The 142,835-nt window shown below is 48.1% G+C and overlaps 3 protein-coding genes and 2 long non-coding RNA genes across 6 annotated transcripts in view; 3 read left to right on the top strand and 2 right to left on the bottom strand.

The window, feature by feature from the left end:
* FAM241B (family with sequence similarity 241 member B) overlaps positions 1–1,226 on the bottom strand; it is a 3,028-nt gene extending 1,802 nt beyond the window's left edge. The window contains exon 1 of the mRNA XM_025435010.3: positions 1,098–1,226. The gene's annotated coding sequence lies outside the window, so the exon portion shown is untranslated. The remainder of the gene's footprint in view (positions 1–1,097) is intronic.
* A 27-nt stretch (positions 1,227–1,253) lies between these two features.
* LOC112651596 (uncharacterized) lies at positions 1,254–4,691 on the top strand. The gene is made up of 2 exons (XR_003130915.2): positions 1,254–1,377; positions 3,436–4,691. It is a non-coding gene; the product is annotated as an uncharacterized LOC112651596 (long non-coding RNA).
* Positions 4,692–38,941: 34,250 nt separating this feature from the next.
* NEUROG3 (neurogenin 3) lies at positions 38,942–40,276 on the top strand. Its single transcript, XM_025435008.3, has 2 exons — positions 38,942–39,151; positions 39,332–40,276. Exon 2 carries the CDS (start codon positions 39,333–39,335, stop codon positions 39,978–39,980), a length of 648 nt encoding a protein of 215 aa, XP_025290793.3. The 5' UTR covers positions 38,942–39,151; position 39,332; the 3' UTR covers positions 39,981–40,276.
* Positions 40,277–89,244: 48,968 nt separating this feature from the next.
* TSPAN15 (tetraspanin 15) lies at positions 89,245–139,736 on the bottom strand. Of its 2 annotated transcripts, XM_025434613.3 has the most exons (8): positions 139,523–139,730; positions 111,326–111,511; positions 109,954–110,028; positions 100,231–100,326; positions 97,583–97,699; positions 92,335–92,382; positions 90,591–90,707; positions 89,245–90,061 (listed from the first exon to the last, which is right to left on the bottom strand). In XM_025434613.3, the coding sequence occupies exons 1-8, from the start codon at positions 139,616–139,618 to the stop codon at positions 89,912–89,914; spliced, it is 885 nt and encodes a 294-aa protein (XP_025290398.1). In that variant the 5' UTR covers positions 139,619–139,730; the 3' UTR covers positions 89,245–89,911. The 2 variants fall into 2 exon arrangements, with proteins under 2 accessions (XP_025290398.1, XP_048964981.1); XM_049109024.1 differs by lacking the exons at positions 89,245–90,061; positions 90,591–90,707; positions 92,335–92,382 and adding an exon at positions 96,612–97,403 and having other exon boundaries at positions 139,523–139,736.
* LOC112651389 (uncharacterized) lies at positions 121,176–124,468 on the top strand. Its single transcript, XR_003130773.3, has 3 exons — positions 121,176–123,087; positions 123,234–123,298; positions 124,304–124,468. It is a non-coding gene; the product is annotated as an uncharacterized LOC112651389 (long non-coding RNA).
* Positions 139,737–142,835: the final 3,099 nt, after the last annotated feature.

The following is a 142,835-nucleotide window of genomic DNA, read 5'->3' as shown; positions in this document are numbered from 1 at the left end:
TGCAAGTTATCTGACAGACGAAAATCTTTCAGATACCGAGTCCTCTGCGAAAACTACCAAAAGGGTCCTTGGAGATGGAAGTTCTGTTACCACCACTGCCAGCCACCCCAGGGATGGGGGCCTGTGCTGTGGCCCCGGCCCTGTGGAAAGCCCATGGAGGCCCATCTCACTCCCTCCTCCCAACACTCTTCGAAGCTGCAGCCGGTTAAAGACCCAGAGAGGTCTAAGTGGCCTGCCCTGGGCCACTCATCTATAGGCAACAGGGCCAGAAACCGAAGCCAGGAATCCTGGCCTGAGGCCCTTCTCCGGGCTCTAAGGAGGGACCAGGGCACCGAGATCCCCAGTGTCTCCGTTTCTCATCTGTTATAAAAGCGCCCATTGGGAGTAAATGCCAAGGACCCGGGCCTTCTCCCAGAGAGGACCTGGGCCCACTTCAGAGCTACTTTGGGTCCCCTGCCTGGCTGCAGAGCACACGGATGGCCACCCAGCAGCTAGCAGGGGGTGGAGGAGCAGCCCCTTCCTGCAGAGGGCCCGCCCCGCACCTGCCCCTCACCTGCCGGACACCAGTCCCTCCCTTGCTCCGGGGAGCCCGGCGGAGGTGGGGGGCGGGGAGGGGATGGGGGTGGGGGTGGGGACGCTGCTGTGGCCCTGGGAGGGCCCACTCCGCACACCCCAAGGGTGTCCGTCCTGCAGGTGGGGGTGGGGTCCTTCCATGGCTCTCCGGGCGTCTGTAAAAACCTTTTTTTCCCCCCCTTCGGAGATGAGCCGCAGTTTTCCCCTAGATCCCAAAAGCACTTGTGATGCACACGCCAGAAGGGGCGAAGGGCCCCTGTTCTGTCGCCTTGGCCTAGAGCCTGGGGCAGCAGAAGGCGAGCAGCTCACGGAGCCCTGCGGCGGGTTGGCGCTTTGTCCCCCGCGCCCGCTGGGTGGGTGCCCGGGGCACTGCTCGGGAGCGCGGCTGCAGGGGGCTGCTGCGGGGGAGGGGCCGCCGCCCCGCTGCCCGCCCCGCCCGAGGGAGGGGAGGGATGCGCCCCGCTCGCCCTCGCCTCGCCTCGCCCCCGCCGTCGCCGTCGCCCCGGGTCGGGTCGGACACCCACCTGCGGGCGCGGCTGCGGGCCTCGGCGGCGTCCACTCCCGGCTCCCGGCTCCCGGCCGCTTCCTCCCACCTGACCTCACAGGAAGCGCCGCCGCGGAGCGGCCCCCTCTGCAGGCCGCCGGGGGAACTGCAGCGGCCGGCCCGGGCCCGGGGGCGGGGGGCGGGGGGCGCGGGGGAAGAGGAGCGGGAGAGAGGAAGAGCGGAGCGAGCAGGACCGAAGGAGGAGGGAGAGGAAGAGGAGGAGAAGAGGGCAGTGGAGCCCACGGAGGAAAAACCAGAAGGTCAGAGACCCTGTGACCTGAGTGGAAAGGCCGCACAGGTTCAACCCACCGAGGAGAGCTTGCTGAGGAGAGGGGGGTGCCTCTTGAGTAGGACCCACGCTGCCCTCCAGCAGCTCCAGCTCCCTTGGGGAAGAGGAGGCATGAGGCACGAGGCAGGTGCAAACAACTGTAGCTTGAAGGAAGGCAGGCTTCCCGGAGGAGGCAGTCTTGGAGCTGGGGCCAGAAGGGCAGCTTCTAGGATAAATAGGGAAGGGTGCCCCCTGTCAAGGGAGTGAGCAAGCAACCTTGCCTCTTTCCTGTTTTCATATCCCCACCTTCCTGCCGACTTGCATAAACTGTTCCCCAGTGGACCCATTCACCAATGGGAGAGAATGAGCTCTGTGGTCCCAGAGTCCGGTGAGTTACTGGGCTTCTCAAGCCTCCTCATTTGCAAAATGGTGATAATCATACTTCACAGGACCGTTGCAAACATTAAGAAGAAGAGCTGTTGGCACATGGCAACAGCCATGTGTTGATAAACATTATTTATGATTATCCATCAGTAGATGTTTCTTGGAGTAAGGCAGATATTTGGGCCTATGGTAGGACCCAGATGCCCACGGGCCCCTGGTGAGGGAAACAGGAAGAAGAGTGAGATTTAGGCCTTGCCTTAAGGGCTCATCATCCACTATCAAGAGTTGAATTATTTGATTATGAAACCTTACTTCAATTTAAGTGTTCCATGTAATAATAATAACCCCTATGTGCACAGAGTCCCTATATTTCCAAGGTGCTGTCCAGAGACCACATCATTCTCTTTTGGATCATGACATAGGAAGCATAGGTGTCATTGTTCTCTTCTGCTGATAAGAAACTGAGACTCACATGCTCGATGGCCAGCCAGCTCGAGGTCAGTGGCAGAGCCAGGATTCAAAGGGACCCAGATCCCACCCCCACCTCCCACCCCCACCCCAGGCTTGTCCCTCTCTGCTGCCTCTTTATTTTGTGTTTCTAACACCCAATGTCATGAGCATGAGAGTGGGCCCCTGGTCATGCCTTATTCCCAGTAGGAATGCCTACCCCAGTAGGTGCCCAGTAAAAGTGTGCAACTGTGGTTGCACAGTTACTCTTACCAGTAAAAAATGTTGAGCAGGTCCCACTGATAGCTGTATCTCATTTGTGTATTATTTATTGGCTGTGAACAAAAGGTGGTGGCTAGAGCCAGTCTGGCTTGAATCCTGGCACAGCAGCTTTCTAGTGGTGCAATGGGCCAGTTATTCAACCTTTCTGTAAAGTGAGGATGATAACAATACCTTCATCATCAGGTTTTTGTGGAGCACTGAGTAGTTTGGGTACAGTGCTTCCTTAGATGAGAGCCTGGCCACAGAAGTGCTGGGGGCTGCTGATCAACAACTACAGTAAGTCAGTTGTAAAGCATGTTCTCTAAATAAGAATAAGATTTCAGATAGGCATAAAACTGAAATCCTAATCCTTTCTTCCTGCACTCCGGAGCAGGGCTTCGTGTGCGTATGTGGAAGGGAATCCCAGGGCAGGATTCCTGATTGTCAGAGGTGGTCTGTGATTCTCAAAACAGGCTGCATGTTGGAATTATCTGGGGTGTTTAAAAACAATCCCGATGCCTGAGTCCCACCCCAGGAGTGACAATGCTAAGGATCTGGGATGCAACCTAGGTATGGAGATGTTTAAAAAAAAAAAAATAGATTCTAGGTGATTCAAATGAACAGCCCAAGCTGAGAACCACTGTTCTATGAATAGAGCCCTACAAGTGGGGTTCACAACTCAAGATCCCCAAGGAGGGAGAGATCTTAGCAGGCTGGGAGAACTGGTAAGGGAATAGGGATTTGTCCAGGAAGTCTTGAGCTGGTGCAACTGCTGCCAAGGAGACACAGTCTAGCCAGAGATAACCATGAGAGCCCAGAGGAGTATGTCTCTCTTGAGGTCAAGAACAACTTTAGGAGGCAGTAATGTTTGACCAGACTTGGAAAAGACGTATCAATGCCAATTAAAACAGCCTCAAGAGGCTGCAACTCACTTTTCCAACCTCTCCACTTCCTTCAGATGTCTTCGCTGCTCAAGAACCTGCAATGACTCCCTATTGTCTGCTCCAACAAGACCTAACTCACGAGTGTGCCCATAATCATGGAATCTACTGGTTACATCACATATGACACCAGCAAGAAGCTACTGGTCTAATAGAACGTTAGAATGGCACACTGAAGGCACAGCCAAATGCCACTCGGAGACAGTACTAAGCAAGAATGGTGTGCTATCCTCAAGGGATGCATTCTATACCTTGAATCAAAGGCCTGTACAGGCTGTTGTGTCTCCAGTTGGAAAATACTTGGATTCAGGAACTCAGGTGTGGAAACAGCAGTGGCCCTGCTTATTGTCATGCCCAATGACCCTCTTGGGGAATTTGTGCCTTCCATCCCCACAACTCTAGGCTCTGCAAAGTTAGAAATCTTGCACCCCAGAGGGGGAACACCAGTGTCAGAGAACACAACAAGAGTCTCATTGAACTATAAGCTAAGGGTACAGCCTGAGTACTTTGGGTTTTTGTTTCTGGGAATTAGCAGGCAAGAGAAGAAGTCATTGTCTTGGCAGGAGTAACTGGTCCCTATCACTGGGAGGGGGTAGGGTTGCTCTTACACAATGGGGACAGGATAACCATATTTGGTGCTCATATGGTCCACTTGGATGCCTCTTGGTTGTCCTTTACCCAGAGTGTAGCGGTAAAGGACAATGCAATAGCTCTGTCCTCAAAAGGCCATGTGACCAGAAGCTCAGGGCCCCCAGGGATGAGGGTCTAAGTCGTGCTTCCAGGTGAGTCACTGAGACCAATAGAGGGGCCAGCTGAGGGGTAGTGGAGGAGAGAGATGATAATCAATTGCAGCTACAATGGCAGGGACTGTAGTTTGTCCCACTAATATTTCTCAGGAAGAGCCTTCCATCAGAATCCTGAGAAAGTAGATCTGAGCCTGTAAAGGGTGAGCTGTGGATGTGCTGTGCAGAGCCCCCTCCAGGGAAGGAGTTGTTGCTCTAAGTTCTGGAAGAGCATCAGTGGAACCTTCAGCTGTCAGCCCCTCCACACAGGTTGCTCTGCTGCAGAGACACTTCATTCAAGGTCAAGCCCTTTCACAGGCTGCCCACATGCAATGACAGAAGGACACAGGAGATACGCGCCGGCTGTGCCAACTCCAGAGACCCTCTTGAAGTTGACCAAGGTTGTCAGGTTTTTACCATAAATAACTTAGTTTCCCCCTCTGCTCAACCCTGTTTGCTCTGTCTCCCTAATAAATCTACTGAACTCTAAATGCTGTTTCAGGGTTCCTGGAACAACTCCCCGTTCTGCTGGAGTGGGAGAAAAACTAATCTCATTTACTGTGAAAAAGCCACTACCCCTGACATAGCAGGCATGGCCAAATGTCCTTCAGGTTCATAGACCCCTTTTGCCTTTTAATTATTGAATCCTCCCCTTCACCAAAGTTTGACAGGTAACTAGACATCCATCTAGCAGCTAGAAAATCCAAAATAAGTGATCAGAATTCAGAAGACATTTTAGTAAGATTATTGTCTATAAATCAGTTGTACTCCTAAATACAAGCAGCAGACTTAGAGAAATGAATTACAAAAATCATACTGAATGAAGTATGGCTTAAAAATATAAAGCCCCTAGGATTAATCTAACAAAAGATGTACAGGGGTCCTCTATTCTGTTTCATTGATCTATGTGTTTATACTTCCGCTAACGATAGAGAGTCTTGATCATGAGCCTTGATCATGACTCTTGATCACAGAGTCTCGATGTAGCTATATCATAATTCTAGAAATCGGGTAAGAATGATTCTTCCCTGTTTATTCTTCTTCCTCAAAATTATTTCAGTTTTTGTAGTTCCTTTGTCTTTCCATGTAAAATTTAGAATAATCTTGTCTGTATCTACAAAACATCTTACTGAGATTTTGATAGGAATTGTGTTGAACATGTACATCAGTGTGGGGGAAATTGGCATCTTTACTCTGTGGAATCTCCCAGTCTGTATACAGTTTGTCCCTCTGCTTATTTAGATCTTTTTCTGTTTCTTCCATCAACACTGTGTAGTTTTCAGCATATAAATTCTATACATGTTTCACTAGATTTACACCTAAGCATTTCATATTTAAATGATTGCAAATGATATTCTATTTTAGATTTCACTGTCCATATGTTGATTGCTGGTACATTAAAAATACAATTAATTTTTTGTATCTTTGTCTTATATTCTATGACCTAGCTGAACTTACTCATTAGTACTAGGTGTTTTGGTAGATTTGTGTGTGTGTGTGTGTGTGTGTGTGTGTGTGTGTGTGTGTGTGTGTTTTGGTAGATTTATTGGAATTTTCTACATAAACAGTCATGTCATCTGCAAATAGAAACCATTTTATTTCTTCCTTTCCAATCTTTATGTCTTTTATTTCCTTTTCTTGACTTAATGCAGTGGCTAGAACTTCCAATGCTACATTGAACGAAAATGGTGAAAGTAGACATCCTTACTTGTTCCTAAACTTTAGGGAAAAATCATCATTTTTCACCATGAAATATGTTAGCTGTAGAATTATATATATATATATAATATATGTATATATATTATATATATATGGAGAGAGAGAGATTCTTCATCAAATTGAGGAATATTCTAGTTCTATTTTTCTGAGAATTTTTATCATGGATAGGTATTGAATTTTGTCAAATGCTTCTTCTGTATTGATTGATATGATCATGTTATTTATCTCCTTTAATATGTCAATGAGGTATATACTATCGAGTGAATTTTCAAATATTAAATCAGACTTGCATGTCTAGAATAGTCATGCTATATAATTCTTTTTATAAATTGCTGAATTGCATTTGCCAAAAATTTGTTTAGGATTTTTACATCCATTTCCAGGAAGAATATTGTTTTGTTCTTTTCTTTTCTCTTTTCTTCTCTTGCTTCTTTCTTTTTCTTTCTTTCTTTCTTTCTTTCTTTCTTTCTTTCTTTCTTTCTTTCTATTTTTTGGCACTATCACTGTCTAATTTTGTTGTCAGGGCAATACTAGCTTCATAAAATAAATCAGTAAGTGTTCCCTCCTATTTGCTGGAAAAGGTCATACAGAATTAATGTTAGTTCTTTAAATGTTTGGTGGAGAGATGCCTGGGTGGCACAGCTGGTTGAGTGTCTGACTCTTGGTTTTGTTTCAACTTGTGTTCTCACGGTCATGATCTAAGGGTGTGATCTCAGGGTCATGAGATCAAGCCCCACGTCAGGCTCTGCTTGAAACTCTCTCTCCCCTGTGCCCCTCCCCTACCAAAATAAATAAGTAAATCTTTTTTAAAAAATAAATGTTTGGTAGAATTCACCAGTGAAACCATCTGGGCATGGAGATTTATTTGGGAGAGTTTTAAAATTATGAATTCAATTTCTTTGATGGCTATAGAACTGTTCAAGTTATCTATATCCTATTGACTGAGTTATAGTAGTATATTTTTGGAGGAATTGGTCCATTTTGTCTACATTGTCAAATATACATTTGTAGAGTTGTTTGTGATTGTAGAATTGCTTATTATCTTTGTACTGTCTGCTGAGTCTGCAATGATAGTTTCATTCCTGATACTAGTATTTGTGCCTTCTCTCTTTTTTCCATTCGCCCCTGCTAGAGATTTGTCAATTTTATTGTTCTTTTCAAAGAACCTGCTATTATTTCATTGATTGCTCTATTGGTTTTTGTTTTCAATTTCACTGATTTCTGTGCTTTGTTATTTCCTTTCTTCCATTTGCTTTGGATTTATTTTGTTCTTCTTTTCTAAGTTAAGATAAGAGCTTAGATGATTTGTTTGAGATTTTTCCTGTTTTCTAATGTAAACATTTACTGGTATAAATTTCCCTCTCAGTTTTAGCTGTGCCCTACAAATATTGATATGTTGTATTTTCATTTTTATCTAGTTTAGTGAATTCCTTTGTTATTTGTTAGATTCCCTTGTTATTTCCCCTTTGGATTTTCTAGAAGAATGGATCTTGAGGTGTTTGGAACTTTTCCTGTTATCTTTCTGTTACTGATTTTTAGTTTGATTCCACTGTGGTCAGAAAACATTCTCTGGGGGCACCTGGGTGGCTCAGTGGTTGAGCTCTGTCTCTGGCTCAGATCATGATCCCGGGGTCCTGGGATCAAGTTCCCCATCAGGCTTCCCATGGGGAGCCTGTTTCCCCCTTTGCCTTTGTCTCTGCCTCTCTCTCTGATAAATAAAGATAAATTATTTCTTTAAAAAGAAAAAAATTCTCTGTATGAGTTCAACTCTTTAAAATTTGTTAAGGTTTGTTTTATGGTCAAAGACCAACCTTTTTTCACTTGTGTGGTTAGAGGTTGGCAGCATGAGAAAGGGGAGGACCAAATAGAGATTTGGGGTGTCATTAAAAATATATAGGCTCCCCACAACTGGGGTGCCTGGGGAGAACTAGGTCTGCCTCAATCCAAGAGGAATCAGAAAATCAAAAGTGGTTTGAGAAGGCCAGAGCTGTCAGGGATGGAGGAAGGAGGAAGGTCCATGGGGTAAGAGGGATTGCCCTCTCCCTGCTGAGATCTGCTTCAGCTATTCTGGTCCGGCAGGAAGGGGGCAGCCTGCAACCCCCATGGGCAGGTCTGGAGCTGCCAAATCCTCTAGGCTGGGGGATGAAGGGGGCTCACAAAGCCTTGCCCTCCCGATCCTGTTGTCTCTGATCCTCAGCTTTTCTTCCAGAGAAGCTATCTTGGTGGATACTCCATGAATAACTGAAAAGAATGTGTGTTCTGGTGCTTTCAGGTGCAATGTTCCATAGATCTCAATTATATGCTGTTGGTTGATGGTGGTATTGAGTTCTTCTCTATTGTTGCTGATTTCCTATCTAGTCTCTATCAATTATTGAGAGAGAGGTGTTGGGGCGCCTGGGTGGCTCAGTCAGTGAAGCATCTGCCTTCAGCTAGGCCATGATCCCAGGGTCCTGGGATGGAGCCCCACATCCTGGCTCCCTGCTCAGTGGGGGTCTGCCTCTCTCTCCCTCCCACTCCTGCTCCCCCTGCTTATGTGCTCGCTCTCTATCAAATAAATAAATAAAATCTTTTTAAAAAGAGAGAGAAGAAGGGTGTTGAAGTTTCTAACTATAATTGTAGATTTCTCTACTTCTCCGTTCAGTTCTACCAGTTTTTGTTTCGCATACTTAGAAGCTCTGTTATTTGGTTTATACATTTTTAGGTTTGTTATGTCTTTTGGGTAGATTGACTACTTTGTCACATGTATCATTCTAGTAATATTCCTTGTTCAGAAGTCTACTTTATCCTGCTTTCTTTTCATTAATGTTTACATGATACATCTTTTTTCCATAATTTTACTTTCAGCTTGCCTATATTGTTATATTTGAACTGAGTTTCTTATAGATGACATACTTTTAAACTTACTCTGCTGATCTTTTATATGGTGTATTTAGATCACTTACATTTAATGTAATTATCGGTATGTTAGGGCTTATGCCTGCTGATTTTATTTTGTTTTTTCTGTTTTTCACTGCTCTGTTTTTGTTTTCCTGCCTGCCTGTGGGTTACTTAAACATTTTTTAGAATTCCATTTTTATTTATAGTATTTTTGTTATATCTCTTTATATAACTTGTTTAGTGGTTACTGTAAATATTGTTACACGTACAGAACTTATGACAGCCGACTGGTGGCATCGTTTTACTAGCTTGAGTAAAGTATAAGAACCTACTTTCCTTTATATTCCTTTCATCTCCTAATTATAGTGTAATTGTCTTAAATATTTCCTCTATATATATTTAGAACCACATCAGGCAATGTTATTATTTTAGTTTTAATTGTCAAGCATAATTTAGAAAACTCAAGGGAGAAAAAAAAAAGAAAACTCAAGGGAAGAAGGAAAGCCTATTTTATTTACTAATATTTTTGCTCACCATGTTATTTCTCCTTTCTTGGTACCTCAAGTTTCTCTCTCTCTCTCTCCTTTTATTTTTTTTTTTTCTGTTCGGAGAACTTATTCTTTTAGAGTAGGTTTCCTGGTGACAATTTATTTTAGTTTTCTTTCCTGACCGTGTCTTCCTATCTTCTTGCTTCCTGAAAGATGTAGGATTCTGGGTTGACAGGTCTTTCTTTCACCACTTAAAGCAATATTATACCGTTTTGTCCTGGCCTAATGGTTTTCTGGTAAATAATCTGCCGTTAGAACTGTTGTGCCCTGTGAGTATTGTTTTATTTCTGGCTGCTTTCAAGACTTTTTTTTTGTCTTTAGTTTTCAGAAGTTTAATTATGATGCATCTTGAGTGGACTTCTTTGGATTTATTCTCTTAGGAATTCATTCTTCTTGAATCTTTATTTCTTTTTAAGATTTTATTTATTTATTCATGAGAGACACAGAGAGGCAGAGACATAGGCAGAGGGAGAAGCAGGCTCCTCTCAGGAAGCCTGATGTGGAACTCGATCCATAGACCTGAGATCAAGCCCTGAGCCAATGGCAGATGCTCAACTGCTGAGCCACCCAGACGTCCCTCTTCTTGAATCTTTAGATTTACATCTCTTGCCAAATTTGGGAAGTTTTCTACCATTATTTCTTCAAGCACCACCTCCTTTCTTTTCTCCTGGGACTTCAGTGATCTATATATTAGATCTTTATTATAATCCCCACAGGTCCCTGGGGTTCTGTTCTCTCTCATTCCTCCCCCTCCCCTATAGTTTCTTTCTATTGTTCATATTGGATAGTTTCTATTGTTCTACCTTCCAGTTTACTGATTCCATCCTGCTGTTACACCCATCTACAATGTCTTTTCTTTCAGTTATGGTTTTTCTCAGGTCTAACATTTCCATTTGATTTTCCTTTATGTTTTCTATTTCTTTGCTGAGGCTTTCTGTGTTAGTACTGTGGTAACTGGGTACCCATAGAAGAATAAAATGAAATTGGACCTTACCTCACATATTTATACATGTATTAAAAATCAATTCTAGGTGTATTATAGACCTAAATATGAAAGGCAAAACAATAATTTAGAATCATAAATATATATGTCTGTGTTCTAGACCTCAGAGTAGGGGAAATTTTCTTAATGTGCTATAAAAAGTGACAACAATAAAGGAAACCATTGATAAACTTTACTACATTAGATTTACATTAAAAGTAAGAACTCCGGGGCGGCCTGTGTGGCTCAGCAGTTTAGCGCCGCCTTCAGCCCAGGGCCTGATCCTGGAGACCCGGGATTGAGTCCCACGTCAGGCTCCCTGTAGGGAGCCTGCTTCTCCCTCTGCCTGTGTCTCTGCCTCTCTCTGTATCTCTCATGAATAAATAAAAAATAAAATATTTTTTTAAAAAAGCAAGAACTCCTATTCATCAAGATATTTTTTAAAGAGTAAAATGTCAAGTATAGTATGCAAGAAAAGGTTTCTGCAATACACATAGCCAACAAAGGACTCACTTCCAGAATATATAAAAAGCCTTTACAAATGAATAATAAGATAATCAATAAAAATGTGGGCAAAGGATTTGAACAAGCGCATTACAAAAGAAGAGATCCAAACGGCCAATAAAATTTGAAGAAGTTCTCAGTAGTATTAATAATCGGGGAAATATAAATTAAATCCATCATGGGACACCACAACACACCCATCAAATAGACTGTAATTTAAAAGTCTGACAACACCAAGCATTGGTGATGGTGTATAACAATGAGAGTTCCCATATACAGCTAGTGGATTTGCAGACTGGTACAGCCACTTTGGAAAACCATTTGGAATTGCCTAACATTTGCCTAATATTTGCATTCTTTGTGATCCAGGACACAAAAGTGAATGCTCATATACATGAGGTCATGTACACATGCATTTTTCATAATAGAAATTGGGAAATAATTCAAGTGTCTATCAAAATAAAATGGAAAAATTAATGGTAGTAGCATCATACAGTGGAATACTATACAGTAATAAATGTGATGAACTTTATGTGCATTGTAATTGAACCTTAAAAATACTATATTGAAAAGGCACAGCATAGAGAATATAGTCCGTGGTACTGTAATGGCATTGCACAATGACAGGCAGTAGCTATACTTGTGGGGAGAATAGCATGACATATAGAGATATTAGATCACTGTTGTACACCTGAGACTAATGTAACATTGTGCATCAACTCTACTTCAACTTAAAAAAATACCATATTGAACAAAAGACACCAGAGCAAAATAAATCTTACTGCATAGTTCCATTCCTATAAAGACCAGGAGGGGGTAAAATTGAATAATAGTGTTTAGGCATGAATACTTGAGTGATAAAAATATAAAAAGAAACAGATAAATTCTTGCCCAAATGTAAGGGTTTGCTCTAGGGGAGAGGAGGGTTCCCTTACCTGGCAGGGAGCACACACACAGTAGGCAGGGAAAGCTATGAGGTCCTGGCAATGCTCAATATCTTGATCTGGTTGGTGATTTCATAGATGTTCACTTTATAATAATTTGTTAAGCCACACAGGGAAGAGGGAGAAGCAGAACTGAGGGAGGAGGTCATTTATCCAGGTGGTGGACACACGAGTCTATTCTTTCATTAGAAGCAGCCTAGGTAGAAATTAAGCGTATGGCTTCTGGGGCCAGTCGACTTGGATTTGAATTCTCTGGCTCCACTATTTACTTGCTGTGTGACCTTGTGCAATTTATTTCACCTCTCTGTGCCTTGACGGTCTCATCTGTGAAATAGGGATGATAATACTACCTAATGTGAAAATTAATATCTCATAGGCATACCGTAAACAGCGCATGAGCTTTATTAAATACATAAAAATCCATAGATTCATTCAACACACAACTTCTTTTTGTGCCTGTGCTGGTGGGCCCTTCCATAAGCCTTCACAAGCCAGGGGACTTGGGCCCAAGGGTGAACTACAGAGCTCTTAGAACTGGGGCTCCCCCCACCCAGAGTCAACGCCGCCACCTCCCACTAAAATACAGGTTGGACTACAAGCCTCAGTTAGGTTGAGCCCACAGGTTAACCAGGGGGTCTCAGCCATGGCAGCCCTCCGGGGGAGTAAGAGCCACACAGGTCCTTGCTGGCCGCCTGCTTTCACAGCTGGACCTGGGGGCTTTGGGGAGTCTGGCACCAGGACCCCAGCAGCCTCTTCTCCTCCAGGGCTCAGAAGAGTAGAGAGAGGTCAGACTCTGAGAAAAGAGGAGTGGGAGAGAGCAAGAGCCCAGGGTCTGGGACGCCTTTCATCCCATCCACAGAGGGAGCGGCAGAAAGAAGTAGGGGGGCGGGGTGAGCAGAAAAAGGAACCAAAGGCAGAGAATGAGGCCTGCCCGGCCGAGCGCTTTTTGTGGGGTCTTAATTAAGCCCGGAGGTCCTATTGTTCCTTTCATGGGGGAACATATGTTCGGGGCCTGGCTGAGGTTTGGGAATGAGATTTCAATGGTGCTGGGCCCTATGGCCTGCTGGGGAGGGGGGTGAGCAGAGGCGGCAGGGAAGCGGGGAGCTGTCACACTGATACCATCTCCCAGAGTCACCTGGTGGGACAGGAGCTCCGAATGTTGTTTGGGTCAGAATGTAGAAGGCAGGGGTGGCTGGGTGGCTCAGGGCATGATCCTGGGATCCTGGGATTGAGTCCCATATCAGGCTCCCTGCGGAAAGCCTGTTTCTCCTTCTGCCTGTGTCTCTGCATCTCACTGTGTGTCTCTTATGAATAAATGAATAAAATCTTTTTAAAAAAAGAGTGTAAAATGTAAACATGCAGACAAGCCAGGACTCTGGGCATCTCTCTGAGCTTATGATTAAATCTCAGTCCATACGTGGGCCTCAGTCCCAAGGGAACTGGCCAGTGGGGTGGGAGGGGAGCAGAATGTATACAGGCAAAGGGTACAGGAGTCCCCCTGGGTCAGACATGGAGCCTGAAGAAGGAAGCCAGGCTGGTCACCTTAAGGAGTGTGGAGGGGCCAGGTGACTCCCTAGAAACTGACAGGCAGAGAAGGGACTTAACACAGAAATAGCAAACGGAGACAGTATCTGTGCCAAGGCAACTCTAGGTGAGAACTCCTTCGTGATAGGGATGGTCTCCAAAGAACCCAGGAAGCTACTCCTACAGTAAGACCATCCGCATTTGGAAAGGGCCACCCCCCGGAAAGCTTCAGCACTGAGTGACAACTGCAGCAGCCAAGCAAGAACTTCCCTGATTCTCTCTGCCCTAGGGTACACACCAGCAGCGAAGCAGGTGGGCAGGAGAAGGAAGAGAAGCCAGAAGTTAATCACACCTCCCACAGGCAGGCTTGTCTTGCTGCAGGGGGTGCCCAGGAGAGCCAGTTTGAAGGGGCAGTGGGAGAAATGATAGATAAAGCTGCTTTCTGTTTGCATCCTAGCCCATCCAGCTCATCCAAAGTCCGGTTCCAGATAACAGCTGTGGAATGATGATTGCCAAGCGAGAAAAGCAAAGCACAGAACAATGCATCAGATGGTGTCTTCTCTCTAAGAAAGGGAGAATAGAAATATGAACAAGTCAATAAATAAATTTGCTTATGATTTAAACAATGAAAGGATAAACCAAAAACTAATAAAAATGGTTTCCAATAAGGGGAAGGAGGAGACAGGACTGGAAATGAGACTTCACTGAAAGTAGCTTGTTTTATGATGGTGGGTCTGGAGCCCTCCAAATGTCCTGCATAATTATAAAACAAAATGAAATCAATACGTTTAAGAGTAGCAGCTAAAAACAAAAAGCAAAATGAAGTGTATGAACTTAATTATATATCAAGGTTGTGAATTAACTGCAGAGAATTATTTCAAGTGATTTTAAAGCACAGAAATATGTTCACAGGAACAAAAATGCAGACCTTTGTTTTTGTTTTTTTTTTTTTTAAGATTTTATTTATGTATTCATGAGAGACACAGAGAGAGAGAGAGAGAGGCAGAGTCACAGGTAGAGGGAGAAGCAGGCTCCATGCAGGGAGCCCGACATGAGACTCTATCCCGGGACTCCAGGATCACGCTCTGGGCCGAAGACAGGAGCAAAACCGCTGAGCCACCCAAGGATCCCCAAAAATGTAGACCTTTGGTATGGAGACGCCTTGGGACTCCCAAGAGAATTTGTTTTAGCTCTTTACCTTGAAAACTCACTAAGATTCCTGAAGGTAAAACCCATGGAAGTATGAGGACTCCCCTAATCCTGAAGCCTGCCCCCCCACCCCCCGCCACCTGGAGGGTCTCACTCTCAAGCTTCTTAGCCTCCAGCAACTGGCAGTTAAATGTAGCTACCAGTTTGTGGCTATAGCAGCTTCTATTCCAGGTCAGCTGATTCTGTCTCTCCAGATTCCAGGTGGTGGGTTTGCCCTGGGACCTCAGTGCTCCCATGTGTCAAAGAAAAGTGCTTGATTTTCAGTTTGTTCACCCTTTTTTTTCTTTGTTAAGTATGGAATCATGACTTCCAAAGCCCTTTACATGTTGAAACTGAAATCAGAAGGTCCATCCATAAATTCATTCGTTATTAAAAAAAAGAAGAAGTCGTTGATTATTACTTTGGTGGTTGCTAGGTATATCTGTCAGAATTCAATCAGATAGGTAGAACCCACCAGGAGATATTTATAATAAAGGATTGATTATTGTCACCAAGTAAAAAGGTGTGCATGGGAGGAATTTGTAGTGATTTTACAATCAACCATAACTACCCTGCTGGATTCCCCAGTAAATTCAAGCAGATGTTGTGGGGATTTTTTAAAATTAAACATTATTTTTTTTTAAGATTTTATTTATTTATTCATGAGAGACACAGAGAGAGAGAGAGAGGCAGAGACACAGGCAGAGGGAGAAGCAGGCTCCATGCAGGGAGTCCTATGTGGGACTCAATCCCGGGTCCCTAGGATCACGCCCTGGGCCAAAGGCAGGCCAAACTGCTGAGCCACCCAGGAATCCCCAAACCTTATATTTTAAAATAATTGTAGATCAGTATTCTGTGGTAAGAAATAATGCAAAGACATCTCTTACATACTTTATCCAGTTTCCTCTAATGGTAACATTTTGCAGAACTCTGGTACAATATCATGTCAGGATACTGACATTGACACAGTCAAGATACAAAACAGGTCACTACAAGGATTTCTCATGTTGCCCTTGTAGGGCCATACATCCTCCCTCATCCCTTGCAACCACGCATCTGTCTTCCATGTTCACAATTTTGTCATGTCAAAAATCTTGTATAAAGGGAATTGTATAGTATATGACCTTTTGGAATTGGCTTTTTCCACTCCAGAGAATTATCTGGAACTTCATCCAGGTTGTTGTGTCTATCGATGGTTCATTCCTTTTCATTACTAAATAATATCCCATGGTATGGATGTATCACAGTTTGTTTAACCATCCACCCACTGAAGGACAATTCGGTTGTTTCCAATTTAGGCTTTTAGGAATAAAGCTATTTGTGATATTGTGATTTATAATAAGAAACATGTATTTAGTCTTCATATTCTTTTCTGATTCAGAGCTGCTAAAACCCTTGGGATTTCCTGAGTGCTAAGAGAGACATAGATGTCTTTTGTTATTCATAACAAGCTCCTTTCAACCACACCTGAGTTTAGGTTAAGAAGGTGACTTTTGAAAAGCTCCTAAGGAAAAGGGAACCAACCCTCTGTTACACTGTTGGTGGGAATGTGAACTGGTGCAGCCACTCTGGAAAACTGTGTGGAGGTTCCTCAAAGAGTTAAAAATAGACCTGCCCTATGACCCAGCAATTGCACTGTTGGGGACTTAACCCAAAGATTCAGATGCAATGAAACGCCGGGACACCTGCACCCAGATGTTTCTAGCAGCAATGTCCACAATAGCCAAACTGTGGAAGGAGCCTCGGTGTCCATCGAAAGATAAATGGATAAAGATGTGGTTTATGTATACAATGGAATATTACTCAGCCATTAGAAACGACAAATACCCACCATTTGCTTTGACGTGGATGGAACTGGAGGGTATTATGCTGAGTGAAGTAAGTCAATCGGAGAAGGACAAACAGTGTATGTTCTCATTCATTTGGGGAATATAAATAATAGTGAAAGGGAATATAAGGGAAGGGAGAAGAAATGTGAGGGAAATATCAGAAAGGGAGACAGAACATAAAGACTACTAACTCTGGGAAACGAACTAGGGGTGGTGGAAGGGGAGGAGGGCAGGGGGTGGGGGTGAATGGGTGACGGGCACTGAGGGAGGCACTTGACGGGATGAGCACTGGGTGTTATTCTGTATGTTGGTAAATTGAACACCAATAAAAAATTAATTTATTAAAAAAAAAATGAAAAGCTCCTAAGGATGAAGGCTAGTTGCCAGTGGAACAAACCATGTGATTAGAGGATTGGAATATTAGCCCCAACCCCTGGACCTCAAGGGAGGGGAGAGGGGCTGGAGGTTCAATCAATCACCAATGGCCAATGATTTGATCAATAATACTCATGTAATGAAGCTTCCTTAAAAATCCAAAGGACAGAATTTGGAGAGCTTCTGGGCTGGAAAACACATGGGGGCTGCTGGCAAGGGTGCAACACCCAGAGGAGGCATGGAAGCTCCAAGCCCCTTCCCTTACTGTGTCCCATGTATGTCTATTATCTGGCTGTTCCTGAGTTATATCCTTTTATAACAAACCAGTAATCTGGCAAGGAAACTATTTTCCTGAGTTCTGGGGACCACTACTGCAAATGAATGGAACCAGGAGCCAGTCAGTCACAAGCACAGGACAACCTGGACTTGGGATTGGCATCAGAAATGTCAAGGGGAAATCTTGTGGGACTGAGTCCTTAACCTGTGGCATCTGATGCTAACACTGGGTAGGTAGTGTCAGAACTGAATTGAATTATAGGACACTGAGCTGACATCACTGAATTGCTTGGTGTGGGAAACTCCCCCCCCCCCGCCCCCCAAACATTTGGTGACCAGAAGTACCAGATGTGGAGGAGAGTATACTGTGGGTAGAGAGAAAACAGAGGAGTTTTCCCATACACTACTATAAGGATTCATTTACAGATTTTTGAGTAAACATAAGTCTTCATTTCTCTGGGAGAAACGCCAGGATTGCTGAATTGCATTGTAGTTGCATGTTAGTTTTTTAGGAAACTGCCAGTTTTCCAAAGTGGCTACACAATTTTACACTCCTACCAGCCATGTCAGTCTCCCTTCTCAAAATTGTTTTAGCTATTCTAGTTCCTTTGCCTTTTCATATAATTTCAGAATAATCTTGTTTATATCTGCAAAAAATCTTGCTGGGTTTTTTTAAGATTTTATTTTTATAAGTAATCTCTATACCCAAATAGGGCTCAAACTTATAATCCCAGGATCAGAAGTTGAATGCTCTACCTACCAACCCAGCCAGGCACCCTTTGGTGGGGTTTTTTTTTTTTTTTTTTTTTTTTTCCCTTTGGTGGGGTTTTGATAGAAATTGTGTTAAGCCTATAAATCAATTTGGGGAGAACTGACAACATTACTATGTTGAATCTTCTGATTCATAAACACTCTACATTTATTTAGATCTTCTTTGGTTTCTTTCATCAGCATTTTGTAGTTTTCAACATATGAGTCCTGTATATTTTCTGTTAGATTTATACCTAAGTATTTTGTGTGGTGTGTGTCATTGTCGATGGTATCATATTTTTAATTTCAGTGCCCACGTGTTCATTGCTAATAGATAGACAATTGACTTTGTATGTTTATCTCATATCCTGCAACCTTGCTGAATTCACATACTAGTTTTAGGAGGCTTTTGTACATTTCTTAGGATTTTTCTATATAGACAGTCATGTCATCTGCAAATAAGGTCAGTTTTCTTTTTCCTCTCCAATCTGCATGCCTTTTCTCCCCTTGCCTTATTGCAGTGGCTAGAACTTCCAACACTTATATAGAGTGGTAAAAATGGATATCCTTCCCTACTTTGCAATATTAAATGGAAAGCATTTAGTTTATCACCATTATGTCCCTCATAACTTAAATTTTCACCATCAGCTGTAGGGTTTTCATAGATGCCTACTTTCAACTTAATGAAGTTCTCTTCCATCTTGGTTTGCTGAGAGTTCTTATTATGGTTGGGTGCTGGATTTTGTCAAATGCTTTTTCTGCCTTCTTTGATATTATCGTATGATTTTTATTCTTCAGTCTGTTGGTATGGAGGATTCTATTAATTGATTCTCAAATGCTAAACCACTCTTGCATACCTTGTTATAGTGTATAATTTTCTTATACATTGTTGGAATTAATTTGCCACATTTTTTGAGGATGTTTGACTCTGAGTCATGAGAAAAACTGGTCCATAGTTTTGTGTTAGTTTTATAATCTTTGGCTTTGTTATCAGAGTAATGCTGACCTACAAATGGTTGAGAAATGTTCCCTTTAGTATTCTCAAGTAAAAATTGTGTTAAGTTGGTGTTAATTCTCAAAATGTTTGATATAATTCTCTAGTGAAACCATTCAATGTAGAGATTTCATTTTCAGGTTTTTATTTATGAATTCAATTTTTTAAATTATTGGAGAACTATCCAGATTATGTATTGCTCTTGGCTGAGTTCTGGTAGCTTTTTGTTTTTTAGGATTACTCTATTTCTTTGAAATAGCAGAATAAATGAACATAACATTGTGGTATTCCTTTATTAACTTTTAATGGCTATACCGTGTACAGTCACATCTTTTTTATTCCTCACATTTGTTATTATACTCTTATCTCATCATGCCTTTGTCAATATTCCTAGATGTTTATCAATTTTATAGATTTTTTCCCAAAGAAGCAGCTTTTTATTGATTTTCTCTCTTGTTTTCCTTTTTCAATTTTATTGCTTTCAGCTCTGATCTTTATTATTTCTACTTTTCTTCTTGCTTTGGGTTCAGTTTTATTTTATTTTTATGGTTTATTGAGGTAAGGAAGTAGATTGCTGATTTGAGACCCTTTATTATTTTCCAATATAAGCATTTAAAGTAAATTTGCCTTCTAGTATTTCCTTAGCTGCATCCCACATATGTTGATTTATTTTCATTTTCATTCACTTCTATTACTTCTATTTCCTTTGCTACTTCCTCTTTAACCCATGGATTATTTAGAAATGTGTTGTTAATTTCCAAGTGTTTGAAGATTTTCTTATGGGACTATGTTGTTTAGATCCTTGCTGAGTTTCTGTGTAGTAGTAGTTTTATCTGCTGCTCACAGTGGGATTTTGAAATCCCAAACTCTGAACGTGGATTCATCTGTTTCCCCATTAAGCTTTATCAGTTCTTATTTCATGTTTTTTGAGGCTCTGTTATTTGGTGAATATACATTTAAGATCATTATGTCTTCTTGATAGATTGATGCTTTTAGCATTAAGTAACACCCATTTTTGTCTTGAGTAATTTTCATTGCTCTGAAGTCTTCTTTATCTGATTTTAATATTGCCACCTCTTCTTTTTAAAAATTAATGTTTGCATAGCACATCTCTTTCAATCATTTTACTTTTGACCTACCTATGTTGTTAAATAGTGAGGTCTTTGTAAACTATATGTAGGTGGATCTTGTCTTTCTTGTTCACTTTTTCAACATCTGCCCAGTAGTATATTTATTTCGGTCATCTACACTTACAGCATTAAATGTAAATCATAATAGCCCATTTATATTTAAGGTAATTATTGATATATCAGGTCTTACTCTGTCATTAAAAATTTTTTTCTGCTTGTTTCTTTCCTTTAAAAAAATGTTTATTTTTGAACTTGAATTTCTGTTCTAGGTAATAAAAATATAAGATGTAATACCAGGGCAGCCCCAGTGGCGCAGCAGTTTAGTGCCACAGCAGTTTAGTGCTGCCTGCAGCCCAGGGTGTGATACTGGAGACCCGGGATCGAGTCCCACGTCAGGCTCCCTATATGGAGCCTGCTTCTCCCTCTGCCTGTGTCTCTGCCTCTCTCTCTCTCTGTCTCTCATAAATAAATAAATAAAATCTTTTTTTTTTAATAAAATCTTTTTTTAAAAAAGATGTAATACCAAATGGTTGCCTTTGGTGACTTAGGCAGGAAGCCATGACTTTTCAAAGGAAGTTATGTTTCTCTTTCTCTGACTTCCTATGAGTTACATGCACATTTTTTAGGATCCTGACATTTATTTATAGTGTTTTTTTAGTATATCTCTTTGTATAGTTTTCTTAGTGGTTGCCCTGGACTTAAAATATACACAAGTGACTCACCTCAGTCTACTACTATCAACACTTTCCCAGTTCAAGTGAAGTGTAGAAACTTACTTCCATTTAGATATCTTTATCTCCCCCACCTTTAAATATCATTGCCTTGAAAATCAGATGTTCTTATAATTTTTGTTGCAATCCTTATATACGATTTATAAAACTCAGAAGGTAATCTATTGTATTGTATTTCCTAATGCTCCAAAGAACTTTTTTATTATTATTATTTCCTTTCTGTTTAAAGAATTTCTTTTATCCACTGTTTAAGAATAGGTCTGCAAATGATGACTTGTTTTAGTTTTCCTTTGTCTTTTATTCTTAAAAGATAGTTCCACTGGTCATAGGAATTATATTTTAGCTTTTTCTTCAGCCCTTGAAAAATGTGTGTCACTTTTTTCTGGCATCCACATTTCAAATAAGAAACCTGACTTCATTAGAATTCTGTTCTCATATGGATTAAGGTGTTATTTCTTTCTGTCTGCTCATAAGACTTTGTCTTTAGTTTTCAAAGTTTAGTTATGGTGTGTCTTGGCATATATTTCTTTGGTTTTATCCTATTTGGAGTTAGCCCAGCTTCTCTAACCTGTGGGTTTTTTTTTTTTTAACCTGTGGGTTTATGTCTTTTTCAGTTATTATTTCTTTGAATACTCTTTTACCTTCACTATCTTTCTCTTCTTATTTGTGACTTGAATGATATGAATTTTGGATTTCTTGTTTTTGTCCCACAGGTTCCTGAGACTATAAGAAAGAGCACTTTCTTTCACTCTCTCTTTTTTTTTTTTTTAAATTCTGTTTTGAAAAAAAAATAAATAAATAAATAAATAAATTCTGTTTTGTCTCTGCTCTTCAGATTGGGTAAATTCTATGGAGCTGTTCCCTAATTCACTGATTCTGTCCTCTTCATTATACTATTAAATCTATCCATTGAGTTTTTGTTTTCTGATATTGTAATTTTTTTCAGTTCTGTCATTTCTGTTTCTTCTACTTCTTTGCTGAGATTTTTCCAACTTGTTTCAAGAAAATTTACAAGTGCTTGTTGAATCATTTTTCTGATGGTTGCTTTAGAAATCTTCATCAGACAATTCCAAAAGCTGATTCATCTTGGTGTTGTCATCAGTTGATTGTCTTTTCTCATTTAAGTTACTATTTTCCTTGTTCATGATATGTTTTATAATTTTCTTTACTTTTCTTTTTTTACTTATTTAATACTTTTGGACATGAAAAAATGTAATTATAATTACATCTGGGTGATAATTTTTACCAAGAGTGCCCAAATATTCCCTCCGTTTGGAAATTTTGTGCCACACCTGCAGCAAACAAGAAAAGATAAATGAGGGATCCCTGGGTGGCGCAGCGGTTTAGCGCCTGCCTTTGGCCGGGGGTGTGATCCTGGAGACCTGGGATCGAATCCCATATTGGGCTCCCGGTGCATGGAGCCTGCTTCTCTCCCTGCCTATGTCTCTGCCTCTCTCTCTCTCTGTGTGTGACTATCATAAATAAATAAAAAATTAAAAAAAAAAAAGAAAGAAATGATAAATGAGTAAAAGTGGATCTGTAACAATCCATGGAGAGCAAGACTTTAAAGAGCCCTAGTCGACTGTGGCATGAAAGAATACCTGACCAGCATTGCTATCACTACTAATTTTTCAAAAGAAGCTTAAAATTGGGATCCCTGGGTGGCTCAGCAGTTTGGCGCCTGCCTTTGGCCCAGGGCGTGATCCTGGAGTCCCAGGATCGAGTCCCACATCGGGCTCCCTGCGTGGAGCCTGCTTCTCCCTCTGCCTGTGTCTCTGCCTCTCTCTCTGTGTCTTTCATAAATGAATAAATCAATAAAAAATCTTTAAAAAAAAAAGAAGCTTAAAATTTAGGTTTTGAAAAGAGATCTCCCATTTTTTAAATATTGGAAATTCATTCTTTTTTATTTTGGCCAGAATTTTCTGGCCAAATAAAACAGCACTGGGTTAGGCTTTTAGGAATAATAGGCCATTTATATTTAAGGTAATTATTGATATATCAGGTCTTACTCTGTCATTAAAAATTTTTTTTCTGCTTGTTTCTTTCTTTTAAAAAAATGTTTATTTTTGAACTTGAATTTCTGTTCTAGGTAATAAAAATATAAGATGTAATACCAGGGCAGCCCCAGTGGCGCAGCAGTTTAGTGCCGCCTGCAGCCCAGGGTGTGATCTTGGAGTCCCAGGATCGAGTCCCACATGGGACTCCCTGCATGGAGCCTGCTTCTCTCTCTGCCTATGTCTCTGCCTCTCTCTGTGTGTCTCTCATGAATAAATAAATTAAATATTTTTTTAAAAAGAAATGAGAAACACCAAAAGTTGTAAATAAATACATAAATATAAAAAGCTATGTTATTTTTTATTCTTGTGATTTCCTTAAAAGAGAGTAGACTGTGTAAAGCAGTAATAATAATAATGTAAGAAAAGCAAAAATGATAATAATGCAAGATTGATTTATAACACATGTAGAAGTAAGATACATCACAAACCATAGCACAAAGGAGGGGACAGGTACATGGCTTCGTATTGTTGGAAGGAAAGAATAAAAATAATAAAAAGTATAGAATTAAGAAGCAAATAGAGGAAACTTGATGGAATACTAAAAATATCTGACCCAAAAGAAGGCAGAAAAAGAGAAATGGAGTAACAAAAACTTGAAGGAACAAATTAAAAACAAGTAGCAAGATGTTAAACTTACACCCAACTGCATCATTAATTACACTAAAGATAAACATATTACACACTCCAATTAAAAAACAGAGATGTCAGAAGAAATGTCAGAAACCCAACTATATACTGTCCATAAGAGAGATCATTTAATTTTAAAACACAAATAAGTGAAAATTAAATAGATGGAGAGATATACCATGCAAACACTAAACATAGAAAATCCAGTGTGGCTATATTAATGTCAGACTATGCAGCTTTCAAGACAGAGCTTATTACAAGAGGTACAGAAGGCATTTCATAAGATTTTTCAAAGGACAATTCATTAACAAGATATAACAATTCCTAAAATGTATAAACTTAATAATAACATTTCAACATTTATGAAGCCAAACTGACAGAACAAAAGAAATAAATAGACAAACCCACAACCATAACCAGAGGGTGTTAAAACCTTTGGCTCAGAGTGTGATCCTGGGGTCCCAGGACGGAGTCCCACATCTGGCTCCCCGTGGGGAGCCTGCTTCTCTCTCTGCCTATGTCTCTGCCTCTCTCTGTGTCTCTCATGAGTAAATAAATAAAATCTTTTAAAAATATATATCAGGAGGAGAAAAATAATTAAAAATTAAACAACATACTTCTATACAATTCATGAGTCAAAAGGAAAAAATCACAAGAGAAATAAAATCTTTTGAACTAATAATGAAAACACAACATATCAAAATTTATATTATGTAGATAAACCAGTGTTTAGAGGGAAATATAAGACTTAAAATGCTTATATCATAAAATAATCAATTATCTAGGTTTTCACCGTAAGAAGCTAGAGAAAGTGAATGGAAGAAACTCAACTCAAGTAAACAGAGAAAGAATAATTAAGAGCAAAATTCAATGAAATAGAGACAAAGAAGAAAATGATAGAGACAAAAGTCTATTCTTTGAAAAGATTAATAAAATTGATAAACCCCTAGCTAGACTTATCAAGAAGAAAGAGACAACACAAAATACCAGTATCAAGAATGAAGTGGGTGGTATCACAAGAGATCCTACAGACTTTAAAAAAATATTAAGGAAATATTGTAAACAACTGTTAAAGATGAAATATCAATCTTAAACACTCCTTCAGAAAATAGAAGAGGAGGAAGCACTTCTGTATCATTCAGGGTCCAATCAGGAGACAGAAACTACACAGTAATAATTCAAATAGTAATTTGAAGTTTAGTATAAAGAAATACTAACAAGGGATTGGCAAAAAAGAGAACTGTCTAGTAAGAGTCCATGAAAACCCTAAGGAATATAGGAATAGCAAATGTAACGAGTAGCCACTATCTCTAGGGGCTGAGCTAGAGTGATCCCCTTCCTTGGGCTGAGGTCCAGACCTCACTGAGGAGGTCATATGATTCACTGGATGGTGGAGAGGTCACTGAGGTGCCTGAGGTGCCATGCTAGTGTGACATCTGGGATGCAGAGGGAAGTCCTCCACAGTGAGGTGTTATGCCTTGGAACTTGCTACAAAGTTGCTGGGGTGGCCTTTCTGGGGAGGTGCCTTACTAGCAGCACCGTGTCACTCAGCCACCTCAGAAGGGACTCAGGAAAGCTGCCCCATGTTGCAGGAACAGGGAGCTGGAGGGACCATCATGCTCATCTAGCTAAGCACTAGAAAAAGCTCACTCTGCAGGAAGAAAACCCTTTCCTCCTCCTGTGTCCTTCCAGCACCCTCTACTGACAAGGCTTAACATGATGCCAATTGTTTAAGGGGAAATCAGCACATAACTATCTCCTTCATCACAGGAGCAGGCAAAGAAGAATGGTTTTGGAGTTGAGAGGCAATAAATGGATAACTGGCACAGCCTCCCCTTTCATTTGATGTGACCAGAAAGACTGATAACAAAGCCTGACAAAGACTGCATAAGAAAATTACAGACCAATACCCTTCCTGAACATAGATATAGAAGTCCTTAACAAAAAAAAAAAAAAAAATCAATCATAGCAATGTGTAAAAAGGATAATACAACATGACTAAATAGAGTTTGTCCCACCAATGCAAAGTTTTAAATTTTTAAAAATCTATCAGTATAATATGCCACATTAAAGAATAAAAGAGGAAAATTACACAATCACCTGGATAGATGCACAACAAGCATTTGACAAACTTTAGCATTCATTCTCCATTTAAACTCTAAGTGAACCAGGGACACCTCCGTGGCTCAGTGGTCATGATCCATGGGTCCTGGGATCGAGTCCCATATCAGGTTCCTTGCAGGAAGCCTGCTTCTTCCTCTGTGTCTCTCATGAATAAATAAATTAAAAATCTTAAAAAATAAAATTCTGAGTGAATCAGACACAGAAGAGAATTTCTACCTGACAAGGCCATCAATGACATTATGCATGGTGGTAAAACTAGGGCCATGGAAGAGAAGTTTAAAAATCTAACTGGTAAATTTGATGCCATCTTAGATAGACAGGAAAGATGAGAAATAGACTTATTTCTCCTCCTCCCACCCTTTCAGCTCCTACTAGTATCTCCTATTAGCTGATCCCAGACAGAAACCTGTTCTCCTGAGAGCCTCAGAAACAGCTCATGGGAATCAGTTCCCTACAACTCAGAATAGAGCCAGGGAAAGGCAAAGAGGAGATCTGAGGGAAAACAGGAACTAAGATGTTACCACCTGCCAGGAAATCTCCCATATCTCTTGGCAGTAGAGGGAAGGCTTGACCCATCACAGCCAGAGCAACTCATGGTGGTCCAGCCACATCTTCCCCCTATCTCAACTCTGGAGGGCCTCCTGCTGCTAGTCTGGATTCTCATCCTCAACCTTTAATCCTTCTTCACATAGCATCCTGTTGAGCTGCGAGCATACCTAAGTCTGACATCCTTGGCAACCTAGCCCCACCCTACCACATGCCCCCCCCCCCCCCCCGCCCCGCCATCTTGCCTGATATTGAGATCACACAGTAAGCCACTCTGTCATGTGAATCTGTCTGAACTCTGGGTGCCTTTGGGCTCGTAGGTCTCCAAACCTAACATGGTAGGGACAGAAAGTTAAATTCCTCAAGTGGGTCATCGAAAGTGATGGGACATGGGGCTACTACTCTTGCTTCCTCTCTCTCAATTCCTGGACTCGTGTTCTATCCTACTGAGTACATAGCACCAGAGAGAGTGTTGATTTTAGTGTGTATACTATGGTCCCAAGGATGGTGTCCTGTCCTTGCTGACTTTGCGGTGGCTTCAGCTGGCCAACCCAAGGCTTTCTTAGGCCAGCAGCAAGTGTCCTTTCAGCATCACTGTAATATAAAATATGGACCCTCCGGACGAGCTGAAAAATAAGATCAGGTATGAATTCCATAGCGTCTCCTTGCTCTACACTCTGAGTTCTCACCACCCAGTCCAGGTGGGTAGTAATCTAAGTTTTATTTGCAGAGCCCTCTGCTGCTTGTAGACTTTCTCACACACACTACATTTATAAGGACACCGCTTTCTTACACCTTTAAAAAACATCCAGCTCCCCCATCAAGCTGTTTCACACATGGTGTCCTGCTCCAGCAGAATTAAGAGATCTTTCCCTTTGCCTTTAGGACAGCACACCTCCTAGTGGTCCTCCTCCCTTTCTGGCCACTCCTCTTCAATCTCCTTAGCTCCTCCTCCTCCCTTCTGCCTTTAAAAATAGGAGTCCCTGAGACTCATTCCTGGACCCTACTCTACTTCATGCCATGTTCCTTCCCTAAACTAGCTCACCTACACCCAAATTCTGGCTATACCTAGATGGCTCACAAATACACATCCCCAAAGACAAATACCATAAGATTTGACTCATATGTAGAATTTATGAAACAAACAGATGAACATGGGGTTGGGGGAAAGAGAGAGGCAAACCAGAAAACAGACTGCTAAAGAACCCAACTAATGGGATGGGTTAAACAGGCAATGGATGGATATTAAGGAGGGCACTTGTTGTGATGAGCACTGGGTGTTGTATGTAAGTGATGAATCACTAAATTCTACCTGAAACTAATTAGACCCTGTATACTAACTAACTGGAATTTAAATAAAAACTTGAAAAAAGAAAAAAAAACCCACAAATATATATCTTCAGTCCAGACCTCCACCAAGACCTGTGTGGCCAATCATCCACTCAATATCTCTACCTGGACATCTCAGAGGCCCCAAACACAACATGAACAAGTCTTCTGATAATCTTCATCTCATTGACAGGCACCATCGTCATTTCTATCACCCTTTCCCTAATGCCCCATAGTCCATCTATTGCCAGCCTCTACCCACTCTCGCTCTCTCAGTTAAATCCACTCATTTCCTTCCATGCTCTGTCCCCTGCCAAGCCCCATCCTCTTGGTTTGACAAGCCTCTTGGTTTCCCTTCTGTTGATGCCAACTTGCTCTTCACATACACACTGACCTTTTTATAAATGCACATTATGAACATGCCAGTCCTCAGTTTATAACCACTTCCTATTGCTCAGGGTAAATACCCACAAAGCACTTCAAGGCCCAGCTCAGCTCAGTCCTATAGGGTGGAGCCCTGCCAGCCCTCCAGCTTCATCCTGAACCTCTCTCCCTCCTTCTCAGTGCTTCCTCCACAGGCCCTTTCACTTTAACAAAATGTTCCATGCTCCTTCCTGCTTTGAGCCTTTATGTATATTGGTCCTTTCTCTAGGACACCTTCCCTGACCCCAAGCTCTCATTGCACCCTAAAGCTTGTCATTCATAGCTCTAGCCGGGTTCTATTGTCACCTACTCATATGACTACTTCGTTTAACATCTGCCTCTCCAATTAAACTACATGTCAGCCCCATAGGAGATCATGATGTCTTGCCCTCCTGTGTATCTCTCTCAAAGACCAGTACACAGTAACCCTCAACATAGCATCAGCCTTGCTATGACCTGGGCACTATTCTAAGTTCTAGATGTCTAGTAGCTCATTTAATCCAATAACAACCTTATTCACCTGTAGGTGAATACTATTACTGCCTCCATTTTATAGATAAAAGAATCAAGGCCAGAGAAATTAGACAAATTGTCCAATATCACAAAGAGCATAAGATCTATACATAGCTTTGATTCAAATCTACCGGCTGGCTCCAGAATCTGCTCCTGATCATTCCTTATTTGCCTCTCCATGGATGAGTGGGTGATAATTCCCACCTAACAAAGAAGAGCAGTCTACAGTTCCACAGAGCTGGAGTTAACTTTTTTTAGATTGTATTTATTTATTTGAGAGAGAGCGCACACAGGAGCAGAGGTAGGGGAATGACAAGGAGAGGGAGACACAGACTCCCCACTAAGCAAGGACCATGATGCAAGGCTCGATCCCAGGACCTCAGGATCATGACCTAAGCCAAAGGCAGACACTTAACTGACTGAGCCATCCAGGTGCTCTGACAGAGCTGGAGTTAGAACCCAGAGCCCAGGATTCAGCCTTGGTTCCTGCATCTTGGTCTGTAGTGACCTCATCAAAAGTTTGTAAGCTCTGGGTGCCTGGGTGGCTGCGGTTTAGGGCCTGCCTTTGGCCCAGCACATGATCCTGGAGTCCCGGGATCGAGTCCCACGTCAGGCTTCCTGCATGGAGCTTGCTTCTCCCTCTGCCTGTGTGTCTGCCTCTTTCTCTCCTTCTGTCTCACCTGAGTTAAAAAAAAAAGAAAAGAAAAGAAAAAAGGCTTATAAGCTAGTCATCTCTGGTCTGGCCCCAGCTCTGGCTTTATATCAAAAGTATCTGAGGTATTTGCTAAATGTGCAGACTCCAAGGCTACTAGGAGGGTGTACTCTGGAACAGTAGGCTCAAAAGTGTTCTGTAATTCCTGTAAATGTCATTGTACCCCCTCTCACCACTAGACTCTGGACTCCTGAGGCAAGGACTGGATTTAAACCTAGTGCTGACTCCAGAACTTGGCACACTTTAGACCTCAGGAAATACATGTTAAATGACAGAAAGGCCTTCATTTTGTTCTGTCGTAACTTGTACTCAAAATTCATCATTCACTCAAAGCCTCAGCATATCTCTGTAGAAAAGAATTCTCAGAAAAAGCAGAAAAGGGACGCCTGGGTGGCTCAGCGGTTGAGCGTCTGCCTTCAGCCCAGGGCATGATCCTGGAGTCCTGGGATCGAGTCCCACATCGGGTTCCCTGTGTAGAGCCTGCTTCTCCCTCTGCCTCCTCTGCCTGTGTCTCTGCCTCTCTCTCTCTGTGTGTCTCTCATGAATGAATAAATAAATAAATAAATAAATAAATAAATAAATAAATAAATCAGAAAGATTGCATGACTTGCCCAAAATTGCTCAGCAACCTTCAGACCACAAATTCTTAGTATTTGGGGAAAGGTACCATGAACCCCTTAGATGACCAAATGAAACTGAATCTTCTCCTCAGAAAGGTGGATGCACGCACAGAATGTTGCCTACCATCTTCTGGGATTCACAAACTTTGTGAGCCCCCTAAACTGAAATGAGGGAGTAGGGATGGATATTACACTGAGGATCTCCACTGTAGTCCTAGGAAAAGTTCATATTTTCCAAAAACTAAGTACAGTAAGGACCAGTGGTGATAGATTTCCAGTTGATTGCTGGGCATATGGTCATCCAGACTTCAGACTCCACTTCCCAGCATCCCCACATGAAATCATGTAATTAAGCACTAGCCAATGTGCAGATGAATACAGCTTCCAGGTTGTGCCCTCAAAGGGAACGATGTGCCTTCCCTTCTCTGCTTCCATTAGCCCCACAGGCTTGACTCCATCAGCTTCATCAGAGTTTACAGCACCCATGGGGTCTGATCAGCCACTTCCACTCATTTCACATCCTGCTAGCCTCCTGCTGGCTGCCCAGATCCCCAGGTCTCACATAACCTTCACCTTCATGGGTTCATTAAGCCAATCTCTATCAGAGACCCATTATTTTCAATGTCCCTGCGAAATGCTCAACATGACACAGCTCCTGATCTCAAGGACCTCATCCTCTTTTGAGGGAGATGCAGGACAAAAGACCTCCACATACCAAGTAGAGAAAGAAGGATACCAAAAGAGATCAACTCAGAGCAAGGCGTCTGGGGCTTGATCATGGACTAGTGGGAAGAGACTCAGGTTCTGACTTGGCTACCATGCAGCGTGGCCTTGGACTAGACATGTTTCCTTTCTGGGCTTCAGTTTCCAATCATTTGTCAACTTAGTGTTGGGGACTAGAGGCCAGTGAAGGTCTTCCTCAACCCTAACCTTCTGGTTCTTGGTACTTCTCACAAAACAATGGTGATGCATTTGTGCTATTGTGCTATAATTTTTTAGGAGGGGACTGATGTTCCTCTCAAGTCAGACAGGTTAGGAATTGTAGCAGTGGTCTTGCTACAAAGTGGTCATGTCTTGAAGGGCTTATGGAGTAGGTGAATCCTTAAGTGTGTTCTATAAAACTCAATAGTCATCTTAAACCCTAAATAGCCTAAATCCCTGCTTTTCCGATTGAAACCACTTCCCATAGTCTAATCTCTGTGACTGTGAAGAACAGCTGGCCACCACCTTCTCATAATGACCCTTCATAAACATTTATGAGACAGAGGTAAGGTGTGCCCAATTGACCCAGGCCATCTTGGTATCTGGGCAATTGCATTGACAGGAATTTGATTTGTAGTTTCCTGTGCCTACCTGAAGCTCTGCTTAAAAGTGCTCTGTTCCACACTTGCATCTACAAATTGTACCCCACCCATCAAATAAGGTTACATGCCAGGTTACCTCGAAGCCCGCTATGGTTTCTGGTGGACAAGAGTAAATGAGCCATATGCACACACCACCAGCTGGCTTCATTGATTAGTCCACACTGCCTTTTTTGGTAGTTGTTCTGCAAGAGTCTAACTGGATGGGTGCTACAACCAGCTCACAGAGTGTGAGACTCACAACATATCAAAGAGCTAGGGTGGATGAGGCATAGACTTGGGATTAGAAGACCTAGATTCTTATTCCCTGTCTACCATACAAACTGGTGCCCTTGGGTGAGTCACATCAGCTCTCTAAAGCCACAGTTTGCTAATATGTAAAATGGGATGCTGATCTCTGACCATGCTGCCTCACTGATTTGATGAGAAATATTAATGGGTGAGAATGTGCTGAATAAACAGACCTGAGTCCTAACTGTTGATGATTCTGCGATCGCAGTTGCTTAAGATGGCAGATGGTTAAGGATTCAAATCGGGTTGCCTGGAGAGGAGAGCACAAGAGGAGTCACATATTAGAATTTCTAGTTATATTTATTTTTGTTTCATGGGTGCAAATTTCTTTGGAGGTATGTTTTATAATGTCTATGTCATCAACAATTGTATTAAAAAATGATTGAACACTTACTACATGTTCATGGTGATTGCTTTACAGGAATTAAATCATTTAAGCCCCATGAGGTAGGTATTTTATTATTATCCCCCATTTTATTTTTTAAAGATTTATTTATCTTAGAAAGAGAGGGAAAGCATGGGAAGGGGGAGAGAAAAAAAAAAAGGAAGGGAGAGAGAGAGAATCCCAAGCAGACTCCCCACTAAGCGTGGAGCCTGATGTGGGGCTTGATCTCATGAGCCTGAGATCATGACCTGAGCCAAAACCAACAGTCAGACTCAACTGACTGAGCCACCCAGGTGCCCTTATCCCCCATTTTATAGGTGAGAAAATGAAGATGCTTCAGTGAAGTCAATAGGCTAAAGTTAACACAGCTACTACTAGGTGTGGAAGTCCAAATTGGAATCCAGGGTGCATTTTCTTCTCCACTACTTTTACTGCCTGGTACAGGAAGACATCCATAACTTACAATAAATCCTATTTTGCGTATGTTTTATGTTGTATGTAATATGTGAAGAATAATAAGTAGCTATTATAACGTATTATTATTATATATAATAACATACCATGATGTTTTTGAAAAGTGTGCCTAAAATACTTTTTTTGATAATGCCACCTAATAAAAAAAACTGGGACCACCTGCTTTCAGGTCAAAGCAAGGGGCAATATGAAGCTCATTACCCTCAAAGCAGAGCTGGGGCTGGAGTGAGGCAAGTGCGGTGCCTTGGCATCAAATTGAAGAAAATACGCACTCTCAATGCCCTGTAAATCTGGCCCTGGCTCCACAGCATTGATGGGGAGCTTGAAGAAGCTTGTGGAAGCCATTCGGAGGGGAATGGCTCCATTATTTATTGCTCCCAAACTCTTCAGCTCCTGTACCCCCAAGACCCTGACAGACCTGCCCACCTCCATAGGGCTCCAGAGGGTGGCAGGACAGAGATCCTGGAGTGTGGGTAGTGGGTAGGGGGCCGGGGAAGGTGACAAAATGAAGATTCTCTGCCAGCCAGCTGGAGTGGACCTGAGGGAAGAGGATTTCCAGTCCTCAACTCTGTGATTGAACGTGATTTGATCCTCAGAATGCTCAGGCCTAAACTGAGAATTAGGAAAATCTCTTCCCAGCTCCCCTGCAGATTGTGTGAGAGGGTGATCTGCCTCCTTCAAAGTTCCATATAGATCTTAAAGTTAGTAAGTACTGTGTGGGAAACCACATTGCATTACACTCTATTGCTTCTCCACTAAATTAGTCTAGAATTATTGGTCCCACCATTCCCCCCCCTCCTTCCATCCTTCCCAATCTGATAACTGGAAATGGGATGAGTATTTTACCCGAGGTGACCTAAAGAAGTAAGGTGGATAGATTTCTTCTGCCCTTCCCCCCAGTTCGTAGCAATTCCGACACCCTTTGGTACTTACTGCTGTTGCCGGGACACAATCCCCATGGCCCTGGCGATGGGTGGGAAGGGGGCATCATGACTAGGAAACAGAGGGACCACCAAGCAGAGGGCTCCCCTGACTTGTACAGAGGAGATTTTTCCCAAAGAAGAATGTCCCCTGCCCTGGGCCAGTGGCTCTTAGAAATGTCAGCATCATAATTCAGTCAAAAACACATGGAAAATAAAAATGTATGTAAGGATGAGGGAATAAGCAAAGCTCATCCAAGGTCACACCAGGGGTGGGAGGAGGACATTTTTCTCCTAAAAGAGGCCTAGAAAGAGTAAGAGGCTTAAGAGCCACATACCCACCACCCAGCTTCCTGGCTCTACCTCAGCACTGGAAGGAACGAAGGTCTGACAGCCTGGTATCAGCAGGCATGCTGTCACTGAGTGTCACAGGGCTCCCAAACGCTGCCTGTGCCCCAAGAGTTGGAAGATGGAGGGGACAGAGGACAGCTTCCTAAACTCCTCAGTACCTGACTTTCCTCACTACCATCCCCATCACCCCACCTCAACCCTGGGTGAAAGGCCCTTTGGCCAGTAACTCAGCAACAGTGTGGGGATTAGGGGAGAATTAGGGGAGAGGGTACACTCTCTCTGGGTTCCCTCCTCTGCAGTCTAAGACCCACTGATATCCCAGATTCCCAAATTTTGCAAAACTTGAAAGGAAAATGACATGTTTCTTTTTTCCCAGCTTTTTCCTTTAATAGATGGGAAGCAGGTCCAGGTGAAATAAGTTGCTCCGGGGGCATAAAGATAGTGGCAGAGCCAGGCCTCCAGCCTCCATCCCGTGCTCTTCTCATGACGTTCTGTTAGTAAAGCCCAGCTCCGTGAACTTGCATGCCACCCGCCACGGAGGTAAGGGGACAGAAGGGCGTCAGATGGACTCCTCCAGGGGTACGGGCCTGCCCCCGTGCGCCGCAGGTGGATGCCCGCTCCTGGGAATCCCCGGAAGACTGAGGCGTCTTCACCGCTCAGGAATTAGGAAGCCCAGAGGTCAGGCAGTGTCCTACCGGCGCCTCCAGAGCTTCTGGCCCTCTCCGCTCCAGCCAGGAGCCCCTTTCCCGCCGGCTCCCCAGTCGGCGCTGGCGCCTGCAGCCGTGCGCCCTCGGGGCTCCCAGCGCCGCGCCCCCGCCGTGCGCCCTCGCGCCCTAGGGCAGGCGCAAAGTTACGGGCGCGTGGAGTGGCCTCCCCGGCGGCCGCGGCGGTGTCCGTTTCTTCCGGGCTGGGGAGGGAAAATCACACAGTCCTGTTTTTTTCCCCAGCCCGGGCAGGCGCGGAGCCGGGCATATGGACATCTCGCGCTCCGCATCTGTGACATTGGTCGCGTTTTCTGTGGATGCCTGCGTGTGTGCGTGTGTTTGAGACCGGGCGCTGGGAACAAACGTGCATCTGTTAAATTTGACAATAACGTCCTACAGCGAAGCTGCCAAGACTGGGGCGGCAGGTGGGGGCGGAAGGCAGAGGGGGTGGGGGAGAGCTGGAGTCTCAAAAGGCGACGCCAAAGCGCCTGGCCCAGGTATTATGTCGGGAGAAGGTGAGGGGAGCAGCTGCTCCTTCTCTCGGGGTGTGTATGGGAGCGAGGGTGCGTGTGTCCCTGTGAAGAGTACACACCAATCTGCTCAACATATGTCGCCACAAATCACAGTATCTGTCCCTCCTCCCACCCCCCACTCCCTGCTGACCCAGGGCAGAACAGAGAGGCGCTGAGAAGAGGCGCCGCTCCAACAGGTGTCTTGGTGCGCAATGCACCTTTTCACGCATTCACTGTCTCCGCTGGCGGCTGGGATAATGTGGACACTTTGTTTCCAGGCGCTGCGCGCGAGCTACGGACATGGGGGGGGAGGCGGCCCTGGGCAGGGAGGGGGATCTGGGAATAAAGACCCAGAGCGCTCCCGAGGTCCCGGGCCCTCTCTTCCTTTTGTTCGCGGGCTCCCTGGGCTGGAGCTCCCTCCTACGCCCTGGGGGGTGGCATATGGCGCCCTCTCACCTACCCAAGAAAAAGAACCAGCCACCCATTCAAGAGCGCACGAGGTCTCTGCGCCCGGGGAGGAGGAGTCTCTGAGGGCATGGCTTCTCTCCCAACGCGAACGAGGAGCCCGCCTTATCTCTCCCCACCCCACCTCCACCATCCCCTCAGCTGGCGCGGCAGCCGTTGAGTGGGGAGCAGCGCGCCGGGCAGCACCAGCCTGCGGAAGCGCCCCAGCTCCCGGCAGATGAAATATGGGGCTGGTGAGCCCCTGGAGACCATATGCTTTCAATAAAAGAAGACAAATAGGACCGAGATAGGCCTTGCAGCCAACCTGTTATAAATGGGTGGCAATTGGGCCAATGTACACGGAGGCAGGGCCCCCGGGGGGAGGCCTGCCCGGTGCCAAATCCATGTGTCAGCTTCTGGGACAGGTGTGCCCAGGGGCCAGGGGCCAGGTCTCCCCCCTCTGGGTTTATCACGGCAAAGGTAATATTGTGCTAACTATGAGTAAACAGTCATTGTGAAAACGAGGGAGAGTTTATCAGAGGCAAACTAGTTGGGGGGTGGCTTAACAATAAAGTTGTCCGCCTTGGGAGCAGGTGACGGCTGGCTGCGGGACTCCCGCGGTAGATGTTTTCCAAAGCACTCCACTTTACAATCTCTTGTAATTATTTATTAAACGAAATCTATTTATTATTATTTTAGCAAACACTGGAGACAGGTGGGGCTTTCTTTTCATCGTCTCCTTTTGTTTGAAGGGCTGTTTGAAGTGGCCAGTCTCGGCCCAGGCAGCTCGCTCGCCAGATTTTTGTCTTCCCCTCTTTCAGGGCCCAGGCGAAGGCGAGAGAAAGAAGCCCCCTCCTCTGGCAAGCCATTAGCTATTCAGCTTCCTATGGCCCCCCTCGCTCTCGCTTGTTTCTCAAAGAGCCCCCAGGCACTGCTGAGTGTCCCCCCCGGGCGACAGGAAGGCGGTAGGGCGGACCGCTGCCTTCCTTCTTTTCCACTCTGCCCGTGGTCTCCAGGCGTCAGGCTGTCGCCTGTCTCCTGGGCCGCCTCGGCCACCAGGCCTGCTCAGGTCTCAGAGGGTAGAGGCGCGCGCGACTCCGAGGCCTTAGAGGCGGTGGCGGGCCCGGGGCTTCAGGGACCGGCTCTGCTCCCCGCTGGAAGGGCCGTTTCACAAACACCGCCGGCGCGCACTGAGTTGTCACTGCTTGCGCCTCCGCCGCCAAAAGCACAGGTATTGACTTTGGAGAGAGGTCTGTGCGTCCCCTACAGCAGAGGGGGAGGACGTGGGTCCTTGGTCTCTAATCCCCCAGGACTCTGTGACCTCCAGCCCTGCCCTTCTGGCCAGAAATAGGGCTGCGGAGAATTGTTCCGTCCCTCAAGGAGCCCGGTGCTCCTGGCCGCTGTGCGCTCCTCGCCCTATTTTTTGCGCAAAGCAGTTGTGGTGGCTGCCTGCAAGACCTGGAGAGCCCTGGGCTGGAGGTGCTCTGGGGAAGCTGGATAAGAATTCCAAGTGGGTCCCAGATTGCCTCCCAATTAAGAAAGCTCCCAAAAATGCCCAGAATCTTCTCTGGGGCAGGAAGTTCACCGTGTAGCTCTTGGCAGTACCCATTAGTCGCTTCAGGCAAAACGGAGCCAAGCAAAGCCACCCTTGCCTTTTATGCCTTTTATCTGAGGGCCACTGCTGGATGAGAATCCTGGTTTCCAGCTGCTCTTCAAGCTTCCTGGGGTTCATCGGGGTGTTTTGATCCCTTATGACCAGGGCTTGCACACTGGAGGGGGGCTGCTGGATCCCGAAGCCCTCGGGAAGCATGCTTTGGGTTTCCTGTCAGTTCATAACTTGCAGGATGATAGAAATCAAGCAAGGCTGGTGTATGGGGCAGGAAAGTAGACAGATGGAGCATGCATGGACAATGGCTCCCCTTGGCATGGGAGATGGGGCCTCTACCCCTTTTCTACTCTGATGCTGCCTTCCTCACAGATACAGAACTTCTATTTTCTACACTTTGAGGTGTCTGGTTTTGCCTTGAAAAATATATGTATTTTCCCCCCTATCAGGAAGAGACAGCAGGTACAAGGGAGAATCTAGAACAAGGAGTCTTAGGACATGGGTTCTATGTGGTTCTTCTAGAACTTGTTTGTGACCTTGGGTGAGTCTCTTCCCCTTCTGGACCTTGACTTACCCATCTGCAAAACGGGCCTTGGGTTCTCATCCTTCGAACTAAAACACAGATTTGGAGCAATTTGTGACCTGAAGGAGAAGCAGTAGCAAAAAATGTGGAATCCCAGAGTCTCATACCCTTTGCTGCTCCAGAGCCTGACCCCTAGCTTCAGTGGGAAGGTATTAAGGGAAGGGTCATCTGCTTAGCAGCACAACAGCTGAGATGGGGAGGACAGCGCCCCCATCCCCATACAGCCCTAGAGCCCTCTCTCCCTGGCTCCCTAGCACATCCCACCTCTCTCTGCCTAGGAGGTCACTGCACCCTCTAAGCAGCCAGGGCAGGTGTGGAGAGGTAGTCACTAGGGCAGATCCGCAGACTTACCTTGACCCTCCACCCCATCCCCTCAGTTTCCCAGCAGGGTCCAGCCCCTCTCCGCCAGTTTCCGGCAGGCACTGGGTGTCTGGATCTACTAGAGAGTGAAGCCTTCGCAGCCTGCAGAGACAGAACCCAGGCCCCAGTCTTCCCCCCCTTGGCTGTCCCCTCACCCCCCCACCAGACACGTTGTAGTCAAGAGAGAAGCAGAAGCCTCGACCCCTCACCCTGAGTGACCGGAAGCAGAAGACCACGGGGGTGTCCGAGGCGAGGACAAAAGGGAAGGTTGGGGAAGAAAGGAGGGATGATGCGTTTGGTCTCACTTTCCGACTGCGCTAACAGGGGCCTTCAGGGTCCCTGCCCGGGCTCCGATCCGGGCTCGCCGGATCCTTGCCTAGCACCAGGCGCTGGCTGGCCCAGCTGTGATTGGACAGGAGGACAGAGGGAGGAAAGAAGTGGTCTGCTTCTCACAGTTCCAGCACACTAAGAGTGTTTAAAAGACAAGGCCTTGTTTCGAGTTCCTGGCCCTCTCCTGGCCCATTCTCACCTGGGCCCTTCCCCCTTAGGCCCTGGCTCAAATGTGAGGGGGCTGTCCACGATGGCTAGTGGTGGAATGTCCCTGGGAGGTCCCACCATGGCCACCCTCCGCCTCTGGGACCCGATGGAAATTTCTTGGGTTCCCACTAGGAGATTGGGAGGAGATGTTCTCAGTGCTTCCCTCTGAGGAGTGAGGAGCATCATCACGGGACAAGGTGGTAGGAGGTAGGGTGGCTCCTGACCCCCAGCGAAGGACTCTAAGTGGCAGGGACTAGGCACAATCTTTCTGTGTGGTTGTCCTGTGCCCCCTGCCAGAAAGGAGAGGGTCAGGGAAACATCACCCCATGAGTTTCCTGGCCTGACCAGCAGAGCAGGACAGCAGGGTCACCTGGGGAATTAGTGGACACTCCTCGAAGCTGGTAGTCCAGGCAACTTGCGCCTTGTCTTATCTCTGGCCCAGTGATTTGGGGCAAACTGCCACCTTCTCTGAGCCTTAATGTCCCCATGTGTAACATATGGAGATCGACCAAGCCCATAGGCTCCCCAAAGCCCTCTTTGGGGTATCAAAAGAGGTTCTGGGCAGGTGCCAAGGAAAGACAGAGTAGGAGCAAAGCGGTCTGGGGCGGCCAGACACGAGCCAGACGAGGCTCCTCTCCCTGGGCGAGGCTCTTTGAGGAACCGAGAGTTGCTGGGACGGAGCCCGCGGGGAGAGAGCAAATAGAGCGGCGCTCCCCTCCCCCGACCCCGGCCCTTTGTCCGGGATCCAGCTGTGCCCCGCGGGGGAGGAGCGGGCTCGCGTGGCGCGGCCCCCTGGCCCCGGCGCTGATTGGCCGGCCGCTCGGGCAGCAACGGGGCAGGCACGCTCCGGGCCCCGGCCGAGCAGATAAAGCGTGCCAAGGGGCACACGACTGGCGGCTCGGAAAATCCGAATGGTCTCGCAGCCGCGCCAAAGACAGCCACGGTGGCCCGGGACCCCTTTGCGTTTGGCTTCTCCAGGGCTGTGGAAACGTCCAGGCAGCGGCACCTGCGTCTGCGCTGCGCTTGCAGACGGAAAGGCCGGCTCATCCTAACCATTGATCTCGCTGCCCCCTTCTCTCCCCTTTTGCGCGCGCGAACAAGGTAACACCTGGAGGCGACAGAGCGACGGGTGGAGGGGGAAAGGGGTCCTCTGATCCGGCGGGACGGGGGCGGGGTGGCTCTTTCTCTACCCCCCACCCCCCACCCCCTCTTGGCCCCGGGATAGGGAACTGCGCCCCGGTGGCCGACCCACGCTTACTGCGACCTTTTACCCTGCCGCAGGATGGCGCCTCATCCCTCGGGTGCGCCAACTGTCCAAGGGACCTACGAGACTGAGCGGTCCTTCCCGGGCGCCTCGGACGACGAAGGGGCCTGCGTTGCGTCCGCTCCGCCCAGCCCCGCTCGCTCGCGGGGCAACGGCGCCGAGGAGGAAGGGGGCGGCTGCCGAGGGGCCTCGAGGAAGCTCCGGACCAGGCGCGGCGGGCGCAGCCGGCCCAAGAGCGAGCTGGCTCTGAGCAAGCAGCGACGCAGCCGGCGCAAGAAGGCCAACGACCGCGAGCGCAATCGAATGCACAACCTCAACTCGGCGCTGGACGCGCTTCGCGGTGTCCTGCCCACCTTTCCGGACGATGCCAAGCTGACCAAGATCGAGACGCTACGCTTCGCGCACAACTACATCTGGGCGCTGACGCAGGCGCTGCGCATAGCGGACCACAGCCTCTACGGGCTGGAGGCGCCCGCGCTGCCCTGCGGGGAGCTGGGCAGCCAGGACGGCGGCTCCCCGGGAGACTGGGGCTCCCTCTACTCCCCGGTCTCCCAGGCGGGCAGCCTGAGCCCCGCCGCCTCGCTGGAGGAGCGTCCCGGGCTGCAGGCCCCTGCCTCCCCTGCCAGTCTGCGCCCCGGCGCCCTCGCTTTTTCAGACTTCCTATGAAGGGGCCTGTCGGCCACTGGGCGGTGGGTGCTTGGGACAGAGGGAGGGGGCGGAGGCCGTCAGGGACACCGCGCTGCGGCGGCCCTGGTGCGAACTTGCTCCTCCAGGCTCGGGCTCGCTAACACCCGGTGAACCCCGGGCGCCCACGAGGGTGACAGGCTGCATTCCATCCCCATCCTCCGCGCCGCGCCAACTCCAGCCCTCTGGTGCTGCCCGCGCAGGCCAGCATTGCAGCCTCCGCACGTCCCCCTCCCTGCAGCCACCCTACCCTCATTCATGCAAAGACGAAGTCTCATGCAAAGAAGAAGAGGATGCTAGCTCTACGCACGCAGCCCGAGACACCCCCTGTCTCCAGCCACCCTACCCTCACTCAAGTCTGTGGGTCTGTCTCTTACCAATCCTCCACCAATGTGATTTAACTCAGTATTTGATCTTTCACCGTTTGCTTTCTTCTCCAAAGACGCAGCGGACCTTCTTCTCCTCCAGTCCCTATCAAGTCCTGGTTTCTGGCTGCTTCGCTGCCTTAATCCAGGAAGGTGATCCTCTGCCTTCTCTCGTGCACTTTTGGGAGCCATTGCCCTCCCGAGGGGAGGGAGACCAGGCTGTGAACTGGGAAAGAGATTGTCCGCCTGGGGAACTCTCCCGCTGCGACCTGAAGCGCCCTTCTTTTAAAAAGAAAAAAAAAGAAAAAGAAAAAGAAGAAAAAGAAAAAATCAGACTGTAAATTATATGATATCTTTTGAAGTGAATTTTGGTATGGTATATTATATGCCTCCCCTCCCTCCTTTACACGTTTGTATTTATTGATGAGATTTCACAGCAGGGGGGAAAGTCTATTTTTTGTACATAAGATTATTTAGAGACTGGTGAATGAGATTTTGAGCCAATAAAAAAAGTACCCTCAAGAAGCCTCAGTTAGGTAACTCGACTATGCAGAGGGGAGGGTCACAGCCCCCTGGCTGGGGCAGTGGTAGGCCTCAGTCCAAGGAGAAATATGAAACATTCTGGGGGGTCTGAGCCCCTTCTCTGACTTGAGCTAAGAGGCTGTGGCCCTAGGCTGGAAGCAGAGCAGGTAGTGTCCTCAGGGCAAGTCAGCTAAACCTGTATGGAAAGTAAGAGCTGGAGGGCTCTTAAGAAAACATTGGTCCAGTTCCCAATTTTATTTATAGGGCAGTGAACTGTCATATTCCAAAGAGTGGTTTAGGTGAAAGACAAGTCTCCAACTAGGGATACTTGCTGGCGCTGCTGACCCTTGCCCCTACACCACTAGCCTGGACTTAGAGTGACTAGTGCATTTGGGGAGGAAGAGTAGTAGCCTGACCACAGGGTCAGAGCCCTCAGAAACACTGAAAGTTGACTGGGCATCCCAGGAATGTTCCCAGGGTGCTTAGAGGGCTAGCATGTTTTCTAAGCACATTTTATGCAGCCGGTTCTGGGTGTCCTGACGTGTGGCTTTGAGCAGCGGGAAGCAGAGAGTGGAGAGTCCCGCTGAAATCTCTGGCACCCAGGACACCTGGCAGTCTTGATCGAAAACTTAGCAAGAATGTGTTCAAGCCACTCATTACTCCCAAGGTAGAGGTGGGGTGCACGGCAGGGACTGAAACTATTAGAGCACCCCTACATGGCCTGCAGGACCCCTAGACCTCCAGGGAAGCCAGTGGAGCCCTAAGAATCCGCAGAGCCCGCCTGGCACTCGGAACAGGAAAATGGAGGGTGGGGACCCTACCCTGTGAATTGAACCCCAGAGACCTCCTGGGATTGGCTGCAGGAAGGAGCCAGCCAACCCCAGTGGGGCATGGCACCCTCATGGCCCACCCAGAGCCAGTCTGTAGGTGGGTTTCCAGTTAGAACGCAAAGGTCTTAGCAGGAGTTAATGCCTCTTGAGTCTCTCTTTTGCCCTGCCATGGAACTTTTCTTCTCTATTCCCAGTAAAGGTAGCTCTGAGGAAGTATGTCTCAGTTACCAGGGGCTGGTTTGGGGGGTGGGGAGAAGGACGCACAAACAAAAGAATGAATGAAGGTGTTGTTTTATTTCATGGCTTTAATCTGGGAGGAGATTAATGGGTTATTGGTGACCTATGCAGCAGCCAACTTTCCACCTGGGGCACCACCCAGGGACAGGTGTCAGCAGCTCCTAGTTGCACTGACCAAGCCAGTGCCTGCTACTTTCTGCATGTTTAGGGGAAGAGTGTAGACAGACGAAAAGGAAGAAGGTCCATCTCTGTCTTCCTAGGAAAGCAACAAGTATATAGACAAAATTATTTGAGGCCAAAGCTGTTGGTGCTGGGTAGAGGTAAAAGGCACAGGATGGAGGTGGGGCTGTTGTTACCTGGGGCTGGATTGGGAGGCTTGCAAGAGAAGGTGCCATTTGGGTCAAGGACTACAGGTTTAGAGAAGTCCTTAAGTAGGAAAATCCTTCTTCCTGTCAAAGGCTGTGGAAACCAAGTGTTCAAATAGGCAGGGACTCCCTGAAACTGCAAGAGTGTTGGTTCCATGTTCCAGGTGGATGCACCCACTGCCCAATCCCCCTCCTACTTTTGAGGGTGCTAGTTAAGGAGCCATTAGTCACCAAATGCACACAGATTGGTCCTCCGCCCCACAAATTAAAAAGAAGTATGGTTTAACCAACTTGACTGCTGCGCTGCCACCTTGGGTCAGGGGTGGATTTGACCCCAGAGCTGTCTGCCCCACTCTTCTCTCCAAGTCAAGAGGAAGCAGAGGAAGTTTTGGGCTTGCTTGGATCACTGCAAAGCTTAGGACTCCCTTGCCCAGGATAAGCTCCATTACTGTGTATGGAATTGTGTTGAGATGGAAAACTTCGTCACCGCCTCTTTCCAGAGAGCGACTCCTCAAGAAGGGCTCCAAAACATTTCTATGAGTGGTGCGGACAGCTAACTAGCCCAGCCTCACCATCACCACGCCCCCCAGCCCCCACAGGAATTTTGCTTTCAGAGGCTTTAAAATCAGTCAAGCTGGTCTCAGTCTCAGCTGGCAGCTTACGATCACCGCAGACTGCGCTTCAGCTTGCAGTGGTGTGGAGCCTCCCACAGTCTGAAGTCGTCACTTGCGCCCTGGCTCCCCGAGATCCGGACGGGGTTCCCATCAACGCCAGGAAAGACCTTCGGGTCGAAAGACTCTTACCCCTCTTCTGTCTTTGTCTGAGCCCAAGCCCGACTTCCAGAAAAACAGCACATGAATCTTGCGCCACCACCCCACCCCCATCCACACACACACACACAAGCAGGTAGATTTATGGTGCCCTGCCCCCATCCCACTCCATCCCCCAAGCCGGCCTTGGTCGGGAGACAAAGCGTCCCAGGGCCATTGGAATGCTAATGTCTGGGAGCCTGGCTGCTGGGCTGGCACAAAGGCAGGCGGGGCTGGGGGCGCACGCGACCCCACAGGCGCCCTCTGCCTCTCCTCTCCCCCAAAGGCCAGTCTGCCTGACTGTGTGACCTTGGACAAGTCCTTAAGCCTCAGCTAATTCGCTGGAGAATATGGAAAGAGTCCTTAATACCCTTTCACTGGATTTCTTGGTGCCTAAGAGAAGGCTTAGGCCTGCCCATGACCTGAAGCGGTGGGGAAGACCCTTAGGCCTTGGCAGGCAGTGGGGACAGTGTGGGGACAGTGTAAGGGGATTTGGCTGAGAATGTGGTGCAGAATAAGCGCTGAGTATATTACAATTACATTTTTACATTTACATAATTAATATTCTCTGTTGTGTTTGTTTCCCCCCTCCCCATCCTTTTTAAATACCTGCAGGCTGTGCTCAAGAAAAGGAAGGGGGCACTCACTAACTGTACCTGCCAGCTCTACTTTCAAAGGGCCAAGAACACAGACAGTGGGACACCTTGGGGCTGGATACCTCTAATCTTAGGTCCCTTCCTACAGCTGGTGAGGAGGGCAAGGCAGGATGTTCACGCCCATGGAAACAGAGACAAAGTCTTAGAATTGGCGACTTCCTCAGGCCTCCAATCACTCAGTGAATTATTGAAGCAAGCTAGGACTGTGACCTGGCTCTAGGTTCTTTGCAATTTAGAGCTCTTTGCTCTGTGATGAGATAGTTTGTAGTTGTTCTTGCTTTGGCAGTAGCTGGGTCTTCTGGGTCTTGTAAGTCCAAAGGCTCCCTTGCACCCTTGCCTTTGGCCAACCCTTCCACGGTACCCTCCATTCTCTGCTGAGGGCCCAGGCTGCTCTTCTCTGCTTCTGGGACGTGAGGGCCAAGGCTGACGCTGGGGGTGCCTGCCCGGCTAACCCGGTTGGGCACCGCATCCTGAAAGCAGCCGCGCGCCCCTGACCATGGTGCTGAAAGGACCGTGCTCAGAGCAGGAGGCGTTCCTGGTAACTTGGTGTTCTCAACACGGAAAAACATCCATCACCCCTGCCCGCGTTTCTAGATCACAGTCCTAGGGAACCCCCTGTGGATATGTAGACCTAGAAGAATGTCGGATTTCTATTGCCGTTAACTGACAGTGTGACCTCAGAAAGGCCCTTTTTTCTCTAGGCCAAAAGACCCTCCTGTGTAAATGATGGAGCTAGAATTGAGTGACCACGTTAGGAACTTGGGAAAGCATCTGAGAGGTCCGGAGTGGGGCAACATTGGAAGTGTAGGCTGCAGCACCCCTAACTGGGAAAACTGGTTTGGAATTTGGCCTTCAAGAGGAGTCTCATTTTTTGGGTTACAGAGAGCTTTTAGTTATTCCAAGAACAAAAGCTTAAGGAAGTCCCCCAAATGCACATACAGGATGGCAGAGTGGTTAAGGACAGTTACTTTAGAGTTACACAGACATTGGTTTGAAGCCCGGTACTTCCACTAGCTGGTAGTTTTCAATAACTGTGAAGCTGGGACGATAAATAGTGGCTGCCATAAATGGTAATTATTACCATTAACATCTTCATTTGTCTCAAATTCTTATTCTCCCCACATTTTTTAGGAGGGGGTGCTTTTGTACGAAGTTGAATTTCTTCTGTACCCCTGTATAGTGCAAATTGGCACAGAGGCTAAAGGCCACTTACCCTTCCTGATGACCCTCCTCAGCTGCAATCTACCCTTCCTAAGTTCCAGGATTGTATATCCAGATGTTCCTTGAGCACCTCAAATGAGACATGTCCAAAATGGAATTCATCTCCGGTAACTCCAAACTAATGCTGCCTCCTGTTCCGGATCTTATCAAGTATCAACAGCCAAGCATCCATACTAGAAATCTAGGTTTCATCTTGACTTTTCTCTCTCACTACTTATATGCAATTAACCCTTAAGTCCTGCTGATTTTTCCTTCTCATTATTTCTTGAATCTGGCCTTTCCTTTGTTTCCTTATGAACGCTGCTCTCATTTAGGCTTTTATCCTTCACATGGAGAGACTGCCTAACTAACTGATCTCCCTATCTCTAATCTCAATACTTGTCACTGTACTCTCCATGCTACAGCCAGAGTAACATGCAATTATAACACTGTCATTGCCCTGTTTAAAATCTTCAAGTGGTTTCCAGTCATCCCTGGGATAAAGTCCATGTTCCAATAGGGAATGACTGTGTAATGTGAGCTGTGAGTGATATGAATCTGGGTTCAGTTCCTAGCTGGTTCACTATCAGTATGACCATGCATAAGTTACTTAACATTTCTTCATCTGTAAAGTGGAAATAATATTGCCTTATAGGGTTTAGGTTAAAGTCAGGCTGCTACAACACACTCACTAATAATTCAATCTGAGGTGAGCATTCCAGGTGGGTGGTAGTTTTGCTCTATGACATCATTAAGGGATCTAGGTTCCTTCTATCTTCTTCCTCCACCACTTGTAGGTCTTTGCCATCTGAGGCTGCATTGTCATGAGTTATAGCCAGTGGGAAGGGAAAATACAGCATGAGGAACCTCAGCCACAGTCTTAAAGCTTAGACTCAGAATTAGCACATTCCGCTTCTGCTCACATTCCACAGGGAGAACATGATCATATCACTCTACCCAACTGGATGAGTAGTTATGTGCCTAGGAAGAAGGATTGGATTCTGGTGGGTAAGGAGCAGTTTGCACCACAGGGTTGTTGTCAGGATTAAAGTGGATTACATAGGCTATTATTGTTTGTTTTTATCATCACAAATCACTTATGCTTATGACCAGAGTCCTGCTGCACTAGCCTTTTTTTCACAATGGTTTACTTGCCTTGACATTTACCATCCAGAAATACTGACCTGCTTGAAGTTTTCCTTACATATATTCAGGTATCCCTTCCATGCTTTTCCTTTTCCACACTGATCTCTCTGCCCAAACCCTCTCTCCCCCCTCCCCAGCTCCCACCAAACCTCTAACATAGACATTACCTCCTCCCAGGAATTTTCTCTGAGCTATTCCTCCCTCTTTGCTCCTGCTCCTATAGTATCCTGGGCATATGAATATCCTTGTATTTCCCAGGTAGTATTGTAATTATCTGTTTATTCATCTGCACCTTCCACTGGTCTGTGAAATCTTCTCAAGGGCAGGAACTGTCCTTCATGGTTCTAATGATGCCCATTCTCAACTATATGCCAGATTTTTTTTAGAACAAAGTAATGAGTGAGTGCATTGACTAATGAATGAAAAGAATTTCAATTATTTGTTTAGAAATTTCTATCTTTCCCAGAATGGCTACCACATAAAGGCCAATGAATATTTGTTGAATACATGAATAATTTATATAGACATGTTACCCTTCTTGCATCATACCCTTCTCAGTGCCAAAATAACCTGTCCTTGGTTGCCTAAGGGTCTATTTTAGAAGATGCCCCATCTGATGAGGTGAGATTGGGTTATCACCACGGTATGATTATTTCTGAGATCACTAGTAACAATATCCACAGTCAGGTGTGGGTGTCCCTCCTGAGATAGTCCTCTAATGGACTTGACATCTATTTCAACTTCACAACTTCCTAATTCTATCACCTTGGGCAAGTTTCTTAGCTTCTCCAATCCTCAGTTTTTCCATTTATAAAAATGGAGAGAAAACAGTACCTACCACATAGGGTTGTATGAGGATTCAAATGAGGTAACAGATGTGCCCATACACTTCATGTGCCTGCCAGCAATTTGAAGCAGAGCTCATTACAGTACCCACCCCATCAGTATCTTATTCCTATGGATGATTAGCCAAGAAGACATGGGCTGGAATTGACTTTCTCATGTTCACTAGGGAAAATTTATAAGACTTGCCCAAGACCTATTAATTATGGAGACAAACTGAAGCTCCTGATATCCTAACATTATCACCAGCTATACTACCTCTGTTGTACTAGTTATCTATTGCTCATAACAAATTACCAAAAAAACTATTTAAAAAAGATAGCATTCATTATTTGGGTCTTCTCTGGGTAAGGAATCTAGACATGGGTTGGTTAGGTGTCCCTGGCTCAAAGTGTCTCATGACTGCAGTCAGGGTATCAGCCAGGACTATGGTCTCATCTGAAGGCTTCATTGAGGGTGGATCCATTTCCAAGCTCATTCATTTGGGCTGTTGGCAGGACTCAATTCCTCGAGGTTCATTGGCCAAAGGGCCTCAGTTTCTCAGTCGCTTTGGACCAGAGCTTTCCTTGGTACCTTGCCATGTGGGTCTCTCCATATGGCAGTTTACAATATGGCAACTGGCTTCCTTCAATGCAAGTAAATAAAAAGACACCAAGACCAAAGCCACAGTCTTTTTGTAATCTAACCTCGAAAGTGACATCACTCTACCTCTGCCACATTTTATTTACTAGAAAGAAATTACTAAATCCAGCCCAAAGCTAAGGAAAAGAGATTACACAGGACATGGGACACAGGACACAGATGCCAGGAGGCAAGGGTCATTGGGGGCCATCTCAGAGGCTGCAGTAGCAGAATTTTGCTGCCTACTTTTCAGACCTGTGACAAACAGACACAAGTGCATGTGTGCACACACATACCTCCCCAGAGCCAAATATACCAGGATTCAAAAGAAGAAAGCCCTAGGTGATTTGACTTCTGGAGCTAAAGCATATGTCTCTAGTGCTGAGTTGGCTTCCAGGGGCCCAGGAAGGGGGGGACCACTAAGTGCACGTTGGAGCCACCCCAGCTGATCTCTAACATCCATTTACTACTTTCACAGCCCTCCCCACCCCCACCCCTAGAGGCAGAGATTTAGGATGTCTGGGGCCTGGACACCGTACCCACTGAAGGGAAATTTACTGCCTCCAGAGAACCAGGGCCTGACTTGGGGTCTTGAATGCATCTTTTTCCCCTTTGCCTCTGCTTTATTAGGTTAATCATTGCTTGAATCGGTTGCCATGGTTTGGGCAAACCCATGGCGACTCTATAATGAAGCCTGAAAGACTCGGACCCCATTTATCATCCCCAGTGTTTGGGAGGCCCAAAGCCTCATTTGCCTCCCCCAAGGTCTGGGCACCACCCTTCAGCCTGGGGCCTGCAGGCCCCTTTTGAATGAGGAATGAACAGGTGGCGACTTGGAATGAGGAGGAGACCCACATAGGTGGAGTGAGTGGTGCACTGCACATCCCCCCCACACACACACACATTTTTCCACTCCAGGAGTCCAGACATGGACCAAACACACAAACAGCTCCACCAGACTTTTTATTTCTGGAGAGTGGGAAACCAAAAAAAATGATCTTCAGTTAGAAGGGGTCCATAGCTGTCCTTAGAAAGAGAACTCATATCTCGTCATACCCAGGTGTTACTACCCTCCTTATTTCCTGGGCATTAAATTGAGCAGTATTGCAATCCTGTAGTGAGTTGGAAACAGATGAGTTAAGGCCGAGTGGGGAAACTGAGGCTTGCAGGAGTTTAGTAACATGTTCAAGGTCACTCAGTGATGGTACAGCTAGGGTAGAAGCTAAAGCTAGTAAAATTTACCATAGAAATTTTCAAAAATAGAAAGAAGAGTATAATGAATTCTCATATTACCTATCACCCAGATTCAACAATTATCAACTCAGAGCCAAGTGTATTTTGCCCACATACTTACCCACTTACCCCCACACTACCTGTGTAGATTATATTGAAGCAAATTATAAACATCATACACTTTTTACCGTAAATCCTTTCCCAGTATTTTTTTTTCTCAGCATAAATTGCATAATAGAGTGTAGCAACAGAGGGCATTGACTTTGACAAAGATAAAAAGTCTGGGTTCAAGTCCAAACTCTGTCCGTCTCCAGCTGTGTGACCTTCAGCCAGTAACCAAATATCTCTGAGCCTCAGTTTCATGAACTATAAAACGATGCACTGTTACCTTTCTCATAGGATAATTGTCAGGATTAAATGAAAGAAGGCAAGATGAGTGCTCAGCACCTGTGCCAAATGCAGAGTCAGTGGTGGCTCTTACTGTTTCCATTCTTGCCACCACCACACCATTAGTAGTGGCTATCACCTGGCAGAAGGTTGGCTCTTGGCTTCCCAAATCCAGGTCTCTTGGTGAAATCTCTTGGCATGGAGGCAAGTGCCTTGTTATTACTCTCCTCCTGGTGCTGGACTCTGAGAATACGGATCTCAACAGTGAGCCTGGCTCCAGGTGCTGACGGGCCCCAGGCTCTGCTGCTCATAGCCCTGCTGAGCTCTGCACCATGAACCCCCGCCCCTGACCAGCAAGACCAGGCTCTCTCTTCTCTTTTTGCATCTTCAGGCCTTCTGACCTCTTTGCTGCTGGTCTCATTTGTGAGCAGGTACTGATCTACTTACCTGAAGTTTGTGTGTGTGTGTGCGTATGTGACTGAGTATGGGTACTGTCCCCACATAGGAGCTAGTGTATCCTCATGCTTCCTTGGGCTCAGCCTGTGAGGGAGACCCCAGGAGGAGAATAAGCACCTGCCCTCTGCAGTTCATGGTTGACTGACAAGAGACCAGAGGAAGCTTCATCAAAAGTATGAAGACACAAGCATATGTACTAAGAGCTGGAGAAGGTGAGGAGAAAACTAATCTGCCAAACACATAAGGTTGAAAACAGAAGAGAGGGGCAAACAGGGGCTCTATGGCAGCCAAGGGGATGGGAAATGAGGCAGCCCCTCTGGGTTCATTGTTTAGGTAAGGGCTAGCACCTGTAGTGGACCTCTCCAGGGAAGGTTTATTCTAGGCAAACACCCACACCCCCAGGGACTCAAATCTCTGAAGAGTCCTCCTGGCTGAAAGGGTGTGTCTTCCCCAAAAGCTCCCTTTCTTAATGGCAGCTAATTTCTATTGAGTATTTGCAATGTCTAATCATAGTCCTAGCACTTTCTGTTAATTAACCTATGAAACCAGAATTATTCCCATTTTACAGATGATGTAATTGAGGCTGAGAGCAATTCAGTGACATGTTACATGTTACTTGGTAAGAAGTGGAGTAGGATTGAACCCAGGCTCTCCTGGCCTAGAGCTGTAAGTCTTGAACACTGCTACATTGCTCCACTGATGGGCTCTCCCTCGCAATTTTAGATATTTGCAAGAATGCATAAAGTGGAAAGAGAGAATATGCATGCACTGTCAGGCAGCCTCTGTAGCCAACAAGTCACAGTCAACCTTGTTTCATCAATTTGCCACAATTCTATCAACCCCAATCCTGCAAACACATTTTTTTAAAGATTTATTTATTTATTTGAGAGAGAAAGAATGGAAGAGGGCAGGGGGCAGAGGGAGATGCAGAGAGAGAGAGTCTCAAGCAGACTCCTCACAGAGCATGGAGCCTGACATGGGGCTCAATCTCACAACCCTGAAATCATGATCCGAGCCAAAATCAAGAGTCGGATGCTCAACCGACTAAACCACCCAAACATCTCCTGGGTGTGTATGCAGTTTTTTATTTTCATTTTGTGTGTGGAATATTTCTAAACACATCCCAGATAGCTACCATTCTACTTGCAAATACTTCAATATCCATCTCTAAATGATAGGACATTTTTAAAAGATGGAGCCATCTTTATACCTGATGAAACAAACAATTCTGTAATATGATCTAATATCCAGTCCTATTCAAATGCTTCCAATCATCTCTTTCAAAAATGTACAAACAAGTAAATGAACAAAGAACCTCCCATTTTGGATTCTCCTCTCTCTCAGCCTGAGCAGGTGAGCCGGGCAGCCCACTGGAGGCCAAGACCAAGGCCACGACCAAGACCAAGCCAGCCCTGATTCCATGGCTTGGCAGGACTTGGCCCTGGGCAAGTCAGTTCCCCTCCACACATGCACGCACACACGCCCGCATGCACGGTGTGTTGCCCCTCTCAACCAGCCCTACCCTAAAGTTTGGTGACCAGCCATCCTGCTTTGGCCAGGACTTTCCTGGGTCCTGCAAGGCCCTGGCAAACCCAGATGGTTGGACTTGATAAGGAGCCGGAAATTTGGTGCCCACGCCAGCCCTCCCGCCCTCCCACTCCTAGATCCAGTGTGGTGTTATCCAACGAGAGCAGGGGTGCCAGCCACTGAGTTTCAAGGGCCCTCGAAATAACAAATAATTTACCGAAACCTTTGAGGAGAGGGCCCCAAGCCCCCTGTCCGCCAGCAGAGAATCAGGATCTTTTCACACCCAGGGGGCCAAATTCAGCAGTCTCCTCCCTCCGTCTTTTTCCCCTCTCCAGATCTAATGACAATCCAAAGAGTTCCTGATAGGGTTTTAAAAGATGCTCTTCATTCACTGTCCACCAAGCATGAAAATCCAGCTCGTTTGTCTCCATTCTTCGCCCTAAAGGCCTGGCCGGCCTCAGGCCTGCAGCCTCAAACTTGTCACTCACTTTCCACGTCCTTTTGTGAGTTTGCCTTTATTTCATTCTGCTGTCTCCTCCTACACCCTCCTCTCCCCCTGCTCACTCCATCCCGATCCTTCCCCTCTGCCCTCCCCCTGGGTCCCCAGTTCCTCTGTCCACACAAAAAAGGCAACAGACCAGTCTGGGAATTTCTTTAACAGCCCCTGTGCCCCCACCCCCACCCGGGCCTCTTCTCACTCACTGCTTCTAAAAAGTGGGAGCAAAAAGCCAGCAATAGCTCAAAGGGCTCAGGATCCAGCAACAAAATTGCCTCCTGCCCTGGCTGGAAATGGCCTCAAGGACCCCTGAGTGCTGATCTTTGGCTTCACAGCTGTGGAAGCTGAAGCTCAGAGAGGGGAGTGGACTAGCCCAAGGTCACACCCAGAGTTAATGGCAATGCAGTGCCCAGAGCCAAGGGTCCCAACTTCTCAGCCTGGACACCCCCTTGCAGAATTGATGGCTACTCCTCTGTCCTCAGGCACTGAATTTATTTCTTCGCTGTCTGGGGTCATAACTCGAAAGCCCGGGCCACATCCAATACATTGCTGTGCCCCTGAATGCTTAGCATGTGGCAGGCATTTGGTGGTGGTGGTAGTGCTTTTAATGAAATTGAGCTGAAGGATTGTGAGTGCCAGGTTGACCCCCTAATCTTTGGATCTTTTATCAGCTACCTTCTGGGCTGTGGCTTTGTTGCCAGGCTCAGGGTGTCCCCTGGGCACCAGGGAGAGGGGAGAATGAGAAGGGGTAAGAAGAGGATATGTGTCAAGCAGTCAGACCCCTTACCAGCCATTTCTCCTAAGAACATTGGGAGAAAGGGGGAGGGGTATTCCCACCCTTCTCCAGGGGCAGGGCAAATAGAGCTGGGGTCCTCAAGAGAGCAGGAGGTGGTGATGGGCGTTTCATCTGGAGCAACATGAAAGAGAGAGGAGTATGAAAGAAGCAGGGCAGAGTAAGAAAAGCAGAAGGGGTTAGGCTCTGCTAATGTGTCATCAATGTGCCAGGCCCACTGAGTGATAAGAAAAGTGGCAGCTCCTGGTTGTAGAGTCACATGGGCCTTGGAAGGAGGGGAAGGTCAGTCTCAAAAGTGCATCCCCAGTGGAACATGGCCTCTCCTCTATAAACTGGCTCACTCCTCTTCCTTGAGGCTCTACTGCAAAGGGCACTGCTAGCCACCCACCTGCCTAAGCTGGAAACCTAGATGCCAGCCTCACCTCAGCCTGTGGACCCTACCTTGGCCTGTCCCTCCCTGCTCTCTTCTTTGCCTCATGACTGTACCATTGCCCTAGACACACAAAGGTCCCTCCCTATCACCCCACCTTCTGATCCAGCTCACCATAGCCTAATCTCACTGCAGCTCATTTCTCTCCTTTACACAGAGCTTTCCATGGAGGTGCGAAAGCTGCTTACTTCTTTAGTAAGTGGTGGTAGTCGAGAGCATGGTTTAGGAGTTAGTCTCCCTGAGTTCAGATTACAGATCTGTCACCTGCCAGCTTGGTGACCTTAAGCAACCTCTTTAAGTCTCATTATCATTTGTGAAATAGGGATAATTATAGTACCTCTCTCCTAGGATGGTTATAAACATCAAATACATGATCTACAATATGGTGAGTATACACTATCTACAATGTAATAATATATAAAAGTAAGAAACTGCATGACACCTTCAAGGAATAACAGTTGTTGCTACTATCATGATTATTGTCCCTCTGTACTTAAAAAAGTTTTATTATGTCCATATATTATTTAAAGTGTTTAAAAATTGACCCATCCTTTCTTTCTGGCAGTATTATCAAATGCCTTAAAATAATCAAATTCTTGGGAAAGGATAATTGGGTGATGGGCAATATATATATATATATATATATATATATATATATATAAAATACATATTTTTTTATTGAAGTTCGATTTGCCAACATATAGTATAACACCCAGTGCTCATCCCAGATGATGGGCATTAAGGAGGGTACTTGATGTAATGAGCACTGGGTATTACATGCAACTGATGAATCACTAAATTCTACTCCTGAAACTAATAATACAGTATATGTTAACTAAATTCAACTAAAATAAAGAATTTAAAAAAAATAATCAGATACTTAGTCTAGAAATTCTTCCTAGAGAAATCATCAGAAATTACACAAAAATGTGTCAGCAATGATATTCATAATGCCATCTTTTATAATGGTAAAAGTTAGTTACAAAAGAAATGTCTAACCATAGAAGACAGATTAGAATGTTGTATATTAAATATGTTAGTTACATATTATATATTAATACTAGATTATTACATATTAGATTGGATTATTATATATCTAAAATTACATGCTATAGATAGATTACATGCATTTCATACACATCTCTCTCAAAAATTAGATACAAAAGAAATGTCCAACCACAGAGGCAGATTAGATTATTATATATGTTCAATGGGGCTGTGGCCCTTTGAAAATCATGTTGAAAAAGTAATGCTTGTTAACATGAGGAAATGTTCACAATATATTGCCAAGTGGGAAAAACAAACCAGATTTTAAGCAAGATGGCGGGTGAGGCAACTTACAAACTACTCCACTACAGAGTTTCTAGAAACTCTAGATAAAAGCTAACCAGTATTATTTTAGAGATATAATATGAAGCTATTTGCACAAAAGATACATGCATTTTTAATTTCAGGAAAGAATCTGGAAAGACATGGACTGATTTATTGACTAGACAATGAGATTACAGGACGATTTTCTTTCATTTCTAAATTCTGCTAGTTTTTTTGTACTGAGCTTGTATCATTTTTCTAATTAGAAGGAAGTGTTATCATTTAAAAGCTTTAGTTAATGAATGCAGTGGTACTTTGATTTTTAAAAATGCCTTTGGTGGGATGGCAGGAATGGCTTCCCAGACAGGGAACTTTTGCGCTGAAGTTGGCAAGCCAAGCATAGATCAGGATCAGGCACAGGCACTCAGGGGCTGATGTCAGTGAGCAAGGAGCAGGAGTAGGGGGTCGAATTCCCACCTCTCAACTCAAAAACTAGTGATCCCTCTTCCTCCTTTTCCAGTTCCCCACTGTCCACATGGGGCTCGAGAAAGGGATAGAAGGGAAATTGAACCAGTCCATTGGTTCAGGATTGGTTGAGTGCCCCCCATGCACCCTGAACTGTGTCAGACTCTCTGGAAATCCAAGGTAGGTCCAGGGCTCCAGCACGTGGTCTGCTCAGGAAATGAGCTTCTGTATAAAAACATGTACCAGAGGGCACCTGGGTGGCTCAGTGGTTAAGCATCTGCCTTTGGCTCAGGTCATGATCCCGGGGTCCTGGGATGGAGTCCCTCATTGGACTCCCTGCAGGGAGCCTACTTTTCCCTCTGCCCATGTCTCTGCCTCTCTCTATGTCGCTCATGAATAAATAAAATCTTTTTTAAAAAATATAAATAAATAAATAAATAAATAAATAAATAAATAAATAATAAATAAATAATAAAAATATGTACCAGAAACTGGTTTGGTTAAACATTAAAGTGAGACTTTCAAAACATCTGTAACCTTTTTCTTTTTTTTTTTTTTTTTACATTTGTAACCTTTTGAGATTAAGTATCTCTCTGTAGTGGGGTGAACAGTGCCCCCACGTCCCACCTCAGAAGATACATTCACCAGGAACCTGTAAATGTGACCTTATTTGGAGAAAGGGTCTTTGTAGATATTAAGTAATGGGTTTGAAGATGAGATCATCCTGGATTAGGCAGGCTCCAAATCCAGTGCTAAGTCCCTAGAAGAAAAGAGAAAAGAAAGAGATCCTGAGATACTGAGAGGAAGGCCACATGAAGGCAGAGGCAGAGGTTCGAGTTAGGTAACCCCAAGCAGAGGAGTGCCAAGAGCCACCAGAAGCTGGAAGATGCAAGGAAGGATTCTCTGCAAGGAAGGATTCTCTTCCAGAGGCTTTGGAGGGAGCGGGATCCTGCTGACAACTTGGTTTCAGGCTTTTGGCCTCCAGAATTGTGGGAAAATAAATTTCTGTTGTTTTAAATCACCCAATACACGATAATTTGTTATGGCGGCCCCAGGGAACTAATATACTTTTTAAAAATATATTGCACCTTTCCATACCTCTTTACACAGAGCACATACCACAAGTCAAGTGTGTGGCAAATAGTAAGAGCTCAGCAAAGGTTGGCTTCCACATTCACCTGTCGTGCTGGTTAAGGAGCCACCATAGGTGTCAGCTGTGTCAGCTGGGCACTCCTGGAGCTCCCAAAATGTTCCCACCTCTTCGTTGCACCACCCCAGACTGCTGTGAGGACAGCACTTCTCTCTGCTATCCTGCCCTCAGCTATTTTAGGTTGCCTGGCTCTGGTAGCTGGCCACCCACTTTTCAGTTTGCCGCCCCCATCATCTATGGCTTGGAGAGAGCCAGTTATCCAAGTTCAGTGGGGACTGCGTGCAAAAGAAGAACAGATGGAATTTAAGTGAAGATCTGTGGGCCTTTGCTTTGAATGTGTGAGCTCTGGGTTTCAGGATGATGCCAGATGATGGGAAGAAGTGAGGCCTCATCTAGTAGGGTGGGGAGCAAAGATCCCAGGGTACCAGCTGGAGTCCGTGGTATAGATATGATGAATGCAAACTTGCTATGGAGGGCACAGTGGCCAGCCTAAGGGTTTGTCAGCGGATGGGGTTTCTAGAATGACTGAGAGAGCCCACGCCAGATTTGGGGAGGAGTCCCAGAAGGCCACCTAGAGAAGGTGGGAATTTGAAGGAGGAAAGAACCTCAGGACAAAGAGGCAATGACCCACACAGTGAAATGAGAATGGGAATTGACCTCAAAGCCCTGGTTCGAATCCCAGCCCAGTCACTGTTAGCAGCAACTGGCGGATATCCTTTCAGGCTCTTAACATATACGTGAAGAAAAACTTACAATCTACTTCGGTTATACTATGCTTATTTCACTTAATATGTCATGAATGTCTTTCAGTCTCAATGAACTATAGACCTACCTTGTCATTTGAATTGCTTCTATTTTCTCATCTCTAAAATGGTTATTATCTGACTTGCTATGTTCTTGGGCTCAGGGACAGTTTATTTTTTTATTTTTTTAAATTTTTATTTATTTATGATAGTCACAGAGAGAGAGAGAAAGAGGCAGAGACACAGGCAGAGAGAGAAGCAGACTCCTTGCACCGGGAGCCCGACGTGGGATTCGATCCCGGGTCTCCAGGATCGCGCCCTGGGCCAAAGGCAGGCGCCAAACCACTGCGCCACCCAGGGATCCCATCAGGGACAGTTTAAATGAGAAAACTTACGGTGCTACAGAGGTGCGTTGGAAGGGGGGGTTTGTGTGTGGTTTATGGACATTTATTAGCCATCCTGCTCCAAGGAACTACATGAACCAGGAAAGGTGGGGGGACGTTGGTGGGAGAGAGCAACCTTCCTGCAGCCCATCCATCAGCACTGACAAACCTGGCCCCCTGAGGGCTTCCGCCTCAGCTGCTGAGCAACGGCAGGTATGGAGCAGGAGCCCCTCCCTGGGCTCTGGGCACCCTCCTCTTAGGTCAACAGGCAGAGTGGTCTCTGTCGGCCAGGTGAGGCCAGGGAAGATTAATGGAGCAGGTGCGGGCTGTGTGTGTGTTGGTGGGGGGGACAACAATCACCTGGCCAGACAAGGTCTCCCCCCCGCACCCCCAGAGACTGAGTGCCCAGCGCAGGCCAAGAAGCAAAGCGGATGTCATTCAGCCTGGCTTGGGCTCGCCTGGAGGTGGGCCAGAGCCAGCTATGCTGCCTCTGCTACCCACCTGGGCGGTCCCCAGTCTCAGCTGGACTCACCTGGACTCACCTGGCCTCATTCGATCTCCAACGTGGGGGCCCACAGAGAGGCCCCCGGAGCCCAACCTGTGACACTCAGCTTTAAAACAAATGTTTTTGTTTCCTTAATTTCCCAAGTAACTCGCTGCAGAAAAGTGTAGATTAGCAAAATACTATAAATCATCCATTAATCTTACCACCCAGTGATAACACTGTTAACATTTAGTTGATATTATATCTTTATCTCTCTACACACACCTACACAAACACACACATACACATATATATGCAGAGACACAGAGAATTCACTCTATCGTTTTTGTACTATAATCTTCTTTTTACACTTAACATTTGAACATCTTTTGGTGCCCAAGAATTATAAATCTGCTTCACCATTTTAATTGCTACATATATTCTGTGTGTTCAGTACAGTATCGTTGTATTTAATCAAAAATCCCCTTTGGATATTTAGGTCATATCCATTTTTTTGCACTTTATAAACACTGAAATGAACATTTTCATTATTTCTTTTCTTTTGTTTATTCATGAGAGACACAGAGACATAGGCAGAGAGAGAAGCAGGTTCCCTGCAGGAGCCTGATGCGGACTCAATCCGAGAACCCTGGGATCACGACCTGAGCCAAAGGTAGATGCTAAACCACTGAGCCACCCAGGTGCCCCACATTTTTATTATTTCTTTAGGCAAATGTCCTAGAAGTGAGACTGTTAATGCCAGAGGGCATGTGCTTTTTAAGCCTTTTGGTGCATACTGCTAAAGGCTTACACATGTGTTTATTGGAGCTCGTGGATGGGCCCTCCTGCATTCGGGTGACAGGAAGAGGTAGCAGCAAGGCAACATGGCAGAGGTTGAAAATGAGGCCAATCTAGCATGGATCCCACTGTCCAGGGGTTTGTGGTCCAGCCTTCACTCTGGGGAGAGAAGTCGTTGAATGGGCGGGTAAGCAACTTTGTGGGCTTGGGAGTGAGTACTTGGGAGCAGCACAGAAGTCAGATTGGAGGACGAGAAAATCTTCAGGGGACATGAAGTCAGAGAAGACTTCCCAGAGAAGGTGAAATTTCGGACAAGTGAAGAAACTGAGGCTCAGAGTGCCCAGTAATTTACCTTGGTACACAGCTGGTGGGCAGCCAGGCCTTAACTCCTGGTCTGTCTGGCCCTGTAGCTCATGAGCCTTCCTGGGCCAGGTTGCCACCAGAGCTGAGATGACTTCTCAGCATCACTTGGGATAGAAGTCCTTTGGAGCACAACTGGGGTCCCTAGGGCTGGGGAGAGTGGGATTTGAGGCTGTGGAGATGGAAGGAAGGGCCTCCTACAGGCTCCCCCACCCCCTAACACCACCACCACTGGCCTCCTCTGTGTGGGGCAGCCAGCTGGTGACCCGACCTTGTGCCTCTAGCAATGATTTAACCACATTAGTTGGGGTTTGGGGAGAGATTTGTAAAGCTGTCAGTAGGGGAGAGGCTTTAACTCCAGCCTCTTGGCTCAGCCACTAGTTGGGGGTGGGAGGAAGAGGACCCGGGGAGAGGCCAGGGGACCTTCTGGTTCTGCTTATGTTTCCTGCACTGTGGTCTACCACGGAACACCAGGAACCCACTGAACCCTGCGGCTCTGTCTCTTCCCCCACCCTAAGGCCAGCTTCCTTTAGTGTAACCCTAAGCAGCTCTGAAATATTGTCACTTCTCTCCCCTGGCCCATGTAGGCAGACCCCAACTAGTCACAGAAAAGAACAGAAATCACATTAATGAAGGAATCTAGAGATATGGGTTCATATCACAGCTTTCCAACTGCCCGTGCAGAGGCCCCAGAGCAAGTGCTACAGGGGCAAGCAGGCAACACGCATGAATGATGGTGGCCAATTGGAGACTATGGTCACCTGGAGAGGCCACATACCCCTAAAGGAGCCAGCTCATACTTAAGTCCAACTTATGACTTCCATGCCACAATGAAGACTTAGAATTTTTCAAGAGAGCTGGACAGTCAGATTTATATGTGAAATCCTCCCAATGTTACCACCTAACTGGAAAAAAATTCAAACACCATGTAGGACCAAGACAACAAATTCTGAATGTAGCCTTAGGCTGTAGTCTCTGGCCAAGACACAGAAATAATAAAGGCCAGACGAGGCACTATTAGGTAGTGTCTAGCATAACCCTTTTGCTTTAGATGGAGAAACAGAGGCCAGATTGGCCAAGAGAAGCATACCTTGATTAAAGTCATTTAGTGAGTTAGTGGCCTGGCCGGGCAAGGAATCCAGGCCTTTTGCTCCCAGCCTGTGCCTTTGCCCTAACTTTCCCGGCTGAGGAGGGCTCGTGGGAAGACACTGAGGGTTTTGGGCAGTGAGTGAAAAGAGGAGCCCCTCCCTCTCTGCCAGGCTCACCTAACGTACCTTCTGTCCTCTATGAGCTCAGGGGTCCAGCAACCAGGTAATTCTCTTCACCTTTCCCATCATTGCTGCCTCTCTGTTCTGGGACTCTATGTTCAAGCCCCTGTGGTCACCCACACAAGACAGGTAAGGGAGGGGTGTAGCACCCTTGCTCTATCAGGGACTTGACTGACAAGCTCCCCACTGTGGTATATGGCAGGTGGGAGTATCTCCACAAATACAGATTTTTTAAAAAATATTTTTATTTATTTGACAGAGCACAAGCCGAGGGAGCAGGAAAGGGAGAAGCAGGCTCTCTGCTGAGCAGGGAACCTGATGTGGGGCTCGATCCTATGACCTGAGGATCATGACCAGAGCCAAAGGCAGACGCTCAACCGACTGAGCCACCCAGATGACCCACAAATACAGATTTTCAAACCATGTAAGAAATTAAACAAAGAAGCAAGGCAGAGAGAGACTAAATTTTACATTTATTATGGATGAAGCTGATTTTTAAGAACAGGATTCATGGCTGTGGGCAAGTGGGCTTCGTAACATGGAAACCTAGAATTGGATTGATCAATAAACTCAAAGGCAATCCTGCACCATGATTAGCCTCCCCTAAGCACAAGAACACAGCAGAAATGTGCGCACCTTGTAGGTGACTTGGAGTCAGAAAAAAGGGCTGGCTGGGTCACTTGAGCCTGACTCACCAATCAGATAAAGCCACTCAGTATTCCCTGGAGGAGAATGAGGGGTGAGAGAGCAGAGAGACCAGGTGTGTTACTTTAATGGGATTCATTAGACACAGGAAATATTAAGATTGGACTTTATCTCTGCTTTTGGCTTAGCAGCGGCACTTGTTATTCTCTTAGTGATCGCTATGGACTTACTTGCAGTAGGCTTGGTTCATATCACATTATCGCAGTCTGCCGTCCGTAATATTATACCATCTCACATAAGAATTTTACAACACTATGCTTCTATTCGCCCCTTGCATCCTTGGTGTCATTGTTGTCACGCACTTTCTACTGATAGTATAAACCTCCAATGATAGCATTTCTGTTTTTGTCTTATACAATTATCTTCAAAATATTTTATATTTATGCATATAAGATAACTCTTGCTATCTTAATTCCTTTGTGTAGATCCAGGTTTCTACCTGGTATCATTTTCCTTCTCTTGAGGAACTTCCTATCACATTTCTTATACAGCAGATCTACTGGCACCTTTAATTTGTATGAGAAAAATGATTTCATTTTCACTCTTGAAAGAGATTCTCCCTGGGTATAAAATTCTAGATGAACAGGGTTTCCCACCCCTCCCCCCAGCAGTTTAAAACATTGCTTCACTATCCTCTAGCTTGCATAGTTTCTGATGAAAAGTCTGCTGTAATTCTCTTTGTTCCTGGGTGCATGTTTTCATGCTGGTTTTCAGCAATTTGATTGAATATTCTTTGGAGTGATTTTATTTGTTTTATCCTGCTTGGGTTCGTTGAGCTTCTTTGGTCTGTAGATTTATGGTTTACATCAAATTCAAAATTTTGGGGGACACCTGAGTGGCTCAGTTGGTTGAGCCTGACTTTGGCTCAGGTCATAATCTCAGGGTCGTGAAATTGAGCTCTGCATCAGACTACATGCTGGGTGTGGAGCCAGCTTAAGATTCTCTCCTTCTCCCTCTACTCTTCCCCACCACCCACGTGCTCTCTCCCTCTCTGAAAGAAAGAAAGAAAGAAAGAAAGAAAGAAAGAAAGAAAGAAAGAAAGAAGAAAAAGAAAAGAAATAGAAACTTTTGCCCATTTTTTTTCAAATGTTTTTTTCTGTCTCTACTCTCCTTCTGAGGCTCCAGTTTCATATATGTAAGACTACTTGATATTGCCTATAGGTCACTGAGACTCTGTTAATGTTTTTCTTAATCCTTTTCTGTTTGCTTCATTCTGGACAATTTCTAAGGCTATGTCTCCAAGTTCACCGAACATGTCTTCTGTGGTGTCTAATTAGCTGTTCACCGTATTCAGTAAAATTTCATTTCAAATACTGTATTACTCATCCCTAGGGGTCCATTTGGGTCTTTTTGATCATCTATTTCTTTCCTCATTATGTTCCTGTTTTGTTTTTTTTTTCCAAATCATTGAGCGTAAGTATATTTTGTAAGGGTTATTTTAGTATCCTTGAATACTAATTCCAAGATCTCTGTCATTTCCAAATGTATTTCCATTGATTTATTTTTGACTTTGGAAAGGGTAATCTTTTCCCACTTCTTTGTACTCCTAGTCATTCTTGATTGTTGTTGTTGGATGTTGGTTGTAGTCCATTAAAGAGGACTGGACTTTGTTCTGGCATGCCATTAAAAGACCAGTATGGTCTTTCAGAGGCTTGTTTTAAAGCTTTTTCTTTTTTTTAAAGATTTTTATTTATTTATTCATGAGAGACATAGACAGAGAGGCAGAGACACAGGCAGAGGGAGAAGCAGGCTCCATGCAGGGAACCTGACGTGGGACTCGATCCTGGATCTCCAGGATCCTGCCCCGGGCTGAAGGCGGCGCTAAACTACTGAGCCACTGGGGCTGCCCCTGTTTTAAAGCTTTTTAGGGCACCTGGGTGGCTCAGTGGTTGAGCATCTGCCTTCAGCTCAGGTCCTGGTCCCGGGGTCCTGGGATTGAGTCCCACATCGGGCTCCCCATGGGGAGCCTGCTTCTCCCTCTGCCTGTGTCTCTGCCTCTCTCTCTGTGTCTCTCATGAATAAATAAATTTTTAAAATCTTAAAAAAATAAAATAAATAAAGTTTTTTAAAGGTAAGACTAGAATAGCCTTTACTCTAGAGCTAGTTTAGTCCCACTATTGAAATATGACCCTTCTGGTATCTCTCATAGTACTTCCCTTGTTTTTTTCCATTCAATCAAACACCACAATCCTGAGTTGTCTGATTTCTCTTATCTAAAAATTGTTGTATCCTGTGTTTTGTCCAATTTTCTAGATAAGCCTGCCTCTCTTACTCCCTTATGACTGAGAAAAGTCTAGAAACAAACATTAGGAGTGGGGAAATGTTTTGCTGTTAACAGTTCCTTACAAGGGTGAGCAACAATGAGAACCTGGCCCATTTTAGGATCATACCTGTGCTCTGGGGGTTGTTCTATTTGATCATCTAGCCACCAGGCTGTCTGGTGCAACAGACAGGATCATGAATCAGGGATATAACTCTGCCCCCTCAGGGTACTGGCATTGTTTTTTTGGTCTGTCCCAATCAGTTGCCTCCTCCTAGTCATAATATCTGCTTTCCTTTAGACAACTGCTCCTCCTCTATTCTATATGGTTGCACTTGGGCTGCCATTTGGTGCCCTGCCCTCTAGGCAACAGTGCTGAGTGACCCATGCCCAGCCAATCAGACCTCTTAATCTCCCTGTCTCAGTCATTGGTTTAGGGATAATTACATAATCCAAGTGGGGCCAATCACATACCTTCCCTAAGTTTTTTTTTTATTAAAGTTTTTTATTTGTTTTTTTTTTAATTTAAATTTTGTTAGTTAACATACAGTACAGTATTGGTTTCTGGAGTAGAATTCAGTGATTCATCACTTACATCACTTACATAGAACAAACACCCAGTGCTCATCACAAGTACCCTCCTGAATACCCATCACCCACCTAGCCCATCCCCCAGCCACCTCCCTCAAATAAAGTCTTCTAATTTATGTCTCCAGGCTGTTCTTTCTTAAGATTTTTACATAGATGCTAAGAGAGGTGGCTTTTCCCTGAGGTATTGCTAGTCTGGATCGATACAAGCTTATAGTTTCCTGTGGACGCATCCTCCTCCTCTTTTCATCTCTCCAGTAGAAAGGATCAAGGCAGAAGGCCAGAGACGAGGAGCAAAGGGAGTCCTCACAACATGAGTGATGTCCACGCAGTCCCATAGGCCAGCTGCACCTCTGCACTTTCTGTTCCTATGATCTAATAGAGTCCCCTTTGTACTGGTTTGATTCATTTTCTGTCACATTCAACCAAAAAAAAAAAAATCTATTTACATCCTGTTTGAAGTCTTGGTCCAGGTGTCTTCAAAGTGTACTATGTACCCTCTAAGGAGTATACAAGATGATCCATTGGTGTGTGGGAATTAAAAATAAGATCTATTTATGAGTGAGTGTTTTCCAGATGGAAAAGAGGATGTCACCATGGCAGAAGAGGATGTGTGACACATGAACATTAGATTCCACCCTCCATGAAGGCAGGGCCAGGATCGGCCTCATGTTTGTTTCCTGGCACTGAACACAGCCTGACTCACAGGTGACATCAAATAAATATGTGCTGACCTTCCCATGACACCTGGAGAGGGGTCCCTACAACATTGTTGTGTGTTCCTGTCATAACTTAAAGAGAATTTCACAAGGTCCATAGCCCTTGATGTCCTACAAGTGAAGGAGGAAGCTGTCCTCAAATTCTTTGCAGCAAGGACCCATGTAGGTGGCACTAACCTTGACTTCCAAATGGAACAGTACATTTGGAAAAGGAAAAGTGAGGGCATTGATATCATAAATCTGACGACAACCTGGGAGAAGCTTCCACCAGCAGCTCACACCATTGTTGCCACTGAAAACCCAGGTGGCGGGGCACCTGGGTGGCTCAGTGGTTGAGTGTCTGCTTTTGACTCAAGGTCCTGGGATCAAGTCCTGCATCGGGCTCTCTTCATGGAGCCTGCTTCTCCCTCTGCCTGTGTCTCTGCCTCTCTCTGTGTTTCTCATGAATAAATAAATAAAATCTTTAAAAAAGAAAAGAAAATCCGGGTGGTGTGAGCATCACATCCTCCAGGAATACTGGAGGCACAGCAAATTGTGCTGAAGTTTGCTGCTGCCACCAGAGCCACTCCTACTGGAGGCCGCATCACTCCTGGAATTTCCACTAGCCAGATCCAGGCAGCCCCCCGTGTCTCCTGGTGGTTATGGATCCCAGGGCTAACCACTGGCCTCTCACAGAGGTGTCTTATGTTGACCTGCCTACCATCACTCTGTGGAGCAGACTCTCCCCTGCACTGTGTGGACATCGCCATCCCTTGCAACAGCAAGGGAGCTCACTCAGTGGGTCTGATGTGGTGTATGCCAGGCGGAGAAGTTCTGCACATGCAGGGCACCACCTCACATGAACACCCATGGGAAGTCATGCCTCATCTCTACTTCTACGGAGAGCCTGAAAAGACTGAAGACGAAAGCAGGCCGCTGCTGCTAAGGCAATGACCCAGGGGAATTTCAGGGTGAGTGGGCTGCCCTGGGCTCCTGAATTTACTGCTATGCAGGCCAAGGTCTCAGACTGGTCTGAAGGTGTGCAGATGCCCTGTGCACCCACCCATCCTGAGGAAGACTGGAGCACTCAGTCTGTGGCCATGGCTCTGTGGCTCCCCTGCTCAGGTCACTGAAAAGGTAGGAACAACAGTGTGGTCTTTTTTTTTTTTTTAGATTTTATTTATTTATTCATGAGAGACACACAGAGAGAGAGAGAGAGAGAGAGAGAAAGAGAGAGAGAGAAAGAGAGGCAGAGACACAGGCAGAGGGAGAAGCAGGCTCCATGTAGGGAGCCCGACGTGGGACTCAATCCTAGGTCTCCAGGATCACATCCCGGGCCGAAGGTGGCGCTAAACTTCTGAGCCAGAGATCCCCCAAACAGTGTGGTCTTAGGCTGTTCTACAGGATCCTAAACAGAAAAGGGAAATAAGGTGGAGGGGAAATAAAGGTTCTAAACATTCTTTTTTTTTTTTTTTTTAATTTTTTTTTTTTTTTTATTTATTTATGATAGTCACAGAGAGAGAGAGGCAGAGACACAGGCAGAGGGAGAAGCAGGCTCCATGCACTGGGAGCCCGACGTGGGATTCGATCCCGGGTCTCCAGGATCGCGCCCTGGGCCAAAGGCAGGCGCCAAACCGCTGCGCCACCCAGGGATCCCGGAAATAAAGGTTCTAAAAGAAATGAATGAATGAATATTTGCTGGGTAAATGAATGAATAAACATGCAAAGATGAGTGGCATTTAGACAAGTGCTTGTAGTGGGATGGAGGGTACAGAGGCAAGTGGACATGGCAGGTAAAGAGCAAGTAATGTGAATTTCAGTGAAAGAAGTGCATGGAAATATTTAGTAGAGAGATTTTTTTTTTCCTGGGAATGGGAGTCGGACACAATTCATCAAGGTAGCCTCATGGAGGACAAAAGCTGCAAAGATTAAAGAAGGGGAGGGGCACCTGGGTGACTCAGTGGTTGAGTGGCTGCCTTTGGCTCAGGTCAAGATCCCTGGGGTCCTGGGATGGAGTCCCACACCAGCTCCTCACAAGAAGCCTGCTTCTGCCTCTGCCTATGTCTCTGCCTCTCTCTGTGTGTCTCTCATGAATAAATAAATAAAACCTTAAAAAAAAAAAAAAAAAAAAGAAGATTCAAGGAGAGGAGGGAATTCAGCTGGAGCACAATTCCTGTCAGGAGCATGCCTGGCCCAAGATTTGGGTTAGAGAGCTCTCTTTGCAGGAGAATGACCAAGCCGTGACACTTGTTAGGAGCCTGTCTCAGTCAGGTGTGAAATGATGGACATGTCAGGAACGGTGCTGATACCAGAGAGACTTAAGAGGCAGACCTGCCCTGGTGACTGGATGTTGGGGTAGTATGACAATGGGCTGGGGATAGGTCTGGGTTACAGCGAGGGATCAGAGGTGTCAGGGCAGAGGTGGATCAATGAAGACCTAGGAGTTTCCATTTTGGGAGCTTGGGAGAGAGTTTCAGAGAAGACAGTTTGGAGGGAACATGAGTTCTCTTGATGGTTTCTGGTGTTTTGGAGTTGAGACATCCAGGTGGATGTGTCCTAGTGGCCATGGAAATTGTCAGAGATGGGAATAAGTTTGGGGGTTGTCAGGGAAGTGATAATATTAAAACAATGAGGGCAGCCCAGGGGGCTCAGGGGTTTAGCACCACCTTCGGCCCAGGGCATGATCCTAGAGATCCAGGAGTCTCATGTTGGACTCCCTGTATGGAGCCTGCTTCTCCCTCTGTCTGTGCTTCTACCTTTCTCTCTGTGTCTCTCTCATGGATAAATAAATAAAATCTTTAAAATATATATATTAAAACAATGAGATTGGTTATAGATGAGAAGCCTAAGGAAAGAACCCAAGGCACATTCAGTGCATGGGATCAACACTGAAAAATCACATCACTCCAGAAGACACCTGTAGCCTAAGACTATATATATTACACACACACACACACACACACACACACACACATACACACATGCACACTGACACACATGCATGTACACAACCCTGACAGCAGAGGCCTGGGCAGGACCCCTAGGAAGATGCACATAGCACGCTCAGTGCAGCAAGAGGAGGCCAAGCAGACAGTGGTGTCCTAGAGCCAAGAAAGACTGGGTATAAAAAGGCAAGGCTTTCAACAGGATCGAAAGCCACAAGGAGGTGAAGAATAGGGATTGGAAATGGGTGGGCGGCAAGGAAATAGGGCAAGCTCTGCCCTGCCTAGCTGGTGCTCTTGAGCCAGTCACCGGCCTCAACTACCTCCTAGAGCAGGGAAGGCCAAGGGGCTGGGCCTCCGAGGTGCCCGGCACGTGCTGAGTAAATGCCTAGGAAATGCTGGCTCCTGCTTTCTTGACGATGATGATTCTCTTTTCACCTTCTCTAAGCTCCTCGCCTGCTTCAGCCCATGAGACTACCCCCCACCTTGGGCCTCCGTCTCTGCCTCCCTCCCCGAGCATCCGACTGACCGGAGAGCCCCCTGAAGATTTGGGGGTGTCCCTGGGTCTCCCATTCAAACTCGTATCTCCCAAGTCTCCGGGGCCCGCCATTCCGAAGGTGGAGATGGCCGGGAGGAGGAGGAGGAGCAGCGAGCAGAAAGGCCCCAAAACCCAGAGAGGTCCCCGATTGGTCCGGGGCCGGTGGGCGGGCCTACTCCGGGCCCCGCCCCTAGACGCCCCGCCCCCCCCTGGGACTGGAGGTGTGTCGTCCCATCTTTGTGTTGGGAACTGTCCTGGGGCCAAGCTCTCCAAAATGCCCCCACGAGTCAGGAGAAGCAAGCCGTGTTTCGGTTTGGAGCGGGCGCTGGCAAGGACACCTCTGAAGTCCCGAATCCCCGTGCTCGGGAGCCTCCCATCCCTGTGCTGGGGCAGGAGTTCAGTTGGCGGGGGGAGGGCAAGTGGACCGGGAGGGAGCCCCGCAGGGGCGCACTGTGTGGCTGGAGACCGCGGCTTTTGCAAGCTGATTTGCTCTGGCGGGGCTGGAGCAAGCAAATGCTCATTTCTTCCAGAAGAAGGTCTGCTTTCCTTTCCCCCGAGTCCAAAGGGGAGGAGAGGGGGAGACAGGACTTTCTTGATGCCCTGGGACCAACATCCTCCTCCACGACCCCCGCCCCCCCCCCCCCCCCGGGCTCCTCACACCTTCTGGGATCCCAGTGCGCACAGAAAGCAGTTCCACCCCAATAATGCAGTAGACCCCCCCTTTGCCCCTATTTCCCACCGGGCAGTCCAAGGTTAAGGGCAGCCGGGCTGAAGCCACCCCGGCCACTGCCGCAGGGCCTGGGCTGGGAGGGCTTCGAGGCACAGCTCTGCTTCTGCCACTGTTGAAACGGAGGAGGAGGAGGGAGGTGTTTGTTTTTAATCCTCTTAATCCTCCAAGATTCAAGATTTGGCCCCGGGAAGTCTGGGTTTGTTGCAGACACTGGATAACACCCACCCCCGGAGAGCCTCGGGTTTCCAGCTCCAAAGCCCTTGGCTGCCCCAGTAACAATGTTTAACATTGGGGTGTTTGAATTCCATTTGATTTTAGAATTAACCTCTACCTCCCCTGTTTGTGGTTAGGGTATAAACTTTTCCTTTTAAACACTAAGCTTCAATAATACACTTTAAACAAGATTGAAGAGGGCTCAGTGGGTTAAGCATCCCACTCTTTTTTTTTTAATTATTTATTTATTTATTCATGAGAGACACAGAGAGAAAGAGAGAGGCAGAAGGAGAAGCAGGCTCCACGCAGGGACCCTGACATGGGACTCAATCCCAGGACTCCAGGACCACACCCTGGGCCAAAGGCAGGCACTTAACCACTGAGTCACCCAGGGATCCCCAAGCATCCCACTCTTAATTTCGGTTACCATCTTGATCTCAGGTTAGGGTCATGATCTCAGGGTGGGGAGATTGAATCCCAGGCTCAGCGCTGAGCCTTGTTCAGATTTTCTCTTCCTCACAGGTTGTCTCTCTCCCTAAGTAAATAAATAAATAAAATCTTTTTAAAAATAAATAAATAAGGGACGCCTGGCTGGCTCAGTGGTTGAGCATCTGCCTTTGGCTTAGGTCGTGATCGCGGGTCGGGTCCTGGGATCGAGTGTTGCATTGGGTTCCCTGCAGGGAGCCTGCTTCTCTCTCTATGTCTCTGCCTCTGTGTGTCTGTCATGAATAAATAAATTAAAAATCTAAAAAAAAAATTATTAAAAAAATTAAAATAAGTAAGAGACAAGAAAAAGGATTAATAGTTTAGGTGGATGTGATAAAGGCAAAAAGTGTGCCATGGGTACCAGATAACACAAGTCCAGGAAACCCTGGTGTGGTGGGCGGAGAGTGGGGTTCAGAGAGGCTGGGGCTTGCCTGGAAGGAGCGGGGGCATCCTCTGTACCACCCCCAAGGGTGTAAAATGGAGGCCTGGCTGCCCAGAGCCTCCAGGGACCTGGAGCTTCCCAGGCAGATCCTGGGGCAGATTGGAATGAATTAAAAGCCCTCGGTTCCACTTTCCTGCCTGCTTGCCTATCCCCCAGGCCTCCTAGGGCTGAGGGCTTTGTTTCTTTGGGGCTTGGATGGGAGCCTCCTACACACACACACACACACACACACACACACACACACACACAGTCTTCTCCTGGACCAGGAGATCTCCCCCCCTCCTCTTCTCTCCCTAGGCTGTGAGGCCCCTTTGGGAGCCCCTTTGTAAGGTAATTGGATTTCTCCCCTTGTTAGTTTGCAATGAAAATGTCATCTATTCCTCGCCACCGCCAGGGAGGGGCCAAGCCCCCATTCAGGGAAGCTGGCGGAGCTGTGAAGCTATTCAGGCCTCCCTGCCTCCCAGTCGGGCAGCTGGCTGCTTCCCTGACAATGCCCTCCTGGGCCTCCGCCCCTACCAGCGTGCCCAGCCCCAACTGGGGAGTGGCCCTGACAGGCCCAGGGCTTGGGGGGCTAGAGTCTGAGGTTCCCAGGTCACCACCACCCACCTCCAGCAAGTTGGCACTGGGATGTATATTTGATTTTCAGAGTATTCCCCACCCCTACGTGGGGGCACTTGGGAGGGGCAGGACAGAGGGAAGGTACTAGCTGGCTTCCCCTAGGGAAAGGGGGAGAAAATTCTCCAAAAGAAGAAAGATAAACCCCCTACTCTTACCGGCATTATTCAAATGTGGAAACTTGGGTCCATATTGCATAAGTACTTGCTCAAAATTGCACAGTGGATAGAGAAGGCAGAGAAAATAGGAGAGGAGGGTTTCATACTCATCTGTCCCATTGTTAAGCTTACTGTTTTTTTTTTTAAAGATTTTATTTATTTAAATAATCTCTACTCCCAATGTGAGGCTTGAACCCCCAACCTTGAGATCAAAAGTCTCATGCTCTATGACTGAACCAGTCAGGTGCCTCCTAAGCTTAATGTTTAAAAAGCAGAGTTGATTTGGGATGGCATTGACATTCCCTTCCCCCAACTCCCAGGAGCCACACGGTGCTTTTCATGAGATCATGCCTGGACTCTTGTCAGAGCTTCCTGTGAGGTGCTGAATGGTGACTGTCCCAAATTCATATGTTGAAGTCCTAATCCAAGTACCCCAAAATGTGTCCTAATCTGGAAATAGGGTCGTTGCAGATGTAATTGGCTAAGATGAGGGGTAGGTGGGTGGGCAACAATCAAGACCTGACCCATCACCCTCCTGCTTCAGAACTCATCAGCGATTTCCCTTGCCCTCAAGTGGAAATTCCAAGGCCTGGACTAGCTCTGCTTACTGCTCCAGCCGACGCACTGTTGCCCCTTCCTTATACCCCATGCCTCAGCCACCAGCAAAGTCTGAATGTGCTCCGGTGGTTCTCCCTGTCGGCAATGCTGGAGTGCTCCTCCTCTCCCCACCCCACTTATTCTCTTAAAAGATGGACTGCTCAGGGGTCTAGTGAAACTTGCCAAGACTTCCTTCTCTGGGCAATGACCTCGGAAGTTATCTGGAGTCAGATTGCCTCATCGAAAATCCCAGTTCTGACACTTGCTAACTGTGGCTTAGGCAATTTATTTTCCCTTTCTCTATGTCACAGTCTCCTCATCTGTAAAGTGGAGCTAATGGGAGTGATTACCTCAAAGGGATTGTTGGAGGATCCAGCGAGTTGGTGGTAGCTGGTCTTTCAGGACAGCCGCCAGTGACTGATGGCTCTAGGTAGCCTCCTCCTCCTACATGGAAGGAGTGTTTCTTTCTTTCTTTTTTTTTTTTTAAGATTTTATTTATTGATTTATGAGAGATATAGTGAGAGAAAGGCAGAGACATAGGCAGAGAGAGAGAAGCAGGCTCCCTGCAGGGAGCCCGATGTGGGACTCGATCCTGGGTCTCCAGGATCATACCTTGGGCCGAAGGCCAGCGCTCAACCCTGAGCCAGCCAGGCGTTCCGGAAGGAGTGTTTCTATGCCAGCCCTGAGCCTAATCTTCAAGATGACTAGCTCATCTTGGATGAGCTCCTTTCCTCTAGGATGGCATGGCCTTGAGCTGCCATGGAAAAGGTCTAGCAATCCAGCTGGAGGGGAGGCCACCAAAACAGGTCATTGAGGAGGAGCCCTCCTCAAGCCCATTGAGATTACACGGAGAAGAGGTGAGAACCAGCCATGCCAACATTCGAGAATTGCAGTTGAGCCTCCACATGACCTCAGGCCCAGCTATTACTTGGAGTGTGAGACACTCCAAGGAAGATGCACAGAAGAACTGTCCAGTTGAGCCCAGTCATCCCACAGAGCTGTGAGGGATAATTAAGCCACTAAATTTTCAGTTGGTTTGTTACACAGCAGAAAATAACAAGAGTGGAGTTAAGCAAGTCATATGCTAAGAACTGTATCTGGGCCACGGTAAGCACTGAAGGTGTTGATTTATTGCCACTTGTCTTAGAATTCTTATGGTTGCCATCCTCTACCCAGCTCTTTGGGGCAAGGGCAGGAGGCCAAAGGAGAAATGTGGAATCAGGAAAGGCACCCTGGTGAAGGTGGTTCTTGATAGGTTTGGCCAGAGGGTTGATGCCTTGGTGCTAGATGCCATGCAGTTGGAATTACCTTCTTCCACAGTAGTGTGGAGGTTGGTTTCAAGGTCATTTCTACCCTCCGTGGCCCCCATGATGCCCTGAGCCTCCCATATTTCCCTTACTGACCCCAGTTTACCATACCCACATAGGCTCAAGACTTTCCCTCTTGGGTATCTCTAGGTCTATGGATCCTGTGGGGCAGGTGCCAGCCTCCGTTAAGTGCTCTGGTGCCTTGGATTTAGGGCTGGTTTTGGATGGAGACATTTCAGATACTGAGTAAGCTAATGGGGGAAATGTTTTGTGGGGGAGGAGATGGGCAGAAGCCCTTAAATCACAACAGATATTCTCTTATCAACTGAAATAAGTTTAGAAAGCAATAGTTCCTTTCATTTATTGTTTGGTTACTCCATGGTACTTTTCATATAAGGAAATTAGTATAAATGCTTGATTATTTCCATTTATTTATCAGATTTTAAGACAATGAATTGCTTTTCTGTTCCTTCAAAAGAAGCAAATTAATTTTGTGGGGTTTTTTTTCTTTCAGTATCATTATGAACTCATGAGTCAAGCATCTGATAGATTTCAATCTGCTATCTTTATTGTCCTCACTGAAGCTCAAATTGTCCCGTTTTGGCCAGTGGAGGACTCTTTAAGTTGGCTCCTGGGTTCTTTTGACATGGCCTCTCAGTAGCTTGATAAATTTCTATCTGGTATAACAAGATGCTCCAGACTCATCTTAGATGTTTCCTGTTCCAAACTAGGAATCTTCTATCATCTCAAAAACCCTGATTTCCTTTCATGGGAAATGGGAAATGTTGTTATCTGGGTCCTAGGAATACTCATTGCTGCTGGGTTAGAAGAAAATGAGGGAGAGAAAATGTAAATTAAAAATACAAATATATAAATATTTTAAGATAAAATATTTCAACAGTTTTGTACTGGCTCTTCTGATTCAAATCCAGCATAACAGAAGTGTTATTTAACCTCTACTGTATTACACCTGTATCTCCTTTTTCCATATCAAGATTTCTAGTTCCCAATACCCAGATGATGAAGGATTAGAATAGCCCATAAACATTGGCTATACCACACTCTGCATACACAACAGTATCAGAAGAGCAGTACTAATATTACCACCACCAATAAGATGATTGATGGTCTATCTTTGCATATGGTCTCACAGTCTCTTCCTGCCCCTGTGATCTGTTGTAGATGGTGGAAGGAACATAGAACCTTAAAGTACCCCTGGGAATCAGCCACCCACCAATGAGGAACATCTGTTTGGGTCTTTTTGTGAGTAAAAACCAAACTTCTATTGTGTTAAACCCCTGAGATTTAAGGAGGGAGTTTACAGGAGGTAGTATTACCGTATAAATACTGTAATTAACTGTAAAATTATCTAGACTTGATGCATTGCTAAGTCATACATCTTCTAGTAGTTTATTGAGATATAATTCACATACTATATGAGTTACCCATTTAAAGCACACAATTCAATTGTTCTCTGTACATTCGCAGATATGTGCAACATACCATCACAATTTAAAACATTTTTGTCACCTCAAAGAGAAACCTCCTATCTGTAGCTATCACTACCTTAATTCCTCTGCCCTCACCCCTAATTCTCAGCAACCTCAAATCTACTTTCTGTTTCTGTAGATTTTCCTATTCTGGACATTCCGTATTAATCAAATCACGTAATTATGTGGTCTTCTGGGACTGGCTTCTTTCATACAATGTAATGCTTTAAAGGTTTATCCATATTGTGACCTGTATCAAAATTTCATTATGGTTTATGGCCAAATAACATTCCATTACACGGATGTAACACATTTTATATATCCATTCATCCATTGATGGACATTTGGGTTGTTTCCACCTGTTAGCTATTATGAATAATGTTCCCATAAACATTCATATACAAATTCCTGTGTGGACATATGTTTTTATTTCTCTAGAGTATACATGCAAGAGTAACATTGCTGTGTCATGTTATTCTATATTAATATTAATTCATGTGAAGAACTGCCAAACTATTTTCCAAAGTGGCTGCAGCATTTTCCATTCCCACCAGGAATGCATAAAGGTTCCAATTTCTCCATATCCTCACCAACAAATGTTATCAGCTGGCTTTTTGATTGTAACCATCCTAGTGTGTGTGACATGGCATCTCATTGCCATTTTGATTTGCACTTCCCTGATGGCTAACGACCTTGAGCATCTTTTTGTATGCTCTTTGGCCGTTTGCAGATCTTCCTTGGAGAAGTGTCTATTCAATTCTTTGACTGTTTTTATTTTTTTTTTATTTTTATTTATTTATTTTTTTTATTTATTTATGATAGTCACAGAGAGAGAGAGAGAGAGAGAGAGAGAGGCAGAGACACAGGCAGAGGGAGAAGCAGGCTCCATGCACTGGGAGCCTGATGTGGGATTCGATCCCGGGTCTCCAGGATCGCGCCCTGGGCCAAAGGCAGGCGCCAAACCGCTGCGCCACCCAGGGATCCCCCTTTGACTGTTTTTAAATGGGGCTATTTGTCTTTCTATTATTGAGTTGTGTTAGTCATAGAACTTAATTACCTTTTTAAAAATATTTATTTATTTATATAATTTCTACACTCAATGTGGGGCTCTAATTCGCCATCCTGAGATTAAGAGTCACATGCTTCTCTGACTGAGTCAGTCAGGTGCCCCAGTCTTTTAATCTTACATATTGTTGTAGGCCTATTCAGTTTTGGGGAAGGGATGAATCTGGGTAATTTATCTTCTTTTTAAAAAATATTTTGATTTATTTATTCATGAGAGAGAGAGACACACACACACACAGGCAGAGGGAGAAGCAGGCTCCATGCAGGGAGCCCGATGTGGGACTCGATCCCAGGTCTCCAGGATCACGCCCTGGGCCGAAGGCAGGCGCTAAACCATTGAGCCACCCAGGGATCCCAGTAATTTATCTTTTAAAAAATTATGCATTTCCCTAGTTCTTTTTTTTTTTTTTTTTTGCATTTCCCTAGTTCTTTAAATTTATTGCCGTAGAGGACACCTGGGTGGCTTCATATTGCCATGCAGTTGGGTATCATATTCATTTGTAATTCTTTTCATCTCTTTCATATGTGTGATTATATCATTTTTCTTGCTCCTAATAGTATGCATTTTAGCTTTTCTTCCACTCCTCCCCAGTCTGATTTAGGCTTGTAAGAGGTTAGATTTTTCATCTTTCATAAAAGCCAACGTTTCATTTTATTAATTCATTTTTTTACTCATTTCAATTTTTGCTTTTTAGAAATTCCATATACTAGCTTTGCGTTTTATTTCTTTCATTGTTATTTATGTTGGCTTAAGTCATTTATTCTGAAAAACAAAAACAGTAAGTCTATATATTTTCTTTTGTGAAAAGTTTTGAATGTATCCGGAAAGTTTTATATAATTTGTTAATAATTAAACATTTCAGTTTTGATCTCCTCTTTGACACAGTGGTTATGTAAAAAGTGTTTGTTCAATTGGTTACAATCTTTTTAAAATAATTTTTGCATCATTAGGGCAAAAAAATTTTAAATATTTTCACAGAATATTTTTTTATTACTCTACTCCTTGTACTATGTATAGAAACAGTATTTTTTTAAGTCCAAGAGAAAAAAATAATTCACAGATTGCTGGAATTCACTGACAGAATTAAACATCTAAATTTCTTAATTTAAATTAAAAAGTACTTTAACCATAGGTAGACCATCAGGTAGACCAGACTCCTATACTGAACTCCTATAAAATTAGGTTTTCATTGATCAGAAGTCTCTTCTTCCCAGAACTGGTTTTCCTGCTCAGTAGGTTCTGGAGTGGGTTACCACATTCCTCACTGGACCCCTGACAATCGCCTGTGGGTGACTAAGTGACAGTTCAATCAGCAGAGTGTGCAAGTCTTGGTCTTGAGGTCATGAGTTCAAGCCCCATGTTAGGTATGGAGATTACTTTAAAAAAATGTTTAAAAAAATTAAGAATAAAAATAAAAATAATCTTTTTATCATCCCAATGAATTAAGAATAAGTGAATATGGACTATAAAATCTCTACTTTTTGAAATTTAATATCTTTGTGACCAAGAATACATTTTTGTTAATGTTTCATATAGTTTTATATGAGACAAAACGATTACAGATGCATATATATGTACATATAAGATGCATTTATGTATGATCTTGTTGTAATTATTCAGATCCTCCACTTACTTGCATAATTTTGTCTACTGAATTGTCAAATTCTGAAAGCTTTGTATTTAGATCACCAGCGTGACTATGGGGTTTTTTTCAGTTCCTTATTTTTCAGTTCTATTTGTATTTCTAGAAGTCTCTGCTTATTTAACTGCCATGTAGTTTAGCACATAAAGGTTTACGACCTTTTTAATTCATGAGGAGGGAGTTTCTCTTTTAGAAATGGGTGTTGAGAGATGCCTGGTGGGCTTAGTGGTTGGGCATCTGCCTTCAGCTCAGGTCGTGATCCCGGGGTCCTGGGATCGAGTCCCGCATCAGGATCCCCATGGAGATCCTGCTTCTCTCTCTATGTCTCTGCCTCTCTCTCCGTGTCTCTCATGAATAAATAATAAAATCTTTTTTAAAAAAGATAAAGAAATCGGTGTTGAAATTCATCTATTGTTACACTGTAGCTAAATCTCCTAACACTGAACTATCAAATGAAGCTGTTCTGAGCTCTAATACATGAGCTTTGGTTCCTTAATTTTCAGTGCAAGTGTAATATTCCACTGCAGGACCATAGCATCAAGTGTCTTCTTACTCTCTTTTGGTAAACACTCAGGATTTTCCTCATTTTTCACTATTACAAACAGTGCTGCAAGGAATGTCCTTGTAAGTGCTCCCAGGACACATATGTGAGTGTCTCCAAGGTGCACAAGCAGGCCTGGGGTGGGAGGCACAGGCAACTGGGATTCTGGTCCCTGAAGCCCAAGGGCCTGGGTGTCTTTACCCCTTACCCAGGGAACTCATAAATATTATAACTCTCTCTATAAGCAGTGAGGAAAGTTAGGAAGAATTGCCATACAGCTTACACATTTTTTTTTTAAAGATTTTATTTATTCATGAGAGACACAGAGAGAGGCAGAGACAGAGGAGGAAGCAGGCTCCTCGCAGGAAGCCCAATGTGGGACTCGATCCCCGGAGTATGGGATCACTCCCTGAGCCGAAGGCAGACGCTCAACCGCTGAGCCACCCAGGCATCCCCGGCTTACACATTTTAACTCTACTGGGTTTTCTCTTTTTTCAATCAAGAGTTTACTTTTTTTTTATAACTTTATTGCCTGTTTCCTTTATTCCCCCCTCCCACCCCATCCTCTGTGTGCACATGCTTGTGTATGTGCCCATGCAAGCATGTCTGGTGAAAGGCAGAGAATGCCTGTCACTCAGGTGAGCCTTCTGTGGCCCTCATCCTTGTCTTCTCAGTAATGCTCTGTCCTTAGGCTTTTTCTTTGCATCCTGGAAATGTTTCTCCATCAGTCCTTTGTATCTTTCATTGGAATTTTATGCTTTCTGTTTGACCCACTATTGCATCCAGTTCAAATCTAATCCAGCCACCATATTTTTGTTCATCACAGTCTCTTACCATGAATTGCCCTTACTTCATAGAAGAAGTATTCTCTTGCACCTTACATGGAGCCTGAATATTAGAATATTAGAATATTACAAATATTCCAATTTTGCCAGTAAAATCTGTTGCTGCGGAAGATTATCCTCTGGGTTATGCATTTATTTTCCATCTTTATTGAGCACCTACTATGAGTTTGTGAGGTGTTAGAGCTACAGTGATGATACGATATTGCCTTCACCCTCCTGTCCCCTTTCCTCTCTGCTGAATCCTTTTCTATGGGCCCATATTTTCCCCCTGAGGACTCTTCCTCTAACAAAGAGTTCTTTCTCGGGATCCCTGGGTGGCGCAGCGGTTTGGCGCCTGCCTTTGGCCCAGGGCGCGATCCTGGAGACCCGGGATCAAATCCCACATCAGGCTCCCGGTGCATGGAGCCTGCTTCTCCCTCTGCCTATGTCTCTGTGCCCCTCTCTCTCTCTCTCTGTGACTATCATAAATAAATAAAAATTAAAAAAAAAAAAAAAAAAGAGTTCTTTCTCAGTCCTTGTCAGATGCTTGGATTGCCCCAACTTCCATACAGGACCCTCAGACCCTGATGGAATCTTCCTCACTGATCTAAGGTGGGAGATGTTGGGGTGTGTGGTACTCAATCATGCCCTGGTCAGTATTCTCCACATGCTGGTTCCCTTTCTGGGTGTGATACCTCGTGCTAATCCTCCCGGCAACATGAGCTGGGAGCCTTTGCATGAGAGCGTCTCCTGCTCCCACTCTCCCCTCTCTGATTGGGCAGCTCTTCCCATTGCAGTTGGTTCTGAGACCCACTTTTGCTGCCACAGGGTCCAAATGGGTCTGAAGGGACCTCTACTGCCTTGCTCCAGAGGCTCCCCAGCATTGCCCAGGTCAGCATCAGGAAGATGGCTAAGCCAGTCAAAAAACTCCATCCAGGTGGCCCAGCCCCAACCAGCCCCTCACTAATGGCAACTTAATCTGGGTCCTTGCTAGAAGCTGCTACAAGATCTGTCTCTGGCACAGGCTCAATTTCTTAAGTTGATACAGGTACTGTTTTTATTTGTAGCCACCCAGGTTTTTCATTAGGTATTGGAAAGGGGAGAGGAAGCTATGAAATATTTACTTTGGACATGTAGGGAAGGACACAGGAGCAGGGAGTGGGAGGCAACAGTGCAGCCATCGGCAGGGTGATAGGTGGGGTTAAAGAGCATCCTTACATCTGGCAGGTACCTTAGATGTTCCCTCTGGAGAGGAGAGAGAGAAGCCCTAAGAGGGACGTAGATTTGACCAGGCTGACAGCCCTTGGCCCTGTGGGGCTCGCGTGTGGAATGCCCAGGGCCCACTGAGTCCTAGGAGCTTGTCCAGCACAGATGCCCTATGCTCCTGGCCATTTCCCTTCTCTCAGCCAGCACCTGCTGACAGAGCACCCTCCGTGCATGAGGCACCATTGGCTAAGCACTGGGGGAGACAGCAGTGCAGGAAACAGAGCAAAATCCAGCCCGTGAGCCGAAGAGACTGCAGATAAAAAAATAAATCAGTAAAATAGGTAACACACTCAGTGACCACTATGTTATGACTGTCGCTTGTTAGCCTAGCATGCTCAGTACAAGGGGCAAGGGTTTGACCCCAAACCCGGTTGGGTGCCGAGCCCTCACAGGGCAGCGACTTCACACGAATGGTTTCATGTGACCTGGTGACAGTGACCTGGTCACCCTCCCCAGGCTCATTCCAGGCCCTTCCGTGGCCATCTAAAGGCAGAGGCTTCCCTCTGGTGGTTGCAATGCGAGGGGTGCTCAGGCCCTGCTGCTTGGGCAGGGGAGGGGTCCTTCACCTGGGGTCCTGTTCGGGTTGGAGGAGGGAGAGGCACTGGAACCAGCAGGTGGCCCTGCTCTGACGCAGGCAGCCCTTCAAACCCTGGCTCTTCCCCTTATTCCACTACCAGGTCTCTCTAAGCCCCGGTGTCCTCATCTGCAAATCGGGAGACAACTAAACAGGATGAAGAAGAAGATACACTAAGCATGTGGACAACAATAACCAATTACTAGGGTTGGCATCGGGCCTCTGTTCCCTAGTCTATAAAACAGGGTTGGAAAATCTCGTCTATGCCAGCCTCACAGAATGTCACTTAACGACCGTTTATTTATTGACCGCCTGCTCTATGCGGGCACCTATGGCATTTTAGGCTCCCTCACCCTGAGGCTCGCTCCTGGGACCGGGGAGGGGGCGCCCTGGCTGCAGCCCCAGCTCCCCAGCTGGGCCACTCAGGCTGGGAGGGGTGCACCGGGTGGAGGGCGAGGGCTGGGCTCAAGCAGCGGCCGGCGGCGCCACCTGGTGGCCACACGCAGCCCTGCCAGGTGACACAAGACGTGCTTTCGGCCTTTCTGGGGCTCTCAGGACTGCAAAACAGGCTTCCTTCAGGGGCTCGCAGACTGTGGGGAGCCAGGACCCGGTGCCAGAGCCAGCGACCCCATATTATTTCTGGGCACTTCCCAGGCCCCAAGAGGGTGGTAGGCAGAGCAGGGACTTGGAAGGAGCCAGGCTTTGGGGTTGCTGGCAGTGCATCTTGGCATACAACCTACTAAACTAGTCTTGGTTTCCTTCAGGCTGGCACAGTGTGTGGATGAAGGGGATGCTTGGGGTTTATCTCCCCGTGGAGCATATGTCCCCAGCTCCTCCTTTCTTCCCCCTCCTTTAACCACTCTGAGCTGCTACTGTGTGTCAGGAGTTGGGCTGGGTGCTAGAAATACAGTGGAGCCCAGAAGTCCCCCCACCCCCCTGGTGCTGTGTTCTGTCCAGAACTACCTTACCTCCAGCCTGCTCTGGGGCCATGGGCCTAAAATGCCTGCTTGGACTCAGGTGTGCACAATCTAATGTGCAGGGGAGCTCATCCCTGTGGGCCGCTCTTGACTATTGGGAGCTGATGGGGAAATATCTCTCGCTTTCATCCCCAGGTGGAGAATTTATTCCCAAGCCTTTTGACGGGGTCCCAAGGGAGTTAGCAACCCCACCACCATGGGAGGCAATTACACATTCTGGCATTAGCTTTCTCTACTTCCTTGCCTTTTTTCCCCTTGTTCCTCACCCCTGTTCCCAAAGAAATTACCTGTATGAGGCATTTGTCTCAGCATCAGCCTTCAGGAGAACCCAAACTAAGACAAGTGGTGAACAAAACACACAAACATCCCCACCTTCACGGAGCTTTCACTCCAGTCGGAGACAGGAAATAAGGCCGAAAGGCGCAGAGCAGCTCCACCGTGGAAAGGGCTGGGAAGAGGACGAAGCCAGGCAGGGGGGCAGAGAATTCAGGAGGGAGACAGCCGTTTTATCAAGGGTGGCCGTGGACCTCTCACCAAGCAGGCAACATTTGACCAGATGAAACCGAGAGCAGGTCTTGTTGACATCTGAGCACAGAGCCTCCAAGGCAGAGGAAGAGCAAATGCAGAGGCTGGGTGCATTCCAGGAACAGTCAAGTCTGACTCCAAGGTCTTTGGTCTAAGCAACTGGAAAGATGGAGTGGTCAGTCCCTGAGATGCAGGTATGGGAATGTCTGCATGTGTATGTGTGTGTGTGTGTGTGTGTGTGTTGGTGTGCGTGCATATGTATGTGGGTATGGGAGTATGCATATACATGTATGTATGTTTGTGTGTACATATGTGTATATATCTGTGTGTGTATATATGTATTGTGTGTGTATATATATATGTGTGTGTATATATGTATACACATACACACACAATGAAACATTATTCAGCCATAAACAAAGGAGGGGTACCTGGCTGGCTCAGTCAGAAGAATGACTCTTGATCTCGGGGTTGTGAGCCCGAGTCCCATGTGGAGTATAAAGATTACTTTTTAAAAAAATCTTAAAAAAAAAAAAAAAAAGGAAGGCAATCTTGCCATTTGCAAAAAAACATAGACCTTGAGGGCATTATGCTAAGTGAAATAAAGCAGAGAAACACAAATACTTTATGATCTTACTTATATGTGGAATCTTTTTTTAAAAAAACCAATTTAGGGATGCCTGGGTGGCTCAGCAGTTGAGGGTCTGCCTTTGGCTCAGGGTGTGATCTGGGAATTCCAGGATCGAGTCCCACATCAGGCTCCTGCAGGGAGCCTGCCTGCTTCTCCCTCTGCCTCTCTCTCTATGTCGCTCTTGAATAAATAAATAAATCTTTTTTAAAAATTAAAAGTAATTTAAAAATTAAAAACCCAATTTATAGAAACAGATTGGTGATTGACAAAGGTGAGGGTGGGAGTGGGCAAAAGGAGTGAAGGGGGTCAAGAGGTAAAAACTCCAGTTAACTATGTCCTGGGCAACATACTGTACAGCACAGTGACTATAGTTAATAATACTGTATTGTTTGAAAGTTGCTAAGAGAGTGGATCTTAAAAGTTCTCATTACAAGAAAAAAAATGTGACTATGGGATGTTATGGATGTTAACTAGATTTATTGAGGTGATCATTTTGCAATGTATACAAATAGCAAATCACCTTCTACCTCTGAAAATAATGTTAGGTATTGCTGTGTATATGGAATATAATGCTAATATAATGTTAAATGTCAATTATATCTCAATTTTTAAAAAACGATAAGTGAGGTGATGGATGTGTTAATTAACTCAATGGTGGGGATCTTATCATGGTGTATATCAAATTATCACACTGCACACTTTCAACATATTAGAATTTGTACATGTACATGTATGTACATACACAAATTAGACAATAAACTTTGTCAATCATACTTCAATACAGTTGGAAAGTAAAGTTATTAATAGAATGAAGAAATAAAGAAGTGAATCTGAAAAAAAAAAGTGAGAGGAGAGGAATCAGAGTATGGACACTCTTTCAAAGTGGTTGTGGTAGAGAGAAAGCCAGATATCGAGGGGTGGCTACAGGGGAAGTAAGATCAAGAGAGGTTTGCTTGTTTGTTTCCAGATAGGAAGAGCATAGCTTGTTTACACACTCATGAGAATGATCCAGCTGGTTCTTTGAGAAGATAAAACTGACAGACAGACCCTGGCTAGACTCATTAGAGAAGAGAGAGAAAAAGTCAAATTACAAATACCAGAAATAAGAAAACTGTGATCAATATGTATTATGCAGATATTAAAAGGATAATAAGAGAAAGTTCTGAACAATTTTATGCCAATAAGTTTGATATCTTAGATGAAATGGAAAAATTCCTTGAAGGACTAAACTGCCAAGTTCTCCAAAAAAAAAAAAGAAGGAAAAAAGAAAGAACCTAAATAGCCTGATATCCATTAAAGAAAGTGGAATTATTATTATTTTTTTAAAGCTTTTATTTCTAAGTAATCTCTACATCCAACATGGGGTTCAAACTAACAACCCCAAGATCAAGAGTTGTATTCTCTGCAGAAGGAGCCAGCCAGGCATCCTGAGAAATTGGAATTATTATGTAAAATTCTTCTACAAAGAAACTTCCAAGTCCAAGTAGCTTCCCTGGTGAATCCTATCAAACTTTTAAGGAAGAAATAACACCAACTCCACACAAACTCTCCCAGAAAGTTGAAAAGGAAGGAATACTTCCCAACAAATTCTATGAAGCCAGCTTTCCTTTGATACCAAAACCAGACAAAGACATTACAAGAAAATTACAGCCCAACATCCCTCCTGAATTTTAGTGCAAAAACCCTAAACAAAATTCTAGCAAATCAAACCCAATAATTATTAAAAAGTGAGTGGAGCTTATTTGAAGAATGTGAGGTTGATTTAACATTTGAAAATCAGTTGGGGTAATTTGCCATGTTAAGAAATTTTAAAAGATGCAGCAAAAGTGTTTAACAAAATGCAACATCCATTCTTGATAAAATTCTCAGTAACCTAGAAATACAACAGAATTTCCTCAACCTGATAAAGGACATCCATGAAAAACCCACATCTAACATTATATTTAATGATGAAAGACTGAACACTTTCCCTATAAGATCAGGAGTAAGACAAGAACATCTGTTTTCACACTTTCTATTCAGCAATGAATGAAACAGGACAGAAAATCCAGAACAAACTCACACATATGTGGACAACTGACTTCCAGCAAAGGCAGGTTGGGGGAGAAAGGACCATCTCTCCACAAGTGGTTCTGGATCAACTGGATATGCATCCACCAAATAAATGAATTTTGATCGATACCTCACACCATATCAAACAATTAACTCAAAATGGGCCAATGGTTTAAATGGAAGAGTTTTACATAATTATAAAACTGCCAAAAGAAAATATAAGAGAAAACCTTTGTGACCCTGGGTTTGGCAAAGATTTCTTAAATGTGATATCAAAAGCACAATGTACGAAAGAAAAAAATTAATAATTGGATTTCATTGAGTTGAAAACTTCTACTTTTTGAAAAACACTGTTCAGAGAATGCAAAAATGAGCCATAGATGGGGAGAAAATACTTGCAAATCATCTATCTGGTAAAGAACATGTATCTAAAATATAGAAAGAATACTCAAACCTCAATAAGAAAACAACACAATTTTTAAATAAAGATTGATGTTGTTGGGACAATTGGACAGTCACTTGAAGAAGAATGAGACTGGACCATTTCCTTACACCACACACACAAAAATAGACTCAAAATGGATAAAAGACCTAAATGTGAGACAGGAATCCACCAAAATCCTAGAGGAGAACAAAGGCAGCAACCTTTGTAACCTCTGCCACAGCAGCTTCTTGCTAAACATGTTCTCCAAAGGCAAGGGAAACAAAAGGAAAAATGAACTATTGGGACTTCATCAAGATAAAAAGCTTTTGCCCAGCAAAGGAAACAGTCAACAAGACAAGAATGCAAGCTACAGAATGGGAGAAGATATTTGCAAATGTCTTATCAAATAAAGGGCTAGTATCAAAAATCTATAAAGAATTTATCAAACTCAACACCAAAGAACAAATCATCCAGTCAAGAGTTGGGCAGAAGACATGAACAGACATTTCTCCAAAGGAGACATACAAATGGCCAATAGACACATGAAAAAATGCTCAACATCACTCGGCATCAGGGAAATGCAAATCAAAACCACAATGAGATACCAACTCACACTAGTCAGAATGACTAAAATTAACAAGTCAGGAAACAACAGATATTGGTGAGGATGTGGAGAAAGGGGAACCCTCTTACACTGCTGGTGGGAATACAAACTGGTACAGCCACTCTGGAAAACAGTATGGAGGTTCCTCAAAAAGTTGAAAATAGAGCTACCCTATGAAACGGCAATTGCACTACCGGGTATTTACCCCAAAGATACAAGTAGAGTGATCCGAAGAGGCACCTGCACCCTGATGCTTATAGCAGCAATGTCCACAATAGCCAAACTATGGAAAGAACCCAGGTGTCGATGGACAGGTGAATGGATAAAGAAGATGTGGTGTATATATACAATGGAATACTACTCAGCCATCAAAAATGAAATCTTGGGATGCCTGGGTGGCTCAGCGGTTGAGCAAGTGCCTTCGGCCCAGGTTGTGATTCTGGAGACACGGAATCGAGTCCCACATTGGGCTCCCTGCATGGAGCCTGCTTCTCCCTCTGCCTGTGTCTCTGCCTCTGTGTGTGTGTCTCTCATGAATAAATAAATTAAATCTTTAAAAAAAATGAAATCTTGCCATTTGCAATGACATGGATAGAACTAGAGAGTATTATGCTAAGTGAAATAAGTCAATCAGAGAAAGACAATTATCATATGATCTCACTCTTATGTGGAATTTAAGAAACAAAACAGAAGACCATAGGGGAAGAGAGGAAAAAATAAAACAAGATAATTTCAGAGAGGGAGACAAACCATAAGAGACTCTTAAACATGGGAAACACACTGAAGGTTGCTAGAGGGGAGGAGGTGGGGGGACAGGATAACTGGGTGATGGGCATTCAGGAGGGGGTGTGATGTAATGAACACTGGGTGTTATATAAGACTGATGAATCACTGACCTCTACCTCTGAACCAGTAATACATTATATGTTTTTATTTTTTAAAGGTTTTATTTATTTGTTCATGAGAGACACACAGGAAGAGACAGAGACAGAGGCTGAGGGAGAAGCAGGCTCCCTGCGAGGAGCCCAATGCGGGACTTGATCCCAGGACCCTGGGATCACACCCCAAGCTGAAGGCGATGCTCAACCACTGAGCCACTCAGGCGTCCCACATTATATGTTAATTAATTGAATTTAAATTTTTTAAATGTTGGCAGAAAAAAAAGGAAGATTTGAACAGGTACTTTAAATAAATTCGTGAATAGTGAATACATCCGTGAAAAGATATTTAACATGATTAGTTATTAAGGAAATGCAAAGTAAAACCACGATGAGGTATCACCACCACCACCCCACACACACAACAAGTACTGGCCAGGACATGGAGCAATGGGATCTCTCCATGGCTGGCGAGGTATAAAATCATACAACCACTTGGGGAAAATACTTTGCATTTATAAATAAAGCTAAACATCACTTATAATGAAGTAATGTTTCTTATAAACATCACTTATAATAAACTGATGTTTCTTATAAAGCTAAACATCACTTACCATATGATCTGGCTTTTCCACTCCCAGGAGTTTACTCAAGAGAAACCAACGTGTATGTCTATATGAAGACATGTACCTGAATGCTCATAGCTGCTTTATGTGTAATACCAACCACCACCAAAACCTGGAAGCAACATAAATTCCCATCGATGGGTGGATTGATAAATAAACCCTGGCATGTCCATTCAATGGAATATTGCTGAGTGGTTAAAAAGGAATGTACTACTGATGCATGTTACAAAGTGAGCAAACCTCAAGGTAATCATGTTGAGTAAAAGAAGCACAACAAGAAGAAGAGTATATGCCATATAAATTCACAGATGTAAAATGTTAGAATACACAAAATAATGTATGGAAATGGAAAGCAGACCCATGATGGCCTGGAGATGGAGCAGGGGCATGGTGGGGAGGGCTGTCAAGAAGGGATTCCCTAAAAGTCCAGTTACAAAGAAAAAAAAAAAGGGATTCCCAAGGGGCAAGAGGAAACTTTTTTTAGTGTGATGAAAATGTTCATTATCTTGATTGTGGTGATGGTTTCCTTAATGATAGGTTTGTCCCTTTAAACATGTGCAGTTTAGGGCAGCCCGGGTGGCTCAGTGGTTTAGCGCCGCCTTCAGCCCAGGGTGTGATCCTGGAGTCCTGAGATCGAGTCCCATGTCATGCTCCCTGCTTGGAGCCTCCTTCTCCCTCTGCCTGTGTCTCTGCCTCTCTCTCTGTCCCTGTGTCTCTCATGAATAAATAAATAAAATCTCTTTTAAAAATGTGCAGTTTAGGAGCACCTGGGTGGCTGAGTCGGTTAAGTGTCTGCCTTTGGCTCAGGCCATGATCTTGGGGTCGTGGGAATCAAGCCCCACGATGGGCTCCTTGCTCAGTGGGGAGTCTGCTTCTCCCTCTTCCTCTGTGTACTCTCTCTCTCTCCCTCTCTCATTCTCTCTCAAATAAATAATAATCTTTTACAAATGTGTGGTTTGTTTTACACTGAGTACATCTCAAAAATAATTTTGGGGGAATATTATATTTGGAAATTGCCTTCAAAGCCCGCCTTCCCAAAGGCATTTGAATGTTCTGTTTTTCTTATAATTGCATAACAACAAAAAAGTCCAAAATTAAAGTCTACACATCTCCTCCAGTTCCACAACTGTTTTGGGCTGCGACAATATGGCCATTTTCTTTTATGTGCCGTGGTGAGGGAAAAGGATTCATCTCGAAGGTCATTCTTCCATTCCTGTGAGTTGAGGGGTCCAGGGGCCCCCTTTGGCTTTGAGCACCAACAAGTGCAAGATGAGGAGCATCCCAACCACAGGACCGAAAAAGTCCTGTGTGTCCTCCCCACTGTGCTTTCTAGAGCTCAGCCATCTGTAGCCACCCACCCAGGACCCCTGCCCCACACCAGCAGCAGTGTCAGGTAGAGGGCTGTCTGCACAGGTGGCACAAAGAGGGAGGATAAGGTGACCAGAGGTGTTCAGGTTACAGGGTGACAGGACCTGGGATGAGCACACTCAGCAGTCCCACAGCTGCTCGGTGCCTTGCCAGCTTGCTGCCCCTAGATAGCTGCCCGGAGACAATCCTCGGAGAATTAGCTGGAGCCGGAGAGTCCAGAGGCCCCCAGCCGGATGCGAGTATGACCTGGGCTCACGTGCAGAGGTCAGAACGGGGACCAGGCAGAGAGCAGCAGCTGCCGTGTCCACCCCGTGGGGGCAGCTGCACTAGTAGCCATCGGTGCTTTGCACACCCACCCGGTAGCATGCCCGTGTGCACACCCAGTGGCAGAGGCAGTGAAACACAGGGGCCTGGGCCCCCATGAGATTCCTCCCGGGTTCCCAGCATGGCTTGGCCGCCTGCCGGCTGGGTGCACAAATGACTCAACATGCCCTGGTTTCTCCATCAATATAATGGACATAGCAAGAGGGACCCCACGCGATCTTGTGACTTCCAGGGGCCGGTAGCTGTGAAGTGCTCACATGGGCTCGGCACCGAGGATGTTCGCGGCGTGATTGCTGTTGTTAGCTAGTCTGTGCTTTCACAAGGCCGCTCTTGCCCTTTATTTTTTGTTTTTTTTAGATTTTATTTGTTTTATTCATGGGAGACACAGAGACAGAGAGAGAGGCAGAGACACAGGCAGAGAGAGAAGCAGGCTCCATGCAGGGAGCCCGACGTGGGACTCGATCCTGGGACTCCAGGATCACGACCTGGGCCCAAGGCGGCACTAAACCGCTGCCCGGCTCCTGCCCTTCACCACACCCACCAGACCACTCAAGCCTCCAACCTCTTGACTTCTGGGCGTGCGTGCGGCTCCCTGGCTGGCACCCGCAGACTGCGTTCTTCAGGCGTGGGGCTCGCCCCGCTGCAGTCTATTGCTCTAACTGCTAAGACCCTCTTGGGAAATCTGGAACCCAGGTCTTGGAGCAGGAAGGGGGGTGGGGGCTGGCCCCTGCAGGTCCTGCCATCTCCAGCAGAGGGCGACGGGCACCAAGCTTTGCCAGGCAGGGAGCCACCGGCCTGCCCCGGCCCCCTTACTGCTGTAGGGTGGGGCTCTCAGGATTCAGGGCTGCTGGTGGGTTTGCAGGTGCAGCTCCTCGCCAGACCCCTAACTTTCCTAGTTCCCACATGCCTGGCTTCCCGGAGGAAGAGGAGCCTCTTGCCAGGAGTGGTTTTGCCTCAGTTTCCCAGCGTGGTCATCTCTGCCTCCCCCCACAGGCAGATCCCTAGCAGGAAGGCCAGGCAGGGGAGGCCCCAGGCCCAGCCCACAAGCACAGCTGGGAAAAGCCATTCCTGTAAGAAGCTGCTCGGAAGATTGGGACAGGCCATCCCAAACCCAGAGCTGCTGTCTCCAGGCAGCTGCTAATCCCCCAGGGCCACAGGGTCACTAACTTTCCCAGAGCTTGGCCCCAGAGTGCCCCCTTCAGTCCTTGCTTCCAGGCCCAAGCGGAGGACTTCCCCACCCCCTCCTGACCCAAACAGCACAAATGAAACATTAAAAAAAAAAAAAAAATCACATCTTTATTGTTTGATTAATAAACGGGCTTGGAGGGGCAAGAGTGGGGCGTGTGGGCAACACCCAGCTCTGATTAGTCAGAAACTCCTGTTAACTGTGTACAAAATGAATGTTACAAAAATCACGTAAAAAACGGGGTCAGCAAAGCAGCAGCCTTGGGGAGGGCTCAAGGCCCCTGGGAGGCTGTGAAATGCGCCCAATCTGGCCTCTGGGTCGTGGCCGAGGGACTCCAGGGACCCTGGGGCCCACACACCTGCCACCACACGTGCTCTCCTCCGTGCTCACTTTTTACTACAAGATTGCCCTCACGGGGGCCGAAACACCACAGGCCACGGCACTGCCAGAAACCAGATGGGCCCTGGGCTGAGCGCTCGGCACCCCCTTCCCGGGGGCCCAGGCCTGCTGAAGGGGCGTCCTTGCTCCCCACGCCCAGGAGGCCGGGCAGGTGCAGGACCCGGCCCCGGGGAGGGCCTCGGCTCCCCCGAGAGGCAGCGGCCGCGGGAGGCCTGAGCAGGCCCCCCAAACTCGGCTGGGGCTTTGGTCAGTGCCCAGTGTGGGGAGAGGACCCACAGTCCCGTCCAGCCACCGTGATGTGGCCCGAGCGGTGCTGTCGCGGCACGGTCCTGCCTGAGCTGCTGGCCCAGACGGGGGCGCTAGTTGGGGTAGCACATGCAGCATCCTGTGCCTGCCGCCTCCACGCTGGGCTTGGTGCCAGGCCCCAAGAGCCCATCGGTGACCGAGTGCTCCATGATGATGTCCTCCACCCGGGTGATGTACAGGAATGTCAGCAGCACCCCCAGGAACTGAGGAGAAAGGGCAGGGTGGGTGCGAGCCTGCTGGGGACCCAGGTGGCTCTCCCTGGCGGCCCCCAGCCCGGGCCCTTCTGTACACGTCCCAGGAAATCCCAGAGACCCTCCCTTGGGAGGAGGCCCCTCCATCCTGGGACTCCTGTCTCCATGCCAGCAATGCCGCTCCCTGTCTAGGGGACCTTGGGCGAGACACTGAACCTTGCCAAGCCTCAGTTTCCTCCTCTGTGAAATGGGCATGATGATGGTATCTACTCTCAGAATGAAGAAGACCGTGCCTGTGAAGCACTTGGAAGAGCTTCACAAGCAAACCTCTTGCCAGTTGCCCTCTCTTGCCAGCCCTCCCGCCCTCCCGCCCTCCACCCCTCCCACGGTGAGCCCAGATGGTACAAGAGCCTTCTTCACCCCACCCCTTTGTACCTCTTCTGCTCTCTGTAATCCCCAAGCCACACTCTGAACCGGCACCCTGCCCACCATTCCACTTCCAGCTCCCCTCCCTGGGTGAGGGGAGGGGAGACCAGCCCACCTGGGGGAGCAGGATGCCCAGCAGGAGGCCTGCCATGATGGTGTAGTTGTCCATGAACCAGATGAGCACGGCGTTGGTGCAGCCCCGCACGTAGATGACGTCCTGCACGCTGAGGCGCTGCACGAGGAGGAGCCTGGCTGACACCTCGCCTCGCAGAGCCCCGGTGCCAACTCTGCTGCTCACTCGAGGTCCAGGCAAGGCCCTCCACCTCCCTGAGCCTCCAGTGTCTCACATGCTATAGGAGCAGGTGGCTCTAGACCATTGGGTCTCCGCGGGCAGTACTGTTCCCTAGAGAGCACTAAGGACAGGCTGGTGGCACTTCTGGTTGTCACAGCAGTTGGGCTTGGGGACTTGAGGGACCGTGGAGCTAAGGGCAATCCTACTTCACAGGCAACTGCCCTGTCTACCTGCCTACCTGCCCCCTGGGGGCACCTAGACGGCTGAAAACCCATCCAGAATTAGCTGAACCAAAAGGCCAACTCCAGGGGCTTATAAAAACCAAAGTGTTTTCTGCGTGGTTTTCCCGTGCACAAAAACACGGCACACACACATATCTACTGCATATAACTTTGCAGAAATACTACTAAATTAAAGAATGTAAATTAAAGAATGATTATATTGCAGTTTGCTTGGAATTTTATCAACAATTGTCCACCATTTTTAAAGACTATGTCCATGGCAAAAATAATACCCATGAGGGAGGCAAACCATAAACGACTCCTAACTCTAGGAAACAAACTGAGGGTTACTGGAGGGGGGATGAGGTAACTGGGTGATGGGTACATGATGGAATGAGCACCAGGTATTCTTTGCAACTGATGAGTCACTGAACTCTACCTCTGGAACTAATGATACCCTATATGTTAATTAATTGAATTTGAATAAAAATTTTTTTTAAATAATGCCCATGGTATTCATGTTGTCAACACAACTCCCCCCCTCCCAACCCCAGCCAACCAGGTGTCAGCTACATCTTGTGGTACAAACACCTAACTGCTTCGATGTGTCTCCTGTTGCATCTAATGCCTGAGCATTTCCACATGAAATGTTATATGATAGTAAATTGTTCTATTTCTCTTTCTACTTCAGCTCTGTCACTTGTTCTGAAGTTAGGTGTGTGGGTAGATTATATTGTCTGTGAATTTCATTTCGAGATATCACTAAGGCATTACTAGATGATCATTATAAAACCTGGCCATTGGGTCTGATGGCTTGAGAACCCCCGCCAGTCTATGGCTCTCCAACCAGAATGTGTGTCAGAAGCACCTGCTGGGCTCCACCCCCCAAAACGTGCATTTCTAATACGTTCCCAGGGTTGCTGTCACTGTTGGTCCAGGGGCCTCACTTTGAGACTCAAAACTCACAGGCATCTCAAGTCATCATGATTTTTAGCTCCCTTCTCAGCATCACCCTAGCGTCACTCCTAGCCCAGCAGAGCCCCAAGGCAAGCTGGTGTGGGCACAGCTGGGCACACAGGCATGCTGGGGGCACCGGCAAGGGCTTGGTGGCCTCACACAGAGAAGCCCTCGTAGGTGCTCAGCAAATGCAGGCGGGCAGGCTCTCCCAGCCTGGGGGACTCTTGGCTCCCTGAGTCCTTCGGTGTCTGGGCACAGTTGGAAAACTCTGGCAGTCCCTGACTCCTGTTCCGAGCCAGGGGCCCCACCCCAGAGAATCCCGCCCATCACTCTGGTGATGGGACAGGAAGAGCGACCCTTCTCAAGGAAAGAGATTTCAAAGACATTACCTCCTTGTCAATAGTTCTGTAGCCGCACATGGTGTTGATCACTTCTGTCTGAAACAAAAATGTGTATTAGCTGCCGCCTTACACAGGGCTTCCCATGAAGGACTAGTATTCCCCCCTTTTTCCTGACGTAAGAATTGGGGCACAGAGTGGCACTGCCAGTATGGATGGAGCTGAGACTCCCACCCAGGCAGTCTGGCTGGAGTCTGCATCTTAACCTCCCTCTCCCAGCACCCCCCTCCTCACCTAAAAAATGCCCAGGAGGAAAGATGGGGAGGCTAGGTCTGTGGCATTTGGGTGGGAGGACCACTCCTGCACCAGCAGCAGCCCAGGACCCCAGAGCAAAGCGCGCTGTCCCAGGCTCCCCCGCTGCAGGCGCCCCAGGGCCGGGGCTCTGCTGACAGGGTGATGCACAGTCTCAGAGGTCGGGGCCCGGCTGTTCTTGCTCCGCTGGCTCTTATGAAGGAAAACCCCAGACCACAGCCGGGCCCCCAGCCAGCTGTGGTTTCCCTGAGGACAAGGCCGGGGCCTCCGACCACACTTCCCGCCCCGGCAGACTGCCATCCTACTGGTCCAAGTGCCACCCATAGCCTTCCTGGGAAGAGCTGCTCTCAGGAGCGCCCGGCTGCTGCCTGCCCTCGGTGCGGGGAAAGCTGTGGTCGGCCCTGGACGCCCTGGACGCCGTCAAATCCCTTCCCAGCAGGCCTAAGTCGGGGGCGGGGGGCAGGGGATGGTACTTCCCCTCACTGTCCGTGCCCTGTATGGTCTCCCCCTCCTCCTACAAAGTGAGAGGAAGCTAGATGCCCCAGTCCCACCCTCCCACATGCAACTGGAAGCCGCTGTGGGGTGGGTGCCCCGGGTGCCAGCAGCGATGCAGGAGCAGCAGAGTGGCCAGCGCGGCCTCTGGTATCATGTTGCCTGCTCTGGATCCTGCTCTGCTACTCAGGAGCTCAGTGGCCAATCCCAGATGTGCTGTCCCAGGACACTAGATAAGTATTTGTTGAATGAATGAAAGAATGAATGAATGAATGAATGAATTCCTCGGCCTCTTCCATAAAGCAGTGGTGCTCAGCGAACCCACATCATGGGGCTGTCTTGAACATACAGTGAGATATACTCATCGAGGCCTTATCTCAGGGCTGGACACAGAGGAACACAGGGGCGCCGGCTGGAGGGACTCTGGACATGATCCTGGCCCCTGGAGGGCAAGGAAGGCGGTCTACTCTCCTTCCAAAAGAGTGAGTTGGACCTCAGGCCTCAGCTCAGTTGTCAGGACCTGGCTTGCGGGCAAAATAAACTCCCTCAGTCTAGACTGTGCCCCAGGTAGACCCAAATACACCCAGCATCCGCTTAACATGGGCCGACTTTTGTGACTCCTCTAGGTGGTGAACCCGACCCCCACGGAGAGGGTCAGGCCTGGGAAGCAGGTGCATGACAGCAGGACGGGAACGGTGTTTTCTACCTTTCGTGTTTGTTCTTTCAGTCGTTCCCTGAACAAATATTAACCGAACACCTGTTATGTGCCAATCACTGTTCTAGGTGTTGGGAATGTAGGGGAACGAAGAATGTCTTTGCCTTCATGGAACTGACATTCTAGAAAGGGAAACACACAATGAACCTAATAAGTGAGTCAACCACATGGTACATAGAAGGTGACAAGAGTAACTACTCTGCACTGTGCTTCCAGTTCTGGGGACAGAGCCCCAGGTGGGTTCTCCTTAGAAAAGAGGGTGTTCCTCTTGCCTTCAGGGAGCAGACGTGCAGCTGGCAGAGGCCTCCTTGCCACTGCCCAGAGCCCGGACCCCTCCTCCGGACTCGCCTCCCCTTCCAGGAGAGTCCCCTCTAAGGAGGGCGGGACGAGGCATCCATGCTCTTTCCTAAAGGTAAAGCCTGCTTAGGTTTGATCACAGAACCGCTCTTCTCCAGAGGCTCTGCTGATGGTGCACAGGTCCTGAGAGCCGCTCTGCGGTGGCCTCTTCCACCTGGGACAGGGCCACGGACAGGCGGTCAGGAAGGGGACTCCCAAGCATCCCAAAGCTGGACATGGCAAAGTTCACAAGGGTTCTTCATGTGTGCTTCCTCTCACTCTGGCACAGGCCTGATGAGCTGGGTTGTCTGAGGTCTGAGAAGCCAGGGGGAAGGGAAAGAGAGGTCTGCAGGGACAGGCCCCCAAAGGGTAACCAAAAATGAGAGGGTGGATAGCTCTAAAAATTGGACACAAGAGCTCAACAGGCATGGCTGTCAGAGGCCGTTCAATGTAGAGGCAAACTGCCCTCCACACCAGCGAGTCTTGGGGACATCCTGCAGGATAAGCACATTTCGCAAGCCTGTGTGAACTCTGTTGCTTCAAATCCTCTGCAGGAGACGAGCAGAGACATTCCTTTTAAAGCTGAGAGCTAGGGGGAAAAGTGACTTTCCCTGAAGAACGGGTCTGCTTTCTTCTGTTGAACAGTAGCAACGTAACCGACCATGTGTCCCCTTTTCCTCTGGCTACCAGGAAGCTCTAAACCACCAAGCACAAGGCTCTATTTCTAATTTTTTTTTATTTTTTTTCTCTTGTGTGTTCATTCAGATCTGTGGCTAAATGAAAAGAGTGTACAATAAATAGATTGGTATACAAATTCACGCACAGATTCACAAAGGGAGGAAACACCCTCTTTTCTAAGGAGAACCCACGGTGGTTTTGTAGTACAGGACCACAGGTACCCCAGTAGGTGAGCATCGCGTCTCCACCTCGGGTTCCCACCCAGATGCCGGCTCTATAGTCCATTTCTCTGCGGGTGGCATCCGTGTTGATACTCCCCGCCTGGACTTGTCTCCCAAACACCCTAGATCCAAGTGCCTCTTTGACATCACACACAGTCTACCTGTCCACACTGAGCTCATCCCTGCTGTCCTCCCCTTTCAGGCAGTGGCAGCCCCATGTTTCCTTGTGGCTCAGGCCAAAATCTGGGAGCCCTCCTTGATTTCTCTTTCTCCTACTTCCCGCATCTGATCCGTCGGCAAATCCTGTTGCCTTATATATAAAACAGAGCCAGAATCTGACCAAGTTTTACTACCTCTGCTAAAGCCTCTGTCTTCTCTGGCCTGATGCGATGGACTTCCAGTTGCTTCCTGGACCCCCCGCAATGGTGGGAGCACATTCAGCAGGAGACTTGGCTGCCAGTCTCCTGTGGTGATTGTCACATGCGGTTAATTTTATGTGTCAACTAACCTGGGCCTTGGGGTGCCTAGATATTTAGTCAAACATTATTCTGGGTATTTCTGCGAAGGTGTCTTTCAATGAGATTGACATTTGAATCAGTAGACTGAGTTAGGCAGATGGTTCTCCCTATAGTGGGTGGGCCTCACCCAATCAGTGGAAGGTCTGAATAGAACAAAAGGGCTGTCCGTCCCCTAGGGAATCCTTCCTTTCTTGCTGCCTGCCTGATGCAGACCTGAGCCGCCACACTGGCTCTTCCTGGCTCTTGAACCTGCCAGCCACATCTGCTCTCCTGGTTCTCGGGCTGTTGTACCCAGCCTGGAACTAAACCCCTGGCCCTCCTCGATGCCCAGCTTGCTGACTCAACCTGCAGATCTTGCTTGCCAACCAGAATCTCAGGGCCTGCTTCCCTGACAGCCTGGGACCTGTGACACATGGACCGCTGCAGACTCCCCATGTCCACCTCTGGCCCCCACAGCAGTCAGAGGGACCCTGGTAAAGCCTGAGTCAGATCCGCCACCGCTCAGCTACTAAAGCCCTTCAATGGACACCTCACCACTCATGGGAATACCAAAGTCCTGACCATGGCCTTCAGGAACCCGTCATCTCCCTGACTTCATCTGCTACTGTTCTCCGTGACGCCCGCTCTGCTCCAGCCACATTGGTCTCTGTGCTTTTTCTCAAATGCACCAGGGCAATTCCCACCTGAGGGCCTTTGCACTTGCTGTTCCCTTTGCCAGGAATGTCCATCCCCCAGATATGCATGGCCCACTCCTTCACTTCCTTCGGGGTTTTACTGAGAACCTACTTTTTCGGTATCTAAAATTGCAATCCTCCACCCCCCTGCTTTATTTTTCTCCTTAACATTTACCACCTTCAAGCATACTGCCTCTCACTCGTGTATTTTGTCAGTCTTCCTGACTAGAACACCAGTTCCATGCAGGCAGAGAGTTTTCCAGGTGTTTTCTGTACGTACCCCCAGAACCTAGAATCACATCTGGCATGGATGGCCTCGATGAATATCTGTTGAATGAATGAATACATGTAGGCTTGGAGAGCTTGACATGGACATTCAGGTGCCACTGTCCTAGGGGCTGAAGTTCAGGATCACACCCCACAGGCTTCTCTGAAAACGCCAGGCTCTTACCCAGCACTCCCCCTTCCCAGAAAGTTATCCTAAAATGGCAGCTAAAATTTCTAAACAAATCTTCCCTCCTGGTCCAGGCTTTTTTAGGGCTTGTGCACTTGGCACCGGCTCCCTGACTCATGGCCGAGGCCTGCACCCCCACTGGCAGCTGCGTGGTTTACAGAATCCAGGAGTGGGCACAGAAGGGTAGAGATGTTCGAAAAGAAATTTTCCATGACTCTTCAGGGCATGAGTAATTGCAAAGCTCGCCACCTCATTCCAATCCAGAGACGAGGCAGTTTTTGGACACATGAGTCCAACAACACAGAGGTCTGACGAAGCCACTCATCAGTAAGTGGGGACTCCGTGGGACAGCCCCCCAAGTGGTCATGGAGGTGAAGAGCTGAGTGGGGATCCTGCTGGGGAGAGGCAGGGCTGGCATGTACATCGCCAGACCCCTTCCCAGGTGCCCTCCAGCGAAGGCTGCGAGCCGGCTCCCTGCTAAGCTCCCTCTGGCCTGGACCCTCTCCATGCCTCACCCGACCCAGGTAGGAGTCCAGAGCCCGGGTGCCACGATGGTGGCCTGCATTTCATCCCAGCCCCGCCAACCCTGGGCGAGGCAGGCACCTGACGCTCTGGTGTCCCCACTTCTTCATCTGTGCGGGGGGCAAAGCAACAGGCCCCACCCCACGGTGCTGTGGAAGGAGCTGAATGTGTGATGCTGCTGGAGAGCCCAGGACGGGCCTGCGCGTGGCAAGTGTTCAAAGACCATTAATGGCCACTCCTGGCAAAGCCGGCCTTCCCCGCCCGCACCCCCGCCCCCACATGTAGCCCTTCCCACGGCCTGAGTCTCCAGGGCCACCGCCTCCTGCCCCCCCATCCCACTTCCCGATGGGCCGGGTGGCCCCAGGAGCGGCAGGTACCGTGTTTCTGACGCAGCAGGTGTAGGGCACCCCGCAGGCCAGGGGTCCGGGGGCGTTGCAGTCGTGGTACTGGTTTTTGCTCCAATCCCGGTAGTCTTCCCCACCACAGCACTTAAACTGAGAGGAAGGCAAGTGGGGAGAGGGCTGCTGTCACCATGGGGTCCCAGGCCCACGCCAGGAAGGGGCTCCACCGGGACACCCTGGGGTTTACGCTCGGGTCACCCGGGGGCAGGGGGGCCCCCAAGGCTGCAGGTGTCAGATACTCCTGTGCTTCCTGGCCCAGCTGCCTGGGAGGTAATGAGCACCCTGTCACTGGAGAGGCGTGCAAGCCAAGGCTGGGCAGCCTCTTGGGCAGGGGGCAGCTACCAGCAGGACTAGATACTGGAGGGAAAGTCTCCCTTGATGCCTCCATCTCCACGTCCCAGGGCAGTGGCTCAACCCTCGAAGGTCTCAGAGAGAAGGAGTCTATGGATGCCCCCACAGCCCAGGAGGCATCCCCAGGGGCCCCTAGCACCCCCTGCCCCTGCCCCCAGCCCAGCTCTGTCTATCAGCCCTTAGCAAAGGGGCACGCACCCTCCTCACGTCCTGCCTCGGGGTCAGGGCCAAAGGGGCAGCAAGGTGGGCCTCATTCCCCCCTTAGCTTAGCTTCTCCCCACGCTGCCCCTCTGCCCAGGGAAGCAGTGACTCCATTGAGAGGTGGGTGTGTGCCAGTCGTGCTTGTGGGCACTGTGCTGGGGAGTCAGCGAGTAACTGCTGCATGGAAAGGCCAGTGGGTAATGCTGTGTGCCAGGGGCGCAGGAAAGGGGAGAAGGGAACTGGGGGGGCAGCTGTATGTTGGGAGGTCAGGAGAGGCCCCCCTGAAGAGATGACATTTAATCTGAAACACGAATAGCAGGAAAAAGCCAGGCAACAGTGCACAGGCCCCGCATAGGATGAGTGAGCTGTGCGTTGGTGGCAGGCACGGAGGCCAGGGTGTCTGGAGCGGGGCGAGCAGGAGGGGAGGGATGAGGTGGGGCGGCCGGCCTAGGCCACACCATGCCAAAGTCTAGCCGGTCAGAATGGGTGGGGAGCTGGGATCATATTCTGTGATTGGGGGGTCACTGGAGGGTTAGCTACGGGAGTGAGAGGGTCAGAGGTCCCTGCAGAAACACAGAGCCCTTCAGGCTGTCAGCTTCTGAGACCTGGAAGCTCCCGCCCCCCGCCCCCCAGCCCAGCTGGGTGCAGTTCCAAGGGCATTGGCTTTGCAGTCCATTCAATTCCTCATGCTACCATCCGTCGCCATGTGACTCTGGGCAAGTCGACCAGCCTCTCTGGGCTTCACGGCCTCATCTGCAAAGCAGGAGGAGCACTGCCAGCTTTGCACAGCTGAGCCGAGGATTACCAAGTCAGGCCACGCATGATGCACTCAGCCTGGGGCTTGGCACCAAGCATGAGTCACCCCCCATCCCACCCCAGGAGAAATGAAATCCCAAGCCACTGGAAGGCCGGTTCCAATAAAAACATCACATTTCACCCGATGGCCAGAGCTGGCCGACACACCCCTGGCAGAGAGGGGCCTCCCGGAGGCTGCACCTGTTGTGACTACAGCGAGGACCTGAGCCAAGGGAGTGGCCACCACGGGTGGCCCTGGGCGCGGTGAGGTTTGGTTCTCACTGAGGGCTAGCACGGGAACCAGGCCAGCCGAAGCCCCCAAAGCCATGTCCCAGGAAGCACTGTCAGGGCCGAGTGGGCCCACGGCCCTCACCTTCTGCTTGCCACCCCTAGAACGCGGCAGCGGTACTCAGGACAGGTCTTCCCTGTCACTGTTCTAAGGTGCCTGGCACTGCTCTAAGGACTTCCCTGTCACCGCTCTAAGGTGCCTGGCACTGCTCTAAGGACTTCCACGTTGAGTCAAGGCAATGTCACAACGACATCAAGACATCAAGAGGAAGGGACCACCTGTACCCCCCCGCTGCAGTTGAGAACCTGAGGCTCAGGACTAAGTGAGATCGATGTGTAGACGCCATCCCGGGCAGTGCTGGCCTGCCACTGCTATTATTATAACACCAACAGACATGGGTGGACCTTAGTGGGGAGGGTCAGTGTCCCCAAATGATAATCACTGTATTCAAAAAATGCTATGGAGGAAAAGGAGAAGTCATGTTTTGTTCCTCTATGCAGGGGGAAGCAGAATCAGGAAAGAGTGCTCTCTACCTCAGGGCTGTCCCTGACTTGGCAGGGAGTGAGCTCCCTGTCACTGAAGAGATTCAGCAGAACGGTGTCTGAACTGAGCACCTTGGAGGTCTTTCCCACCCCAAGGAAGAAGTATCTCTGCCCCTTGGAGAAGGGTACCCTGGGATCCTGCAAAGTGGCTTGTGGCTAGAGCTGATATTCTTTTTTTTTTTTTTTTGGATGGGGGAATAGCTAAGTAACTAAAGAGGGACACAGACGGTAAGGATATTCTGGGCAGAAGAGTGGTTAAGAAGGTCAGGCCCCGGCCTTCACACCCATCCACGGCCCGCCATTGCCTCCCAACTTGGCCAGCCACTTGCTTTGGGAATGGATAAGCCACTGCTCCCTCACCCTCACCCTCGCCCTCTTGAGCAGTGTCCCGAGCCAGGGGCAAAGGGCTCGGCAGGTGCACCTCTGACCCACGGCACCTATCTCACCTCCTTCTGAACAAAGTCCATGATGTTTTTGAAGTCCAGATCATCGTAGTAGTTCTCGATTCCTCTTCGAATGTTGTCATTCAGAAGGTCGATGGTCTATTTTGAATGGAGACATTACAAAAAAACCCAGGCCACACCCCACCCCCTCAAAGTCCAACCCAAGATCTCCCAGAACTCGGGCCTGGAACAGGGTGCCCACATGGCCAAGTAGCCCCCACCCCACCTGCAGGAACACCCCACCGCCTCCCTGCCCACACACCCTCTCCCCGCCCCGGTGCCCCTCTGAGGCCTGGGTCCCTTTGCCATGTCTGAGCAGGAGTGATTCACCCCCTTTCCTATACAGATCAGAGAGCCCAGGCCCCAAGAGATGGCACCCGGCCAGAACTGGGCAGATTCCGGCCTGGTGCCCTTTCCTCCGCCCAGAGACAGGCCCCAGCTGAGTCTCTGTGCTCCAGACCCCTCTGCACTTTTCTCTGCCCGAGCTCTTGTGCTACGCATAAGGACACTGAGGCCCAGAGAGGGCGGCTGACTCTCCTGGGGCCCAGAGCAGGCTGGGGGGGGGGGGGGTGTCTGGCCAGGACTGGGAATCAGCTCTCCTGATTACCCCATGGGCCATGCTTCATCGCTGCAGGGCCCTGGCCAGGCCCCCCTCCGAGCTCAGGCGGGGCCCAGCCCCATGGGGAGCAGCGCTGGCACATCGCCCTCTCCCGGTCACGCTGGGCCTTCTGGATCAACAGCCCGGCTGTTGTGCTGAAATCCAGGAGCACAAAAGGCCCCACAGCGGGAAGGGGCGGGGGCGGGAGTGTGGGCGGCCCAACCCCACACTCTGAGCCACAATCAGGGCTTTCAGAGCAGGGAGGCCCTCGGATCACCAGAGATTGTGCTGGCACAAAGGGGGCATTCTTGGCTCTGGAGCCAGACGATCCCCTGGGGAGGCGCCTGCAGGCGCTGCTGGGCAAACAGGGCCCTGGGTCCCAGGCCTGGTCCTGCCACTGCAGGCTCCACCCCAGCTATTTGCCCTCTCTGAGCCTCAGTTTCTCACTTGTGAACCACACCTGCAGGTCTATCCTTGAAATAACCTCCAGCTATGAGGATCAGACTAGGCTGAGAAGGACCATCAAGCCTCATGGTCAAGAACATTTCCAGCAGCCACCCGGGCCTCAGATGTCCAAGCCTTTACTTCCTCACCTGCCAGGTGGAAGCCTCTACTTCCTTTAGCATCCAAGCCTCTACTTTAGCATCCAAGCCTCTACTTCCTCACCTGCCAGGTGGAGAGGACAACCTCTACCTCGTAGGGATTTGAGTCTAGATAGACTAAAGCTACAAATGTGCTCAGCAAGGTGCCAGGCACATAGTAGGCCATGGTATTATTATAGGTCTTTCTCTCCTTTTCCAGGAGGCACACACCCTATAGCATTGCATCATGAGTGGAAACGGCTAATCCCAAGGTTCAATTTGGGGTAATCTCCCCCAAACCACGTCCAGTATCAGGAAGAGGGGGACAGTGTATCAGCTGCCTCCTTCCCAACACTCACAGTGCTCACAGTCAAGGCAACAAAGGAAACCAGCTCAGGGAAATCTGTCTCCGTGGCCAGGAGAAAACCTTCTGCTCAGGAAGATCAGCCACTCAGAGGTGGACAGGGGAGCCAAGAACCTAACAGCAGCCCCGGGGGGCAGAGGGTAGGCCCTGTCACGTGTGAAAGACCATGCACACACTTGCTGGCCTCAGTCCTATATTGACCCCAGGGCAGGGGCTTGCTGGTCACATAACCTGAGCAGAGCAGGGACCCCGTGGCCTCAGGGCCACCCTTCTCAGAGGCCCCCAGGTCATGAAACTTTTCCAATCTGGGGTTCCTGCTCCTCCAGGGGATGAAGGGACAGGCCAGCCAGCTGGGGCATGGTTGGAGGCACCTAAGAAACAAGATGCTAGGGTGGGGTCAGTCCACTCCCCAGGACAGGGCAAGGGAATGAGCTCATGGCACTGAATGGTATGGGAGGGGGTCATCAGCTGAGCACAGGTGCAGGGGGGTGATCCAGGAGCACACGCATAGGGCTGTGTCAACTTCTTGCAGTCCACTCTCAGGGCCCTGCAGACACAGTCCTGGTCTTCCATGTCCCTCTGCACCCCAGCCCAATGGTCACCTCTCAGCCCCTCCCCTGGGTCACATATTGTTTGGACTCCCCCAGGCCTGGAGATAAGGAGTCAGGGAATGAGGGCAGGAGGCCAGGGCAGGGTCAGCAGAGGGGATCCCCAGTGGCCTGATGGGGAAAGGCTCTTCCTCCCTCTTCAGTAAGCAGCTCTGACCTTTCTCTCCAAACTTACTCAGTCTCTGGGTACTTTCCAAACATGCTAAGCCCAAAAAAGGCCTCTGTGACAATCAGGCCTTCCATCTGGTAAGCTGAGCTGGGCCCCCACAGGGAAGGGAGGCCCCGCTGGAGGCCCCTCGAAACGGGCAGGAGGAACAGATGGTCCCAGGCTGCGTGGACAGCAGCTGCCCCCGGCCCCTCGGGGACCTCTTTGGATCATGCTGGCTCTTGTGCTCTTTTGTGTGTGCACTGCCTTTGGCACCATGCATGTGCGTGTGTGTGTGTGTGTGTGTGTGTGTGTGTGTGTGAGGGGGGTATATACCAGAGATGTAAGGATACTTCAACGGTCCTTTTGCCATGATAAGGCTGCAGATGAACGAGTGAGACAAGCTGGTTGCATGGCTCATGAATTTAACTGTGAAGTGCTCTGCTGTGTTCAGCTACGTTCTGCGGGACTGGGGGAGCCACTCTGAGGATGTGTTTTGTGGACCCCAGCAGGGAATCCTGACTCCTCTGCTGCTCTCAGAGACCAAGCACCCAGTGCCCGCCCCCCACCCCCAGCCCCCCAATCCAGCTCACAGCAGCAAAAGCAGCTCCAACTAGGGCGAGAAAACCCACCTCGCATGCAAGGCTGGTGTGGCCTCAGGGGCCACAAGGCCTGGGCTAAACCAGGCAAAGAGTAAGCAAACATCAAAGGCCACAGGATTTTCAGAGCACATTGTTTAAACCACCAGAAGCAAGCTACAAAGAGCTGTCCTTTCTAGTTTGTTCTTTTAAATCTAGTTTTAAAGCTATCCAAAGCCTCCACAGCAGGGCTTCCAGTAAAGGTGCTCAAGGGGGTGGGGTAGGTGGCCAGGCTGGGAGGCTGAGGAGCAGGGGGAGGAGAGGGGGGTGGAAGGGCAGCAGGGGGAACCTCCCTCTTGGCCTCCCTGGAAGGAGCTTCCGGGGCTTTCCCCCTGAGACCCAGGCTGCAGAGGCCCGGCTGTCAGCAGCCCCGCTGACACTAATACCAATCAGCCCAGTTCTCACGGTGTACAGGGGGTGCTTGGCCTAGGACTTCCTTCCTTCCCTTGCACGTGAACCAAACAAGCATCTCTGGGCTTCCCTCAGTGCCCCAGACTGTGGGGATGGGTCCTATTGCCTCCAGTACCGAGACGGACTCAATCTAACAACCAAGGCCTAAAGAGAACCCAGGGAGCAAGAAAAAAGGAAGAGAGAAAGCTACAAGGTTCTTTGGAATATTTGCTAGACCCTTCCTCCAACCTGGCCGCAAGTCACAGATTTAATCCTGGCGGGGAGAAGAGGTCTGCTTCAGCTTCGCAGGTACCTGGGGCTCCAGCTCTCACTCCCACATGCTGTCCATGGTGGAGCACACGAGCTGGGAGAGGCTGCCCAGATCTCAGTGCAAAACCTCCTCTACTTTGCTGCATCGAGTGGCAGGATATATGTGTGTCCTGTGCTCCACTGAAGGGGCCACAGTGTCATCTTTTTCCTATCTCTGGCTTCAAGGATATGTCCAGAACCATCTAGTGCCAGGCTGGGTGCTGTCCACTGTTCCCTGGTTCCATGTTGGGGGATCAGCAACCTCTGATCAAGGCCAGGAAAGAGACCACTCCTCACCCTTGCCTTGGCAGTAGAGGAAAGATAGAGGCCAGGAGGCCAGGGCTGGGGTACAATGTACCAGCTACAGCCTAACACCCTCTGGGTGTCCCGCTCAGCTCTGCCTAACTGGGAACACATGGGCAGGAGCTGCCCTCCCCCAACACCCCTGGTACCCTCAAGAGAGGCCCCAGAACAAGCTGGAGAGTACTGGTCAGTCAAGGTGAGACCCAGACAGTTGTGGAAGTCACTCAGGTTCACCTCGTACCATCAGGACACTGCCCTTCTGATGCCCGGGCCCTTGGGGCTCCATGGCGGGCTCCCCAGAGCACAGCCAGTAGACTCCCTACAAATAGAGAAGCCACTTGAGTCTGACCATTGAGTCAGGCCTCCTAGCAGAAACCTTGCCAAGGGTCAGGGATGGAGAATCTCTTCTTTATGTCCAGGCACCTGTTGATGTTTTGCTGCCAGTGGTGGCCATGGCCAGTGCCCCTTCCTGAGAACCGAGCATGAGGTCATTAGCCTAATTTGTCCTCATCTGACACCACGAGTGGATTTGTAGACTTAACAGGTAGCCTATGGGGCCACCCCTGTTATAGTATGGCTCAGAGAAATGCTTCTCCTCCTCTTGGCAAGGAGGAAATGGAACTGGGAACTCACCTCCCCCTGGCAGCTGACCTTCATTACCTCCCGCCTTTTCTCTCCACGCTGCCCCTTCCTGCTGCCATCAACAGCCAGGCTGCTCCCCTAGCCTCAGCATTGGCCAGTCTTATAGTTTGCATTAGAGTTGGAAAGGACATTATTTTTCCTTATATGGTATTTTCCTCCATGATTATAAGGAAATGAAAATTGGAGAGCTAAGGAAAAAAATATCAAAAAGAAAATAAAAAGCACAGCCTGGGTGGCTCAGCAGTTTAGCACTGCTGTCAGCCCAGGGTGTGATCCTGGAGACCCGGGATCGAGTCCCACGTCAGCCTCCCTGCATGGAGCCTGCTTCTCCCTCTGCCTGTCTCTCTCTCTCTCTCTGTCTCTTCCAGGCCGATTTTTTTTTTTTTTTTTTTTTTTTTTTTTTTAGGATAGAGCTGTTACCACATTTATAGTTTTATATATCATTTTCCAGTTATTTTGAATTATGCACCATGGACATATGAGAACATGGCTTCCATGTTCTCATGGAAAAGCCGAGAGGCCTGATGGTGAGAGTCCTTCCTGGGCTGCACACAGAGATCCTCCCCTGACAGGACCCCATGAGGGGGACACCCCATCCAATCCTCAGGGTTTGGGGTTAATGAGATAATGAGAAATTCTCAGCCCTGACCTCAGCCCACAGCATCCTCCAGTGAAGACTAGAGAGCTGACCACCCCCACTCCACCCACCATGACTACAAGAAGGAGTGGTGGGTGTCCTGGCCCCTACTGACCCAGGGGCACTGGAAAGTGACAAATCAGCCCACCTTTGTGGAAACCAGACTGCTGCTCATTTAGGGGATTGTTCACCAACACAATCAATGCTGCTGACCAACCTGGGGCTGGGCTCTAGCTAGGAAAGCACTAATCCATAACCTCTGCAAAGCCACAGGCTGGCTGGGAGCCAATGGCTGCCCAGAAATGCGGCCCCATGAACAAATGGAATGAACATCTCTCTCCCCTCAGGCTGCCGAGACATGAACCAATACCCTGACCTTCCAGCTTGGAAAGGATGATCTGAAAGGAGAAAAGGGGAAAAGGGAGGAGAAGGTAGTGACACTAGATTGAAAAGACAGCTACAGGGCTAAGAAAAAAGGAAATAAAAGAATATTTTGAAACAAACAAAAATGGAAACACAACATACCAAAACTTGGGGAATGCAGCAAAAGCAGTTCTCAGAAGGAAGCTTATAGTAATAAATATCTCCTTTAAGAAAAAAAAAGAAAAGAAAAAGAAAAAGAAAAGGACCTCAAATTAAAAAAAATCTCACTTTGCACCTCAAGAAAGCAGAAAAAGAAGAGCCAATTAAGCTCAAAGTTAGCAGAGGGAAGGTAATAACAAAGATCTGAGCAGAAATAAACAAAATAGAGACTAGAAAGACAATAGAAAATATCTGTAAAACTAAGAGTTGATTTTTTTAAGAAATAAATAAAACTGACAATGTTTAGTTAGACTAGGAAAGAGATAATTCTAATAAACAAAAGCAGATATGAAAGAGGAGATGCCATGACCAAAATCTCAGAAATATAAAGGGTCATAAGAAACTATGATGAACAATTATCCACCAACAAACCGGGTAACAAAAAAGAAATAGAGAAATTTCTGGAAACATACAACCTGCAAAGACTGAGTCATGAAGACAGAAAATCTGAACAGAACAATAACAGGTAAAGAGCTAGTAAACTAGTAAAACTCCAGGGCCAGATGGCTTCACTGGTGAATTCTACCAAACATTGAAGGAATAATTAATAGTAATCTTTCTCAAATTCTTCCAAGATATTGAAGAGGAAGAAACACTTCCAAAGTCATTATGAAGCCAGCATTCTTCTGATACCAAAGCCAAATGAGGACACTGTAGGAAAAGAAAATTATAGGCTAATATCTCTGATGAACATCGCTGTAAAAATCCTCAATAAAATATTAGCAGACCAAATTTAACAGCACATTAAAAAGATCATACACCATGATCAAGCAGGATTTATCCCTGAGATGCAAGGATGGTTCAACATCTGTGAATCAATCAGTGAGATACACCATATTAACAATGAAGGATATAAATCAAACGATCCTTTCAGCAAGTGCAGAAAAAGCATTTGACAAAATTTGGTATACTTTCTGATAAAAATGCTCAACAAATTAGGTATAGAAAGAATGTACCACAACACAACAAAGGTCATACATAATAAGCCCACAGCTGACATCATTCTTAATGGTGAAAAGAGAAAGCTTTTCCTTTAAGATCAAGAAGAGACAAGTGTCCACTCTCGTTACTTCTATGCAACATAGTCCTGGATGTCCTAAGCCAGAGCAAGTAAATTAGGTAAGAAAAAGAACTAAAAGTCACCCAAATTAGAAAGGAAGTAAAATTTTCTGTTTGTATGACATGATCTTATATATAGAAATCTTAAAGACTCCTGGGGTGCCTAGGTGTTTTAGTTGGCTGAGGTTCCGACTCTTGATCTTGGCTCAGGTCTTGATCTCAGGGTTGTGAGTTCAAGCCCCATGTTGGGCTCCATGCTGGCCATGGAGCCTACTTAAAAATGAAAAGGAAAGGAATGATAAAGATCCCAGCAAAACTGTTAAAACTAATAAACGAATTCAGTAAAGTTGCTGAATACAAAAATCAACATACAAAAATCAGTTGCATTTCTACACACCAACCATGAACTATTCAAAAAATAAATTAACAAACCCATTTACGGGATCCCTGGGTGGCGCAGTGGTTTAGCGCCTGTCTTTGGCCCAGGGCGCAATCCTGGAGACCCGGGATCAAATCCCACGTCTGGCTCCCGGTGCATGGAGCCTGCTTCTCCCTCTGCCTATGTCTCTGCCTCTCTTTCTCTCTCTGTGTGTGACTATCATTAAAAAAAAAAAAAACCATTTACTATGGCATCAGATAGAATAAATTATTTAGAGATAAATCTAACCAAAGAAGTGAAGGATCTATATACCGAAAAGCATAAAAACACTGATGAAAGAAATTGAAGACAACACAAATAAATGGAAAGATAGCCCTCATTTACGGACTGGAAGAATTATTACTGAACTATTCATACTATCCAAAGTGATCTGCAGATTTAATACAATACCTATCAAAATTCCAATAGCATTTTTTCACAGAAACAGAAGAAAATCTTAAAATTTGTATGGAACCCAAGAGATTCCAAAAAGCTAAAACAATCTTAAGCACAAAAAACAAAGCTGGAGGCATCACATTTTCTGATTTCAACCTATATTAGAAAACTATAGGGATCCCTGGGTGGCGCAGCGGGTTAGCGCCTGCCTTTGGCCCAGGGCACGATCCTGGAGACCCGGGATTGAATCCCACTTCGGGCTCTCGGTGCATGGAGCCTGCTTCTCCCTCTGCCTATGTCTCTGCCTCTCTCTCTCTCTCTCTCTCTCTCTCTCTCTCTCTGTGATTATCATAAATAAATAAAAAAACTAAAAAAAAAAAATAATAAGAAAACTATAGTTATCAAGATAGTGTGGTATTGACCAAAAAAAAAAAACCCCAGACATACAGATCAATAGAACAGGATAGAGAACCTAGAAGTAAACCCAGTCCTACCCACTAATTTTCTATTAAAATGCCAAGAATACATAATGGGAAAATGTATGCTTAAATGGTGCTAGGAAAACTGGATATCCATGTGCAAAAGAATGAATTGGACCATTATCTTACATCATAAACTAAAATCAACTCAAAATGGATAAAAGACATAAACATAAGACCTGAAATCGTAAGACTCTTAAAAGGAAAGCATACAGGGGAAAGAAATCCTAGACATAGGTCATGACAATAATTTTTTCTTTTTTTTTTATTTATTTACGAGAGAGAGAGGCAGAGACACAGGCAGAGGGAGAAGCAGGCATCATACAGAGAGCCTGACATGGGACTTGATCCAGGGTCTCCAGGATCACGCCCCGGGCTGCAGGCAGCGCTAAACCGCTGCACCACCGGGGCTGCCCCGACAATAATTTTTTCAAACTTGACACCAAAACCACAGGCGATAAAGGTAAAAATAAGCATTATTATCATTACATTAAACTAAAAAGTTTTCGGACAGCAAAGAAACAAAAAAATTAAAAGGCCACTTACAGAACAAGAGAAAATATTTGTAAACTGCATATCTGATAAGAATATCCAAAATGTGTAAGGAAAAAAAATGTAGAAGGAAACTTTACAACTGAATACCAATGACAATGACAACAACAAATAATCTGATTAAAAATGGGCAGAGGGAACTATTAAATAGATATTTTTCCAAAGGAGACATACAGATGGCCAAGAGGGATATGAAAATATGCTCAACATCACTCATCAAATGCAAATCAAAACCACAATGAGATATTACCTAATGCCTATTTGGATGGCTATTACCAAAAAGGTAGGAGATAACAAATATTAGCAAGGAGAAAAGGAAACTTTGGACACTATTGGTGAGAATGTAAATTGGTCCAGCCATTATGGAAAACACTATGAAAGTTCCCCCAAAATTTCAAAATTGAACCATACAGTCAATCCAGCAGTCCTACCTGCGGGAATATATCCAAAGGGTATACTGCAGCATTACTCAGAATAGCCAAGATATAGAAACAACCTAAGTGTCCATGGACAGATGAATGGATAAAGAAATGGAAAAATATATCTGTTTATTTAATATATTTATATATTTTTATTTTTATGTTGTATTTATATATATCTATTACAAACACACACGTGCAATGGAATATTCGCCATAAACAAAGGAAATCCTGCCACTTGTAACAACGTGGATGAATCCTGAGGGCATTGGGCTGAGTGAAATAAGGTAGACAAACCTGGTCCACAAACCTGCCAAGCTCCCTTCTGCCTCAGTGATTCCCTCTGCCTGGACCTTCGTTTCCCCTGAGCCTCATCTGGGAGGTTCCTTTTCATTCCTTCCTCCTTCCCTCATCTGCCCCAGACGCTCACCTGTCACCTCTTCTTGTTCTCTGGTTTACTTGTTCAATGCCCAGCTCCCCAGCAGAATGGACCTTCCACAGGGAATTATCGACCCCGCCCTCTGCACACCCCTAGTTTTCAGCCTAGGGCACACACAGTGGGTGCTCAGCATACGCACGCGGCTGTCGCACGCGCCAGAGGCCCACCTGGTTCCGGAAGATCAAGGCCACCACACCACCAATGAGCTCAATTATGAGGCAAATCCCAAGGATGTACATAAACTGAAAAACAAAATTCAGAGATTCGCCTAGAGGGGCAAGAGAAGCGCCATTTGCTCTGAGGTCAAGTATGATAAGGAGGATCGTCTCTGCTGGAGCTCTTACTGGCTCCTGGGCCTTTTGCTCTTTCCTCCTGTGAGGACACAGGATGTGACAGATATTCCCCGGGAAAACCCATCTCTGGGGCCAGTCAGTGGTCAGGAAGGGTGACTCAGCTGTCCAGGCCAGATTGTTACTGAGGTGTGTCCGGGGGGTCCTCAGCAGAGTCTGGGTAGGAAACCCCCCCTCCCAGCACCACCACCGCCACAAGGAGAGCTGGTCCTCACTGCAGCTGACCCAGAGCGGGCAGGCCTGGCCTGATGGGCGGGCTGGGCCAGCATCTCCAGGTCTGCCTGCAGAACCCCTCAGAAGTGGCTTCCCAGAGCCCCCAGAGTGGGTGAGGGGATGTCTGAGGCTTGAAGGATATATACCCCCACCTTTACCCCTTATCATAGGGCAGGCATTGTCCAAACCAAGGCCAGCAACTTCCAGCCTCAGGCAGCACCAATGCTCTGCTTGTGAGGGCTTTGAGGAGCTTCCCACATGAGGGGTGACAGTGAGATCAAACACACATGTGGGTGCAGAGTGAATGGATCTGCCTACCCAGTACCCCCAGCTTTGGGGAGCCATTTCTCACTTCACAGAAAGGAGGTCAGGTGGGGCTGACCCCACCTCCTGATCCCAGACCAGGCAATTGACCCAAGTAGGCCCATCAGAGTCCTGGGACTTGGTCACAGGTTGCCAGTTAAGATTCCCTGGATCAGGAGCTGAAAAGGCCCTGTTGGCTTGAGACTGCTGGGACCACTGCAAAGATAGCGTGAGGACAAAGCCCAGTGTCCAGCCGGGAGGTGGCAAAAGAGAGAGAGCCCAAGGGCACCATCTAAACCCCAGGTCCCAGTGTGGGTTTGCTGATTACATGAGCCAAAGACTCACCACCAGTGATTTTTGGGTTTGTTTGCTCTCATTTGAGTGTGGTCCCTCCCACTGGCAACTTGAGATCCAGACCAACGCAGGGTTTAAATATAAAGGATTGTATTCAAATCAGCCTCTGCACCAAAAGTGGAGGTGGCTTGATCTCTCCTGGGCCAGCATGAATCAGGTAGGTTGATCCAGAGAACCTTCTAGAAAGTCTGGTTTGAGGCAAGAACTGAAAAAATTGGGCTGCCTAAGGGTCCAGGGCCAGTCTCTCCAGCTCTCCTGGGGACTCCAAGGACCCCCCCCCCCCCCCCCCCCCGCCTACTGGTACATGGGGCCAACTCACCGCTTGGAGAAGGCACAGGTTGTCACGGAGGGAAGCCAGCACGCCAATGAAGGAGACGATGAACATGATGACTCCCAGGAGGATGAGGATGATGGCTGGGGCCAGAAAGGCACTTTCAAGGGTTTTATATTTCTGCCGTTCCACCTCTGCGTAGATCCCCACGGACAGGACCAGGGCTCCGATCAGCTGCAGCAAGAAAGCAGGGAGTGAGAGAGGAGGACTGGCAGTCACTTGCGTTTCCTACAAAGAGTTCATCTGGGAGCTATGGTGCCTGCCTTTGGGGGGTTCACCCCCAGGTGATCATACATGAGGGAACCTGCTCTAGGCTGAACTGTACTCCCCCAAAGTTCATACGCTGCACCCCTAACCCCCGGCACCTCAGAATGTGACTATATTTGGAGACAGAGTCTTTAAAGAGGTAATTAAGTTAAAATGAGGTCATATGGGTGGGTCTTTATCCAGTATGACTGGTGTCCTTATAAGAAGAGATTAGGGCACAGACACACACAGAGGGAAGACCCTGTGAGGACACCGGGAGAAGGAAGCCATCTACAAACCGAAGAGAGAAGCCTCAGGAGAAACCAACTCTGCCAAACCTTAATCCTGGACTTCTAGTCCCCAGAGTCATGAAGAAGTAAATCTCTGTGGTTGAAGCCACAGCATCTGTGGCACTTCGTTAGGGCAGCCCTAGAAAACTGGCACAGACCCTATTTGGAAATGCCCCTTTAGAGGACACTACTGGTGAGTCAGGGGAAATGCCACTGGTTGGAGGGTCTCAGAGGACCTGGGTGTGAGTCCCAGATCCGCCACTTGCTAACCGTGGGCCTCAGACAGGTGTTGGACACAGGTCTACATTGTCATCTGAAAAATGGTATGAAGATGCTTGTTTCTGCCCTGCTCACACCCTAGGTTTTGGCAAGGCATTTGTGAGATAAGGAAAGTGGAAACGCTATAAACCCCAAAGCTTGGGGCCACTGTGATGCCTACTGCACAGGCAGGTCACCCCAAGGACATTTCAGAGCTGCTCAGAGAGACGGGCACTGTGCACAGCGTCCATACGCATGGCATGTATTTGCAGGAGGACCATTGGGAGGGTGGAGAGGTTGGAGCAGGAGGGATTTGGAGGGGATTTTTAAGTTGAATTCCTTGTTAATCAACTTTCCCAACAGTAGAAACATGACTGTTGTAGCACTCCATCGGGAAAAACCAGGCCGCAAAGCCCTAGGAGGGCCCCTCTTTTCTCTCAGTCTAAAACTCTCGTACTAAATTTCCAGGGAGTTTTATCAGTTGACACTACACCCAAGCCTCAGACAAGCCTGGGGCTACACTGCCGCCCTCGGATAGTGCCCTGATTGGCCCCATTTGGCTCATTCTCCACACCAGAGCGACCAGGCAATCCCTAATCAGATCAGGCTGGTTCTCTGTGTACCGAGCATAAAAGCCACAACCCTAATCACAGATGATTTGCCCACACAACCTGAGTTCACCTCTTATTTCCTTCCCCTTCCTCACTTGGCTTTAGCAGCACTGGGCTTCCTACTGCTGGTGGAACACACTAAGTGTGCCACCCCAGGGCCTTTGCACATGCTGTTCTCGCTCCCTAGAATGTTCCTCCTGACATCCACAGGGCTCATTCCTTCACCTCCGTCTTGTCTCTGCTTAATTGCCAGCTGCTTTGTGAGACCTTTCCGGGTCATCTTATCTAAAAGTAGAAAATCCTTCCCCCTGAAACTCTCAGTCCCATTCCCTGTCCTGTTTTTATCCTTTGCACTTACCAGTATTTAACATGCAACCTTTTTTCCTTTACTTTTTCATTTTTTGTCTTCCCCACAGAGACTATACGCTCCATGTCAGGAGGGATTTTCCGATTGCTTTGGGCAGCCCCAGCACCCATTGCAGTCCAGTCATTTAGGAAGTACAATCAGTGCTTACAATCAACGTGTATTGAAGGGATGTGAGCCGGACTTCCCATTCAACCCCCTTGGGTTTGCGTCTGACGCTGTCTACCCGTCTCCTGCCTGTCCAAGGATTCTGACTTTCCGGGCCACACATTCCTGAGGGCAAAGACAAATCGCTATGCTGGACTTCCCCACCAAGGAGAAGGTGGTGTGGGAGAGAAACCAGAACCGCCGGGTGGCCAGCTAAGGTCCGAGCAAAGGAAGTGAGGGGTAATACAGACAGGATGTTGGTGAGGCAGGCCACAAACATAGCAACCCTAACGTCGACAGCCAGAACACCAAGGAGGCCGCCTCTCCAGTTACCTACTAGCCTTAAATTGGCTCCAACGTGCCCTCAAAATAGATCCCCTTGACTTCCTTCTAAAGAGTACTAAGACTCTCCTGGGTAAACGAGGTGCCTGCTGTCTCTGAAGCTCTGACAAGCAAGTGGCCGGGATGCCAAAAGTCAAACAGAACAATCCAGAAACACCGGATAACAGAGGATTGCCAGGAAGCTGTCTCCCCGGGCCCAGGTCCGGGCCTCTGCTGCATTTCATAGCTAAATGCCATTCCCTTTGGTTCAAAAAGATAATCTGGGGTTACTGAGACACACTCCCCCTAGTCTGAAAGGGATGCCTTTCCAATACGCGGGCCAGGAGATGCGAAAGTCACCAGGTTGACCATATCAGGAAAACTGTGAGGGAAATGATGTCATCAAATTACCCACCGGGTGAATGTTTAAATTTCTAAGGCACCACACACACACACACACACACACACACACACACACACACTGGAAACTTCGTACATGAAAATGGTGATCATAGGAGGTAAAATCTACCTTTGCCAGAGCAAGATCAGTCAGAGGCCATCAGGTCAGTTCACATTCCCAAACCCAGAACAAGGTGAAATCGTTGTTCAAGGCCGGCCTATGCCCTGGGGGTCCTCAGAGATCAGGAGCAAGCAGCTGTAAGAAAGCCCAGCCTCCCTCTTCAGAATCACTGGACTTCTTCGGAAGCCCTCAACCCCAACCTGGAACCAGCCGCAGAGCCCCAAAGCTGAAGATCACGGTTTAAAAAAGACCCCACACGGACAGACGCACAGATGGACAGAAGTCTTGAGAGCTCACGCAGGTACTGAATTAAATATGCAAGGACACGGTGTCCTTGAGGGTGACAGAGGTGGGGTTTTATCCTCTGTCTCGATGAAAAATGTAGTTCTGCTCTCGCTGACCCAACAAGACAACATCTTAGTACTTTCAGAATTGATTCCATATACTTCTGAGACTTTTTTGTTTCTGGTTTAAATGGAAAAAAAAAAAAAAAAAAAAAAAAGGTCTTCTGGGCTGGAGGGCCCCCAGCCTGTGCCCCTCCCTCACTCCCGCCTGAGGCTTTGCTTCTGGGTTCAGGTGGCCTGCTTTAGAAACCATCTCCAAAACACCAGGGCAGAACTGACCCCAGCCCTCTCCAGAAAGGCAGTCAGCGGCTTCTTCTATTTTTACAAGTTCCCTAGAGACCCGGGGCCCACTCCAGAATGGCTTTGGCGGCAGGAAATAAAACTTCCTTTGGTGTGCTCTCCCTCCTGTAGCAAAGCGTCGCATTTTCCTTGCTAGTCAGCCTTGCAACATTTCCAGACCACTGAAGCCATAGGAAAAACTGTGGCAAACCCAAAGCCAAGCCTCCCAAGTCCCCCAGCACTGTGTGCTGAGCCATCACACACCCACTTCTCCTGGTCCAGCCAGGGGGGCTCCGGGCCGGGCAGACAACCCCCAAGGGGGGCTCCCACACAGCCTGGGCCGCTCTGGGCTCCTCATTCAAGTGCTCAAGGGGCAGTGGGCCTGGAGAGAGGCAGCCGTACCCCTCCCAGGAACTTCAAGATTTCCAATGATATTTGCATCTCCGACACTATCAATTTGTGTTTGCATTCGAGTATAAAATAAACTGTCAGTGCCAGCATGTAATCAATCCCAACCAGTCCTCTCTGCTAATTATAGCCTTTCCCCAAGGCTGGTGGTGACCACTCCAGCCCCAGCCAGAAGCAAATGGTGCCGGACAGCTTCAGCAAGACAGGGCTGGGGGCAGGGAGGTGGGGGGCTTCGAGGAGGCTGGGCACAGTCATGACCATCTGGGGCCAAAGAGGGGATGCTGCTGGCAGCCCCCAGACAAGGCCCAAAGCACCAGGCTTCGCAAGCCCTGTGGCATCTCCAATAGGGCACGCAGGAGCCCTGGGGCCCAGCATAAACCAACCTGAAGGTTCTCGCTGAGCCCTGCAGCTTGGAACCAGCTTTCCCCACTGCAGGGAGAGGCCCAGCTTCACACAGATGCTGGGAAGTGGGAGGCACTGGGAGGCATTCCAGCACCTGTGTCTCCTCCTTCGGGAAGCATCCGGTCACCATCTGCTGGCTCATCCTCAGCTGGGGCAAGTCTCACAGCAGACCTGCAAGACCCGTTTTCACCCTTTTAGGCACATACTAGCCACCTACTATGTTCTGGCTCTTGAAATGTGACTTGTGTGCCTAAGGAACTAAATTTTAAATTTTATTTCATTGTGACTAATTTAAATTTCACCACAGGTAGCTAGCAGCCACCACATTGGACAGCACAGCTCTAGAGTATCCCCCATTGAAGGCTGTCCCTCACCACTCTCCACAATGCTCCTTTCTGAAGCCACAGAGACCATCCTTATTTAAAAAGCATGTGCCCTAATCATCCGGCCACAAGCTAGAGCGAGTTCAATTCATATTCACTGACCTCATTCAGCAGAAAACAGTCTCTCCGCCCAGTTGCTCCGAAAAGCTCATTTCGGGGCACCTGGGTGGCTCAACGGTTGAGCGTTTGCCTTTGGCTCTGGGACATGATCCCAGAGTCCAAGATCAAGTCCTGCATCGGGCTCCCTGCATGGAGCCTGCTTCTCCCCCTGCCTATGTCTCTGCCTCTCTCTCTGTGTCTCTCATGAATAAATTTCAAAAATCTTTAAAAAAAAAAAAAAAGCTCACCTCATGTTGTCCCCCTCCTCTTGCCCCTCGGGAAAGCAGGACAGGCCAGATCCAGAAGTCCCTGGGAGTGCCCTCAACCCGAATGGATGTCTCCTCCAGGAGAGTGCCAGACCCACCTCCAGGACCACTGGGCAGTTCTGAGCTCCCGGGTCCCGGAGCCAGGGGCCACTGCCCTGCCCCAGCCAGCCCATGCTTAAGGAATGGGGCTCCTCCCAACCCCAAATCAAAGCCAGCCCCTTGGGAAAGCAACAGCTGCTGTCTCCTGCTGCCGGCAAAGGAGCCAGTCTCTCTGGCCTTTGTCACTGGTACTTTGTTATCAACTCTGCCTTGACCGTGAATAGGACTTCTCTCTTTTAACAAAATCTAGACATCAAGTGCGGAGCACTGGGTTAATTGCAGACCTTGGTCCATGATACTCTCTGACACAGCTCACTTTCACGTATAATGTAATAAGCACCACTGACTAGCCAGTTCTGCCCCCACTGATGTGGTGAGGTCACACGCTAAGGTCCCACATATGCGTAGGTCTGTTTGTGGCTCCTTATCCCTACCCTCCGTCAGTCTATCTGCAAACAATGCCCCCTGATGATAGCAACTACAGCTTTCTGATACATCCGGGCATCTAGAAGGCTAAGTCCCTTCCCGTCTTCTTTTGAAGTGGCTAGATATCCTTGGACCTTGATTCTTCTGTAGCATTTTGGAATCACCTTATCAAATTCCAAGAAAAAAAAAAAAAAACCTGCTGAGGTTCCACTGGATCACGTTGAACCTATAGATCCCTTTGGGGAGGAATGACATCTTTATCAGGACTTCCTGTCCATGAGTAAGGTTTATTCCTTCTTTATTAGGACAGCTCTATGAACAGTGCTTCCCAGGCCCTTTGAGCTTTTTGGGCAGAAATGGATAAAGGCCTCTAGAAGACTGGAGGGACCCCAGCTAGGTCCAGGGGTGGAAAACATGGCCTTTGGAAACAAGGTGGATACAGTGGTCTGTTTTGCTTCCCCTCCTGTCAGCAACAGATAGGCAAGAGTCTTCTTGATTTCGAAGACTCCTACATGCACACAGCACATTCCAGGCTAAGCTGGGAGGTTTGGCAGGCCCAGCTATTTGACCTGGCCAGGGCAGAGCGTGGAATTTCTAATCAAGAACTCCCCACATGTACCAAACACTGTGGGGAAGAGCTGACCCAGCTGGGACTCTCCTTAGAAAAAGTTTGGGGGCAGACAGGTGGAAGTGGTAAAACAGATAACCCGTAAGGATATTCTGAGACAAGAGGCAGAGCAATTACTTCCTCCTGGGAAATCAGAGAAGGCCCAATGGAGCCGAGCCTTGAAGGATACAAGGTAGTTTGACTTCCCACCACCGGATCCTCCACGAGTGCAGGGACCACTGGCCCAGTAAACCTGCTGGAAGAATGAATCTGAGAAATGATATTGCTTCAGATGCCCATAAGCCCAAAGAAGAAACTCTGGTGATAACATTCTAGAATGGAGCGTACAAGGCCTACAGATCAGAGTGCCCTGTGTTTAGTCTGGAAACAAGGGAAAGAGCAAAGGGAAAAAGGAAAGTCAAAAGCAGGGATCCCTGGGTGGCGCAGCGGTTTGGCGCCTGCCTTTGGCCCAGAGAGCAATCCTGGAGACCCAGGATCGAATCCCACATCAGGCTCCCAGTGCATGGAGCCTGCTTCTCCCTCTGCCTATGTCTCTGTGTCTCTCTCTTTCTCTCTGTGACTATCATAAATAAATAAAAATTAAAAATAAATAAAAAAAAAAAGAAAGTCGAGAGCAAATCACCTCCCCCCAACACACTCCTCATCTCTGGTTTTCTTTTCCCACCCTCTCCAGACCTCTCACTTCCCCTACCCCCTCACAGAACCAAGAGAGTCAGAAGCCGCCTCCCAGGGCTATATTCCCGCAGCATCTGGGTGATGATCTTCCCAGATCTCAGCCCCAGGTGGGCTTTGGCCAGGTGGACTCATTAACAGAGCCCAATTGGCACAGGAGCCACTGATCCCTGGAATGCATCCTGGATGGGTGGGCCTGGCAGTGGGGACAGGATGTCCCCCAGCTCTGGTCACTGCAGGCAGTACCCACAGGCCTAGGGTAGAGCGCTAGCTGAGAAGCCAGAAATGGGGAATAGAGACTGGGATATGGGTTTGGGGCCCCTCAGGAGGAAGAGCTCTACAGTGTGGGGTTGAGGGGGTCCTTCCTGCTGGAGTGTCCACTCAGGAGTACATCCTGTGCCAAACCACCACTGGTCACCCTCTCCCTCTGGCCAGGAGTGCCTTCCCCCCCTGCAGCAGACAGTATCCAGTGAGCAAAGGCTCTCCGGCTCAGGGCTGTGGGCTGCTGGCAGGAGTGCTGGCTGAGGCCTCCCCACCTCTCAGACCTTTTAAAAGGAGACACAGGCTCACAGGGGTGACAAGAGTGCTCTGTCCTAGACAACAGCCTCCAGTTCAGGTCCCAGCAGTCTTTTAGAGCATACACGTGTCCCCCAGCTACTGGGCCAGACATCCCCGATTCTTCTGCTGGCCTGGGGCTTTTCCCAGAAACAGTGTGGTAGTCATCCCCCAGAACCCAAAGTGGAGGTGAGAGGAACTCCAGGACCAGGGTTGGGGGATAGGGGTAGGACGAGGGTCTCATGTGACCTCACTTCTCCATGACCCTCGGGGCTGCTGAAAGGAGAAGCCCTGGTAAAGGAGGCAGCTGCATGGATGGGAGAGCTCAGGCAGGGGAGGGCAGCGGGAGGGGTAAGGAAGAGACGAAGGACCCTCCAGCATCAGTACAGAGGTGCTGAGGCCCCCTGGCCAGGCGACCACTGCCCAACGGTCATCCAGCTGAGTTGACCATATGTAAATTAAGGGTTGTCTCTACACTGTTTCATGTTTCTTATTTTTAACATTAGATGTAGTTTTATATCTAAGAAAAAATGAATCAAAGTGCTTTTTATATATATGTGGCCCTTCGCAGCGGTTTAGCACCGCCTGCAGCCCGGGGTGTGGTCCTGGAGACCCGGGATTGAGTCCCACGTTGGGCTCCTTGCATGGAGCCTGCTTCTCCCTCTGCCTGTGTCTCTGCCTCTCTCTCTCTCTGTGTGTGTTTCTCATGAATGAATAAATAAATAAATAAATAAATAAATAAATAAATAAATAAATAAATCTTATATATATATATATATATATATATATCCCTTGGTTCATTCTTTCTCCCTTTATCCCTGAACTAGAGTTGGAAGGGAGAGGAGGCAATCAGATCACAAGCATTAGTGCCTGCGTGTGTGGGGTCTTACAGAACAGGAATTGCCTCCACTCCAAGGACGCGTGACTCCAAACCGGTCAAAAGACAAAAGGGAAAAGGAGCAGTATCAGAATTGGAAGGGGGAGGGGACTTTAATCCCAGTCTGTCACTAACTCCCACATGACCTTGGGCAAGCCCCTCCCCCTCTCTGGGACTCAATTTCCCTGCTCCAAAAGGGAAGGGGTTGGCTACAAGCCCTAGAATCCTTTCGCTGCTCTGGAAGTCCATAGAAACTCATTACAAGGACAGCCCCACCTAGAATCCCAGCCATCAGCAGAAGGTGGCCCAAAGTCCCCTCCCCAGGTTGCTGTCCTACCTGGTCCAGAATGTCACACTTCAGTATGAGTAAAAGCCCTAGAGGGGACAGAGGTGCCCTTCCCACCCAGCCTCCAAGGTGCACACCTGCCACACTGTCCTATAGCAACAGTAGATAGGACACCGACTGTTCTTTGGAAATAGTAAAGATGTAGGGTCTAATACCCATCCCCCAAAACTCAGCTCAGAGCCCTCCTCCCCGGGGAAGCCTTTCTGGATCACCCCAGCTACAGAGGTCTCTCTTCACTTCTGATCACCTATGAAGTCAACAATGGGAAGCCCTCACCAGAACTGATATTTATCGTATTAGTTATGCTCATTGAACAAATAATGCCAGGTGTTTATTACTTACTGCATGCAGGGCACCATGGCAGGACCCAGCAACACACATACCATCCTTGACCTCAACAGCTTCAAAGTCTGCAATGTACTGTGCAAATGTGTTAGTTCCACAAGTTCACAGGTATTTTTTTATATATATATAGATTTTATTTATTTGTTCTTGAGAGACACACAGAGAGAGGTAGAGACACAGGCAGAGGGAGAAGCAGGATCCACGCAGGGAGCCCGATGTGGGACTCGATCCCGGGACTCCAGGATCACACCCTGGGCTGAAGGCGGTGCTAAACGGCTGAGCCACTGGGGCTGCCCAGTACACAAGTACTTGGTGGCTTAGCTCCCAGACCACACTCTCCCCACGGAAACCATATGAAAAACAGTCAGGGCCCAAGCTGGTCCACAGTGGCGTGATGAACCGCAGGATCCCGAAGCAGGGTGTCACGCAAAAATTTCTGGTGTTCAATAAATGCTCTTCCTCCTTCCCCAGTAAAGATATAGTACTGTTCAAACACCAACATTTTCAAATTAGATGCCAGAAACCATTTCCCCTTTTAGAGGCACTTTGCTCCAAGGATAATTCAGAGAGAAAGGAGTCCCTATTTTGAATTCCAAGGTAGCCTTCACTGATTCCACATATATTTATTAAATACCTATTATGTGTCAAGCCTGGGCATAAAAAGATAAGATAGGTCCTGCCCTCAAGGAACTCAGTCTAGTAAGACACAATTGCACACCAACAAATGCAGCAGTTAGGAAAACACTGGGGTAGAGTGTGCAGAGGGGCCAGAGAGGAGGAGATGCTAAATCACAGGCAAGACCTGTGAAATCTGAGGTGGTATCTGGAGAAGGTGATGCTTGAACTGAGTCCATTTAATGCATGGAATAGACGAGCAAAGATTTCTGAAGTAGACAAGCAGTTTCGGATGCCCATGAAGGTACCAGGGGGGCAGCAGGTCAGCATAGCTGGAGCCAAGCACAGGTGGATGGAGGAACAGGGGGAGGCCCAGCAAGCTCACTGAGGCCAGACCACCAAGGCCACATCTCTCAGGTTAAATGGGCATGTACATTCATTCAGTGTCTCTCTACTGAGGGGATTTTTAAGCCAGTGGTTCTCAAAGTTGTTGACCTCAGGATAACCTTTTTTAGCCTTAAAGTATTTGGAGGACCCTACAGCTTTGGTTTTTACAGATATTCATTATTTCCTACATAAGAAATCAAAACAGACATATTCTAAATATTTATTGACTCATTTAGAAATAACAATAGATTTACACGTTAGCCTAAATAGCATACTTTTTACAAAATATTTTCCGAAGAAATGGAGTGAGAAAGAGTGGCATGGGCTTTACATCGTTGCAAACAATGTGTAGCTGATGGAAGAGAGCTGCAGTCTCATAGCTGCTCCTCGCTCAGTTTGCTGCCATATTACTACCCCAGGCCCTGGGACACCCCACTGGACACGTCGCCCGAGGATGACAGTGGGGAAGGCAAGCAACATCTCCCTATCACTATAAAAATGGTTTTGACTTCGTGGACCTCTTGAAAGGATCCCCCCCAGGGCTCTGAGAGCAGCTATTTGGGGAACTAGAGGCAGGGGGTGGGGGGAACACAGCTAGAGCAGCAAACCAAACACATCAGCCCCAGCTTTGGGGGAGTTCACATTCTAGATGGGGAGAGACAAATAAGAAAAACTCCATATGTCATGGTTATAAGTGCTACGGAGGAAAATAAACAGGAAAGGAGGCCAGGGCGGCTCGGGGAGGGGACTGTCATTTTACATGGCTTAGCCAGGGAAAGTGACCTTTGAGCACACTTGAAGTAGGAGAGAGCTCTCTAACATCCATGCGATGTATGGACGAATGTTCAAGCAGCTCCCGGGACCTCGGAAGGTGCTCATGTGCTCACAGAAGAGCATCATCTATGGGGTGGCAGAGGGGCACAGAGTAGGAGATGAGGTCAGAGGGCAGGGCAGGGCAAAGCAGGTCAAATGGAGCTTTTCAAGCACCTGGGAGGATTCTGACTCTTGCTCAGAGTGGGCGGGAGGTGCGCAGGTTTGCAGAGGAACGTCTGACTGACCCGTGGGTAACTCAACCATGAGTTACTGGGACTGACTGACATGCTGAAAATGGACTGAGGGGGTGGAGGTGCAGAGGGAACACAGTCAGGAGTCTCCTGTGATCACTCTGATGCCAGGTGGCAGTGGCCTGGTCTAGGGTGGACATGGGGCAGGGGGTGGGAAGCAGGCCGACCTGAGATATGTTTCGAAGTTGCAATAGGGAAAGAGCTGAAATGATTTAAACAGGGAGTCCCACGCTCAGATTTGCTTTCAGAAGTCCTTTCAGGGGCCGCCTGGGTGACTCAGTCAGTTGAGGGTCTGCCTTGGGCTCAGGTCATGATCCCAGAGTCCTGGGATCGAGCCCCCGAGTGGGGCTCCCTGCTGGGTGGGAAGTCTGCTTCTTCCTCTGTCTCTGCCCCTCCCCCTGTGTGTGCTCTCTCTCCCTCCTCAAATAAATAAAATCTTAAAAAAAAAAAAGTTCTTTCATCGAACAGAATATTCACATAGCCGGAAGAGTCACCCCATAGCTTATTTGTCATCAAGAGGAAGCGCCTGTTGACAATGGAGGGGCCGGCGGACGGGCTTGGCACTGCAGGCCGCGCATCCTATGCCTCCGAACCCCCGGCGGTGCCCGGGCCTCCTGCCCCCGCGCAGTGCTTGTATCGGAAATGTGTGGCCTGAGCCCAGTGACCAGGAAACCGAGAAGCGCATCCAGAATCCAGACCGCTGGTGCTTTGCACATCACGGGCCGGAGGCGGCAGAGGGATCACAAGCAGCCCCGACGGCCGGGGGATTCCAGGGACACGTCACGGCCAAGACAACATGTGAGCCTTGCGTGCGGCCTGCTGGAGTCCAAGATCAGCCCAAAGGACCTTCGGGGGAACAACTGGGGAAATTTGCGGATGGGAACTGCATACGAGATGAGGTTTTGTCTTATGGAGTTTTTGTTTTTTTTGTTTTTTTTTTTCAGATGGACAATGGCAAGCTCTTGGGAGAATGCCTTTTTTGGAAAGCTGAACGCTGGAGTGTCTGAGGGTGAGGTCACAATGCCTGCAGCTTTCTTTTGGCCCAGTTGGCAAAAAAAAAAAAAAAAGTGTTGTATTGAAAGAGAGAGGTAGAGAGAGAGAGATGTTAAGATGTTAGCAATTGGTAACCAAAGGCATGCAGGTGTTCTTTAAACCCTTCTTTCAACTTTTCTGTGGGTTTAAAAAAAATTTTTTTTTAAAGCTCATTTCCCCTCTCACAACTTGATTTCGGAACTACTGATTTGAGGCTTCTCCAGCAACCAGGGTTCTCCAGCTTGCAAGACAAAGAGCTTCTCCTGCCCCACCCCAACCACACCGGAAGCATCAGAGCCAGGGAACAAAAGACCACGTCCCACGTATCTGTGGGGACACCGACTTCCCGAAAACCTGCTCATGCATGCTCGGTGTTTGTGGAGCGTCCACGATCTAGCAACGCCAGGGCATGTTGGGTCTCACTAAGCAGGCCGTGGGCAGCCAGCCCTGACTTGGGCAGCAGCTTCGAGCACCTCCCCCAGGGTCTGGCACAGGGCCCAGCATGTGCGGCTGGCGATTCAGGGTGGAAGCTCAGGGAGTCCCCAGTCAGGCTTCCAATGGGATGAAGGCTCATACAGGCCCCTTCCACCCCTGCGTTCCACATCAGTATCCAGGCCCAGCAAGCCTTTCCCTATCTACTTTGTGAATCTCCCTGAGCAAGAAGAGGGCAAGGCCCCAGTAGGTCTTGGGGGATCAGGCAAAGGCAGGCAGGTAACACAATGGTCCTCCCGGGACACCAGAACATATAACATTCAGGGACTCGGAGGTACTTCCACCCATGTTTCAGATGCACTGGGACCTTTCTGTCAAAGTGAGATTCAATGCAAGGCAGGAACTGTGGTGCTGGATCCTGATTATTTTTTTTAATCCACTGTGAGAAGTACTGTAGGGACAACTGGAGAAATTTTAACACGGATCTTGTATTTCCTTAGGCACGATAATGGTGGTTATAGTCAAGAATGTTCTTTTTTTTCTTTTTCAGGAGATGCATCTTGAGATATTGGAGTGAATTGTCACAATGTCTGCAACTTACTTTGACATGGCCAAATGTTTGGATTCTGGTTGGTGGGCACCTGAGTGTTCCTTGTGTCATTCTTTCACCTTCTCTAGGTTGTACTCTTTTTACAATAAAAAGTTGAGAAAGCAAGCAAGATGCAAGTTCTATCCCAAGAGGAAGCCTGCTTACAGGTCTGAGTTTTCCCTTTAGCCTGGGCCACAGCCCCGGGCCTACTCACCAGAGGCCAGTGGCCGGCAGCTTCCTGTGGCCTGGAATTAATGCCCTAAACAGATGTATCACTAACTGCTAACTGGGGCTAAATATAGGTTATAACAGGAACCTACCGATTATGCATCCAAGAAAGCCAGCTAGAAAACAGGACCCCGAGGGCTTCAGGACATGCCCCTCCCTGTGGACTGGGGAGAGGCCTGGGGGGAGGGGGAGGGGGGCCACTCCACACCCTCAATTCCCTCCTCCTCTACTTTAAGAAAAGTAGGACAAGAGAGCACACACACAACAAACTATCACCATGCAGCCCATGCAGCCCTGGTGCCAAGTGCCAGCTGTGAGAGGAGGTGAAGGCCGCATGACCGGCCACTCCCTGAGGCTGGGCTGCTGCAACCTGGCAAAGAACGCCCGCCAGCTGGAGGCCCTCCGCCACTTAGGAGCTGCATGACCTTGGACAGGCCACTTCCCTGAGGGCTGGTTGTCTCTGCTATTACCCAGGAGCACTAACACCTGCCCAGTAGTCACTCAGAGGCCCCGGGGAGACGGGGACACTCCTTTATAAACCTGTGAGGTGATGTAATACTTTTTCCTTAAAAGTCAACAGCTCCAAAGACTATATTAAGTGCCCACACCTGACCAGGAGGTGCCACTACTTTTCTTTAAATCAGCTGACTTTTCTTATTAAAAGAAATATGATCATGGGGTGCCTGGGTGGCTCAGTCAGTTAAGCGTCTGCCTTCAGCTCAGGTCATGATCCCAAAGTCCTGGGATTGGGCTCCCTGCTCAGTGGGGAGCCTGTTTCTCCCTCTCCCTTTGCCCCTCCCTCCTGCTTATGTGCATGTGTCCGCACTCTCTCTCTCAAATAAATAAAATCTTAAAAATAAAGTTATAAATAAATAAATAAATAGATAGATAATAAATAAATAAATAAATAAATAAATAAATAAATAAATAAATAAATAAATAAAAATCCTGACCTAACCTGTCAACATCTATGAGATCACAGATTTGAGGGACACCTGGGTGGCTCAGCAGTTGAGCATCTGCCTTTGGCTCAGGGTGTGATCCCAGGGTCCTTGGATCGAGTCCTGCATTGGGCTCCTCACAGGGAGCCTGCTTCTCCCTCTGCCCATGTCTCTGCCTCTCTCTGTGTGTCTCTCATGAATAAATTAAAAATTAAAAAAAAAAAAAAAGAAGAAGAAGAAGAAGAAAGAAACTCCTAAGGAATTGAAAAAAAATATTTAAAAATAATAATGAGGGACATCTGAGTGGCTCAGTGGTTGAGTGTCTGCCTTCAGCCTAGGACATGATCCTGGAGTCCCAGGATCGAGTCCCACATCGGGCTCCCTGCATGGAGCCTGCTTCTCCCTCTGCCTGTGTCTCTGCCTCTCTCTCTGTGTTTCTCATGAATAAATAAATGAAATCTTTATTTAAAAAAACATCACAGATTTGAGATACTAATTATTTTCTTCAACACATATCACACTAATGCTATTACATTTTTAAATGTTGCCCCAGAGACCATGTAAAAGCCTCTTGTGAACTGCCAGCAATAAGTAGACGGACGCTGCTCTGGCCCAACCCCTTATTTTGCAGATGGGAATTTGTGGCCCAGAGAGAGGCTGTCACTCCCACGAGGTCACACAGCATATTAGCCACCGGATAGCAGCTGTGACCTGGGTCTCCAGACTCCCAGGCCAGTGCTCCCTCCACCACAAGCTGTCCTCCCACATCAGGAACAAGAGTTCTCATGCCCTGGCATGCCCTCCTCTGATGAAAAAGTAAAAAGGATAGTGAGGGACACTGATAGACAGGGATGCCGGCTCCATCTCTGCCTTCCTGCAGGTCCAGAGAGCTGGTGCCTTGTGCCACTTCGGGTCTGCTCGCTCCTGGCCCACGCAGGGGGATAGTCAGCCCACCTCCGTGCAGGAGTCTGGGACCCCTGCCCTGGGAAACTGATCCCCACCCTGGGGTCCTCGTTCCTCTAGCAGAGCCTTGGGGAGAACCGGAGGGCCCCCAAATGCCTCGGAAATGTTAGATGGCTGCCGGAGTCACAGAGCCAGTGAACCAACAGCTCCCCCCACCCCACCCCCAAAACAGCTCATGTCTCCGAAAGGGAAACACTCTCCCAAAAAAAAGGCCCTGAGACACAAAGGAACTGAGAGTGAGGCTGAGCATTTCCTTCCTTGCAAGTTCCCTAACCTCTCTGGGCCGCTCCTTACCTCAGTGTAGAGTGAGGCAATGATAATGCTGCCTCTCACGGTTGCTGGGGTTGCTGGCTGAGTAAATAAGAGAATGTCTAGCAAACAGAGGGAGGGCTCACTGATTGTTAGCTTTAAGAGGACAAAACAGGGACGCCTGGGTGGCTCAGTGGTTGGACATCCTTTGGCTCAGGGCGGTATCCCGGGGCCCTGTGATCGAGCCTTGCATTGGGCTCCACGCAGGGAGCCTGCTTCTGCCTATGGTCTCTGCCTCTGTGTGTGTGTCTTTCATGAATAATAAAATTAAATTTTTTTTTTTTTTTAAAATGGAGGAAACAGAAGGCACGATTGGCCTGGACAAGGGGCAGCATGGAGGGCTTCCTGGCTGCATAAAGGCAAATTCAGCTCTAAGAGAGGCCAGGCCCAAAAGAGACCTCAGGGAAGGAAGAAGACAGGGACAAACAGGCCCCACTCCTGTCATAGGGTCTGTGTGTCCCTCAGCAACTCCTGTCCTCATCTGGTTTCTGCTCTGATCATGAGTCTGTCCCCCTCCCCACCTTCTTAGAGATGGAAAGAGTCTAGTGGCCACTGCCACCCCTATAGGAGCCCAGAGCCCAAATATCCATCCACTGCTGACTAAGTGTCCCCACCAGAGCCTCCTGGGAGCCGCTGGCTGCCCCGCCCCGATCCCACAGTGTCTGCAGCTGCTCTGTGCTCTCTGCTGGCACCAAGTGAGTGACAGCCTCTCAAGGGACAGGGACAGGGCTGACTCATCTCTCCCCCCACCCACCCAGCACAAGGCCAGGCAAACAGTGATCCTGGGTCAGAGGTGGAGCAGAAGCCAGCCAGAGGCCTGAGTTCTCTCTGGCCCTGCAGGGACCACCCTTCCCCTCTGCACACAAGGCCACACATCAGGCCTCTGTCCCCGGGGCAGGGCAGCAGTCCCCTTTACAGTGTGCACACCCATTCCCTAGATAGAAAGGATAATCCTGGGGGAGATCACCGAGTGCTGCTCAGTGTGGACACTGTGCCACTGGCCACGGAGTGTTAGAAGCAGAGGCAGCTGCTGTGTGGTTGGGGGTATTTCCTCTCCTCTGAAAGGAAGGCACCAGGGGCCCTCCACGGCCCTTGGAAGTCAATGTGGTGCATTTGTCCAGCTCTAGGCTAGGCCTGGGCCAGGAGGGGGAAACAGAAGACTAAGGTGTCCTCTTCCTCACCTGGAGGGTCAGCCCAGGAGGGAGATGGAAGCTAAGGTGGGCAGCAGCTGCCAGAAGCCAGGTGTGGCTTCCTGTCCCGCGGGGCAGCCTGGACTGTAGCAGAGCTTCAGGGTGACTCGGAAGAGGTGGCAAGGGGGCTGGGAGCATGAGGAGGCCGGGCAGAGAGGAGCACAGGCGAGCCTCAGGAGAGGGAGGGCGGTCACAGCAGAGGGACGATGACTGGACCTGGACTCTGAGGTCAGACACAACCCTTGGGAAGGCTGGGCCCAGAGGCCACACAGACCCACGCCATCAGGCACCAAATCAGGGGAAGATCACTTGGTTGATGGGTGAGGAGTGAGACTCATTGGCCACATGACCAGGGACAAGTCACCCACAATTTTCTGTGCCTCAGTTTCCTCCTCAGTGGGAAGAGGATAACTGTGCCTCCCACGGGGGCCAGTGGGCCAGTGCCTGCAGGGCTCTGAGTGGAGCGTCTGCAGGAGGCATCAGCATAGGTGCCAGGAGTAGGTATTACTGGGCAGGAGCCCCGTGCTGGGAGGGGGGGGGGGCGGTGGTGATGGTCAGGGGGTGCTGGAGGGCACGGGAGGGATGCCATCATGTGCCTGCCTCACCAACACTTTGCTGCACCACTTTGGATCCTCAGCACAACCCTGTGAGCCAGGCAGATGGGGGTACTTGTTCCATTTTACAGCTGAGGAGACTGAGGCCCCTACAAGGGGAAGTGACTGGCACAAACCAGCATCTGCATCCATCCCTAAGAAGAAGCTATTTCACTGTAGAGAAGTGTCTGCTGTGTTTAATTTTTTCCAAAGGGGACTTTCTTGCCAATGGAGCCGTTTGCATCTTGGCCTGCAGGGAAGTAAATATTTGCATGGAGAGGAGAAGGAAAAGAGCTTGGTCGGGGTCAGGACTCAGGGGCTCAGAGCCCTCCTCCTTCCTGCTGGGAGAGCCGGAAACATCTACTCTCCAGGCTGCTGGAAGCCCCTCCCAGGACACTGTGTATGGCCGTGGACAAGTCGCATAGGCTTTCTGTGCTGTTTCCAGCCCCTTGCCAGGGGACAGGCTGTGCTGGGCTCAGTGGAGGGCAGAGGGCAGAGGCCAGCCCCTGGAGACCCCCCATTGCAGACTGGGGCCAAGCCCCCTAGCTGGAGTGGAGTGGGTGCTGGCTTCCGGGGCTGATGCCAAATTCTGAGCCTCGGTCACTTCCTGAGGTCAAAAAGACCTTCTAGATCCAGGGGGCCTTGACTATCATTTGAGGCTTCTGGCCCTGGAGCATTTTGCAAGTACACACCAGGCCCCATCTTCGGAGCTGATGCAGTGGGTATGGGGTGGGATCCAGGCACCCCCACTTTTTAAACTTTCCCAGGTGATTCTTACGTGCAGCTGGGAGTGGAAGCCAGAGCTCTGGTGGTGTCTGTGAGGGAACTCTGACTAGCCAGGCCGGATTTCCGAGCCCACTTTCTCTCCATGTGAGTCCTGACTGATAGGCTGAAACTTCCCTGGCCTTCTGGACAATCTGGACGGTATCTGTGCTCTGGGAAGTTAGCGCACCACTGGGAAGAGGCTGGCTGCTGAGGTGCCCAGACAGGAGAGAAGGTCTGGCTGGGATTAGAGAAGGGGTACGGGGTAATCAGCAGGCTCAGCCTGGGTGAGAAGGGCTGGTGGAGGCCTGTGGAGACTGCTAGCTTGGGGTGTGGGAGATGGCTCAGGAGTCTGGGCTTCTGCAGGGGACTGGGATGTACCTGGGGAGTGGGGGGTGGTCCCTGAGTTCTAGGTATTGTTTTCCTTGCAGTTATCCTTACAACATACATCCTTTCACCTGTTCTAAAGGTAACCCTTCTCTCTAGTTAACTTTGTAACTTAAAGAAGTTTCTGTACAACCAGATGAGTATTTTTTGAGTCAAGGATTCATACTTGCGAGTTGAGCTATGATGATTTTTTCCCTTAAATTATATATTCCATTTGAGAACTACTGACGCATGGGCATCGTGTCTGGAATGTTGGTTGTGATCTCATCGTCCCACAGTTCTGACTGTTGCAGGAGAGACATGGCAGGTGGTTGCCTATCCTCATTTTTTATTTTATTTTTCTACCTATCCCCATTTTTTAGACGGGAAAATAGTTCCAGATAGGTGAGCCATATTTGCCTGGGGTCAGGGTGATGAGCTAGTGACCAGTTAGTGGAGAGAGGGGGACTCGATTTCTGACTCTGACCACTGAGCTCTGCAGTGGATTGGATGCGCCCCACACCCTCCCACCAAAAAAAAGATGTGTTCATGTTTGCCAACGTGACCTTATTTGGAAAAGGGGTCTTGGCAGATGTAATTAGGTTCTGAACCTTGAGATGAAATCATCCTGCTCACCTGGTTGTGCCTTAAATAAAAGGTCAAGTGTCCATTTAAGAAAAGACAGAGGAAGCTTTGGGACAAGACACAGACACAGAGGGCAAGGCCACATGAAAGCAGAGGCAGGGTAAGATTTCCCCCGGAGCCTCTGGAGGTAGAAGAACCTTGTGACACCTTGGTTTCGGACTTCGGACCCCCAGAATGGCGAGCAAATACATTTCTGTTGCCCTAAGCCACTGGGTTGTTACAGGGCAGCCTCAGGAAACAGCCAAGGAACAACACAAGCCATCTCTGCTCCCCCAGGTGGGCTCACCAGGGAGGGGCCCAACCAGCAGGAAAATCTCTTCCCCTTCTGGCAGGGTTGTGCTGAAGACCCAGGAGACCCAAGACCTGGATGGGGCTTCGGGGGCGGAACAGGCCTGGCAGGCGGAGCAGGGGTGCACTATAGGGTAGGGGGCCTAAGGGGTGGGGGGTGAGGCCTACCATCAGGGCCCTTCCCTGCCCCTCCCCAAAGGTTGTGCTCCAGCACTGCCTGCTTAGGGGCTTCCTTTGTGCAAGGAACGCCTGATGCTAGGAGGGTAAAACGGGAAGGGAATGTGAGCTAGCTCTCCTGAAGGACTTCCTGGTTCTAAAAGCAGTTTAATTGAAACTGCTTGCCAAGCATGGCTGTAAAACATTTGGGATTTTCTTACAGCCTTTCAGAACAGGAGTGTCACCTGTTCCTTGGCACAGTTAGGAGGTGACGTGGACTTCCAGCCGGGCCAAACCTCCAAGGGTCGTGGAGGGCCCCTGGTGCCTTCCTTTCAGAGGGGAGGAAATACCCCGGACCACACAGCAGCTGCCTCTGCTTCTAACACTCCGTGGCCAGTGGCACAGTGTCCACCCTGAGCAGCACTCGGTGATCTCCCCTAGGATTATCCTTTCCATCTAGGGAATGGGTGTGCACACTGTAAAGGGGACTGCTGCCCTGCCCTGGGGACAGAGGCCTGATGTGTGGCCTTGTGTGCAGAGGGGAAGGGTGGTCCCTGCAGGGCCAGAGAGAACTCAGGCCTCTGGCTGGCTTCTGCTCCACCTCTGACCCAGGATCACTGTTTGCCTGGCCTTGTGCTGGTCAGAGAGGAGGGGCGGTGGTTGGGGGTGTGGGGTGAGGAGATGAGCCAGCCCCGTCCCTGTGCCTTGAGAGGCTGTCACTCACTTGGTGCCAGCAGAGAGCACAGAACAGCTGCAGACACTGTGGGATCGGGGCGGGGCAGCCAGCGGCTCCCAGGAGGCTCTGGTGGGGACATTCAGTCAGCAGTGGACGGATATTTGGGCTCCGGGCTCCCATAGGGGTGGTAGTGACCACTAGACTCTTTCCATCCCCAAAAAGGTGGGGAAGGGGACAGACTCATGATCAGAGCAGAAACCAGTTGAGGATAGGAGTTGCTGAGGGACAACTTTATTAAATCCTAGCTAGATATTGTGGGGGATGTAAGCTGTGAACCCGAGTTCGGTCTCTACCTGTCTGGCGTTCCCTGGCATAGGTAACACCCCACCCCGGGGACTCTCAGAAGTGTTTCTCCCAGCCCCACTACTCCAGGTGCTGGGATCAGCTCTCTGCTTTGTGGGATGCTTCTAGGACAGCCTGCCTGGACTCACATGCCCATTACGTGGTGCACAGCCTCTGCCAGTATACCACTAAAACCCCAGGAATTAAGGGGTGGGAAGGACCTAACCGCCGCCCCACCCAAGGCCATATGCATTCCCAAGGGATCAGACTTCTCAGCCTAAGGCTATTGCCACAACCATGTGCTCTAGGCAGACAGAGCAACCCCAGCACAAAGGAGCCTCTAATAAGACAGACTCTGGAAGTCCTCACATCTGAAGTCCCAGCCCCCTGTGGATACTGGCCCCTATAGGGTGCTTGGTGCCTATGCATCTCTACTCTTGCAGAAGCCTCCCCAAGGCCTCTAGCATATCCGCAGACAGAAGTTTCAGAAGCTCAGAGAGGTGGTCCTTTACGCAGGGTCAACAGCAGAAGCGGCCCTGGATCTGTGTCTCCAGCTGGCACTGCCGGACAATTACACCTCCACTTTCAATCAGACCCCACACCCCTCATACAATCAGGCCCCTGTCACCCTCTCCACCTGTTACTTGGGCCATCCCAGGCTTCCCCATCTGCTTCAGCCATACTTGCCTACCTCAGGACCTTTGTACGTACTATTGCCTCTGTCTGAGATACTCTCGATAGGCCTTTTCTATGGCTGGCTCCTTCTCATTCCTTGGACCTCAGCTCCTCATAAAGGCCTTCCTTGATTGCACCATCTAAAGTAGGAAATTTCATCTCCTCCATTTGCTCCCTAATTCACTCTTTAGCACCAATCACAAGCTACATTTATTTACTGGTGTGTCTGTCTTCCAAGGCCCGGACGAAGTCTGTCTTGTTCAGTTATTTCCCAGGAAACATCGCAGTGCCTGGCATATACAGTAGGCATCAAATAATTATTTGTTGACCGAATGAGTAAAGAACCATCTCCGCCCTGGAGAGAACACAGGTCAGGACTGGACTCCCTGGCCTTCCACAAAGATGTGATTCAAACCCACTTATATCCACAGCTTCTCTCCGGGCAAGGCTTTTTTTTTTTTTTTTTTTAAGATTTTATTTATTTATTCATAGAGACACAGAGAGAGAGAGGCAGAGACACAGGCAGAGGGAGAAGCAGGCTCCATTCAGAGAGCCTGACATGGGACTCGATCCAGGGTCTCCAGGATCACACCCTGGGCTGCAGGCGGCGCTAAACCGCTGTGCCACCGGGGCTGCCCTCCGGGCAAGGTTAATCTTCTAATCTTGTATGTTCTGGGCTAACCCAGAAGACATCTTTCCCCTGTACATGGAGCCAGCCGGTACAGAAATTTCATTATCAGTCTCTTATCTAGTTTACCCTGAGCCCCACCCCAGGCTGGCATTGTGAGTCACCTGGAGAGGGGTGGCAGCAGGCCAGGGAAGGAGGAGGACAGGTTGTTACTCCTGCATCCTGGGGACAAACAACAAGAGACTGTGAGGTCCCCATCCATTCCTACCATTTAAAACAATGCCTTTCTTCCAGAAAGAAAAGGGCTCATGCACAGAAGCCTAAACTAAGAGCAAAGAAACTTCCTTAAGGCCTTCATTTGTTCATCTGTAAGATGAATGCACTGGAAGATTCTCCAAATGCCTCCCAGATCTGCCTTCTTGATTCTCTGGAATTGTTAAGGACCCCTGGCCAGGCTGGGAGAGGGGACCCTAGTCTCATTGCTTCTAGATCTTCTCAGATAGTCGGTAGGCAGGGTGGCTGTTTCTCCAGGATGAAGTCACTTTTTGCTTGAATCTCTCTATTTTCTCTGTGAAATCCTTGCCTAGAATAAGGGGAAAATGATCCTGCCTAAGGATTCAAGCACAACAATAATTTTAAAAATTCAGGAAATAAATTATGTGCATGTACAAGGAGATGTCCAGATGGGTGTTTCTCGGTGTGTAACAGCGGTGCTCTCCCAGGGCCAGAACCAAAGGTGACTTTCACTGTCTTCAGTGTGCTCACAAGAATTGCCTGAACGGTTTTTAACTGAGCACACATATTATTTTCACAAAAACAATAAAGCTCTTTTCAAAAGTTAGAAATTCCTGCTGGAAACTTAATCTATTTTCTTTTTCATCTGGCTTCGTCTAGTGCCTAACTGGGAGGCCAGGTACATAGCTCTTTGCAGAAATGCTATCTACCACGCACACCTTGGGTCCTGAGCAGGGGGAGGGTGGCAAGGGGAAGAGCCGCTGGCGGTCACGGGGACACAATGCACTCAGGCCATGTGGGTCCTGCCCTCGGCCTGTCCTGAACTTGCTTTGGGGTCTAAAGCAACTCGCTTCCTCTCTCTGGGCCTGTTTTCCTCGGTAAAATGAAAAGATAGCTCTAGAGGTGCTTCTAAGGACCCTTCTAGTTCTCAGTCTATGGCTCTTGAGTTCCTAGAAAAATGGAGAGGAGGGTGGGAAAAGATTAGCTAATCCTGAAGTAGTTGATACAGTGTTTATGCTAATGTTCCAGGCACTGGTGTTTGCTCTTCCTATATATTCATCCATTTCATAGTCTCAGGGACTCCCTGGTATCACCCATTTTACAAATAAGGCAATTGAGGTGCAAGGAAGTTAGTTACTCGACTTATAAATAAATACCAGAGTTGGGATTTGAACCCATGCAGCCTGGTATAGGGCCCACACTCTTAGACATTACATTATAGGAAAATATAAAGAATCACAGGCCACGCTATGATGGGGGGGGAGGGGTCCATCCATAGAGAAGGCAAGGAAGAGTTAATACTGCCTCTGGTACTATTGCCTCCCCCACCTACCCATTCCCATTTCCTTCCCACCAAGTCCTTTTTTTCCTGATTGGTCAACATCCCCCAGCCCTGACACCCTTTTGTACCCAACTGGAAATTACTCCATTGTTAAAGCAACAGGCTGATGCTTTTTAGAGGGCCAGTGCTTTCTAGAGGGCCAGTGACTCTACCATCAGCCCAGGCCACCCTGCAAATTCAAGGTCTCAGCAAATCTGACCACTGTTTACACACCAGCCCCACACACACAGGTGCCCCCACCTCAGATCCTTGCTTACAAGACACAGGTTGGGGCTTGAGCACGCCAATGCAATGAGCTTTCCCCAAGCACTTACTGTGTGCCCAGCCCCAAAACCAGCATTTGGAAGAGGATATGAACGAGCTACACCCCTGACCTCCGGGAGTCCATAGTCCAGCAAGGAAAAGCAGTTAAGTAAACAGATCTCTAGGATACCCTGTGGTCAGTGCTAAAATTAGAGGTGTGTCCCTAGTGGGCTGAGGGCACATATGTCAGAATGATTCACGCTGCATGGTGGGAAGAGGAGGCTCCAAGTGGCTCTGAGTGAGCTCATTCCTCATGGACACATCCTCCAAAATCTACCGGAAGGAGCACTGAACTGGGCATGAGATGTAGGGGCTCAGGCCAGCCTTACTAAGTGGCCCTGAAACACACCCTGAGCCCCGAGGCCCCCTCTGAAAACGAGAGGCACCCCCCCACACCGCCCGGTGTAGGACAGGAGATCTTGTGAGTGGTTCAAAGTCATATTTATATTGACTCATAGACTGAGCAAAGGCTTCATTGCTCATTTCCCTTGCCATCCTTCCCGTTGCATGCTGCAGCAAATCTGTGTGGGTGCCAGTTTGTCATTCAGCCCCTCAAACACTTGCCAGGCTGCCTTTTGAACACAGAACACAGCCTACATCACCCACAGTATCTAGCTAGGATTTAATGACGTTTTGTTTTCCCTGCACAATTTAGCATCATGCGTATTGGTTTCCCATTGGCAGTGGTGTATACATAAAGCCTCCTTTTAAAAAAATAATTTAAGGGCAGCCCGGGTGGCTCAGCGGTTTGGCGCCACCTTTGGCCCAGGGCGTGATCCTGGAGATCCTGATGATGGAGTCCCACATCGGGCTCCCTGCATGGAGCCTGCTTCTCCCTCTGCCTGTGTCACTGCCTCTGTGTCTCTCATGAATAAATAAATAAATAAATAAATCTTTTTAAAAAATAATAATTTCAGATTAAAAATGAGTCAGTTTAAAGTAATACAGTAGATAATACTATAACTGGTATAAACTCTATAATTTAACAAACACCAAAATTTTATCTTTTTTTTTTCTTTTTTTATTTTTTTTTTTAATTTTTATTTTTTTTTAATTTTTATTTATTTATGATAGTCACACAGAGAGAGAGAGAGGCAGAGACATAGGCAGAGGGAGAAGCAGGCTCCATGCACCGGGAGCCTGACGTGGGATTCGATCCCGGGTCTCCAGGATCACGCCCTGGGCCAAAGGCAGGCGCCAAACCGCTGCGCCACCCAGGGATCCCCCAAACACCAAAATTTTAAACGCACGTACAAAACCAGGCAAAACGCTTCTGTGCCATGAGACACCCTGACTGTGATTACCACTGGAGGGAGGGAGTGATGACCGGAAGCGGGCACAAGGGAGGCTTCTGGCTTCTGTTCTCTCTGTTCTAGTGGTTGACCTGGGGGCTGATCACTCATGTGTGTTCATTTTGTAAAAATCCATCAGGCCATATACACTTACGCCCAGTGCATTTCTGTATGTCTATTACACATTCATGTATCCTGTAAACCCACCAGTTCTCTTTCTAGAAATTTCCCTGCAGATATACACATGCATGTGCAAAATGACAGGTTCAAAACTGCTCACTGCACTGCTGCTTACAGTAACCAAAGATCGGAAACAACCCAAGTTCCCCAGGTGGGGACGGATTGAATGAGTTTGGGCATAGCCTCCAGTGAGTTCTATGTAGCCATCAGACAAAACGAGGTGGCCACTACCAGAGCTCCAAAATTCACATGGACTTACATTTCAGTGAAAAGGTAAGGGTAGGACTATGTATACTGTGCTACTTCATATGGGAAAAAAAACAGAATACATAATGCAGGTACACGTTCACCTAGGGCATGCTATGGCTGGGATGTTACCTCAGAAGTGAAGAATAAGAAACTGATCATAGATGTCCCCTCTGGACAGGGCAGGCCAGGGGAGAGGGGCAGGAGGGAGGCTGGTCACTGAGGACTTCACTTTGGTACTTTAAAATTTTGTACAGTGTCCTTGCATTTCATATTTGATAATAAGATTTAAAGCAGAAAGTCTTCCAAAAGGTGTGTGGCTAGGGTAAAACTTACAGTCCTTTCCAGACCTAAGTCTGAGACGATGGTGTTAGTACTTTGGGCTTATAAAGCAAGTAACCCTTGGCCCCACTCCTCACCCCAAGGGATGGTAGCAGAGATAATGGGCCTTCCTATAATGGGTTTCCAATTAGCAGCAAAGCCAGTCTAGAACAAATTACTTACTCACGCTGGGCCTCCACCCTGCAGGGAAATCTGGCACCTAGAGCTGCCCTGGGAGGGTTGGCAGGTGGCTGAGTCCTTGGCATGGGTAGGGAGGTTTTTAAGCAGAAATACTTCCAGGGATGGGAAGTCAAGGATTTGGGAAGACAATCTCAGTTGGCTGGAGAGGAAAGATTCCAAGTTCTGAGTCCCACTCTGCCCCAAGAGAAGCAAAGCGAGGGCCATTGAGTGGTCTTGCCCGCAGGCTATAGGGGACAGCGACAGAAGAAGGCCTTGACAATTCTGAGTTCAGCTGTAACCCACATGTCACTATCTCCCCATATCACTAATCCTCAAACCAATCCAGGGAAGTATGGGGCAGGGCATCAGTTACCCATTTCACAGATAGGAAAATGGAGGTACAAGGAGGTTAAGATACTGGTCAGTGATACACATGGAGAGAAGGGGTAAAGCCAGAAACATAGGCCCCACCTTCTGACTCCTGGTCTTCCATTTTCTCCTTACCTACCCGCACCCCCCACCAACAACCTTAGCCTCCCCTCTTTCAACTCTGACCTCCAGAGAGAAGAGCTCCTGCAGCCAGACAAGTAAGGGGCAGGCAAAGAATCCCAGAATCAGAACCCAGGGGCCTGTGAGACCAACAAGCCCAGCAGTTTACAACCCTAACAACAAACTAGAACCACCTGAGGAGTTTAAATAAATCTCTGTGCCAGGGGCCAGGCATCTGTAGTGTTTTTTTAAAGTCTCTGGCTGATGCTAATACAACTTTGGGAGCAAATCACCCCCACCCCAATCCCACATACAACCTTCTGCCTCCCTGAGGCTTCCACCAACCTCTACTTCATCCTCTGGCCCCCAAATGTGCTGCCCATCTCTCTCCCACATTACCTAGAATCAGAGAACTGGACTGGGAACTGGGTTTAGCCTGGTTCTCTCTAGAGAGCCAAGTCATTTAACAGCTCTGAGGTCCCAAATGAGGAAGTGACTTGCCTAAGGTCTCCGAGTGAGTCAATAACAGAACGAGACTAGAATCAGGACCTCTAGACCACCAGGCAAGGGCAGATCCATAGAGCAGTCAAATGGGAAGTCAGACCTGTCACCAGGCAGATCAAGCTGTTCCTGCTAATAGAATAGAACCGCTGAGGGTCTGAAGAGAATACAGTGAGCGTATGTTTGGGGAGGGTTGGGAGCCAGGGATCATTCCCCACCCCACCCCCACCCCCACACCCCCTCCCCGAAGTCCCAGGGCAACTCTGCCCTGTGGCTACTGGGGAGCAGGGGACTCTTCTAGAGCTGCAAGGCTGGAGCTGGCCTATAGAAAGATGTCCTCATTTCTAGGTGGGGGTCCAGCCTCACCCAAAATCTTCATAAAGAAATCAGTCTCTCTCTGAGCCTACCGGGAGGGCCCAGCTTCCCAGTCTACAAAAATAATAGTCGTGGCTCACACTTCTTGAGCTCTTCACGGGTCGCGGTGCTCACCGTACTTGGCCTACCTCATTCAATCTCCACGCCCGTCCTTACAGTTGAATATAATTACTGTCTCTATTTGCAGACGAAGAAATGACGGCCTAGAGACTTTAAGTAACTTCCCCAAGATCACTGAGCCAGAAAGTGGTAGCGGCAGGATTCGAAGCCCGGGTCTCGGCCCCCCACTGCCACCCTGCAGCCCAGCACTACACAAGAGGAGGTAAAGCCCAGCGGCTGCGGGAATTTACCCGACCTGCAGGTGCTGCCGGAGGCCACCCCAGGGGTGATGCAGTGGAATCCTCCAGACTCCGCGGACATGGCAAGCCCATCCTCCTTCTACCGAAGAGGAAACCGAGGCACGGTAGGGAAGCCTCTCGCTCCGGGACGTCCGCAAGTAGCCAGTGGGGACAGGACCAAGAGTCCAGGTTTCCCCGCCCAATCCAGCCCACAAAGCCCGACCACGTCTTCTCCACCCGCTGATGGGGAGGCAAACTCTGCAACCCCCGCGGGCGGGTGGGCGCGGGCAACGCGTAACCGCCGCGAGCGCTCCAGCCCGAGCGCAGCAGACGCGGAGACCCAGCGCTCCGAGCAGGTGCGCGCAGGTGAGCCACGGAGCGCTCCTTCGGCTTAATCCACGGCTCTGCCGCTCCGGACCCGTCGGCTCTGAGATTCGGGCTGAGCCGGAGCGCCGGGGTCTCCTGCTTCCCGGGGAGAGGGGGACGAGGAACCGGGCGTGCAGTCCCCGCGCCCTCCCTGGAGCAGCCAACCCGGGACCCAGGCCCGGGTCGGCGTGCGGGCGGTCCAGGGAGTGCCGGCACCCCGCCAGGTCAGGGTCCCCCCCGGGGTCACTCACCCAGAACACCGTGGAGTAGACGATCAGCGAGAACTTGAGCCAGAGGTAGGAGAGGCGCGCGCAGTAGCGCACCTGCTCCGAGTCCCCGCGCGGCATCCTGGGCTCTCTCCGCGGGGCCGCGGGGCCCGGGCTACGTCCCTCGCCGCGAGCAGCCCCACCTGCGGCCGCCAGCCGGGCCGCGCGCCCCCGCCGCCCGCGCCCGCTCCGGGACTGACATGGGCTGGCCGCAATCACAGCCCCGGCCGGGACCAGCCGGCTCGGCGGCCAATGGGCGCGAGGCCGCGGCCCAGCCCCTCGAGGGGGCGGGCAGGGGGCGGGCAGGGGGCGGGGCGCGGCCCGGGACCCGCCGGAGGCCCAGGGAGGGGAGGGGAGGGGGCGAGGGTTATGCAAACGAGACCCGGCGCCGCTGCGAGGGCGCGGAGGGGCGTGGGAGAGAGCGCGGAGGGCGCGCGGCGGGAGAGCCGGCGGGCCTCACCCGGGGGCCTCACCTGGGGGGGCCTAACCTGGGGAGGCCTAACCTGGGGGGGCCTAACCCGGGGGCCTAACCTGGGGGGGGCCTAACCCGGGGGCCTAACCTGGGGGGGACTAACCCGGGGGCCTAACCTGGGGGGGCCTAACCCGGGGGCCTAACCTGGGGGGGCCTAACCCGGAGGCCTAACCTGGGGGGGGCCTAACCCGGGGGCCGTGCAAGTGCGTGCTTCCCGCTGTTGCCAAGAGGAAAGACCGTAGGAAGAGGGCAGGAATTAACCGCTCAGGTGTTCAAGGTGTGGAAGTGAATGTGCAAGACGTGAATGGAACCAGGAGGTGAAACAGCTCCGCCTGAGGCGGGGGAGGTCCGGAGGTAGTTAGGCAGGTGTGGCAAACCGGGGCGGGGCTACGAGGCTCCCTCGGAGCTGGGGCTGCGCGTTTACTTTTGTCACAGATCCCCCAACCAGCCTTTCTCCTACAAGTTTCCGGGAATCCCTTTCTCTGAAGCCGCTTGAGTTCCCAACCGTGCCCACTCCCCACCCCAAGCCCGGCCTCCTCCTCCGGGAAGCCCTCCCCCTACCCATCCTCTGGCCAGGTCTGTGGCCCTGGCCCTTGCACACACTCAGCCGTGGTCTGACCCGGCCTCTTCTCTCCCAGTGTTTCCCCTCCCTGCGGTCAAAGTCTGTCTCCCGTGCACACATACAGGCACACACCCACACACCCAGCCCACGTCTGACCCAGGCCGAGCTCAGCCTGGGGCTCGGAGTCAGGCAATTGTTTGTGGCCTTCAGTGATTAAATGTGTGGCCCAGAGGTCAGGAGCTCAAGGCAGTGCTGGATGGGGTCCCTGGTGGTGACTGCAGGAATGGCGCCCTAGTCCAAGTCCCCTGCCCCGGACTCCCAAGCCTTCCATATACACACACTCCCAGAGAGAGACCAACACCAAGACAGAGACCACGCGGGCTCCAGCCCCCAGGGCTTTCCCCTAGAAGGAAGAAAGATTGGGGTACAGAGTGTTGGGGAGCAAGAATCTCCTGTCCCCTTCAAGGTCCTTCTAGCCAGACTAAGAATCAAATTGACATGAGGCAGATTAACAGGAGAAAATCAAATTTAATAGAATACGTACGAGGAATCCACACAGATGTGAAAGATCCAAGACAGGCAAAATGAGGTACCTGTGTCGCTCTGAATTAAGGAGAAAGTGACAGGGGTCTGGGGCTTCAAAGAAACGCAATTCACAGGAAGATGAAAAAGAGTAAATGTTTGATAAACGAATGTTCGCTGGGCCTCTCAGGAACAATGGGACGTGGAGGACTTGGCTGGAACAGGCCTTGCTAGGTTCCTCCCTTTGACCATACCTACTTTATTACTATTATTGTTTTTGGAGAGAGGGGGAAGGGCAGAGGGAGAAGGAGAGAGAATCTTAAGCAGGCTGCACACCCAGCACAGAGCCCAGCGTGTGGCTCGATCTCATGACCCAGAGATCATGACCTGAGCCAAAATCAAGAGTTGGATGCTCAACTCTTTACCCTCTTTACTGAGCCCCCCAGGTGCTCCTACATACCTATTTTATGTCATACTGTAGTTATCCGTAGTTATTCACCATTTAAATTCTTTTTAGGCAATTGAGAGGGAGATAAAGAGCTTTTCCTGAATCTACTGGGTTTTGATGCTTTTTAATTTGCAATAATCTTCATGCCAAAGTGGCCCATCTTGGGGCAGCCAGCCCGTGGCCCTTACAGTTGGAAGGCAATGCCTTGCGCAGAGAAGTATGGGGAATTCAGTGTCCTGGTACAAAAGGAGCAAATCCTACAAGGGTGTTTGCATTAGGTAGGGACACAGAACCGGGGACCCCTGCACATGACCTGAAAGCAGTAGCCAAGGGCTACCAAGACCTCTTAACACAGTGTTATAAGTTGTCCTTTGAGGAGGAGGATGATAACTCTTTACCCTTATGTGGGGGACTAGCTTCTCCCCCCAAGCCCTGCAGAGCTAGCCTTACACCAGCTCTCCCTGAGGGGCTGTCCACCTCCCTCTCCCTGGGGGTGACTCGCCCCACTGGGGTTTTCTTTCATTACCCTTGGCCTTTGCTAGCTGCACTTCTCTTCTACTTCAAGTCTTCCAGAGGGAGGAGGCTGTGACAGCCCACCTTGCATGGAGCCTGGAGCTCTTTGGGACTAGCACACTCTTACCTGGGCTCCTGAGCTCCTATGTTGCCCTTCCCCATCCCTAACCTGGCCCCGAGTACTGTGGGCTGCCCCCGGCCACATTTGCAAACACTGAGACTTCAGAAGGGACACCTTATTTTTAACTTTGCTCTCTTTTTGCCAGGAGCTCTGGGCTAGGGGTCAGCAGGACAAGAGCTAATCCTGGTTTTGCTGGGAAACTTTCTGAGAAACCATTAAAATGTATGACATAGACAGTGTGACATACAGGTGTAAGCATGGCACTGGCTGCAGTTTATGACCACCTAGTGAGTTGTTTTTTTTTTATTTTATTTATTTATTCATGGGGCAGCCCAGTGGTTGAGCATCTGCCTTTTGCTCAAGGCCTGATCCTGGAGACCTGGGATCAGGTCCCGCGTCAGGCTCCCTGCATGGAGCCTGCTTCTCCCTCTGCCTGTGTCTCTGCCTCTCTCTCTCTCTCAAATAAATAAATAAGTAAAATCTCTTAAAAAAAAATAAATGTGTGCTGATATCCTAGTTCAGAATCACCACCAACAGGGACCTGGAATTGGTATTATCTTAAAGGTCCCAAGTAATTTCTAAAGTGCAGCCAGGATGAATCTCATCAGCCCAGAGGTCATCATGTGGGGGAGATGGTCATTTTGTCAGATAGGCCACACA

This window comes from Canis lupus, chromosome 4 (genome assembly GCF_003254725.2).
Source record: "Canis lupus dingo isolate Sandy chromosome 4, ASM325472v2, whole genome shotgun sequence".
In the NCBI taxonomy this organism is placed as follows: domain Eukaryota; kingdom Metazoa; phylum Chordata; class Mammalia; order Carnivora; family Canidae; genus Canis; species Canis lupus.
Note: the sequence above shows the minus strand (reverse complement) of the source record. Positions and strands in the feature narration are given on the sequence as shown.

Coding starts and splice junctions, on each gene's coding strand:
- NEUROG3 (XM_025435008.3), top strand. CDS start 39,333: ATGGCGCCTCATCCCTCGGGTGCGCCAACTGTCCAAGGGACCTACGAG.
- TSPAN15 (XM_025434613.3), bottom strand. CDS start 139,618: ATGCCGCGCGGGGACTCGGAGCAGGTGCGCTACTGCGCGCGCCTCTCC. Junction 111,512..139,522: donor TCTACTCCACGGTGTTCTGG/GTGAGTGACCCC, acceptor TTCTTGCTGCAG/CTGATCGGAGCCCTGGTCCT. Junction 90,062..90,590: donor TGGGCATCCTGCTCCCCCAG/GTGGGCTGGTCT, acceptor CTTTCTCCTCAG/TTCCTGGGGGTGCTGCTGAC.